General features: G+C 42.2%; 1 protein-coding gene across 1 annotated transcript; it reads left to right on the plus strand.

Annotated features, from left to right (window-relative positions):
• The first annotated feature begins 16,865 nt into the window (after positions 1–16,865).
• LOC120029452 (histone acetyltransferase KAT6B-like) lies at positions 16,866–100,810 on the plus strand. Its single transcript, XM_038974659.1, has 18 exons — positions 16,866–16,976; positions 18,305–19,213; positions 33,104–33,212; positions 45,945–46,060; positions 46,537–46,618; positions 58,137–58,266; positions 58,532–59,637; positions 67,915–68,030; positions 69,342–69,454; positions 69,650–69,791; positions 70,906–71,067; positions 71,613–71,706; positions 83,538–83,769; positions 88,798–88,957; positions 90,522–90,773; positions 95,352–95,619; positions 95,754–98,285; positions 98,586–100,810. Exons 2-18 carry the CDS (start codon positions 18,512–18,514, stop codon positions 99,380–99,382), a joined length of 7,113 nt encoding a protein of 2,370 aa, XP_038830587.1. The 5' UTR covers positions 16,866–16,976; positions 18,305–18,511; the 3' UTR covers positions 99,383–100,810.
• The last annotated feature ends 43,369 nt before the right edge of the window (positions 100,811–144,179 follow it).

The following is a 144,179-nucleotide window of genomic DNA, read 5'->3' on the forward strand; positions in this document are numbered from 1 at the left end:
CCTTAGTCCTCATGGCTTGGTTTTTGCTCTGACATGCACTGTCAACTGTGGGACCGTTATATAGACAGGTGTTTGCCTTTCCAAATCATGTCCAATCAATTGAATTTACCACAAGTGGACTCCAATCAAGTTGTAGAAACATCTCAAGGATGATCAATGGAAACAGGATGCACCTGAGCTCAATTTCGAATCTCATAGCAAAGGGTTTGAATACTTATGTAAATGAGGTATTTCTGTTTTAAATGTTTAATACATTTGCAAACATTTCTAAAACCTGTTTTGATGAGGAAATATCTTTATTTCATCCATTTTAGAATAAAATGTCGTAAAGGATCAGCTCAAAGGTGAAAAAGCATGTCAATATCTTTATCCGGTCAAGCAGTAGAGATGCTATTAGTCAAGGAACATTATTTTTCAGTAGCCTACAGTTCTTCTCTGTATCTAGTTTAAATATAGGTTATGTCATGACCATGGATAGTTTTGTAGGTTATGTGTAGTTTTGTAGTCTTCTAACAGGATGGTGTGAGTTAGTAGGTTAGAGTAAGATATGTGATTGCCATTACAAAGTTCATGTTTATAACCCATTAGCCTCTTCTGTTTCCAGCTGCTTACATCTCAGATGTGTGGTTTCTCTTCTTCCTCCTCAATTCCTCCTCCTCACCTTCCTCCTCCTCCTCCCCTTCCTCCTCCACCTCCTCCTCATTCCCTTCCTCTTCCTCATCTTCCTCATCTTCCTCCTCCTCCTATTCATTATCCTCCTCCTCTGCTGCCCACTCTGGAAACCTTAATGAGGAAATAACCTTTTGTTTGAAACTGTGTAAACATATTTAACTTCACCATTTTGTTTGATATTCTCGGGGCTATTGAACAGAACGTCTGCGGTAATAATACGTGTTTGGAATCCATGCTCAATAATTATACTGGATTCTATTATTCTATTAAAAAGAGAGGGTTTAATTAACAACACCAGTATGAGCTCATGTCTACGTCCCAATTTGGCACTCTGTTCCCTATATAGTACACTTCTTTTTGACCAGGGCCCTATGGGTAGTGCACTACAGAGAGAATAAGGTGCCATTTGGGACGTAGACATGAGCTCGTATTGGTGTTGTTAATTAAACCCTCTCTTTAAATAAACACACGTCTAGCAATGGATCATTATAATCTGTTAACTGTAGAATAATTAACAATCTATGATTTATTATAAGCACAATTTACATGTTAAGATGTCAAGTGGTTAATAATTTTCAAGAGGGAGGAGGAGGGAGGGTCCACATGCTTCATTTGCAACATTAATTAAGCAAAGTCATTATGGAGCTAATTAGCTGATCTTAAAAGGATCTTGGTTTTATTGTAATTTATTATCAAAGTGACAATCAGCTGCTTTCTTGAAAAGGGGGGGAATGTTCTTTTAGGGAAGCCACATGAGTGATTATTGATGTTATCTAGTCAAGTTAGGCTACATCTATCAAAGACCTTTAGTATCTGTCACCTTGTCAGTTCATTTATTTGATGTGCTTCTTCTCACGTGGTGGCTTGATTTGTTTTAAATGGTATCCAATTATCTACAGTATAATACACTGTAGATACCAAAACATTCAAAGGCCATTTTCTCAAAAGTGAGGTTACAAGTTTATCAACTTTCAAAGCAGAAATACTTTCCTATTATTCCTCAAATGCAGTGTATGATATACCATTTTGTAGCTATGCGTCTCTGCTTTTATCCAATGTAAAAAAATAAATAAATAAAAAAAAAAAATTGCTGCATAAGACTGAACAAGGCGGCCAGTCACATAATGCCTCTGTATGCAGTGTAATTCACGAGAACTAGGCCTTGTGTACCTTATTCATGAGTGACACAGTGGACTCTGAGAACGTCCTGGAAGCTTGTTGAAGTTCATGAATCAGGTTTGAATCAGGGTTGAATCAGGATGGATTCAAGGTTGAATCAGAGTTGAATCAGGGTTGAATCAGAGTTGAATCAGAGTTGAATTAGGCTTGAATCAGTGTTGAATCGGAGTTGAATCAGGGTTGAATCAGAGTTGAATCAGGCTTGAATCAGGCTTGAATCAGGCTTGAATCAGAGTTGAATCAGGGTTGAATCAGGGTTAAATCAGAGTTGAATCAGAGTTGAATCAGTGAACTGTTGTTCCATTAGCAGGGGGTCTCGTCATTTTACATTCTGTTTGTCGTCGTTAGCTTTTTCTTTCTCTTTAAAGGTGCAATCAGCAATATTACCTCTATATATGGTCGTTCGAGTTAAAAAAATTATTACAGATTGTGGCTTTAAATCCTAAACTCGAAGGTCTTTCGAAACTCTGTCAGCCTCCTCGTGTTCCTTTCATCCAAACGTCAGCCTTTAGTGCACTACTTTTGATAGGCCTCTGGTCAATAGTACTGCACTAAATAGGGAATAGGGATCCAGTGTGTGGTGCAGATTGTACTGACAGAAGTTGTTGATTTAATGTCATTCTACACCACAAGACTTTGTCATCTGGTACATTTTCTCTTGCTTTTCTTTTGTTCGCTCTGCCAATTTCCCTTCTTTTTACTCATGCTGCTGATAATTGAAGCAATACATCCCGCTGAAGATCATATACAGCACTCATTTAAATCATTTAGTAAATTGAAACCAAGTAACTGTTTTTTCATTTCCTAGAACCCTTATCCACCTTGATATGATACTGATCTATCGTGATATGATACTGATCCACATTGATATGATACTGATCTATCGTGATATGATACTGATCCACCTTGATATGATACTGATCTATCTTGATATGATACTATCGTGATATGATACTGATCCATCTTGATATGATACCGATCCATCTTGATATGATACCGATCCATCTTGATATGATACTGATCCATTGTGATATGATACTGATCCATCTTGATATGATACTGATCTATCGTGATATGATACTGATCTATCGTGATATGATACTGATCCACCTTGATATGATACTGATCTATCGTGATATGATACTGATCCATCTTGATATGATACTGATCCATCTTGATATGATACTGATCCATCTTGATATGATACCGATCTATCGTGATATGATACCGATCCATCTTGATATGATACTGATCCATCTTGATATGATACTGATCCACCTTGATATGATACTGATCCACCTTGATATGCTACTGATCCATCTTGATATGATACTGATCCATCTTGATATGATACTGATCCATCTTGATATGATACTGATCCACCTTGATATGATACTGATCCATCTTGATATGATACTGATCCACCTTGATATGATACTGATCCATTGTGATATGATACTGATCCATCTTGATATGATACTGATCCATTGTGATATGATACTGATCCACCTTGATATGATACTGATCCATCTTGATATGATACTGATCCATTGTGATATGATACTGATCCACCTTGATATGCTACTGATCCATCTTGATATGATACTGATCCACCTTGATATGATACTGATCCATCTTGATATGATACTGATCCATCTTGATATGATACTGATCCACCTTGATATGATACTGATCCACCTTGATATGCTACTGATCCATCTTGATATGATACTGATCCATCTTGATATGATACTGATCCATCTTGATATGATACCGATCTATCGTGATATGATACCGATCCATCTTGATATGCTACTGATCCATCTTGATATGATACTGATCCATCTTGATATGATACTGATCCATCTTGATATGATACTGATCCACCTTGATATGATACTGATCCATCTTGATATGATACTGATCCACCTTGATATGATACTGATCCATTGTGATATGATACTGATCCATCTTGATATGATACTGATCCATTGTGATATGATACTGATCTATCGTGATATGATACTGATCCACCTTGATATGCTACTGATCCATCTTGATATGATACTGATCCATCTTGATATGATACTGATCCACCTTGATATGATACTGATCCATCTTGATATGATACTGATCCATCTTGATATGATACTGATCCACCTTGATATGATACTGATCCACCTTGATATGCTACTGATCCATCTTGATATGATACTGATCCATCTTGATATGATACTGATCCATCTTGATATGATACCGATCTATCGTGATATGATACCGATCCATCTTGATATGCTACTGATCCATCTTGATATGATACTGATCCATCTTGATATGATACTGATCCATCTTGATATGATACTGATCCACCTTGATATGATACTGATCCATCTTGATATGATACTGATCCACCTTGATATGATACTGATCCATTGTGATATGATACTGATCCATCTTGATATGATACTGATCCATTGTGATATGATACTGATCTATCGTGATATGATACTGATCCATCTTGATATGATACTGATCCACCTTGATATGATACTGATCCATTGTGATATGATACTGATCCATCTTGATATGATACTGATCCATCTTGATATGATACTGATCCATCTTGATATGATACTGATCCACCTTGATATGATACTGATCCACCTTGATATGCTACTGATCCATCTTGATATGATACTGATCCATCTTGATATGATACTGATCCATCTTGATATGATACTGATCTATCGTGATATGATACTGATCCATCTTGATATGATACTGATCCATCTTGATATGATACTGATCCATCTTGATATGATACTGATCCATTGTGATATGATACTGATCCATCTTGATATGATACTGATCCATCTTGATATGATACTGATCCATCTTGATATGATACTGATCCATCTTGATATGCTACTGATCCATTGTGATATGATACTGATCCATTGTGATATGATACTGATCCATCTTGATATGATACTGAGTTGAAAGTGTAAAAACGTATCACCACTATGCATTTTTACTGTATTGTGAAGTCAGACAAAAATAACCTTGTGGCATTACACCTAAAGATACAATCTCTTGTGAAATTACACTCAACTGACTGATCACAGTGTGTATGACATTTGGAAGCATGGTATTCTTTGTTCCTTGACCCAGGTAACAATAATTAACTAAAGAATGACTTATCCTCAATTTCTCCCTTCGCTCTCTGTCGTTGTCCCCCAGGTGAGAAGGTGACCGTTCCCTGTCCTGGACATTGACCAGAGCGACATCGTGGACACTAGCGGAGAAGGAGATGCCTTTGTGTGAGGTACAGTACACTAGTCTGTCTCCTCCCTGGTTTCTCCCTGGTTTCTCTCTGATTTCTCCCTGGTTTCTGCCAATCATCCTCACCACGTACATAGATGCCAACTTAACCAATTTGGCCCATTTAACCAATTATGTCCATGTTCCATTTCTACATTTTTCACCAGCCCTCCCTAGCCCCGTCATTCAAACTGTGCTCTGTCAAATTATATATGAAGGAGTGACACTTTAATGATATTTTCTTCTCTGCTCTGCTCTATTCTTTTTTCTTTGACCCCTGACACTTGCCTCTCTCTCCTCCCAGGCTTCCTGTCTGGAGCTGGTCCTCCAGGAGAGGCCGATGGAGGAGTGTGTCCATGGGGGCCACTACGCAGCCAACGATATCGTCAGACGGGCAGGATTTACCTTCCCTGAGACTTCCATTGATGCATCCGACCATTATTCCCCAAGCACTGTGCTTTGATTTCCATGTATTTTCCTTAAAAACACCTGCTGCATTAAGCTGTGTGTATGTGCCTCAAAGTTGTGTAAAGTTTGTGTAACGCTTAGCCTACAATTTCCACGCCGGGAGTCTAATTAACATCATAAAAAAATAAGGAAATCCCGATTATAATCCATCTGTTCAAGCTATATATATATATATAGTATATATACAGTATATATCTAAATATATATATATATATATATATATATATATATATATATATATATATATATAGTATATATACAGTATATATCTAAAGATATATATATATATATACACTACTGTGTAAAGGTTTTAGGCAGATGTGAAAAAATGGTGTAAAGTAAGAATGCTTTCAAAAATAGACACGTTCATAGATTATATTTATCAATTAATTAAATGCAAAGTGAGTGAACAGAAGACAAATCTACATCAAATCACTATATGGTGTGACCACCCTTTGCTTTCAAAACAGCATCAATTCTTCTAGGTACGTTTGAACACAGTTTTTGAAGGATCTCTGCAGGTAGGTTGGCCCAAACATCTTGGAGAACTAACCACAGTTCTTCTGTGGATTTAGGCAGCCTCAGGTGCTTCTTTCTCTTCGTGTAATCCCAGACAGACTCGATGATGTTGAGATCAGGGCTCTGTGGGGGCCGTACCATCACTTCCAGGACTCCTTGTTCTTCTTCACGCTGAAGATAGTTCTAAATAACTTTCGCTGTATGTTTGTGGTCGTTGTCATGCTGCAGAATACATTTTGGGCCAGTCAGATGCCTCCCTGATGGTATTGCATGATGGATAAGTATCTGCCTGTACTTGTCAGCATTGAGGAGGCCATTAATTCTGACCAAATTCCCAAATTCATTTGCAGAAATGCAGCCCCAAACTTGCAAGGAACCTCCACCATGCTTCACTGTTGCCTGCAAACACTCATTCGTGTACTGCTCTCCAGCTCTTCGGCGAAAAAACTGCCTTCTGCTACAGCCAAATATTTCAAATTGTGACTCATCAGTCCAGAGCACTTGCTGCCATTTTTCTGCACCCCAGTTCCTGTGTTTTTGTACATAGTTGAGTCGCTTGGCCTTGTTTCCTGGTCGGAGGTATGGCTTTTTGGCCGCAAGTCTTGAAGGCCACTTCTGACCAGACTTCTTGATGGGTGTACCAGGGACCCATAGTTTTCTGCCAATTTTGAGCTGATGGCACTGCTGGACATCTTCCGATTGCGATGGGAAGTAAGCATGATGTGTCTTTCATCTGCTGCAGTAAGTTTCCTTGGCCGAACACTGCGTCTATGGTCCTCAACGTTGCCGTTTCTTTGTGCTTCTTCAAAAGAGCTTGGACAGCACATCTGGAAACTCCTGTCTGCCTTTAAATGTCTGCCTGGGAGAGACCTTGCTGATGCAGTAGAACTACCTTGTGTCTTGTTGCTGTGCTCAGTCTTGCCATGGTGTATGACTTTTGACAGTAAACTGTCTTCAGCAACCTCAACTTGTTAGCAGAGTTTGGCTGTTCCTCACCCAGTTGTATTCCTCCTACACAGCTGTTTCTGTTTCAGTTATTGATTGGGTTTCAACCTACATGGAAACAGGAGACAAGGGGCAGTAAGACATGGTTTTAACTCTAGACACAGGACAGGTAGGAAAAATAAGGAGTGTACGGGGCAACAGAGGAGGAACAGCAGAGGGGCTAATGATCTTGGAGCAGGGGGAACGGTCTAGGCTTCCGGGGGTGTATCCGCGGCACTGTAGTGGCGTGCCAGCGCCTCAGGCTTGACCTTCTTGGATACCGGTCGGTGCTGCAGAAGCAAAGTGACCTGGGCCTTACTGAACCCCTCCCGCAGGTCCTGGTACTCTGCGGGGCCGGCGGAGAGGTTCGGGGCAATTTCCAAGCCCCCAGAAAAACGTCCTGGGGAAGGCAGAACTGACTTCCGGCAATGAGTGTGGCGGGACGGGCTCCAGTCCACGATGGCTCCATAAACCCAGTCAATGGAGGGATTGTGTCGCTGGAGCCAAGAGAATCCCAATGCCACGGGAACCTGCGGAGACTCAACTAGCAGGAATTGTATCATCTCGCTGTGGTTCCCTGACACTCGTAGCTTGATGGGGGTGGTATGGTGGGTGACCCTGCCTAGAGAGCGCCCGTCCAGCACTCTAACATCCATGGGAATGGAGAGGGGTTGAGTGGAGATGCCCAGCTCGGACGCCAGGGTAATGTCTATAAGACTCACATCGGCCTCCGAGTTGATGAGTAGCTCGAGAGACTTGGACTGGTTGCCCCACAGCAGGGTGGCATGGAGAGGGGGGCGAGTAAGGGGAGAAGAACAATTATCTTTAAGACCCACCAGTGTACTCACTCCTACCAATGAGCTAGGTCCCTTGAAGGGACAGGTAGACACAAAAGGTAGACACAAAGTGAGTCGAGATCCGGCTGTAGCTCCTGGGCTGCAAGCTCATCCTTTACTTCCTCCGATAATCAGTGCAGGAACGGGTCAAACAGCGCTTCCGGGTTCCAGGAACCCTCCGCTGCCAGCGTACGGAAATCCACTGCATAGTCTGCTACACTGAGGGACTCCTGTCGAAGCTGGAGTAACTTCCGGGCAGCCTCTCTCCCGAACACCGGAACCTCAAACTTTTTTCACCTCAGCCACGAATTCCCCCAGACTAAAGCAAACGGCCGACTGTTATTCCCAAACGGCCGTAGCCCAGGCGAGGGCCCTCCCGGACATCAGTGTGATGAGGTACGCTATCTTAGAGCGGTCCGAAGGGAAGGTGGAAGGCTGCAGCTCCATGACAAGGGAACACTGAGCGAGAAATTGCCCGCCAGATCCCCGATTCTCCATTGAAGTGCTCCGGGGGAGGTAAGCGGGGTTCCCGGGAAACCGGGGGGATGGTGCTGCTACCAGCCGGGTTACTGAGGGGCTGAGAGGTTACCGTCGTGGTAGGCTGCCTAGTAGGCAACCCACAGACTTGCTCCCGCAAAATGTCCAATGCTTGGTTGTGATGTTTATTACAGCAATAGGGGCAGGCAAACTACAGGTCAAGACAGGCATGGGTCGATAATCCAGAGTAGTGGGGACATGGTACAGGACGTTAGGCAGGCTCAGGGTCAGGGCGGGCAGAAAAAGTCAAAACCTGGAAAAAACAGGAACAAGCAATAGACAGGAACAGAGGGGAAAACGCTGGTAGGCTTGATGATACAAAACGAACTGGCAACAGACAAACAGAGAACACAGGTATAAGTACCCAGGGGATAATGGGGAAAATGGGCAACACCTGGAGGGGGGTGGAGACAAGCACAAGGACAGGTGAAACAGATCAGGGCGTGATAATCGTTGGTATGACCATATGAAAACAATTCCGTATGTTAGCTTAGAACCCCCCCTTCCTGGCTTAGACTCTATAGGGTTAAAGTTTACAGTAATTCCATGGATATGACAGTTCATCAACATTGTCGCTAAGTGTTGTAGCTTAACTTACAATACATTATGGTCTCCCTATGGGTGCTGGTCAAAAGTTGTGCACTATATAGGGAATAGGGTGCTATTGGGAAGGATAGATCCAAGGCTGATGGAGGTTGTTTCTCTCAGTTATGGGATTAGTGGTGCCTCTTCATAGTGGTCATTAGATAGCCCTGGAAACTAGGCTTATCCCCCCCGCACCCAGCTGTGCTGTCGCCAGGTGTTGGAGAGGGGAGACAAGGATCACGGAGAGGCCCCAGTCTGTCCCTCCCTCCAGGCATGGAGAGAACAAATGTAGGATTAGTGCCAAATGGTACCATATTCCCTATTAGTTGACTACTTTTGACCAGTACCACTGGTCAAAAGTCTTGCACTGCAGTATGTAGGGAATAGGGTGTAGTGCTCTGGTCTACTATAGTTATACACTATAATAGGGAATAGGGTGTAGTGCTCTGGTCTACTATAGTTATACACTATAATAGGGAATAGGGTGTCATCTAGGGTGCACCCTAAGTGTTCAGCTCATACCATACTGCACCTATACCAGTAGTAGATACAAACTGAAGCCTATACTACCTATACCATTATCATAGGCTGCAGTCCAACAAAAAAAAGTCTGCAACAACAAAAACTCATTACGCAATATACCATTTATTATCATATTGTGTCTAAATAATACAGCACAGCCAACCTGCTAGCATATCATCTTTTTCCTTTCATTTCTGGGCTCATTGAATGTTAAGAGAGATCCCATTCAAACACCTCTTATTCAAAGGGCTGTAGATTAATTTAAAGAGGCTGAGTTTATGCGCTTATGCTAATTGGGGGGCATCTAGGTGAACACCAAAAATGTTATTACCAACTTTGAGAGACTTCTTTTTTTTTTTTCCATCAGCATTTTTTAAGGTTTCACACAGATGCGCTTTGAAAAAAAGCACCACGTTTCTGATTGGCTGAGATCACACTCCGTAGCAGCTGGTTCATTTGCTTCTCAACATGACAGATGGCAAAACACAAACACAAAGTATGCGTGACCATTGGCACCCTATCCCCTATTTAGTGCACTACTATTACCCATAGGGCCTTTGTCAAAAGTAGTGCACTACTGTATATAGGGAATATAGGTACCGTTTGGAGCACAAACACAGAAAGACGGAGCCAGTAATGAGAATGAAGAATCCTTAGCTACCAAGACAACTATTTAGCAGTTTTCTACCTTCGGTTTACTTTCTTTCTTATTTTTATTTTTAATTTTTATAGAAATTAAATACATCAGCTATCTAGTCTAGTAGTAATGTGTCTCTGCTTCAATAACTAACTGGCTAACTAGTCTGGTAGCATTGTCTCTCTCTCAACAACTAACTGGCTAACTAGTCTAGTAGTATTGTCTCTGTCTCAACAACTAACTGGCAATCTAGTCTAGTATTATTGTCTATGTCTCAATAACTAAATGGCTAACTAGTCTAGTAGTATTGTCTCTGTCTCAACAACTAACTGGTTATCTAGTCTAGTAGTATTGTCTCTTTCTCAAACAACTAACTGGTTATCTAGTCTAGTAGTATTGTCTCTGTCTCAACAACTAACGTCCCTATTTTCTCCCTTGGGCTGTGCAATACCCAAGTCCTAATTCTGCTAACTTCTAATAACTTTGATTATACATGCAAGGCTCAATTAGAAGGGACTGGTGGAAGAACATATGTCATCTTGGGGCAGATCATAGCTGTGGTGTGGTATAGACGTGGTATGTACCGTCACGTGGTTTCATTCATAACCACCCTTCATCCCTTCTTTGAAAAGCAAATGTGTTTCTGCATCTCAAATGCCACCCTATTCCCTATACAGTGCACTACTCTTGACCAGAGCCCCTGGTGCACTACATAGGAAATAGGGTGCCATTTGGGATGCACAATGACTGACTGGGTACATTGCCAGAGCAAACCAGACCAGAGTTTTGCACCGCAGATGGGCAGCAGTGTTCCTGAACAGCACTGGTTGGCAGTTGAGAGAGAGAGAGAGAGAGAGAGAGAGAGAGAGAGAGAGAGAGAGAGAGAGAGAGAGAGAGAGAGAGAGAGAGAGAGAGAGAGAGACAGAGAGAGAGACAGAGAGAGAGACAGAGAGAGAGAGAGAGAGAGAGAGAGAGAGAGAGAGAGAGAGAGAGAGAGAGAGAGAGAGAGAGAGAGAGAGAGAGAGAGAGAGAGAGAGACAGAGAGAGAGACAGAGAGAGAAACAGAGAGAGAGAGAGAAAGAGAGAGAGAGAGACAGAGAGAGAGAGAGAGAGAGAGAGAGAGAGAGAGAGAGAGAGAGAGAGAGAGAGAGAGACATGCTCCCGTCTCTGTCCCAAATGGCTCCATATATAGTGCACTACCCTGTTCAAGAGTAGTGCACTATATAGGGAATTGGGTACCATTTGAGACACAAGCGCCAATTCATGGGATGCAGCAGTGTGGGGCTCTGGGAGTCAGGGGTACCTGCTGCCTGGCCTGCTGCGGCCCAGGGTGACATTCATTATACACACACGGAAAGAGAGACTCTCTCTCACACACATGTGCTTGGTACTCTTCCTTTCTCTTGATACCATGGACAATCCGATCATAACAACACTTGTTTCACGTCCTCATGTCAATCATACTGTGATTTAAATGTCCCGTCAAATAACTGTTGTTTATATCAGATATAGCTAATAATAATATTTAACAAGTATTGACATGGTAAACATGTTGTTGTTTTTTTATATATGTTTTATAAAAAAAATTGGTATATTGTCACTCAAATTGAATACAACAATTATGTGTTATTATTATGTAACTACCTCATTATTAGGTTACCATCGTCAACAAAGATTACCTGCAAACATCCAAACCTTTACGTAATAGTTTAGAATAGGCCTATCCAAACTTTTTACATACCAGTTCAATATTTACTTATTATGTTTAACAAGATTATCTTGTTGAAGCAAAAAGACTATCCAAACTGAATAGCCTATCCAAACTGATTAGACTATCCAAACATTACGTAATAGTTTTTCATACCAGTTCAATATCTCCCTCCCTCCCTCCCTCCCTCCCTCCCTCCCTCCCTCCCTCCCTCCCTCCCTCCCTCCCTCCCTCCCTCCCTCCCTCCCTCCCTCCACAGTGAATCTACATCCAAAATGGCACTCGATTTGGCACACTATTCCCTACAGGGTTAGGCTAAATGCGGAAGACACATTTTTTAATTTTTTAATTTAACATTTATTCAACTAGGCAAGTCAGTTAAGAAAAATGTGGCCCTACCACGGCCAAACCGGACAATGCTGAGCCAATTATGCGACGCCCTATGGGACTGACAATCACGGCCGGATGTGAAACAGCCTGGATTTGAACCAGGGACTGTAGTGACGCCTCTTGCACTGAGATGCAGTGCCTTAGACCACTGTGTCACTCGTGAGCCCATTTCGGTTGAATGCATTCAGTTGTGCCACTGACTAGGTATCCCCCTTTCCTTTGTATGACATACTACTCTTCACCAGAGCCCTATGGGCCTTGGTCAACAGTAGTGCACTTTAAAGGGATTAGGGAGCCATTTGAGGAATGGTAATGGGTCATGTTGTTCCTGTCTGTATGCCTGTGACGATGACAATGGGATGTCACCACGTGTACGGGTCAGATTACACATGTTGTGTTACTGCTGTTGTAAAATGAGACTGCTGTTACATACATGTTGTAATGCCAGATATGCCGTAATGCAGGACAATATACTGTAGGTAGGAAGCAGCTGTAACATCTTGAGCTGGTTGATGGATCATTTCCATCATTTGAATGAATCATACGGTCGATTTGACTTGGTGTTTGTCCATTTGATAGACTATACCTGAGTGATTCTGAAGGGGTTGTCTTCTTGTCTGTCTTCCATTAAAAACGATATAGGTTGGTATCCTGTTGTGACGGAATGAAATACTAAATCAATATTGTGTCTAAAGACAGACTTGTTATATGGTGACATTATTCATAATGTAACGATTTTGTGTCATGACCAAGGACGTGTGATGTGTTCATTATTAGGATTGAGTCAATCTCTGTGTAAAAAATAAACACAAGAATATGGTATGATCCCAAGATGCTTGAGTTGTGTTAGAAAGTGGATTTGAAATTGATTTAATTGTTATGTTTTGGTCAACGATCTACACAAAATACTCTGTAATGTAAAAGTGGAAGAAAAATTCTAACATTTGTAAAAACATTTATATATATTTCTTTATTTAATTGAATTAGGCAAATCAGTTAAGAACACATTGTTATTTACACATTATTTATTTCACCTTTTCTTAACCAGGTAGGCCAGTTGAGAACAAATTCTCATTTACAACTGCGACCTGGCCAAGATAAAGCAAAGCAGTTCCACAAAAACAACAACACAGAGTTACACATAAACAAATGTAAAGTCAATAACACAATAGACAAATCTATGTACAGTGTGTGCAATTGGGGCCCCCTTAGATAGCATATGAACACATCATAAGCTATGGGAAAATGTGTAGAATTGCAGGGAATTAGCTTAGCTAGCCAGTAACTCCTCCAGTATGTGTTGAAGTAATTTCACAGGATTTGTTTTAGGTCAGAAACTGCAGAGATCTGCCAGAAATGGCACTTCGGTAAATATCTTATTCATACATTAAAAAAAATATATATATATCAGCATTAAATTACCTGGTATGATGATGCATTCATCAGTTCTACAGTTTAAAGACGTTGTTTTTGCAATCAGCCTTTGCAGTCGACCTTTAAAGTAACTGCCCAGTGTTTCCAGATTTCTATGAAATAGACAGTATATTCCTAAAGTATGTGGACACCCATTCAAATTAGTGGATTTGGCTATTTCAGCCAAACCCGTTGCTGACAGGTGTATAAAATCGAGCACACCGCCATGCAATCTCAATAGACCAACATTGGCAGTAGAATGGCCTTACCGAAGAGCTCAGTGACTTTTAACGTGGCACCTTCATAGGACGCCACCTTTCCAACAAGTCAGTTGGTTAGATTTCTGCCTTGCTAGAGCTGCCCCGTTCAATTGTAACTGATGTTATTGCGAAGTGGAAAGGTCTAGGAGCAACAACAGCTCATCCGCAAAGTGGTAGGCCACACAAGCTCCCAGAACGGGACCACCGAGTGCTGAAGCGCGTAGCGCGTAAAAACTTCAGTTGCGACACTCACTACCAAGTTTCAAACTGCCTCTGGAAGCAACGTCAGCACAATAACTGTTCGTCGGGACCTTCAATAAATGGGTTTCCATAGCCGAGCAGCCGCACAAAAGCCTAAGATCACCATGGGCAATGCCAAGCATCGACTGGAGGGGTGTAAAGCTCGCCGTTGTTGGACTATGGAGCAGTGGAAACGTGTTCTCTGGAATTATGAATCAAGCTTCACCATCTGGCAATCAGATGTGCGAATCTGGGTTTGGCGGATGCCAGGAGAACTCTACCTGCCCAAATGCATAGTGCCAACTGTAAAGTTTGGTGGATGAGGTATAATGGTGTGGGGCTGTTTTTTCATGGTTCGGGCAGGTAGAGAATGGTATGGGCATATACTGGTCATTAAAAATATTAATGCAAGTAGACTGCTGATTGGCCAGCTCATCCTCCTCAGGAGGATGACATCATCCTCTTTGTGGATATAGCAAGTGTTTGTTAAATGGTCTGTTTGAGGTGGGGTTTTTATAATTTTTTCTTCCAATGTATGCTTTGGCCACAAATAAGAGTATAGGATTAGTCAACAACATTATTTGGGTATGAGTTAACAGAATAGGAACTTCTAAAAGTGAGATTTTCACTAGACAGTTACTTTAAAACTGCAACATTTTCTTTCAGCCTCATGGTAAAATGTGTAGAACAGCATTATAAAACTGCACAAAATGTGCTTAAAAACTGCAATATTTTGTCTCATCCCCATGGCAAAATGTGAAGAATAGCATGAAATTAACTATAAAACAGCACAATTTTCTCTCTACCTCATGGCACAATGAGTAGAATTGTGGGGAATTAGCTTTAAAAATACAGCATTTTCTCTCAGACTCATGACAAAATGTGTAGAATAGCATTATAAAACTGCAAAAAAAATTCTCAGCACCATGGCATCTCATTCCTGCACATTTTAATGTGTTAAAGTTAAAGTGACATTACATTTGCCTATGATCATTGTTGAAGCGCTTACTGGTACACAGGGGCGCCGGTCCGCTCGGTTTACACTGACTGAAGTGGGGATGTCTACAGTGAAGAAGAAGACGAAGAAGCAGAAGAAGAAGCAGAAGGGGGAGAGAGGTACCACTTTGTCACAGGCTGCTATGTAGATTAACCTTTCAATTAGTTGTTATCCGGTCCTCTCTGTCTCAACGCGAGCCTTTAGTGTATCCTTTTAGAGATAAAACATACAAGGAAAACCCCCTATGGATGTGCCACTGTGAGTGTTTCTATCCGATCGTCGTTTCCGTCATCCTGATAATGAAGAGGACTGTATCTGAGAAAAAACTTGAGGTAACTACCAGCAAATATTTACGGTAGCTAGCCGATGCTTTTTCCCTCACTGGTTACATGTTCATCCTTGCATGAAACTTGAGTAATTTGTTTTGCCTCCTCGCCCAGCGGCGGTACATTGTGTAAACGATTTATATGTCAAGGAGGCTGTATATCACCGAATAATAATGTGTAAACGAGAAAGGACCCGCGAATCGAGTGAGAAATGGATGGATCGCGAAACTGTAGCGATAGGTTACATTTATTCTTGAGGATCAGTGAAGACGGTGTTACTCTTACCAGGGTCAACTTCTTAGTTTGTATGTGGAATTTCCCCCATGTGCTCATTTGTTTTCTAGTTGGAAATGCAGGGGCAAAATAATCCCCATAAGAAGTGTTGTCATGATTTACGTAGAATGTTAATAATCGCTATAACGTTAGCCTAATGTAGGCAGGCGCTCCTGCTATGTGGAGAAATTCTACCGCTTGATGGATATGAAATCCTGAATGATTATTTATAGGTTGCCCTACTTATTCTTTAGCCCACGTTTGGTACATGAGTTTAGGTTAGTGAAAACAGTTATTTATCGGTGTTTGTGTGAATTATTTCTTTAGTGGGTTTACACAAGAGTGGAAAATAAAAAGAAGTACAGGTTCTAATGGTGGGAAAATAAGTGTCGGATAGCATACACAACACTAGCACAATACTAGCCTATCACCTTCAAACATTTTAAAAACTTGCTGCTTTAAATCAGCAGTCAAGTCTTCACCATGTTTGCAAATAAATGATGGATATAACAAGCAACCAATTAAAGTCTAAAATGATCCAAATCATTTTCAAGTGTAACCAATTGTTTCAAGGAGTCGTAGTAAAGGTGGGCTGGTGTTTGACACTGGATATAGCCTAAATCCTTAATTTAGCCAACAATCTGTGATAACTATTATGTTAATGACTGATCATATAAATTATATATATATATGCCTTTTAAATTGTCCTTATAGTGCACTCATTTATTCAAACGATAAGTGTTCTGGGTAAATAAAACATCAATCCATGATAGGAGAAGACACCTTAAAAGGCGGGTCAAGTAAGTTTAGTGACAGATCAAGCAGCAAACGCAGTCCCTTCTAAACTGAGCTCATACATTATATTATAATGATTGACATGTACTTTATCAAACCAGAAATCGGATCTTGTCTTTACAGCCAATATTGAAGTTGCTAGGGAGGGTACATTAGTGTAGGTAAGGTTTAATGAGACTCCATTGGATTGTAATCATCGTCATGTCGGATTTATGTAAACTACAACATTGTAACAAAATGGCGACTGTTTAGGTCACGTCAGTAATGCAGGGGCAGCACTGTAATTTCTTACAAATCAACTGATACAAGTCAAGGTTTGTTACATATTATCTTCTCGCTCGTTCGCGTTTCATGTTAATTTCAACATAAAATTGTCATCATAAATTTCCGGTAACCATCCCTCGGCAGCTGTCAAAAAGCTCAACAATATGAATTGACGGTGTGCGGTTGACATTCAAGCTCTCGCCGACTGCTAAAATGAACAAATCCTTGTTTGTCGCTCGTTACGTATCCAAGCTGTCAAACACCCGTGCAAAAAGTCAAACTCCATTGCCCTTCTTGCGCTACTTGGTACTAATATGACAATAATATGATTGATGAAAACACTAACTTCGCCACAGAGTAGCCTAACGTTACCCCAGTCAGCTGGCGATGTTGTAATGAAACATTCCTCTAACAGATAAAGGTATCACGAACAATTGTAACATCTATTTAACTGGTTACATTTCGTCTCCCTTGTCGTGATGGTTATAGTCAGTGTGTCATGACTAATAAATCTTAACCTGATGTAGTACTTGTGGTAAAATAAAGATTATGTCAATCAATGGATTATGTTATCAGACTCAGACTACGGATTAAGGGCAATTCCATGGCAACAAGTGAAACTGAGACTGAGACTGATTTTTCACTTTAAACTGTATGTCAAACGAAAACCAATGATTGCAAAGTTAAACAAACCATACAACTGCACAATGACTACTTTGAACAAGTTTCACTCAAGAACAGTGCAGATGTAAAATTTGATACCAGAATGACTTTGTGCTGTTCATTAAGTAAATGGTTTTTATTTAATTTTCTGTGTGAAATTGATAAAAGTAGACATTTTGCATAGTCCGTTTTTTGCGATATATTTTTTTGTTACATTTTAAAGTGAAAAATTTGAGTCGCTGTGGAATTGCCCTTACATAACATCAGCCTCTCCCTAACCTCCCTAAAATGTCTTAATCTTCAATCTGTCTGAACTGCTTTTATAACCCATCTGTTTGTCTAGAATGTTTTTGACCTTCATTTTATGTTTTGTAAATGCTTCTCAGTATTAAACTAATGTTATGGTGACGTCTCAGAATGTAAGATACTACTAATCCAATGTGTCAAGTGTAGACTAGGGCGTATCCCTCACAAATTGCTACCAGTAATCAAAGCAATCTGGTCTTTGACTAATGTGACTGTTGACAAAATGTGTGTTAGGCTTGCCCTAGTACATTGATACTCTACAGTAAAGGTGCTGGGTAAAAATGATGGTTATGTTATTGATTTTTTTTTAGATTACAGTATTACTTATTCTTGACTTGTGATCTTGTTTATGATTGTGTATTTTCTTTTAAGGAATTGTGTGACCTCATTTTAAGGAATTGTGTTCTAGGTCGTTTGGTAACTGTCCCAACCTTCAAGGAATTTACGTTCTGGCTACTTTCGTCGTCTTTTGTGAGGTGACGTGAGTTACTACCTTGGATGAGGATTTACAGCAGGATTGTATGTATTGATGCTGAGGTGGAACCGTACCTTTTTTTTTTGACCTTTTCAAGATGTGTTGGATGTACCAAACGTTTCACAACAAGGGGGAATCTCTATGGGTCATTTTTTCCTGAATCTCATCGATTTAACCATGGTGAAACTTCCCAATCCTCTGTATACAGAGTGGATTCTAGAAGCAATACAGAAGATCAAAAGGCAAAAACAGAGGCCTTCCGACGAGCGGATTTGTCATGCAGTGGCTACTTTACACAGATTGGACAAGCGGACCGTTTTGGAACAGTTGGATTTAAGTGTTCATGATGGTTCCATTCTCAAAGTCACCAATAAGGGGAACGTGTCGTACAAAGACCCCAATCACCCTGGGAGAGGATTATTATTATCATCATCATCATCATCATCATCATCATCGCTCAAACCTGTAAGTGCAAACCTCTCTATTCCATCGTCTAAAGGATCTATATGGAAGCCGAGTGACCTACGCCACGTTGATTGGAATAAAGTCCTGAGGAGAGCCATCGAGGGTCTGAATGATAGCCGTGGTTCCTCTCTGAAGAACATCCAGAGGTACCTAAGGAACCAGGATGATCCATCACACGTCCAGGACAACCCAGGGTTCCAGCAGAGGTTACGGCTGGCCGCTAAATGGGCGGTCAAAAACGGCCGGCTGGCAAAGGATGGTCCGCGCTACAGGTTGAACCAGGGGGTTAATGGAGCTGAGGGTAGGAGCCAGAGGTGTCCAGGTGCTTCCCCATTGGCTCTTCTGTGTGTCACTCTTCTTCCACATGAGAGAGACCAGGTACAGTATACTGATACTTGCCTCCTGTCTTCCTCTGTTTTTAGTGGTCTATGCTGATAATACTCTATCCCCTTCTTTCACTGTAGATACACTATGCTAGTCCATAGCCTCTGAATCCTTTTCAGGCTATCGCGTATGTTAATGTTCTATCTCCTTCTTTCACTACAGTTTATTTTTTATATTATAAAGGCCGTGTTTATTTTAGTCATGGATCAATCGGCACACCCGCTGGCAAAATAATAGTTTCTGTCCTTTCCCTCTGTAGCTCAGTTGGTTGAGCATTGTGCTTGCAATTCTAGGATAGTGGGTTCAATTCCTGGGACCTTCCATATGTAAAAAAATAAATAAATGTAAGCATGACTAAGTCATGTGAGGTCATGTGAGGCTCTCACTAATAGTCTTCAAGTACTGGGTGATGAAGCTGCTCTTGAGGAATGCAATTGGATGATAGCTGACTGTTGTGATGAATAGGGGAGCTCTCTGTGGGCTTGAATCAAGCTGTTGTGATATAATAATGCTGCTTGGAAACACAGCAGTAGATCTCGCTGCTAGTTTAGTGTGTACTTGAGAACTAAGCATTGTTGACATTTTCTCTGCTCAGGAAAATGCTTTGTAACTAACTGGCCATGCTTGTATTTGACAGAATAGATGGACTATGTTATTATAGACGGAGAGTAAATAACGGACAGTAGCTTTGAAGTTCTTTGAGATAACACAGGAGGAGGGGGGGGGGGGTTGCCTTGGGGATATACAGTATAGCCTATGATATAGGGCCATAAAGACTTCCTCTTAGCCTTCATTGTTTTTTCTTGACTATGACACAAGACGTATGCTTTTCACTCTGCAGAGATTGTGGCTCCATCGCTGACACTCAGCAGTAACTCATGCTGCAGGTGAACAATACTGTATTGACAATAGTTTTGTACTTAGCCCTGTTCCGGTCGAATTGGACCGGAAGTTTTCTCTCTGAGAAATGCAGTTCATTTAATGTGATTGTCATAAGGTTCCATGACTTTGTCCACACAGGGCATCTGAACACACACAATACATTTAATGTGATTGTCATAAGGTTCCATGACTTTGTCCACACAGGGCATCTGAACACACACAATACATTTGGATGATTTTCATTACATTTTGTGTGTTTTTATTTACCTTTTGTACACCTGTGGTGTTCCTGGTCAAAAATGACCGGTCATTAGAAATGAATGGGTGAGACTACAATTAGTGTATAAAATTGAGTTCAGGCACATGCCCATTTATCAGAAGGACACAATTCCTCTCCCAGACCCCCACATGCATGTGTGTTTGAACACACACACACCTCACTCCCCTTCTTGGCATCCATGGCAACCCCTACGGGAACCTTTCCCCAATAGAATCTTTCCCCCACGGGAACTACACCTGTTGGCATTCTCACAAACAATTGCAACATTGTTTCAATAATAAACTCAGCAAAAAAAGAAACATCCCTTTTTCAGGACCCTGTCTTTCAAAGATAATTCGTAAAAAATCCAAATAACTTCACAGATCTTCATTGTAAAGGATTTAAACACTCTTTCCCATGCTTGTTCAATGAACCATAAACAATGAATGAACATATACCTGTGGAACGGTCGTTAAGACACTAACAGCTTACAGACGGTAGGCAATTAAGGTCACAGTTATGAAAACTTAGGACACTAAAGAGGCCTTTCTACTGACTCTGGAAAACACCAAAAGAAAGATGCCCAGGGTCCCTGCTCATTTGCGTGAACGTGCCTTAGGCGTGCTGCAAGGAGGCATGAGGATTGCAGATGTGGCCAGGGCAATAAATTGAATAAATGTCTGTACTGTGAGGCGCCTAAGACAGCGCTACAGGGAGACAGGACGGACTGCTGATCATCCTTGCAGTGGCAGACCAGGTGTAACAACACCTGCACAGGATCGGTACTTCCGAACATCACACCTGCGGGACAGGTACAGGATGGCAACAACAACTGCCCGAGTTACACCAGGAACGCACAATCCCTTCATCAGTGCTCAGACTGTCCTCAATAGGCTGAGAGAGGCTGGACTGAGGGTTTGTAGGCCTGTTGTAAGGCAGATCCTCACCGGACATCACTGGCAACACCGTCGTCTATGGGCACAAACCCACCGTGCTGACCCAGACAGAACTGGCAAAAAGTGCTCTTCACTAACGAGTCAAGGTTTTGTCTCACCAAGGGTGATGGTCTGATTCGCGTTTATTGTCGAAGGAATGAGCGTTACACCGAGGCCTGTACTCTGGAGCGGGATCGATTTGGAGGTGGAGGGTCCGTCGTGGTCTGGGGCGGTGTGACACAACATCATCGGACTGAGCTTGTTGTCATTGCAAGCAATCTCAACGCTGTGCGTTACAGGGAAGACATCCTCCTGCCTCATGTGGTACCCTTCCTGCAGGCTCATCCTGACATGACCCTCCAGCATGACAATGCCACCAGCCATACTGCTCGTTCTGTGCATGATTTCCTGCAAGACAGGAATGTCAGTGTTCTGCCATGGCCAGCAAAGACCCCGGATCCCAATCCCATTGAGCACGTCTGGGCCCTGTTGGATCAAAGGGTGAGGGCTAGGGCCAATCCCACCAGAAATGTTCGGGAACTTGCAGGTGCCTTGGTGGAAGAGTGGGGTAACATCTCACAGCAAGAACTTTTAAATCTGGTGCAGTCCATGAGGAGGAGATGCACTGCAGTACTTAATGCAGCTGATGGCCATACCAGATACTGACTGTTACTTTTGATTTTGACCCCCCCCCCCCCCCCCCCCCATTTGTTCAGGGACACATTATTCCATTTCTGTTAGTCACATGTCTGTGGAACTAGTTCAGTTCATGTATTTTGTTGAATCTTGTTAAGTTTGCTGAAAATAAACGCAGTTGACCGTGAGAGGACGTTTCTTTTTATGTTGAACTTTTCTCGCAGCTCTGGTATATAATCCTTTTTTTGAGGCCTTTCTCACAATTCATTCTGTGGCAGCACAAACAATATACTGTACGTGAGGCTCTTGATCATATCTTTGATCATGACACTGGTGAGGAGGAGAGAGAGTCCTTGTTAAACTTTGACACAACGTAGTCTGTGATAAATAGCAAAATATGTTTCATATGAGTATTTGTTATAGTCAAAATAATCCATACATACGCTTTTGTTTTACTCCAAAACGAGTTGTGTGAGCTCAGGTCAATGAGGCCTACAAGCCATGAATAGCAAGTAGAAGTTCAAAATGTGTAATGTTCACAAGAACTTAAGTTGATTAAAAGATCTAACACAACATTAGGTGACAATATGTATTATTATGGATTTATAATCAGCTATAATGGGGTGGACATTTTAGGACCACAGAATGAATTAACATGAAACAAACACAACAGGAGGGGTAAGAATGGAAGAGAACTTCACAGTGAAGGCCAAAGCATTGGAAGAGAACTTCACAGTGAAGGCCAAAGCATTGGAAGAGAACTTCACAGTGAAGGCCAAAGCATTGGAAGAGAACTTCACAGTGAAGGCCAAAGCATTGGAAGTGTACAATTTTCTGTTGCTTTAAACAACTGACTAGGTGTTGCTAAGTAGGGTCTTAACACACACTCATCATGGAAACCCACTCGATTTCCTGATTTGAGACAAGCTGAAGGAAAGGGAACCCCTACCAACTTAGGTTAGGGAGTAACAACAAACCAAACGGGAGACACAGGATAATACTTCGTTTAACAACTTAGAGGAAGAACTACACAGCTGTGTATCTTTTCCAACATCTCTTATGCCATCTCAAGCACTGGCCCAGCAGCCGTAGCCCTTCACACTCGTACCCGTATAAGTGTTTGAAAATGGCAGATTTGGACATTGACAAGCGCCTAAATATAAACGCAGTGGCTGTACAGTAACATGCTATACATGACGTCAGAGCTCAGTGGCTGTACAGTAACATGCTATACATGACGTCAGAGCTCAGTGGCTGTACAGTAACATGCTATACATGACGTCAGAGCTCAGTGGCTGTACAGTAACATGCCATACATGACGTCAGAGCTCATTGGCTGTACAGTAACATGCTATACATGACGTCAGAGCTCAGGGTCTCCGCTTCACAGCTCTGTATGGGTTTTGACTGACAGACGTTCTGAACTGGAGCACCTCGGGTGACAAGTTGACCCATCCCTCCCTCTAATTGGACAACTCTTGCACCTTTTTGGTTGTCTGAGTGAGGGAAATACTGTAAATTAAGAGGATTTGATTAGATCTTCTAAATGTATTTTGAAAGATGAGACGTTGAAGATTCTAAGAAATATCTCTTTGATGTCATACAAGTAAGCAAAAACACCTGTGAGTCCAAACGTGCACTTCACATTTCCTTATCATAAAACTCATGTAATGTACAGAGTCAACGTTTATGATCTCTGTGTTTTGATGTACAGTTACATGATGACATGGCGTTATACCCTGGGTTGTCCTGAACATAATGAGCCTATGTTTGTCCTATTGTGAAGAACATTTGCCACGGGCCATGCATCTGAATGCACAAATGACTCCATTCTATGTGGACCAAAAGTACGATCTGCTTCTCTGAATCCTCTACTGAAAGCCTAACACTGTAAGATCGTATTTTTATCATTTAGCAAGTCATGTTGTAATAGAACAAGCTTTCAAATGATGCCCACCTGACCCACATTTAGGTTTATAATGGACCGTTTTTGGGTTGCGTAAACAACAGCGGGCGTGCAGGGTTGTGTTCCAAACCTAACAGCTACAAGTGTCCTCGCTCTAGTTCCTCAACAGCACAGCTAGGAGAGCTCAACAAACAACCTTATAGTTGAAGACTCTTTTATGAGTCATAAGTGCATTGAAATTACTGAGGAACTGTGGACACTTTGGAGAGGTGTGTGTGTGTGTGTTGGGCCACTTGGAAACACCAGTTAGTCCTCTACTCAAACCCTCATCATTATATTTTAGTCATTTAGCAGACACTATTTTCCAGAGTGACTTACACTTAGTGCATTCATCTTAACTAGGTTGGACAACCACATCACAGGCATAGTAAGTACATTTTTCCTCTTTTTAGTAGCGATCACCAAAGTCAGGGAGCGTTGGGGGGCAATTCCCACGAGTGTACGGGGTTAAATGTAACCTGTGGCAGGAGCAACACAGACTGACGATCCAATCAGCACCCCATGCTAATGAGAGAACTCTAACACCTCCCCCATTTTTTCAGACAATAAATATAGACGCATCTATTTGTTGGACCAGTTTGCTCACGACCAAAATAAAAAATTAAAAAAACACTCCCTATAACATGGGTAACCGGGATCCCGGGACTGTCCCGGGAACACTTCACATTTCCCGAAAATATAAAATAAAAACCTGGGGAAATTACATTTTCCCCCTATGTCTAATGCAATTCCACAAAATACACAACATGCGCAGCAGCAGATATAAAAAAATTAAAATAAATAAACGGTCTGTCTTTTCGGAGGGGGTTGAGTTAAAAATGGAAGTCAGATTTTGTTTAGACCTTGTGTGCGATTTCCCAATAAAGTAATCTTATCCTAATTTTTCTGTTTCAATTCAGGACACTGAGAGACTGTCCTTTCTCTCATGGCGGTAATGACAAACTGCTGGATACGAAGAACCAGGTTTCTGCCGATGTCTTGTCTTTGGGCACTGTAGAAAAAGTTTGAATCCTTGCAGTAGGGGGTGACTTCTGGATTGCTTTTTGCATAGGGATAACAAAACATATCTGCAAGGACTTAAGCTTTCTCAAGAGTGAGTAAATGTAGGTAGCAACTCTTTCATGAAGGCAATTCTTGAAACTGCTCGAGTAGTATGAGCTTCTTTTCAATCCTCGAGGGCCTTGACCTCGAACCACGCCACCGATCAAAAAAGACATGCTTGTTCTCTTGCAAATTCAACAGGACTTCGCGACTCTGTTTTTCGTTATTTACGGAACTGTTGTATGTATGCCTCTGGGACCAACTCTCTTAAGCCCGAAGGATAGCAGCTTTAATCAGTGTCATGAGCTGAAGTGACGTACACTTTCTGAGCTTTTACCACAAGGAGCAGTCACCAGATATCTCACGGACATTTTAGAGATGTGGCAATCCGCTCAAACAGAGTAAAATATACGTCCACCTTCTTTTTCGTTGAAAGGCGGTACAAGCCAGCTGTTCCGACCAAGATCTAACTCTTTTGACGGTGCAGGATGACTTGACTTCAATCAAAATGCTTCCATCTCTTATTTCTTTTAATGGAATGGAATACTAACGTTCTCTGGCTGCGCGTTCCTCTTGTTCTAGTGTTGCTGTGGTGGCCTCCCAGTTCTATCTGGTTTTTAAACAAATGACACCTGCTCCAACTCCATTCTCCGTTGCGCCCATTTAGCCATTTAGTTCCATCTCAGATGCACGTCTACAGGTTGTACTCTACTACCCGTAGGACCCTTTTCATAATGCTTTGCAAGGATGAGCTGTTACTTCCTTTCTGTACATTTTATCCAGTTTTTCCCAGGTATGGTTCCCCACAAATGCTCGCATATCTGTGTGTGTTTTTTAATGCAAGTTTCCACAGATTTTTTTCACCAATCTTAGAATGCTTCTGAGTGGCTGTTAGTGACAAACTCCACCACAAAAGTGCCTTTTGAACACTCATATGGGCACAGTAGAGCTTCAGAGTAGGTGATTTAGAGTGACTACCGTACTCCTGGGAAACAAGATCCCGGATGAGACCCCGTTTTGTTACGTTCCCCAAACAAGAACTCAAAACAAAATCGTCACTCAGAACTTTATAAATGAACCGCTGACAACCAAAATGAAACGGGTGGGGTTTTAAAATTGGTTTTGGAAGGCAGGGTCTTAACAAACACCCACCATGGACACCGACTAGATTTGCTTGATATCAGACAAGCTAAAGGAAAAGAAAACCCTCACCAACTTATGTTAGAGAGTAAAAATAAACGTGTAGCAAACCCAACAGGGGAGAGACAAGATAAAAGGCTTTAACAACTTAGAGGGAGAGCTGAACAGCCGTATAGCTCTTCCAACATCTCTCATGCCATCTCGAGCACTGGCCCAGCAGCCCTTAAATATCATCTGCTTTCAGCACAATGTGCACCCCATTACCAACATGCCTACAGCAAACCATTCTAGATGGCAATTTCCACTATTGGAGACATTATCTACCCTTCAGTTTCATTATGAATATCAGGAAGTAACACCCTCGACTGTGCAGTGACAGGTTTCGGTGTCTGGTCAGACCCAAGTGAAACTCAAATGTTAAGACACTGTCGTCCTGTAATAAAAAGCATATTGATAAAAAAATAAAATAGGATCTCCTAATTTGAAATGTCTAGGCCCGTCTCCTTTTGTACACTTACAATAACACTGCTCTCGTGCTATTTTGGTGGTGACATCACTAAGCTCTTCTAGTTCACTGTGTATTTCAAAAGGATGTCCTAGTCCTTGCAACTCATAACTAGTGGGTATAGGAAATGAGAAAGTCTTAGAAAAGAGCATTTCTTGGGTGAAAGTTTATTAGATTCTAAAGTGTTTGGCAGGAACAAAGGCAAGGAATGAGATGGTTTTTTTTCTCCACTCCCCTCACTGTTATGTAACCTGTTCTTCAGTGCAGCTCTGCCTGGCTTCTAGAACAGCAGCAGTGTTCTAATAGAACCCCCCCCCCCCCCCCCCCCCTTTGCGGAACACAACTGTGTCTCTTTCAAGCACTCTAATTTCCTGTAATGTACTTCATTTGGAATCCCCTAGTCAATCAGCGGAATCTTCTTCAGCTGTCTAATTTTTTATTTTTTTCTGTTCTTTTTCAGATGAGCTCCACTGAGTTTTTTTTATTTATTTCTCTTGGTTTAATCACCAGTCACAAGCTTTTCCCTGCTGTAAAACATCTCCAATGACAAGCCCAGTCTGGACCAGGCTAGACTTTTTATTTGTTAGCCATATTCACTTTTATTCATTTTTTGAAGTGCCATGTAACTTGTGAGATTTGACTATATCAACTACAGATGCACTGCACTTGTTATATCATCTTAGGCTCATATGCTCAGGTTAGCTGTGATGTAATGCCTCTAAAAAGGCTCATATGCTCAGGTTAGCTGTGATGTAATGCCTCTAAAAAGGCTCATATGCTCAGGTTAGCTGTGATGTAACACTCTAAAAAGGCTCATATGCTCAGGTTAGCTGTGATGTAACGCCTCTAAAAAGGCTCATATGCTCAGGTTACCTAAAACGTGAGTCCTATCTCTAGCTAGTCCCTGAGACAGGTCAACTAAGGTCTATCCTTATCGTAACAATGCCTTTGTTTTTCATGTGGTCCCACTGGCCAATTTGTTTAGTTATCACAATGAAAAGCTGGGCCCTTGTAGCTATTTCACTATAACATCCCTGCAGATTACTATTTGTTCCTAACACCTAGGCCTTTCACATCTAGTTAAATCTTTAATTTGCAGCTTTGGGGGATACAGGGGATGTAAAGTAGCCTATGCTTGTGAATGATTTATTGTGATCAAGTGCAGAAGAAGCAGCCTATTTAGATACTTACTAGAGTTTGAACAGTTCTGGTGATTTTGGAAGAGGTTTGAACAGTTCTGGTGATTTTGGAAGAGGTTTGAACAGTTCTGCTGATTTGGAAGAGGTTTGAATAGTTCTGCTGATTTGGAAGAGGTTTGAACAGCTCTGGTGATTTTGGAAGAGGTTTGAACAGCTCTGGTGATTTTGGAAGAGGTTTGAACAGCTCTGGTGATTTTGGAAGAGGTTTGAACAGCTCTGGTGATTTTGGAAGAGGTTTGAACAGCTCTGGTGATTTTGGAAGAGGTTTGAACAGCTCTGGTGATTTTGGAAGAGGTTTGAACAGCTCTGGTGATTTTGGAAGAGGTTTGAACAGCTCTGGTGATTTTGGAAGAGGTTTGAACAGCTCTGGTGATTTTGGAAGAGGTTTGAACAGCTCTGGTGATTTTGGAAGAGGTTTGAACAGCTCTGGTGATTTTGGAAGAGGTTTGAACAGCTCTGGTGATTTTGGAAGAGGTTTGAACAGCTCTGGTGATTTTGGAAGAGGTTTGAACAGCTCTGGTGATTTTGGAAGAGGTTTGAACAGCTCTGGTGATTTTGGAAGAGGTTTGAACAGCTCTGGTGATTTTGGAAGAGGTTTGAACAGCTCTGGTGATTTTGGAAGAGGTTTGAACAGCTCTGGTGATTTTGGAAGAGGTTTGAACAGCTCTGGTGATTTTGGAAGAGGTTTGAACAGCTCTGGTGATTTTGGAAGAGGTTTGAACAGCTCTGGTGATTTTGGAAGAGGTTTGAACAGCTCTGGTGATTTTGGAAGAGGTTTGAACAGCTCTGGTGATTTTGGAAGAGGTTTGAACAGCTCTGGTGATTTTGGAAGAGGTTTGAACAGCTCTGGTGATTTTGGAAGAGGTTTGAACAGCTCTGGTGATTTTGGAAGAGGTTTGAACAGCTCTGGTGATTTTGGAAGAGGTTTGAACAGCTCTGGTGATTTTGGAAGAGGTTTGAACAGCTCTGGTGATTTTGGAAGAGGTTTGAACAGCTCTGGTGATTTTGGAAGAGGTTTGAACAGCTCTGGTGATTTTGGAAGAGGTTTGAACAGCTCTGGTGATTTTGGAAGAGGTTTGAACAGCTCCGGTGATTTTGGAAGAGGTTTGAACAGCTCCGGTGATTTTGGAAGAGGTTTGAACAGCTCCGGTGATTTTGGAAGAGGTTTGAACAGCTCTGGTGATTTTGGAAGAGGTTTGAACAGTTCTGGTGGTTTGAATAGAAATGCTCCAAACACCTATGGCCTTTAACATGAAGTTGAATCTTAATTTGCATCTTTGGTGGAAACAGTAGTTTTGTGATGGGATATACAGTTGGAAGTCGGAAGTTTACGTATACCTTAGCCAAATGCATTTAAACTCAGTTTTTCACAATTCCTGACATTTAATCCAAGTAAAAATTCCCTGTCTTAGGTCAGTTAGGATCACCACTTTATTGTAAGAATGTGAAATGTCAGAATAATAGTAGAGAGAATTATTTATTTCAGCTTTTATTTCTTTCATCACATTCCCAGTGGGTCAGAAGTTTGCATACAGTCAATTAGTATTTGGTAGCATTGCCTTTAAATTGTTTAACTTGGGTCAAACGTTTCGGGTAGCCTTCCACAAGCTTCCCACAATAAATTGGGTGAATTTAGGCCCATTTCTCCTGACAGAGCTGGTGTAACTGAGTCAGGTTTGTTGGCCTCCTTGCTCGCACACGCTTTTTCAGTCCTGCCCACAACTTTTCTGTAGGATTGAGGTCAGGGCTTTGTGATGGCCACTCCAATACCTTGACTTTGTTGTCCTTAAGCCATTTTGCCACAACTTTGGAAGTATGCTTGGGGTCGTTGTCCATTTGGAAGACCCACAGCCCAGTGGCTTCTTCCTTGCTGAGCGGCCTTTCAGGTTATGTCGATATAGGACTCGTTTTACTGTGGATATAGATACTTTTGTACCTGTTTCCTCCAGCATCTTCACAAGGTCCTTTGCTGTTCTGGGATTGATTTGCACTTTTCGCACCAAAGTACGTTCATCTCTAGGAGACAGAGCGCGTCTCCTTCCTTAGCGGTATGACGGCTGCGTGGTCCCATGGTGTTTATACTTGCGTACTATTGTTTGTACAGATGAACGTGGTACCTTCAGGCGTTTGGAAATTGCTCCCAAGGATGAACCAGACTTGTGGAGGTCTACAAATTTTTTTCTGATGTCTTGGCTGATTTCTTTTGATTTTCCCATGATGTCAAGCAAAGAGGCACTGAGTTTGAAGGTAGGCCTTGAAATACATCCACAGGTACATCTCCAATTGACTCAAATGATGTCAATAAGCCTATCAGAGGCTTCTAAAGCCATTAAATCATTTTCTGGAATTTTCCACGCTGTTTAAAGGCACAGTCAACTTAGTGTATGCAAACTTCTGACCCACTGGAATTGTGATACAGTGAAATAATCTGTCTGTAAACAATTGTTGGAAAAACTACTTGTGTTATGCACAAATTTTATGTCCTAACCGACTTGCCAAAACTATACTTTGTTAACAAGAAATGTGTGGAGTGGTTGTAAAACGAGTTTTAATGACTCCAACCTAAGTGTATGTGAACTTCTGACATCAACTCTATTGTGATCAAATGCAAATGTCCATCCTATTTAGGCTAGATAGGCCTACGTACTAGAGACCGACAGCCCTCCTGATTTGAAGTACTTTAAAGGACAGAGCTTGAAAAACCAACTGTTTGATTGAGCAACTTCCTGTTTCTACTTTCTGTGACCCATTGTTCACAATGACATGATGCCCGTCTAGCCAAGGTCGTGAGTTCAGTTCCCGTGGTGATCGATACTCATACTAAATATGCACTCCCTGTACCATACTGTAAGTCACTTTGGATGAGTGGCATATCCGCCAAGTGGCAAATTTAAGCAATAAGGCCTGAGGAGATGCGGTATATGGCTAATATTCCACCACTAATGGCTGTTCTTAAGCACGCCGCGTTGCGTCACGCCTGGATACAGCCCTTAGCCGTGGTATATTGGCCATATATTACAAACCCCCGAGGTGACTTAATGCTATAATAAACTGTTTACCAACGTAATTAAAGCAGTAAATAAAAAATAAAAATAGTCATACACGTGGTATACCGTCTGATATTCCTCAGCTGTTAGACAATCGGGGTTCAGGGCTCGAACCACTCAGTTTATAATATCCTATATTCTGTTCAACTTTAATAGTTTGTTGAAGAGCTGATGAAAGTGTGGTGTATCCTATCCTACAAGAATGAAGCACCTGGTTAAATAAAGGTGAAATATATATATATAAAAAAAAATATATAAAAAATCAGCACTATAGCATTCATTCAAGAGTTATTGTCTTAACGTAGACTGAGGCAAGCTGATATTTAGGGTTGGGCAGTATGCAGATGTTCATACCGTTTCAGTAGCATACCGGTATACGGTATTACCGGAAGGGACGCACAAAACAATTCCGGCAACAGGGATCTTGATCCAGGAGGTGCCATTTGGCAAACTGCAAGCGGGCTGTCATGTGCCTTTTACAGAGGAGTGGCTTCCGTCTGGCCACTCTACCATAAAGGCCTGATTGGTGGAGGGCTGCAGGGATGGTTGTCCTTCTGGAAGGTTCATCCCATCTCCATAGAGGAACTCTAGAGCTCTGTCAGAGTGACCATCAGGTTCTTGGTCACCTCCCTGACCAAGTTCCTTCTCCCCTGATTGCTCTAGGAAGAGTCTTGGTGGTTCCAAACTTCTTCCATTTAAGAATGATGGAGGCCACTGTGATCTTGGGGAGCTTCAATGCTGCAGAAATGTTTTGGTACCCTTCCCCAGATCTGTGCCTCAGCACAATTCTGTCTCTGAGCTCTATGGACAATTCCTTTGACCTCATGGCTTGGTTTTTGCTCTGACATGCACTGTCAACTGTGGGACCTTTTTATATAGACGTGTGTGCCTTTCAAATCATGTCCAATCAATTGAATTTACCACAGGTGGACTCCAATCAAGTTGTAGAAACATCTCAAGGATGATCAATGGAAACAGGATGCACCTGAGCTCAATTTAAAGTCAAATACTTTTTTGTCATTTTTTTTTTTTTTTTAATAAATTTGCAAACATTTCTAAAACTGTTTTCGCTTTGTCATTATGGGGTATTATGTGTAGATTGAGATGGTATTTAATATATTTTAGAATAAGGCTGTAATGTAACAAAAATGTAAAAAGTCAATGTGTCTGAATACTTTCTGAATGCACTGTATTGAGGGATAGAGTGACTAGGCAACAGGATAGATGATAAACAGTAGCAGCAGTGTATGTGATCAGTCAAAAGGCTCAATGCATATAGTCCGGGTAGCTATTGGTTAACTATTTAACTAACTATTTAGCAGTCTTATGGCTTCGGGGTAGAAACTGTTCCATGTCTTGTTGGTTCCAGACTGCTTGCTGTGCGGAGAGAGTCTATGACTTGGGTGGCTGGAGTCTTTGACCATTTTTAGGGCCTTCCCCTGACACCCCCCTGTTATAGAGGTCCTAGACTCTTTGCAGTGAGAGAGAGATACAAAGCCATAATATAACATGTCTCTTTGGGAAACTTTTGTGTGTTTTCACTGTTTTTCACTTTTGTTTATCTATTTGTAAACATGTTTCCCATGCCAATAAAGCCCATTGATTTGAGATCCTGTCTAACTGTAGTGTAAAGCTTTCTTAATTGGATTAAGCCCCTTTTTTAAAAACTCACTTTTTCAGATGATCACATCCCCCTTTCAGATGATTGAATGGATGAAGGCCAGTCTTTTACATATATTACGGTAGAGTACCTCTGTACAAAGAGTACACGGAAAAGATGGGTTTTAGTCACATCCGCAGCACCTTACAGTACTGAGGGCTTAGGATGACTTGGCATCCATTATAACATCGTTTGTCTTTCATACAGCATGCCAAAGAATACAGATATTATTTACCGCATATCATGCTTCTCCTCGTCCATTCTGACACTTTCTACTGACCCCATCCCAAAATGCAGTTTGTGTTTCTCTTTCCAGCTATGCTTTGACCCCATCCCAATATGCAGTTCGTGTTTCTCTCCCCAGCTATGCTTTGACTCCATCCCAATATGCATTACATTTTATATTTTAGTAATTTAGCAGACGCTCTTATCCAGAGAGACTTACAGTAGTGAGTTCAACTTTTTTTTTTGTACTGGTCCCACGTAGGAGTTGAACCCACAACCCTGGCATTTCAAGCGCCGTGCTCTACCACATTGGACCACACAGTTTCTGTTTCTCTCCCCAGCTACGCGCTGATCCCATCCCAATATGCAGTTTCTGTTTCTCTCCCCAGCTACGCGCTGACCCCATCCCAATATGCAGTTTCTGTTTGGGAACGAAAGAGTCCAATCGGGACAAGAGGTCAGAGGAGCTTCTGTCCTGTGCAGACTGTGGAAGCAGCGGTAAGTTCATACCCTTTTTACACTACTGAGCTGAAGTGGACCGAGCTGTACTGGGCTCGCCTAGTTAAGGATCCACCATATCTCAGTTACCTAGAGAGCATCGGTCCACTTTACAAGATGTACGTGTTTTGAGATCTCACTACCTGGCAGTCAGACTACACAGAATAACTGATGTAAATCCCCTTGCATCCCACATAACTATGCTACTCGTAATCAAGCTTAGTGATTATTCTGCGCCTTACCGTACTCAAATTGATTTCCTCCAACAAACTGGCCATATCCTAGTCGGTCTGTGTACTAATAGTACTACATACTATTTATAATTTACTATTTAGTAAAAATTTAACTAAATCAACACAACATCACTGAGCTTATCTCTCATCTTTTTTTAACCTGTTTCTCCTCTCTGAGGAAGTTTCCAGTGCTTGGAAGGCAGCCACGGTGCGTCCTTTATTTAAAGGCTGTATCACAACCGGCCGTGATTGGGGAGTCCCATGGCCCAGCGTCGTCCGGGTTTAGCCGGTGTAGGCTGTCATTGTAAATCAGAATTTGTTCTTAACTGACTTGCCTAGTTAAATAAATAAAAATAAGGGGAGATCAAGCTGATCCTAACTGTTATAGGCCAATTTCTATCTTGCCCTGTTTATCAAAACTTGTGAATAATCAACTGACTGGTTTTCTTGATGTCTATAGTATTCTCTCTGGTATGCAATCTGGGTTCTGCTCAGGTTAATGATGTCACTGCAACCTTAAAGGTCCTAAATCATGTCATCATTGCCCTTGATTCTAAGCAGTGTATTTTTATTGACTTGGCCAAAGCTTTTGATATGGTAGACCATTCCATTCTTGTGGGTCAGCTAAGGAGTATTGCTGTCTCTGAGGGGTCACTGGCCTGGTTTGCTAACTACCGCTCTCAAGAGTGCAGTGTATTAAGTCAGAACATCTGCTGTCTTAGCCACTGCTGTCACCAAGGGTGTACCCCAAGGCTCGATCCTAGGCCCCATGCTCTTCTCAACATAGCTCAGGCAGTAGGAAGCTCTCTCATCCATTTATGTGCACATAATAGTCTTATACTGAGTTTGTCCCTCCCTGTATTTTGTGTTAAACGCTCTACAACAAAGCATTCTTAGTGTCCAACAAGCTTGCTCTGCCCTTAACCTTGTTCTGAACACCTCCAAAACAAAGGTCATGTGGTTTGGTAAGAAGAATGTCCCTCTCCCCACAGGTGTGATTACTACCTCTGAGGGTTTAGAGCTTGAGGTAGTCAACTCATACAAGTAATTGGGAGTATGGCTAGACGGTACACATATCCAAGCTATAGCCTAAGGTTAAATCTAGACTTGGTTTCCTCTATCGTAATCGTTCCTCTCACCCCAGCTGCCAAACGAACCATGATTCAGATTACCATCCTACCCATGCTAGATTAATAGATTGGCAGGCAAGGGTGCTCTCGAGCGAATAGATGTTCTTTACCTTTCGGCCATCAGATTTGCCACCAATGCTCCATATAGGACACATCACTGCACTCTATACTCCTCTGTAAACTGGCCATCTCGGTATACCTGATGCAAGATACACTTGTTGATGCTTATTTATAAAACCTTCTTTGGCCTCACTCCCCCCTATCTGAGATATCTACTGCAGCCCTCATCCTCCACATACAACACCCGTTCTGCCAGTCACATTCTGTTAAAGGTCCCCAAAGCGCACACATCCCTGGGTCGCTCCTCTTTTCAGTTCGCTGCAGCTAGCGACTGGAACGAGCTGCAAAAAACACTCAAACTGGACAGTTTTATCTCCATCTCTTCATTCAAAGACTCAATCATGGACACTCTTACTGACAGTTGTGGCTGCTTGGTGTGATGTATTGTTTCCTCTACCTTATTGCCCTTTGTGCTGTTGACTGTGCCTAACAATGTTTGTACCATGTTGTGCTGTGCTGCTGCCGTGCTGTGCTTTGCTGCTGCCGTGCTGTGCTGCTGCCATGCTGCTGCCATGTTGTCATGTGCTGCTGCCATGTTGTCATGTGCTGCTGCCATGTTGTCATGTGCTGCTGCCATGTTGTCATGTGCTGCTGCGCTGTGCTGTGCTGCCATGCTGTGTTGTCTTAGGTCTCTCTTTATGTAGTGTTCCGGTGTCTCTCTTATCGTGATGTGTGTTTTGTCCTCTTTTTATTTTGTATTTTTAATCCCAGGCCCCCGCAGGAGGCCTTTTGCCTTCTGGTAGGCCGTCATTGTAAATAAGAATTTGTTCTTAACTGACTTGCCTAGTTAAATAAATAAACATACTAGGCTCACCCATACTGAGAATAGATCATCTAATGAGCAGTTGTGTTGTTTCCTGTCATTCATTACACCTTATCACATTACCCCTTCTCATTATCAGCTGTTGTCAAGAACACGTGGGTCTAAAAATATGATTCTCTTCTGCAGGGAATTCTACTAGATGAAAGGTTAAAATGAGCATGACATCCTGGCATTTTTCACATACTATAAAACCTATTTGGGCATACCCAGTCAGCCTATTACTTAGAACGCAAGTACCCACGAACCGTACTCAGTCACTGTCTGAATCCCAAACTGCACCCTATTCCCTACATAGTGTCCTATGGGTCCTGGTCAAAAGTAGTGCACTATATAGGGAATAGGGTGCCTCATTAGGGATGAAGCCACAGAATGACAGGGGGAATCCCTCTCGAGATCCAAACCTCCACAAAACAACGTAGCCTGACTGAGCCAGGTTGTATGTAGCTCGTGGTAGCAGAGATGGTTTCAAGGTCAATCTGCAATTTGTGAGTCTGTGGTTTAAACAGTGAGAGGGGGGGGGGGGTATACCCTGAGATGGTAGCAACTCTAGTGCTGTTGGGACTGATGCCATATTCCACCTGCAGCATGATGTTATCCTGCTTTAGGCTAAACACTTCTTCTTTAAGAACTTATTAGAGGAACATTGTTAAAATTGGATAGTTGAGGGATCAAAATCGCTACCGACCCATGATGGACTGAGGAAGGCAGATTCTGTTCAAGTGCCCTTTTTCAATTTTTTTTTAAATCACTCAAGTCGTTGAGTGAATGGAGCTCGTAGCTCTCTGAATCGGAATGCACCAGCACTCTGAGAACACGCCAGGCAGCGATGAGAGCGAGCAAGGGGATCAAAGGTCATCCATTTACCACAGCTGTAGATTAGTGGCATTTTCATTTACTGTTCTTTTGTTCCAAACAAAATTTGCTGCTGCTAGCCCTACATAAAATGCAATCTGCTAAGGAGTGGATTGTTTAAGGAACTGTTCTCCCAGTGACATTTTATATAGCTCAAATTTGACTAAGTAACGTTGAAGTGGTTTTTCATTAACCGCTTTGTAGTGTACACAGATTGTGTTCTGGGTGTAAAACAGCTGTTTTACAGCCATGAGAGGGAGACGGGTGAGAGAGGAGTCACGCTTTTTAAATGACTTTCATGGATGGGCCCCCATTAGAATGAGTGCTGCTACTGTTTCTGCCTCATTAAGATCAAATTATCTTTAATTAACTGCTCAGATGTTTGATCATACTGTTTTTTTTTTTAGACGCAGCTTGTGGGAAAAAAAGAGGTCTGCGGACCCATACACACCCAAGTACCCACTGCGCAACATCGCTGATGATGCAAAATGTTAATATTTAAAGTGGAATTGACAGTGTTTTAGCAACATGAAATCTTATTATAATCGGATTCATTTACACCCTCAGGAAGAATGGTGCCTTTTCTTTCACATTTTCTGACAGGTGAGTACATATGGTCATTTGAAAGTTTTTATACTTTCATAGAGTGGGAAAGCGGCTGTGCGTTTGGACAATTTAATAGACATTGCCGTAAACAAATACACATTGCCGTAAATAAAACCTAGTAAAGACATGTCAGTCTTGTCCTGACCCAGACTACACAGACCGGTGCGCCATAGCCAATCAGAGCTACACTAGGCCTATATGCAAATAAGACATTTGCCATACGGGCATTCCATCATTAACTTTGATCTGGACTGTGTATTTACAGGCAGTAGCAACAGTGCTACGTTAGATCATTAGAAAGGATTCTCCAAAAGCCACAAAATACACCTGAATGGATTTCTGCAAATATGTAAGTGTAACCGATGTGAAATGGCTAGCTAGTTAGCGGGGTGCGCGCTAATAGCGTTTCAATCGGTGACGTCACTCGCTCTGAGACCTTGAAGTAGTTGTTCCCCTTGCTCAGCAAGGGTTTTTGTGGAGAGATGGGTAACAATGCTTTGAGGGTGGCTGTTGTCAATGTGGGCAGAGGGTCCCTGGTTCGAGCCCAGGTAGAGGGACGGAAGCTATACTGTTACATAAGTATTACAGAAGTCCTTGTACATTTGGGAACTTTACAGTCCTATTTATCTAACAACTGTGAACAGGTAGGCTACCTCTTTCTCAGTTGCCTATAAGATCAACAACCAAATGTACAATGTCAAAATTGCACTGATAAACAATGGAATACTAGCCCACGTTTTGACAACTGAATGGGAACTTGCCTGCTTGCCCGCCCATTCGATCGATGACAAATACATTTTTATTGAAAACTAAGAGCTATGCTAACTGTTGGTAAGAGTTATTCAAGTTCAGCATAGCTAGCTATCAAAGTGACTCACATTTCTTTCTTGCTAACCAAATGACACTTGCATCTCTAGCTGTAGCCAAAGTGAAAATATATGGGGGGGGGGGGGGGGGGTTGTCCACTCACCCATTCTTCCAGCAGCTAGTTAGCTAGGCTCCGGGCTTTGTTTCCTAAATAAATAGTTACATGAATAGATAAACGAGCCTATTAGCCACGGTATGACTGACTTATGATTAGGGATGCACGATATATCGGTGAACATATCGGCATCGGACGATATTGGCAAAAAAATGTCAACATCGGTATCGGCCCGATATTTAATGCCGATTGTGAAAAACCGATGTCAAAGCTGACGTGCATACCCATAAAACGTAGGTACAGGACGTAATGATACCCTGATGAAGACAGCTTGTCTGTTAAAAGCATTGGTTATTCAATTATTCAAAGAGTAAGAAACATTTCAGCAAGACAACTCAAAGGTGAAATCCATTATGGAATTCATTGCCCTTGACAATCAACCGTTCTGTCGTGGGTGATGTTGACTTTCGCCGACTCGTCGAGCACCGGTACACATTACCAAGTGCACTATTTTTCAGATGTTGCCCTACCGGACACAGTAATAACGTCACTGCTATTACCTTCACGACACCAATACTATGGAATGCCGTTTGGGTCTTTTGCGTGTCAAAAAAGATACAGTAGCACTGTCAAAGCAGAACAAAAAAGTCTGCAAAAAATTTGCTAGATTGCCACTTGTTGTTCGCCTATTGAAATTGAACTTCAGTTCATTAAAATAAATAGCTAGCCAGCTACTTAGCTTTGGGCAACAGGGTTAATGTTATAAGCAGCAAGCTAGCTTCATCTGGCTAGTGAGGCTCAACCAGACAGGGTGATGTGTTGTGAAGCTAGCCACAATAATGATTAGGCACAATAGTGGAATTTGCGGTTTGCCTTCAAAATAAAAGTGTCATTGACAGTGACGCAAATGAATACATAGTATAATTATGCCATACTTTTATTTTGAAGGCTAACCGGAAGGTCCACTTGTGGCTAATCCTTATTGTGGCTAGCTTCATATAGATGGATCCGACCACCATTTTAGATTTTTTAGATGATTTTAGATGATGACAGCTAGCTATATAGTTAGCTAGCGATCTATAGCTACTGAAACAGATGATGTCGTTTTGCTATGTTTTTAGGGAAGAACTGCACTGTTTGCATCAGCTAGCTAGCTTTTTTTTATGACCCGCACTGTAGGTGCGCGAGACAACTTTACCAGCATCATAGCGTACGTATCGATCAATCGCTGGGACATATGAAATACAAGTGATCATTTTTTAAAGTAGTTATTACACTAATGAACGTGTTTAAATAATTATTTGACATGCAGTCATATTCAGGGTCCTGATTGGTCAACAAGCTTATTTGACACGTCAAATAGTGTTATTTGACGTGAATCTTTTTTGACATGCAAAGACCCAAAACGGCGTTCCATAGAAATCCTGGTTGAGAATGAAACAAATGAACAACGAAACAGCACAGCAAGTAAGTGAAAGAAATAGGTTTTGATTATGTTTTACTGGTAATGGGGACATACGTAAATGCCAACAAAATAACTTTCTGTGTCTGTGTGAACTTTATTTAACTAGGCAAGTCAGTTAAGAACAAATTCTTATTTACAATGACGGCCCGGACGAAGCTGGGCCAATTGTGCGCCGCCCTATGGGACTCCCGATCACGTCCGTATGTGATACAGTGATACATGTAGCCACGTGCGCATTGAACGGTTTAGCAGACTTTTAGCCCTCCATAACTGGCTACGTGACTATTGCAGCTCCATGGGTGTAACATTTATTGACAATCTTTAAGCCTTATGGAAACAAAGCTGGTTTTATAAGGGAGATTGGATCCACCCAAAATCATTTGGGTTCCTGGATCCTTTCACAGCATTATAAGGCTGCATTGAGACAATGACTTATCAATGACCCAGGTCCAGCTCAGTTAATCCCTACCATTGTGTCACTGAGTTGTCATAATGCTTCAGCAAATGTACACTATCTCAGGGGTGATGGAAGATACAACGTATGTAACCTAATTTATGTCCCTCTAACTGCCCTGTATGCTTCTGCTGAGCCTACAGCTATTGTATGCCGAAATCATGTGCCTACGAACCAGTTATACTGTTAGCACTGAGGCAGTGTGCTCGCCCTGCACTAATTTAAATAACATGAGCATATCTAATATATATATATATATATGTAATTAAGGTAATATTTTTTTTTTATATATATACTTCTAAGCTTCCCGGCAATGAAAACAAGTGCTAAAAATAGCCTGTGTTAACATGCTTAGCTTAAGGAACAAGGTTCATGGAATCAATAATTTGCTAATAACAGATGACATTCTTATTCTTAGGTATATCTGAAACTCACGTAGATAATAGCTTTGATACAGTGATAGAAATACATAGTTATAACATGTACAGAAAATACAGAAATGCCAATGGTGGTGATGCTGTTTATATTCAGAACCACATTCCTGTAAAGATTAGAGACGATCTCATGTTAAATACTGTTGAACTAATATGGCTACAGGTTCATCTGCCTCACCTGAAGCCCATTCTTGTGGGAAGCTGTCATAGACCACCAAGTGCTAACAGTCAGTATCTGGATAACGTGTGAAATGCTTGATAATGTGTGTGATATCAACAGAGAGGTATATTTTCTGTGTGATTTAAAAATATATATTGACTGGCTTTCATCAAGCTGCCAACTCAAGAAAAAGGTTAAAGCTGTAACCAGTGCCTGCAACCTGGTTCAGGTTATCAATCAACCTACCAGAGTAGTTAAAAATAGCACAGGAATTATTTTTTATTTAACTAGGCAAGTCAGTTAAGAACAAATTCTTATTTACAATGACGTCCTATCCCGGCCAAACCCTAATCCGGACGACGCTGGGCCAATTGTGCGCCGCCATATGGGACTCCCAATCACGTCCGGTTGTGATACAGCCTGGAATCGAACCAGGGTCTGTAGTGACGCCTCTAGCACTGATGTATTGATCCACATGTATTGATCACGTCTTTACTAATGCTGCAGAAATTTGCCTTAACCTTATCCAAATCCATCGGCTGTAGTGATCACAATATAGTAGCCATATCTAGGAAAACCAAAGTTCCAAAGGCTGGGCATAGAAGCTGGCTTGGGGGTAGAAGCTGTTAAGGAGCCTTTTGGTCCTAGACTTGGCGCTCCGGTACCGCTTTCCGTGCGGTAGCAGAGAGAACAGTCTATGACTTGGGTGAATTTTTTGGGCCTTCCTCTGACACCGCCTGGTATATAGGTCCTGGATGACAGGAAGCTTGGCCTCAGTGAGCATACTAAGCCGTACGCACTACCCTCTGTAGCGCCTTGCAGTCAAATGCCGTATATAGTGTATAAGATGTCATACAATAAGTTTTGTAGGGATTCATATGTTGACGTAAAGAATATTTGTTGGTCTGTGGTGTGTAATGAGGAGCAACCAGACGCTGCCCTTGACACATTTATGAAATTGCTTATTCCATTTACTAATAAGCATGCACCCATTAAGAAAATGTCTGTTAAATCCCTGTGAATTGATGAGATTAAAAAAAAAAAAAAAAATGTATGGTTGAGAGGGATGAAGCAAAAGGAATGGCAAATAAGTCTGGCTGGACAACCGATTGGCAAACGTACTGCAAATTGAGAAATCAGGTGACTAAACTGATTTAAAAAGAAGAAACTACACTACGAAACAAAAATAAATGTTGTAAAGAATGATAGTAAAAAGCTTTGGAGCACCTTAAATTAAATTCTGGGCAAAAAGGCAAACTCAGCTCCATCATTCATTGAATCAGATGGCTCATTCATCACAAAACCCACTGATGTTGCCAATTACTTTAATCATTTTTTCATTTTCAAGATTAGCAAATTCAGAGTTTGTTGCTGGCATGTCATGCCTGACAATACACATCCAAGTATAACTGATCAAATTAGCGTTGTAATTTTTGAATTCTGTAAAGTGAGTGTGGAAGAGGTGAAAAGAATTGTCAATCAACTTTGACAAGCCACCGGAGTCTGACAACTTTGATGGAAAATTACTGAGGTTAATAGTGGGCAATATTGACGCTCTTATTTGCTAATTTAAGCCTACTAGAAAGTGTGTGCCCTCAGGCCTGGAGAGAAGCAAAAATGATTCCCCTACCTAAGGATAGTAAAGCCCCCTTTACTGGCTCAAACAGCCAACCAATCAGCCTGTTACCAACCCTTAGTAATATTTTGGAAGAAATTGTGTTTGACCAGATCCAATGCTATTTTACTGTAAACAAATTGACAACAGACTTTCAGCACACTTATAGGGAAGGACTGATTGGCTAAGTGAAATTGATGATTCAAAAGTTTGGGAGCTGTTTTGTTAGACTTTTGACATTATCAATCATAGTCTGCTGATGGGAAAAACTTGTGTTATGGCTTTAGACTCCCTGCGATATTGTGGATAAAGAGTTACCTGTCTAACAGAACACAGAGGGTGTTCTTTAATGGAAGCCTCCAACATAATCCAGGTAGAATCAGGAATTCCCCATGGCAGCTGTTTAGGCCTGTTACTTTTTTCAATCTTGACTAATGCCATGCCACTGGCTTTGAGTAAAACCAGTGTGTCTATGTATGCGGATGATTCATCACTAGACACGTTGGCTACTACAGTGACTGAAATCACTGCAACACTTAACAAAGAGCTGCAGTTAGTTTCAGAATGGGTGGCAAGGAATAGGTTAGTCCTAAATATTTCAAATCATTCACTAAACTCTAAACCTTGTAATAAACAATGTGGAAATTGAGCAAATTGAGGTGACTAAACTGCTTGGAGTAACCCTGGATTGTAAACTGTCATGGTCAGAACATGTTGATACAACAGCAGCTAAGATATGGAGAAGTCTGTCCGTAATAAAGCACTGCTCTGCCTTCTTAACAACACTATCAACAAGGCAGGTCCTACAGGCTATAGTTTTGTCACACCTGGACTACTGTTCAGTCATGTGGTCAAGTGCCACGAAGAGGGACCTTGGAAAATTCCAATTGGATCAGAACAGGGCAGCACTGCTGGCCCTTAAATGTACACAGAGAGCTAACATTAATCTCTCAAAGTGGAGGAGAGTGACTTCATCACTTGTTTTTGTAAGAAGTGTTGACATGGTGAATGCACCATGCTGTCTGTTTAAACTACTAGCACACAGCTTGGACACCCATGCATACCCCACAAGACATGCCACCAAAGGTCTCTTCATAATCTCCATGTCAAGAACAGACTATGGGAGGCGCACAGTACTACATAGAGCCATAACTACATGACTGTGAAGAGACACATACGTACGCACAGACACATACACATGAGTCGGGCTGCAGAGTGAAGGAAAAGCAGCCAACAAGTGCTCAGCATATTTGGGAACTCATTCAAGACTGTTGAATGAGCATTCCAGGTGAAGCTGGTTGAGAGAATGCCAAGAGTGTGCAAAGCTGTCATCAAGGCAAAGGGTGGCGACTTTGAAGATTCTCAAATATAAAATATATTTTGATTTGTTTAACACTTTTTTTTGGTTACTACTTGATTCTATCTGTGTAATTTCATAGTTTTGATGTCTTCACTATTATTCTACAATGTAGAAAATAGTAAAAATAAAAACACTTCAATGAGTAGATGGTGTGAAAGTCGAGTTGTGGCCTGAGGGAACACACTTAATGTGTTATGAAATGTAATATTAAAAATTGTGTATATAACTGCCATAATGTTGCTTCCCCAGGAAGAGTAGCTGCTGGGATCCATAATAAATACAAATACATATTTGAAAAGCGAGTAGGGTAAATAGATTTTTTTGTTGTCTTAGTGTTGTATATTGAAACAGGCTTGAATAAGCTGAGTAGCCAATAGGCAGAGGGTAGCATAACTTGTCTGATTCTCTGTAATAGTGGTATGGGAATAATAATGCTTTTTATTTTGTAAAGTGGTTTCTTTCATCAAACACATTTTCAGTCACTTCCTTGTCTGAAGGATAAACAGGTTAATGTTAGGACCTACATGTTTTTTTGTAGCGTCTCATGGAATGTAGACCTACATTGAACACCACACATTGGCTGCAACTGTAGGCTGAATGATAGAACAGCTATTTCTCCATTATTTTTGATGGTAGGCCTAAATTATGATCAAATAGCCACAGTAGCCAACTTGATCCCTGTCTAAAACTGTGACTTAAAGTGGGTTCAGCCTCAGTGTTCACAGTAAACGCCCGCTGGAAGTTGCACAGAATTTTCACTGTTTTCAAGTTTGTGCTCAGCAGACCTAAAATGACATGGCTTCTGATGCCCTCGCTAGTTTGATTTTGTATTTCACATTCCCAGCCTTACTTTCTTCTGTTTTTGTCCACAATATTGAGTCGTTGAAACTGAAACAGTGCATCTCGAATGGAGGCAGCAAACAATATACCGGCTGTGATTTACAACCTGATAGCAATATCTTTTGGACTACCAAGGACTGTATTGGTGAATTATATTAATCATGCATTGATGAACTGCTTCCATCTATTCTGACAACAAATCAAATCAAATGTTATTTGTCACATACACATGGTTAGCAGATGTTAATGCGAGTGTAGCGAAATGCTTGTGCTTCTAGTTCCGACCATTTCAGTAATATCTAACAAGTAATCTAACCTAACAATTCCACAGCAACTACCTTACTCTACGTATTGTTATTTCTTTGTCAGATAGAACCTATTTTTAAAACTATATATAAAGTTGGTTTTGTAGCATAAACTGAATTTGATATTTTTTACTGATATTATGAGCGTCTGTTTTTCATATCTGCGAAGTAGTTTAAAACACTGTCAGTTTCACTTTTAACCTCCTTGTGTGAACATGATGGGAAGGTCGAGTCTACTGCTCTGTGAAACTGATGCTAAACAATATGTGTCAAGTAGCACCCTCTTCCCCATTCAGGCTTCAGCATTCACAGCTCTTTACTTTTTCCACATTTTTTTTTGTTACAGACTGAATTTAAAATGGATAAAATGTAAGATTTTGTGTCACTGATCTACTCACAATACCCCGTAATGTCAAAATGGAATTATGTTTTCAGAACATTTTACAAATTAATAAAAAAATGAAAAGCTGAAATATCATGAGTCAATAAGTACGGCAAGCCTAAATACATTGTGTAAAAATGTGCTTAACAAGTTGGATAATAAGTTGCATGGACTAACTCTTTGTAGAATAAGGGTGTTTAACATGATTTGTTTAATGACTACCCTACCTCTGTACCCCACTCGTACAATTATCTGTAAGGTTAAGAGCAGTTGATGTCTAACAGATTCAACCACAAAGACCAGGGAGGTTTTCCAATATCTCGCAAAGAAGGGCACCTATTTGTAGATTGGTATAAAAAAAAGCAGATATTAAATATCCCTTTGAGCAAGGTGAAGTTATTAATTACACTGTGGATGGTGTATCAATACACCCAGTCACTACAAAGATACAGGCATCCTTTCCAACTCACTCCTGAGTGGCCTAGTAACAGTTTTGACTTAAATTGGCTTGAAAATCTATGGCAAGACTTGAAAATGTCTGTCTAGCAATGATCAACAACCAACTTGACAGAGCTTGAAGAATAAAAAAATATATAATGGGCAAAAATTGTACTTTCAAGGTTTGCAAAGCGCTTACCCCAAAAGACTCTCAGCTGTAATTGCTGCCAAAGGTGATTCCAACATGTATTGACTCAGGAGGTTGAATACGTATGTAATTAAAATATATTGGTGTTTTATTTTTATTTATATATATTAAAAAGTATATATATATTTCAGTTTGACATTACAGAATATTTTGTGTAGATGGTTGACAAAAATTACAATTAAATCCATTTGAATCCCACTTTAACACAACAACATGGGGGGGGGTCCAGGGGTGTGTATGCTCTCTGAAGGCAGTGTAGGTCTCTCTCGGCCCTGGTCAAAAGTAGTGCATTACATAGGGAATATGGTGCTGTTTTGGACGTGAACAAAAATCTGGTTGAAATGTACAAGAACACTAACATGCTCCTCTTTAATTACCTCTACAGGGCACCCGTCTTGTCTGAAGTTTTCCCCAGAGCTGACCACTAACGTCAAGAGATTGCGATGGCAATGTATAGAATGTAAAACATGTAGCTCCTGTCAAATACAGGGCAAAAACGCTGTAAGTATTATAACGATGTGATGTTGTTCTAATTGCTGTTTACAAACCATTTTAATCCGTGATATAGATTGATACTACCTTCATAGAGACATAGTGAGTCTAACGTCTCAAGGCATTATGGGTAGTACATGTCCTCTTAATGATATTGGCTGGTCCCAAATAGCACCCTAGTCACTATATAATGTACCACGAAGGTCAAAGGTAGTGCACTATATGGGTAATAGTGTGGTGTTTGGGACACAAACAATATCATTACAGATGTTTTCAAAAACATAGATCAGCCTTTTCCCGGGCAACATGTTGTACATTGAAGACGCACCACCCTTTCTTCATTCAAAACATAAATCACCTTCTCATCCATATTAATCTAAACGGACGTGTACCTCCTTTAGAGTGAAATGACAGAAGGTGTAACATCTATGCAACTACAGGGAAGCCACCATACAGCCCCACACATGCCTCCTGTCTCATTGCAGGACGAGATGCTGTTCTGTGACTCCTGTGATCGGGGGTTTCACATGGAGTGCTGCGACCCGCCTCTCTTAAGGATGCCAACAGGTAACGGTGTTTTATACACAGTGTGTCATGTTTGGCTCCTTAGTTTTGTCTGAGGTTGTCTCTCTCTCTCTCTCCTTCTGTCTGTCTTTTTCTCAGTCTCTATCTCTCTTTCTGTCTCTCTCAATTAAATTCAAGGGGCTTTATTGGTATGGGAAACATATGTTAACATTGCCAAAGCAAGTGAAATAGATAATATACAAAAGTGAAATAAACAATAAAAATAAACCGTAAACATTACACTCACAGAAGTTCCAAAAGAATAAAGACATTACAAATGTCATATTATGTATATATACAGTGTTGTAACAATGTACAAATGGTTAAAGTACAAAAGGGAAAATAAATAAGCATAAATATGGGTTGTATTTACAATGGTGTTTGTTCTTCACTGGTTCACAAATCTTACTGCTGTGATGGCACACTGTGGTATTTCACCCAGTAGATATGGGAGTTTATCAAAATCTGGTTTGTTTTCGAATTCTTTGGATATGTGTAATCTGAGAGAAATATGTTTTTATTTTTATTTATTTTTTATTTCACCTTTATTTAACCAGGTAGGCCAGTTGAGAACAAGTTCTCATTTACAACTGCGACCGCAGACGACACCATTCTGTATACTTCTGGCCCTTCCTTGGACACTGTGCTATCTAACCTCCAAACAAGCTTCAATGCCATACAACGCTCCTTCCGTGGCCTCCAACTGCTCTTAAACGCTAGTAAAACCAAATGCATGCTTTTCAACCATTCGCTGCCTGCACCCGCCCGCCCGACTAGCATCACCACCCTGGACGGTTCCGACCTAGAATATGTGGACATCTATAAATACCTAGGTGTCTGGCTAGACTGTAAACTCTCCTTCCAGACTCATATTAAACATCTCCAATCCAAAATCAAATCAAGAATCGGCTTTCTATTTCGCAACAAAGCCTCCTTCACTCACGCCGCCAAACTCACCCTAGTAAAACTGACTATCTTACCGATCCTCGACTTCGGCGATGTCATCTACAAAATAGCTTCCAATACTCTACTCAGCAAACTAGATGCAGTTTATCATAGTGCCATCCGTTTTGTTACTAAAACACCTTATACCACCCACCACTGCGACCTGTATGCTCTAGTCGGCTGGCCCTCGCTACATATTCGTCGCCAGACCCACTGGCTCCAGGTCATCTATAAGTCCATGTTAGGTAAAGCCCCGCCTTATCTCAGCTCACTTGTCACCATAGCAACACCCACCCATAACACTCGCTCCAGCAGGTATATTGCACTGGTCAACCCCAAAGCCAACACCTCTTTTGGCCGCCTTTCCTTCCAGGTCTCTGCAGACAATGACTGGAACAAATTGCAAAAATCTCTGACGCTTGAGTCTTATATCTCCCTCTCTAACTTTAAGCATCAGCTGTCAGAGCAGCTAACCCGTACATAGCCAATCTGTAAATAGCACACACATCCCCATATTATTACTTACCCTCTTGCTCTTTTGCACCCCAGTATCTCTACTTGCACATCATCATCTGCACATCTATCACTCCAGTGTTAATGCTAAATTGTTAATAATATTATTCGCGTCTAGGGCCTATTTATTGCTTACCTCCCCACTCTTCTACATTCGCACACACAATTTTCTATTCTTCTTTTCTTTTGTGTTATTGACTGTACGTTTGTTTAGGTGTAACTCTGTGTTGTCGTTTTTGTCGCACTGCTTTGCTTTATCTTGGCCAGGTCGCAGTTGTTTATTTATTTATTATAATTTTTTTTCACCTTTATTTAACCAGGTAGGCTAGTTGAGAACAAGTTCTCATTTACAACTGCGACCTGGCCAAGATAAAGCATAGCAGTGTGAACAGACAACAACACAGAGTTACAGATGGAGTAAACAATAAACAAGTCAATAACACAGTAGGAAACGTAAAAAAAATGCATATTGAAATTTTCGACTATCGTAGATTTATCAGTGGTGACGGTGTTTCCTAGCCTCAGTGCAGTGGGCACCTGGGAGGAGATGCTCTTATTCTCCATGGACTGTTTCTGTTTGAAAAAGCTAGCCTTAGCTTTCCTAACTGGCTGAGTATATTGGTTCCTGACTTCCCTGAAAAGTTGCATATCGCGGGGGCTATTCGATGCTAAAGCAAAATGCCACAGGATGTTTTTGTGCTGGTCGAGTGCAGTCAAGTCTGGGGTGAAGCAAGGGCTATATCTGTTCTAAGTTCTACATTTTTTGAATGGGGCATGCTTATTTAAAATGGAGAGGAAAGCACTTTTGAAGAGCAGCCAGGCATCCTCTACTGATGGGATGAGGTCAATATCCTTCCAGGATACCCGGGCCAGGTCGATTAGAAGGGCCTGCTCGCTGAAGTGTTTTAGGGAGTGTTTGACAGTGATGAGGCGTGGTCGTTTGACCGCGAACCTATTACGCATGCAGGCAATGAGGCTGTGATCGCTGAGATCCTGGTTGAAGACAGCAGAGGTGTATTTAGAGGGCAGGTTGGTCAGGATGATATCTAAGAGGGTGCCCATGGTTACGGATTTAGGTTTGTACCTGGTAGGCTCTTTTCTGGATTTTGATAATTAGCGGGTATTGGCCTAATTCTGCTCTGCATGCATTATTTAGTGTTCTACATTGTACACGGAGGATATTTTTGCAGAATTCTGCATGCAGAGTCTCAATTTGGTGTTTGTCCCATTTTGTGAATTCTTGGTTGGTGAGCGGACCCCAGATCTCACAACCGTAAAGGGCAATGGGTTCTATAACTAATTCAAGTATTTTTAGCCAGATCCTAATTGGTATATCGAATTTTATGTTCCTTTTGAGGCCCTTCTTTCCTTGTCTCTCAGATCATTCACAGCTTTGTGGAAGTTACCTGTGGCGCTGATGTTTAGGCCAAGGTATGTACAGTTTTTTGTGTGCTCTAGGGCAAAGGTGTCTAGATGGAATTTGTATTTGTGGTCCTGGCGACTGGACATTTTTTGGAACACCATTATTTTGGTCTTACTGAGATTTACTGTCAGGGCCCAGGTCTGGCAGAATCTGTGCAGAAGATCTAGGTGCTGCTGTAGGCCCTCCTTGGTTGGTGACAGAAGCACCAAATCATCAGCAAATAGTAGACATTTGACTTCAGATTCTAGTAGGGTGAGGCCGGGTGCTGCAGACTTTTCTAGTGCCCTCGCCAATTCGTTGATATTTATGTTGAAGGGGGTGGGCTTAAGCTGCATCCCTGTCTCACCCCACGGCCCTGTGGGTAGAAATGTGTGTGTTTTTTGCCTATTTTAGCTGTACACTTGTTGTTGTACAACATTTTAAAATGTTGTATGTTTTTCCCCCAACACCACTTTCCATCAATTTGTATAGCAGACCTTCATGCCAAATTGAGTCAAAGGCTTTTTTGAAATCAACAAAGCATGAGAAGACTTTGCCTTTGTTTTGTTTTGTTTGTTTGTCAATTAGCGTGTGCAGGGTGAAAACGTGGTCTGTCATACAATAATTTGGTAAAAAGCCAATTTGACATTTGCTCAGTACATTGTTTTCACTGAGGAAATGTACGAGTCTGCTGTTAATGATAATGCAGAGGATTTTCCCAAGGTTGTTGTTGACGCATATCCCACGGTAGTTATTGGGGTTAAATTTGTCTCCACTTTTGTGGATTGGGGTGATCAGTACTTGGTTCCAAATATTGGGGAAGATGCCAGAGCTAAGGATGATGTTAAAGAGTTTTAGTATAGCCAATTGGAATTTGTTGTCTGTACATTTGATCATTTCATTGAGGAAACCATCAACACCACAGGCCTTTTTGAGTTTGAGGGTTTTTATTTTGTCCTGTAGTTCACTCAAGGTAATTGGAGAATCCAGTGGGTTCTGGTAGACTTTAATAGTTGATTCTAATATTTGTATTTGATCATGTAAACTCAGCAAAAAAAGAAACATCCCTTTTTCAGGACCCTGTCTTTCAAAGATAATTTGTAAAAATCCAAATAACTTCACAGATCTTCATTGTAAAGGGTTTAAACACTCTTTCCCATGCTTGTTCAATGAACCATAAACAATTAATGAACATGCACCTGTGCAACGGTCGTTAAGACACTAACAGCTTACAGACGGTAGGCAATTAAGGTCACAGTTATGAAAACTTAGGACACTAAAGAGGCCTTTCTACTTACTCTAGAAAACACCAAAAGAAAGATGCCCAGGGTCCCTGCTCATCTGCGTGAACATGCCTTAGGCATGCTGCAAGGAGGCATGAGGATTGCAGATGTGGCCAGGGAAAGAAATTGCATAAATGTCCGTACTGAGAGACGCCTAAGACAGCACTACAGGGAGACAGGACGAACAGCTGATCGTCCTCGCAGTGGCAGACCAGGTGTAACAACACCTGCACAGGATTGGTATATCCGAACATCACATCTGCGGGACAGGTACAGGATGGCAACATCAACTGCCCGAGTTACACCAGGAACGCACAATTCCTCCATCAGTGCTCAGACTGTCCGCAATAGGCTGAGAAAGGCTGGACTGAGGGCTTGTAGGCCTGTTGTAAGGCAGGTCCTCACCAGACATCACCGGCAACAACGTTGCCTATGGGCACAAACCCACCGTTGCTGGACCAGACAGGACTGGCAAAAAGTGCTCTTCACTGACGAGTCATGGTTTTGTCTTACCAGGGGTGATGGTCTGATTCGCGTTTATCGTCGAAGGAATGAGCGTTACGCCGAGGTCTGTACTCTGGAGCGGGATCGATTTGGAGGTGGAGGGTCCGTCATGGTCTGGGGCTGTGTGTCACAACATCATCGGACTGAGCTTGTTGTCATTGCAAGCAATCTCAACGCTGTGCGTTACAGGGAAGACATCCTCCTCCCTCATGTGGTACCCTTCCTGCAGGCTCATCCTGACATGACCCTCCAGCATGACAATGCCACCAGCCATACTGCTCGTTCTGTGCGTGATTTCCTGCAAGACAGGAATGTCAGTGTTCTGCCAAGGCCAGCGAAGAGCCCGCATTTCAATCCCATTGAGCACGTCTGGGACCTGATTGATCGGAGGGTGAGGGCTAGGGTCAATCCCATCAGAAATGTCTGGGAACTTGCAGGTGCCTTGGTGGAAGAGTGGGGTAACATCTCACAGCAAGAACTGGCAAATCTGGTACAGTCCATGAGGAGGAGATGCACTGCAGTACTTAATGCAGCTGGTGGCCACACCAGATACTGACTGTTACTTTTGATTTTTACCCTCCCTTTGTTCAGGGACACATTCCATTTCTGTTAGTCACATGCCTGTGGAACTTGTTCAGTTCATTTCTCAGTTGTTGAATCTTATGTTCATATAAATATTTACACATGTTAAGTTTGCTGAGGGCGTTTCTTTTTCTGCTGACTTTATATGTTTTTGCTGTTTGTTTTTTGTTATAGAGACAAAAAGATTGGAGAAGTGGTTTACCCATACATCTCCATTTTGGATAGATAATTCTTGTTGTTGTTTGTTTAGTGTTTTCCAATTTTTCCAGAAGTGGTCAGAGTCTATGGATTCTTCAATTACATTGAGCTGATTTCTGACGTGCTGTTCCTTCTTTTTCTGTAGTGTATTTCTGTATTGTTTTAGTGATTCACCATAGTGAAGGTTTAGGCTCAGCTTTTCTGGGTCTTTGTTTTTGGTTGGACAGGTTTCTCAATTTCTTTATTAGATTTTTGCATTCTTCATTAAACCATTTTGTCATTGTTGTTAATTTTCTTCGTTTTTTTATTTGAGATTTTTAGATTTGATAGGGATGCTGAGGTCAAATATACTGTTAAGATTTTCTACTGCCAAGTTTACACCTTCACTATTACAGTGGAACGTTTTGTCCAGGAAGTTGTCTAAAAGGGATTGAATTTGTTGTTGCCTAATTGTTTTTTGGTAGGTTTCCAAACTACTTCCCTTCCATCTATAGCATTTCTTAATATTACTCAGTTCCTTTGGCTTTGATGCCTCATGATTGAGTATTGCTCTGTTCAAGTAGAGTGTGATTTTGCTGTGATCTGATAGGGGTGTCAGTGGGCTTACTGTGAACACTCTAAGAGGCTCTGGGTTGAGGTCAGTGATAAAGTAGTCTACAGTACTACTGCCAAGAGATGAGCTATAGGTGTACCTACCATAGGAGTCCCCTCGAAGCCTACCATTGACTATGTACATACCCAGCGTGCGACAGAGCTGCAGGAGTTGTGACCCGTTTTTGTTGGTAATGTTTTCATAGTTGAATACTATGTTTTCATAGTTGTGCCTAGGGGGGCATATGGGGGAGGGAATGCTGTCATCTCCAGGCAGGTGTTTGTCCCCCTGTGTGCTGAGGGTGTCAGGTTCTTGTCCGGTTCTGGCATTTAGGTCACCACAGACTAGTACATGTCCCTGGGCCTGGAAATGATTGATTTCCCCCTACAGGATGGAGAAGCTTTCTTCATTAAAGTATGGGGATTCTAGTGGGGGGATATAGGTAGCACACAGGAGGACATTTTTTCTCTGTTAAGATCATTTCCTTTTGCATTTCTAGCCAAATGTAAAATGTTCCTGTTTTGATTAATTTAATGGAGAGAGTTAGGTCAGCTCTATACCAAATTAGCATACCCCCTGAGTCCCTTCCCTGTTTCACACCTGGTAGCTTGGTGGATGGGACTCCCAGCTCTCTGTAACCTAGAGGGCAACCAGTGGGTCCGTCTCCTCTATATCATGTTCCTTTGATGCAGTCCAGGTTCCTGCTCTTCAGGCCAAAGGCAGATTACCTCAGGTCTTGGATATTCGAGATGAGATGGTGAAGGCTTTGTGTTCCATAAAGTGTCCAATGTTGTTGGCCTTGTGGTTTGGCCTCAGGCCAGTAAGTGTGAGCAGAGCCTGCTGAGCATCTGGTGCATTCCATTGGCTTGGGCTAGTGTAAGAGTGGGGGTTGGGCCTGTTTGCCTGCTCACAGCCTGGGTGTTTGTGTGACTTCCATGTTGAGGCCCTCTTTGCGGGGGTGGGGTGCATGGGGTGGGCAGGAGGAGCATACGTCAGATCTGAGGGGGCCTAAATGGGGTGTGGGGATGGTTGACTTGGGGGGGTGTTGATTGGTGGTGTGGATATGGCTGGTGGTGTTGTGGTCTGGATGTAGGGGGGGGGGGGTCCCGCAGGTCTTGGAGAGTATCTCACTGGTCTGTGCCTATTGAACTGTTGCTGCTGTGTGAAGTGTTGGGGCTGCGTTTGAGAGCGATGTCCTTTAGAGTCCGGGTGAAGGTGGGCACTTCTGCCTTTTATAGGTGGACCTGGTCATAAAGGCTGTTCAAATCCACGGTGGAGTGGTGGGCCAGGAAAACATTTAGTTTTGAGGCACAGTCACAGGAAATACTTGCGTTTACCTGCTGTATGGTAGCAGGGTGGAAATCTTTTTTGTGGTAGCAGGGTGGAGATAACCACTTGTGCGTTGGGGAAAGTAGAAGAAGCTTTTTCAATCACTCCCTTCAGTGCTGTGGCCACCCTTTCCTGCTGTGCTCTCAGGTCGTTTGTGCCTGTGTGTATTATTATGTGGCTGGGTGAACCTAGTTGGTCCTCAGACAGAAGGTCTAGGGCGCTGGGTGTATTATTATGTGGCTGGGTGACCCTAGTTGGTCCTCAGACAGAAGGTCTAGGGCGCTGGGTGTATTATTATGTGGCTGGGTGAACCTAGTTGGTCCTCAGACAGAAGGTCTAGGGGGCGCTGGGTGTATTATTATGTGGCTGGGTGAACCTAGTTGGTCCTCAGACAGAAGGTCTAGGGGGCGCTGGGTGTATTATTATGTGGCTGGGTGAACCTAGTTTGTCCTCAGACAGAAGGTCTAGGGGGCGCTGGGTGTATTATTATGTGGCTGGGTGAACCTAGTTGGTCCTCAGACAGAAGGTCTAGGGCGCTGGGTGTATTATTATGTGGCTGGGTGAACCTAGTTGGTCCTCAGACAGAAGGTCTAGGGGGCGCTGGGTGTATTATTATGTGGCTGGGTGAACCTAGTTTGTCCTCAGACAGAAGGTCTAGGGCGAGCTGTGTGTTTGGACACCAGAGTTTAGACACACTGTGTTTGGGAAAAAGTTTTTTTTCTTCTATATATTTCCCATTTGAGCTGGCTTCTCTGCGGGGGTGGCCACCTCTATAGTGGGTTGTTCTCTGTCACACGCCATCCCCCTCGCCCTCTCCTCCAGCAGTCTGACTCTCTCCTCTAGTGCTCTGTTCTTCTCCTGCTCTTTAATTTTTATATTGTTGAAGTTGTGTCACCACAGTCCAGAGTGCAGATATGTCTCTCTCCACCTCCAACTCTCTGGGTCTGGTTAAGGGGGTGTTGTTGTGCTGGACTGTTGTCTGGGTCTGTGCTGACTGGAGTGTAATCACCTGCTGTTCCAGCTCCACCTGTCTTACCTCCAGCTGGGTAAATGTATCCTTCATTTCAATGAGGGAGTAGTACTCTGTGCTGGGAGGTTGGCTTTCCGCTTGGGGTTGCTCGTCTGTGGGGTTATGTAATGAAGAGGTCTGGTCTGACCCGCTCGGGGTGGGGGTATCTTTCTCAAGGGAGAGCTTCTCCTGCTGGACTATAATTCTTTGATTAGGTGAAAGTCCATTTGAAACGGTGTGGGGTTTCCCTGTACCATTACTGTTCCAGACTTATAGAGATTTATATTAGCTGACTCAGAGTCCTCGTTGTCTAGTATCCTGAGTTTCCACCCCTCGTTAACACCCCCTCTCTTAACAGAGGGGCAGTGTGCTAATATAGCACTGTGCCATGCCAGGGGATGGTCTGTGTGGAAGATGAGGTTGCTGATGCTCCCATTTTTATAATAGTCAGCAAAAAGTGTCTCTTGATTTTCCATAAGGAGCTTCATTTTGTGATCTTTTCTTGCCTTATCATTCTTTACATACACAGGGTACTGTATTTTAATTACCTCTGAACAGCGGGAGGCAGCTTCTAAGGCCTCTCCATTTGGTTGGAGTAGACTGTTCGACTCTCCTGACGTTGTTGGGCTAACGGGCTTTGACAGCTCTCACTTGACACGTCAGAGCTAATTGAAGTTGTATCAAGTTTGGAAGCCTTAATTTAGCATTCAGTCATTATCAAGTAATGTAATTTATTTTTCTTCTTGGCTTGTGGAAATAAAATATAGCTTCAGACTAGAGGTCGACCGATTATGGTTTTTCAACGCCGATACCAATACCGATTATTGGAGGACCCAAAAATCCGATGCCGATTAATCGGCCAATTTTTTTTCTTTCTTTTTATTTGTAATAATGACAATTACAACAATACTGAATGAACACTTATTTTAACTTAATATACTACATCAATAAAATCAATTTAGCCTTAAATAAATAATGAAACATGTTCAATTTGGTTTAAATAATGCAAACCAAAGTGTTGGAGAAGAAAGTAAAAGTGCAATATGTGCCATGTAAAAAAGCTAACGTTTAAGTTCCTTGCTCAGAACATGACAACATATATAAGCTGGTGGTTCCTTTTAACATGAGTCTTCAATATTCCCAGGTAAGAAGTTTTAGGTTGTAGTTATTATAGGAATTATAGGACTATTTCTCTCTATACGATTTGTATTTCATATACCTTTGACTATTGGATGTTCTTATAGGCACTTTAGTATTGCCAGTGTAACAGTATAGCTTCCGACCCTCTCCTCGCCCCTACCTGGGCTCGAACCAGGAACACATCGACAACAGCCACCCTCGAAGCCGCCCCATATCATCAACCATGTGTAGTTAACTAGTGATTATGTTAAGATTGATTGTTTTTTATAACGTAAGTTTACTGCTAGCTAGCAACTTACCTTGGCTTCTTGCTGCCCTCGCGTAACAGGTAGTCAGCCTGCCACGCAGGCTACTCGTGGAGTGCAATGTAAGGCAGGTGGTTAGAGCGTTGGACTAGTAACCGGAAGATTGCAAAAACGAATCCCCGAGCTGACAAGGTAAAAATCTGTCGTTCTGCCCCTGAACAAGGCAGTTAACCCACCGTTCCTAGGCCGTCATTGAAAATAAGAATGTGTTCTTAACTGACTTGCCTGGTTATATAAAGGTGTAAAAAAACTAAACTAAAAAAACGGCAAATCGGTGTCCAAAAACACCGATTACCGATTATTATGAAAACTTGAAATCGGCCCTAATTAATCTGCCATTCCGATTTAATCGGTCGACCTCTACTTCAGACTAAACATTACTCACTCAGTTCCAGGTTGGATGGTGTTTTCAGGTTTCTGTTGTTTTCCAGAGCGTTTGCTGTATAGCGTTGGAATAATAATCATTTGTAGTTGTAAGCATTTCAGGTAATTCCGTAATTCCGTCCAAAATCAGGTTGTAGGTTTTGAGTTTTGATTTGGAGTGAAGGTTATGTTGTGGAGGGTAGTATCCCGTATATGTTCCTGACAAAAAATGCAAGTTTATTTAACTATAAATCTATATATTTTTTAAGAACATGCTGAAAAATGCAGGAACTCATCTGATCATGACCTCGCTCTCTCTCTCTCTATCTTTGTCTCTTTCTTTGTCTCATTGTAGTGAAGCAGACATGGCTTATTAGGAGTTAGCATACATATCAAATGATTCCCCAGTCCCAGCGGTGATGTATTATCTGTAGATTACAGTACAGGGCCTACAGCTATGCTTGTAATGATTGAACATGTACTGAAGTGTAGGACGCTTGGCAGACAGACTAATATTCACACAGTCGAATCGCTTTGCTCAAAAACATGCTGACATGGGCAGTGTCCCAAATGCTAGCCTATTCTCTCCACCGGTCAAAGTGTTGCACTATAGAGGGAGTTGCCAGTTGGGACGCAGTCTGTTTGGGTGGAGGTTTCTTCCTTATGGATTTCCCTGCCTTGTGTTGATTTAATTGATTGTAGTTCGTTGTGAGGAGTGTTTCTCTCTCCCTCTCTTACTCCGTTCGTTGTAAGAAGTGAGTAGGAGTGTTTCTCTCTCCCTCTCTCTTTCTCCGTTCGTTGTAAGAAGTGAGTAGGAGTGTTTCTCTCTCCCCCTCTTTCTCCGTTCATTGTAAGAAGTGAGTAGGAGTGTTTCTCTCCCCCTCTTTCTCCGTTCGTTGTAAGAAGTGAGTAGCAGTGTTTCTCTCTCCCTCTCTCTTTCTCCGTTCGTTGTAAGAAGTGAGTAGGAGTGTTTCTCTCTCCCCCTCTTTCTCCGTTCATTGTAAGAAGTGAGTAGGAGTGTTTCTCTCACTCTGTTCGTTGTAAGAAGTGGGTAGGAGTTTCTCTTCCTCTCTCTCTCTCCATTCGTTGTAAGAAGTGAGTAGGAGTGTTCCTCTCTCTCTCCCCCTCTGTCTGCATTAAAAGGAAATGTTTCAAATGAATGTGTCCTGTGAATTGATGAAGCCTCATAACGGATTTTGTCTCTGGCTCTGTCTCTCCCTGTGTGTGTGTGTGTGTGTGTGTGTGTGTGTGTGTGTGTGTGTGTGTGTGTGTGTGTGTGTGTGTGTGTGTGTGTGTGTGTGTGTGTGTGTGTGTGTGTCTGTGTCTGTGTGTCTGTGTGTCTGTGTGTGTGTCCAGGTACCTGGGTTTGTCAGGTCTGCAGGCCCAAGGAAAATGGAAAGACATTTCTGCATATGAAAGCCGATCAGATCAAACGTCGATATGCAAAGCCAATCGGGAGGCCCAGAAATAAGCTCAAACAAAGAATGTAAGTTTATCACTATGGTATGTTAGAGGAGATATTGTTCTTACTTTGTTGTACCAATAAATGATTGCTCAGAGTGTCTGTAAACCACCTTATTGGCTCAAGGAAATCAACCAGCTTTTTATCGTAATATTTTGTTATTGAGTTATGACTAAGTTGTTAGTACTTACATTCTCATAAAGTTTAGCTTTGTTTCACCGTATAGCTTTTATTTATGACTCTTAAAAAATAATTTAGTATCCTAACTCTATGTTGTTTTGTTGTCTAGGTCTGTAAGCAGTGGTGATGGCTCCATGCTAGCCCGGGGAGGAAGGGGGTCACCTGGTAGGGGTCAAAAGCTTACCGTCTGTTCCACACCTTCATCTGGTCATGCAGCATCTGTGAAGAACGCCACAGACAGATTGGCTGTTGCTACAGCTGACCCCTGTTGGGCAGGTGACGCTGTCACTCCCCCTCCCCAATTCACCACCTCCTCCTCCACCCTCTCCACCACTCCCCCCCTCACGCCCACCTCGTCCTCCTCCTCCACCCCAGCAGCTATACTCACCGTTAACAAGAAAACCAAAGGGCTTATCGATGGGCTTTCCAAATTCTTTACACCCTCACCTGTCGGTCGTAGGTCGTCGCGAGCCGGCGAGATCTTAGACCCCTCAGCCTCGAAAGGATCACAGTCTTGTTGTCCTGCTAGGAAAAAGCCTGTCCCTCCGCCAGAACTATGGAAACTAAGTCAATCTCCGTCAGTTGTTGTTGGCATGGCTGCAAAGCTAACCACCACCACCCTATCTCCCTGTACACTCCCCCTCTCTCCCCCACCCACGTTGGCTGGACAGGGCTCCACCACCTCCCAGGTATTCTCCACCTCTGCTAACTCCCCCCCGAGTTCTTCCAGCCAGTCTAGCGTCCCCTCCCTTACTATTTTGTCTGATCACAACCAGCTCAAGGGACTCTTTGACGGACTCTCCCATATCTATGCCACTCAGGGACAGTCTCGGAAAAAGGGACTGCCTTGCTACGCACCAGCTAAGCGCAGGCACCATAAGGCATCCAAAACGTGTCCTCTCATTCCCCATCCTTCCCAGCAGCACCTTGGAAGGAAAGAGAGAATAAAGAATCGGTTGCTGTTGTTGTCCCATTCATCTCCTAACGCCTCTTCCCATCCTGGGCACGGCCGGCCAAGGGGGCGCCCCTTTAAGTTGGTCAGTCATTTCAGACGTAACCCCTTTTTTAGAAAGCACAGAATGCTAGGCAGGCTAAGATGTAGAATGACCCCTCAGAAGGGAATCCAGGAAATGACCCCTCAGAAGGGAACCCAGGAAACACCAGGAAAGGGAGACATGACAGACGAAGGAAGAATTAAGACAGAGCACCACCATGGTAAGAAAAGGCTTGAACGCTCCGACCGAAACTACCTACTGCTATCTCTTCTTTTTTTTAACCCCCCAAGGCTTGTCACTAATTGCCTGGCTATTTATACAAATGTATACTATTGTATGAGCTAGCTAATGTTTTCTTTTAAAGAGTGAACAAGCACATTGTGGCTTTACCTCACTTTTATTAAATAACATTTTAACAAGTTTCTACTACTAATCTTTTCTTTTTACCACCTACTTTTAATTCATTAATTTCAATTTGTTTACCCTGTTTAATTGCGTTTTTTTTAACTTTAATGGCTGAATTATAGTCTAGCAACGCGGCTTCAGTCCCATCTCTCTGTCGCCGGCGTCTTTGTTATAGTAGTGCATCATATTAGTGCATGACCTAAACACAAAACCCTCATACGGCTTCCTCTGTCCTCCTGTCCTTGACCTAAACCCTCATACTGCTTCCTCTGTCCTCCTGTCCTTGACCTAAACCCTCATACTGCTTCCTCTGTCCTCCTGTCCTTGACCTAAACCCTCATACTGCTTCCTCTGTCCTCCTGTCCTTGACCTAAACCCTCATACTGCTTCCTCTGTCCTCCTGTCCTGGACATAAACCCTAAACCCTCATACTGCTTCCTCTGTCCTCCTGTCCTTGACCTAAACCCTCATACTGCTTCCTCTGTCCTCCTGTCCTTGACCTAAACCCTCATACTGCTTCCTCTGTCCTCCTGTCCTGGACATAAACCCTAAACCCTCATACTGCTTCCTCTGTCCTCCTGTCCTGGACATAAACCCTCATACTGCTTCCTCTGTCCTCCTGTCCTTGACCCTCTGCCGTGCACTGCCTTCGCCCACGGTGATCGGCACCTAGTAGTAACTGTAGTGTAGTGTGGTTTCATTATTAGCACCCCCCCCCCCCCAGTTCCACACACCACTACCACCAGTGGCACTGTCACCATTCACCCTACACCTCCAACAGTTGTTAGACTGACACATACACCCTAGTGATTGACATTCACCTACCATTGATGATTCACACTTGACATGATAATTACGACTATTGATCTACTATTGATCTACTATTTATCAACTATTGATCTATCTTTCCATCATTTGGTGTCATAGGTCCGGTTTCCCGGACACAGATTTAGCTTAGTCCTAGACTAAGAAGCACGTCCAATTTTAGATTCTCAATTTAGCTTTTTAGTCCAGGGCTTAATCTGTGTCTGGGAAACCGGACCTAAAGGGCTAAGATCCTGTTTTGTTTTTTTAAAGGATATGGATTGGATTTGAAGGGGTTGTTAACAGATGTGGGACCAAGTCACTGTTATTCAAGTCACAAGGTCTGAGTCTCAAGTCAGGTCCAAAGTAGAACGGATCGAGTCTGGAGTCAAGTCTCTAAGAGCGAGTCGCGTCTCAAGTTTTTTTCCCAAGTTGAGTCTCAAGTAAAGTAAAAAAAAAAAAAAAAAAAAAATCTATACATGCAATGACTGGTTCAACTACAAATCTTTGTCTATGTATTGAGGCTACCAGACGGCCCTTTTCATTATTTTGTCTACAACACATTTTGATGATGTGTTTTTTTAAATAGGGACCTTGTAACAGTCTTTTTATCTCATTTCTTGGGGTATTTTACTTCCTTTTTCTCCCTCATTTTGATCTTGTCTCCTCGCTGTAACACCCCAACGGCTCTGGAGGCGAAGGTTGAGTCTTGGGTCCTCCGAAACACGACACACCAAACCGCGCTTCTTAACACGCACCCGCTTAACCCGGAAGCCAGCCGCACCAATGTGTCAGAGCAAAGCATCATTCAACTGACGACCGGGGGTCAGCCTGCAGGCGCCCGGCCCGCCACAAGGAGACGCTAGAACGCGATGAGCCAAGTAAAGCCCCCTTGGCCAATCCCTCCCCTTACCCGGATGACGCTGGGCCAATTGTGTGCCGCCCTATGGGACTCCCGATCACGGCCAGTTGTGACACAGCCTGGGAACGAACCTGGGTCTGTAGTGACACCTTAAACCGCTGCGCCACTCAGGAGGCCCAACTTGTAACAGTCTTAAAGGCATGCTTCTGAATTTTGGCAATGAGGCCCTTTATCTACTTTCCCAGAGTCAGATGAAGTAAGGGAATACTATATTTTTGTCTCTGTCCTGTATGAAGGAAGTTAGTGGTAGTTTTGCGAGCCAATGCTAATTAGTGTTAGCACAATGACTGGAAGTCTATGGGTAGCTACTAGCATGCTCATTGCGAAAATCCCATAGTATCCCTTTAAGGGCCTGAAAACAGCAGAAGGCAAGGCAGGTTGATGTGCTCAATGTAGATTTAGTTACAGGTCTTGTTGATACAATGATGAAAGTGCAATATCATCAACATATGCAAAAGAACATATGCATCAGCAAAAATCACTGAAGCTGGACACTCATATCTCCCTCACTAACTTTAAGCACCAGCTGTCAGAGCAGCTCACAGATCACTGCACCTGTACATAGCCCATCTGTAAATAGCCCATCCAACTACCTCATCCCCATACTGTTATTTATTTTGCTCCTTTGCTCCCCAGTATCTCTACTTGCACATTCATCTTCTGCACATCTATCACTCCAGTGTTTAATTGCTGTATTGTAATTATTTCGCCACTATGGCCTATTTATTGCCTTACCTCCCTTATCCTACCTCATTTGCACACACTGTATATAGACTTTTTCTATAGTATTATTGACTGTGTTTGTTCATTCCATGTGTAACTCTGTTGTTGTTTGTGACGCACTGCTTTGCTTTATCTTGTCCAGGTCGCAGTTGTAAATTATAACTTGTTCTCCACTAGCCTACCTGGTTAAATAAAGGTGAAATAAATCAAATCAAATATAAATATACTAGTAGATTGACCAAATATACATGGGCATTAGCCCTAAAGAAATAGCCTCTGTATCAGGTTTAACCTGTCATAACTGAACGGACACAGGTGGAGGGCCAAACTGTACTGCCTAGTTCCCCTTGAGGAACCAAAAGGAATCCGTCTGACAGGAGCTCAACAGGTACATGTAAGCACTTGGCCCTTCCCAGGACAATACAATTACCCAATTGGCAATTACACAACCAATAAACTGGTTCTACAATGTAAAAGGCAATTTCCACATCCATTGTTACATTCTTCTTAATCAGACTTAATGATTATTAATGATATTTCATCACCATTCATACATGGAATAAACATTTTATCTTATTCAACATTCTGACTCCAAAGCGTGGCGCGCAGGACACTTACACGGAACCCAAACCTGGCTGCGCGCGTGCGCCATCGTGCATAAATTAATTTTGTCCCCCCACACCAAGCACAATCACGACACGCAGGTTAAAATATCAAAACAAACTCTGAACCAATTATATTAATTTGGGGACAGGTCGAAAAGCATTAAACATTTATGGCAATTTAGCTTGTTAGCTTGCACTTGCTAGCTAGTTTGTCCTGGGATATAAACATTGAGTTGTTATTTTACCTGAAATGCACAAGGTCCTCTACTCCGACAATTAATCCACACATAAAATGGTCAACCGAATCGTTTCTAATCATCTCTCCTCCTTCCAGGCTTTTTCTTCTCTTGACTTTATATTGCGATTGGCAACTTTCATAAATTAGGTGCATTACCACCACTGACCTAGTTAGTCTTTCAGTCACCCACGTAGGTATAAACAATGAGGAGATGGCACGTGGTACCTGCTTCTATATACCAATGAGATGATGGGAGAGGCAGGACTTCTGCGTCAGAAATAGAACTGATTCTATTTTAGCCCTTGGCAACGCAGACGCTCGTTGGCACCCACGAGCAGTTCGGGTGCAATAATTGAATAACATAGATTTCTAAATGTATTTTGCGTGCGGGAGCGGTGTAGTCAGCCTGTTAGCGTAGTCCTGTGCCCACTGAGGCGTTGCCGCTTCTAATACACAGGACCAGAATGACCGACAAATAGGACACAAAACACACGGAGCTCCGACATAACCTGGGAAATATGAACAAGAGAAAACCATTCGTTGAATTAAATGAACAGAACTTCTACCTCAATAAACAATGAACATCGCGCCCACCCAGAGCGTAAGAAATGTTCAATGAAAATGTATGGTATTAAACGTGAAACAATAAAATGTACGGTGATGGAATGATGAAACACTAGCAATTATTATAGTATTAGATAAACTATAGATTTCCCACACATGGCCTTTAAACGTGCAAAAGCACCAGCAAACGTTTCAACCAAAGAACAACGCGCACGCTCCGCTGGCGGGAGTTTGGAGTGCGCAGGTGGAGAAACGCGCCTATGATGCCTCCTCACCACAAAAAAAAAAGAAATTAAAAATACAAACTTCATAAATAAATTATACATTTCAAGGATTTTTTTACATGCCAAAAGACCAGTAGGCATATATTAGTAATTGTTGTTTGATGCCCCATTGCTAGTGAGCATGCAAAGTAAAAGTTAATATTCTTGATCACCAATTTTTTGGGGAGCTGCATATTTATTTATTATGTCAATCCTCTCTCCCTAAAATGTGATGTTTGCGCTGCACCCGATCCTATAGCTGGACAGCAAATCAGCAATCATGCTCATCCGACCTGTGTTGAGTGACAGTTTGCTGGTCCAATCAGAGGGCAGACTGTGCGTTTTCAAAAGCCAATCTGTTTCGTTTTTTTTGTTGCAAGGGTGACGCTGCCGCTACTGTCTCTGGCTGCGTGGAGCGTAATCCACAAAATAAGTAAAATAACGTTACAAAACCTGGCCGAAGTTGAGTGCCCGAGTCTTGAGGCTCCAAGTCTCAAGTTATTTTATTTTCCGTCGAATCTCAAGTCATAAAATGTGTGACTCGAGAGTCAGACTCGAGTCCAAGTCATGTGGCTGGAGTCCACAACTCTGGAAAAGAAGCAATAGTGGTTACATTTGAAAGCCATCTACATAATTTAAAACTCATACTTAAGTCTCAAACTAATCTCTGTAATTATTGATTTGTTCATGTATAATTTCCACTTATTGTAACACATTCTGTTTTGTTGGTGTATAATACATAATTTCAAGTGTTTTTTTTAAATTTATGCTAAAGCTGCTTGCTTAGGTTTTCAACAAAATTGCTGTTTCATTGTATTCTCCACAGTCTGCTGCTGTCACCGCATTGGCTTTTTAATTCATGGTCATTTGTCCTAATTAACACTCAAATATTCCCTATATAGTGCACTACTTTAGATCAGAGCCTAATGGGTCGTATGGGCCGTAGTCTAAAGTAGTGCACTGTATAGGGAATAGAGGGCCATTTGGGACGCAGTCTTGGTGGGATAACTAAGCACATGAAAGCGGTTACGTAATTAGTGATTTAGTTTCGCATCATTACATTAGGGATTTTCATACGCACATCCAGAGATGAGATATACATTATGATACATACATTATAATATATACATACATGATACATACATTATGATATATACATACATGATACATACATGATACATACATTATAATATATACATACATGATACATACATCATAATACATACATTATGATATATACATTATGACATATACATACATGATATATACATACATCATAATACATACATTATGATATATACATTATGACATATACATACATGATACATACATGATACATACATTATAATATATACATACATGATACATACATTATGATATATACATTATGAAGTATACATACATGATACATACATCATAATACATACATTATGATATATACATTATGACATATACATACATGATACATACATTATGATATATACATTATGATACATACATTATGATATATACAGTTGAAGTTTACATACACTTAGATTGGAGTCATTAAAACTCGTTTTTCAACCACTCCACAAATTTCTTGTTAACAAACTATAGTTTTGGCAAGTCGCTTAGGACATCTACTTTGTGCATGACACAAGTAATTTTTCCAACAAATTGTTTACAGACAGATTATTTCACTTATAATTCACTGTATCACAATTCCAGTGGGTCAGAAGTTTACATACACTAAGTTGACTGTGCCTTTAAACAGCTTGGAAAATTCCAGAAAATGATGTCATGGCTTTAGAAGCTTCTGATAGGCTAATCATTTGAGTAAATTGGAGGTGTACCTGTGGATGTATTTCAAGGCCTACCTTCAAACTCAGTGCCTCTTTGCTTGACATCATGGGAAAATCAAAAGAAATCAGCCAAGACCTCAGAAAAAAAATTGTAGACCTCCACAAGTCTGGTTCATCCTTGAGAGCAATTTCCAAAAGCCTGTAGGTACCACGTTCATCTGTACAAACAATAGTATGCAAGTATAAACACCATGGGACCATGCAGCCATCATACCGCTCAGGAAGGAGACGCGTTCTGTCTCCTACAGATGCACGTACTTTGGTGCAGAAATTGCAAATCAATCCCAGAGCAACAGCAAAGGACCTTGTGACGATACTGGAGGAAACAGGTACAAAAGTATCTATATCCACAGTAAAACATGTCTTATATCAACATAACCTGCAAGAAAGAAGCCACTGCTCCAAAACTGCCATAAAAAGCCTACGGTTTGCAACTGCACATGGGGACATAGATCGTACTTTTTTGAGAAATGTCCTCTGCTCTGATGAAACAAAAACTTTAATTATTTGGCCATAATGACCATCATTATGTTTGGAGGAAAAGGGGGGAGGCTTGCAAGCCGAAGAACACCATCCCAACCGTGAAGTGCGGGGGTGGCAGCATCATGTTGTGGGGGTGCTTTGCTGCAGGAGGGACTGGGCCACTTCACAAAATAGATGGCATCATGAGGCAGGAAAATTATGTGGATATATTGAAGCAACATCTCAAGATAGTCAGGAAGTTAAAGCTTTGTCGCAAAAGGGTCTTCCAAATGGACAATGACCCCAAGCATACTTCCAAAGTTGTGGCAAAATGGCTTAAGGACAACAAAGTCAAGGTATTGGAGTGGCCATCACAAAGCCCTGACCTCAATCCTGTAGAAAATTTGTGGGCAGAACTGAAAAAGCGTGTGCGAGCAAGGAGGCCTACAAACCTTACTCAGTTACACCAGCTCTGTCAGGTGGAATGGACCAAAATTCACCCAACTTATTGTAGGAAGCTTGTGGAAGGCTACCCAAAACGTTTGACCCAAGTTAAACAATTTAAAGGCAATGCTACCAAATACTAATTGAGTGTATGTAAACTTCTGACCCACTGGGAATGTGATGAAAGAAATAAAAGCTGAAATAAATCATTCTCTACTATTATTCTGACATTTCACATTCTTAAAATAAAGTGGTAATCCTAACTGACCTAAGACGGGGAGTTTTTACTAGGATTAAATGTCAGGAATTGTGAAAAACTGAGTTGAAATGTATTTGGCTAAGGTGTATGTAAACTTCCGACTTCAACTGTACATGATGATACATACATTATGATACATACATTATGATACATACATTATGACATATACATTATGATATATACATTATGATATATACATTATGATACATACATTATGATACATACATTATGATACATACATTATGATACATACATTATGACATATACATTATGACATATGCATTATGATATATACATTATGACACATACATTATGATATATAAATTATGACATATACATTATGATATATGCATTATGATATATACATTATGATACATACATTATGATACATACATTATGACATATACATTATGATATATGCATTACAAGCACATTAAAACCAAATGCATTTACTAGCGAATTGACACGCGCTACAGAACACCGCTCCCCATCGGCTGTATAAAGAACTGATTATCCACCATGTTTGATTGTACACCGCTGATGTGAATGTAACATGCTGTTTGGTTACTGTGACTGTGACAGGCTCTTTGGTTACTGTGACTGTAACAGGCTGTAACATGCTGTTTGGTTACTGTGACTGTAACAGGCTCTTTGGTTACTGTGACTGTAACAGCCTCTTTGGTTACTGTGACTGTAACAGGCTGTTTGGTTACTGTGACTGTAACAGGCTGTTTGGTTACTGTGACTGTAACAGGCTCTTTGGTTACTGTGACTGTAACAGGCTGTTTGGTTACTGTGACTGTAACAGGCTGTTTGGTTACTGTGACTGTAACAGGCTCTTTGGTTACTGTGACTGTAACAGGCTGTTTGGTTACTGTGACTGTAACAGGCTGTTTGGTTACTGTGACTTTAACATGGTGGTTGGTTACTGTGACTAACGGATTGTAATGTTTGGTTGCTGTAACAGGCAGTGAAGTGGGGCTGAGGGTGAAGCAGGAACCTGGATTCGTAGCGGTCTCCGGGGAACACGTCACAGAGGAAGACGTGGAGATATTCACACAGGTCCAAGAGATCTCGTCGCAGGTGAGGAAACTGTTCAAATAAACTCTCAATCATACTTCTCACACCTATCACCTCGATCAATACAAGTTAGATCTAGCCTGTAGTTTAACATGACAAATTCTAAATTAAAGTTTGTCCCAATTTTTTTTCAGACCTGAAAAGTAGTTTAGTGTCAAGAAGGGTCCACATCCCATTGTTGAAGTTGCTGTTTAACCTCTCTTGGGTACGTGAGACGTTAGCGTCCCACCTCTTCAACAGCCAGTGAAACTGCTGGGCGCCAAATTCAAATACAGAAATACTCAATATAAAAATTCAGAAAACAAAACATATTTTACATAGGTTTAAAGATTAACTTCTTGTGAATCCAACCACGGTGTCAGATTTAAAAAATGCTTTACAGCGAAAGCATACCTTACGATTATTTGAGAACATAGCCCACTAGACAAATCATTACAAACAGTAACCAGCCAAGTAGAACAGTTACACAAGTCAGAAAAAGAGATAAAATGAATCCCTTACCTTTGATGATCTTCATATGGTTGCACTCAGCAGACGTTCATTTACTCAATAAATGTTCCTTTTGTTCGATAAAGTCTCTTTATATCCAAAAACCTCCGTTTTGTTCGCGCGTTTTCTTCAGTAATCCACAGGCTCAAACGCAGTCAAAACAGGAAGACAAAAAATTCCTAATTGTATCCGTAAAGTTCATAGAAACATGTCAAACGATATTTATATTCAATCCTCAGGTTGTTTTTAGCCTAAATAATCGATAATATTTCAACCGGACAATAACGTCGTCAATTTAAAAGGTAAACAAGAAACGCACTCTCTCGGTCTCACGCATGAAAAAGCTCTGTGACACTTTACGGTCCACTCATTCAGACTGCTCTTACTTCTTCATTTTTCAGAATACAAGCCTGAAACGATTTCTAAAGACTGTTGACATCTAGTGGAAGACATAGGAACTGCAATCTGAGTCCTAAGTCAATGGATACTGTAATGGCATTGAAGAGAAAACTACAACAAAAAAACTTCCTGAATGGATTTTTCTCAGGTTTTCGCCTGCCAAATCAGTTATGTTATACTCACAGGCACTATTTTAACAGTTTTGGAAACTTTTAGAGTGTTTTCTATCCAAATCTACCAGTTATATGCATATCATATCTTCTGAGCCCGAGAAGCAGGCAGTTTAATTTGGGCATGCATTTCATCCAAAATTCCGAATGCTGCCCACTACCCTAGAGAAGTTAAAGATACTGCCTGTGTCAGGCAGTGTCAGACTGTTTGAATGCTTGTGGTACGACATTTTTGTTTTTGTTTTGTCATGTTTAGAGAAATGGAACCATGACCATCACTGACTCTGGACGATTCCCTGCCTTCATAGAGTTTGGGAAGTATTGTATCCAAACCTGGTACTCTTCGCCTTACCCACCTGAATACTCAAGGTAAGCTTCATTTTTTTACTCAGCCAAATTAGGACCAATCAATGTTATTAGACCTAGTTTTGAAAACATTGTCCTTGTCCTATAGAAATACTGTATTTTGAGAGCATTATACCAGTGTTCGGATTTACTTTGTTTTCTAGGCTTTTAATTTGCAAGCTGAAATACAAATGGTCTTGTTATGTCTGTCGTTGGCAGATTGCATACGCTTCACCTGTGTGAGTTCTGTCTGAAGTACATGAGAAGCAAGAACATCCTACAGCAACACACCAAGAAGTGTGGCTGCTTTCACCCTCCGGCCAATGAGATTTACAGGAAGGACGACCTTTCAGTGTTCGAGGTCAGAGGTCACTCTTCACAGTAGTAAAGCAATGGTTGTGTCCCAAATGGCAGTATATTCCCTATATATAGTGCAATACTTTTGACCAAATATATATATATATATGTTTCTGGCCATTTTGAGCCTGTAATCAAACCCACAAATGCTGATGCTCCAGATACTCAATTAGTCTAAAGTCTTTAATCAGGACAACAGTTTTCAGCTGTGCTAACATAATTGCAAAAGGGTTTTCTAATGATCAATTAGCCTTTTAAAATGATACACTTGGATTAGCTAACACAACGTGCCATTGAAACACAAGAGTGATGGTTGCTGATAATGGGCCTCTGTACACCTATGTAGATATTCCATAAACAATCTGCCGTTTCTAGCTGCAATAGTCATTTACAACATTAACAATGTCTACACTGTATTGCTGATCAATTTGATGTTATTTTAATGCACAGAAAATGTGCTTTTCTTTCAAGAACAAGGACATTTCTAAGTGACCCCAAACTTTTGAACAGTTGTGTGTGTGTGTGTGTGTGTGTGTGTGTGTGTGTGTGTGTGTGTGTGTGTGTGTGTGTGTGTGTGTGTGTGTGTGTGTGTGTGTGTGTGTGTGTGTGTGTATAAAGACAATTAGATCCATTTGAATCGCAGCTTGTAACACAACAAAATGTGGAAAAAGTCAAGGGGTGTAAATACTTTGAGGGCACTGAATTATAGTGCACTACTTTGAAGCAGATCCTTTATTAGTGCACTACTTTGAAGCAGATCCTTTATTGGCCTGGTCAAATTGTAGTGCACTACTTTGAAGCAGATCCTTTATTGGCCTGGTCAAATTGTAGTGCACTACTTTGAAGCAGATCCTTTATTTGTCAAATTGTAGTGCACTACTTTGAAGCAGATCCTTTATTTGTCAAATTGTAGTGCACTACTTTGAAGCAGATCCTTTATTGGTCAAATTGTAGTGCACTTAAAAGGGAATTGAGTTCCATTTGAGATACTGCCCCGTGATCATGGTGCTGCATCTGTGTGAAATGTGACTGAATGGTTTTGAGGAACAGGAGGAAAGAATCAACTGGTTGGTTTGAATTTGAACAATGTTCTTATGCTGGTCTTGTTCTGTGTTTAGGTTGATGGAAATGTCAGCAAGCTCTTCTGCCAAAACCTCTGCCTGTTAGCCATGCTGTTCCTCGATCACAAGACCCTATATTACGACGTGGAGCCTTTTCTTTTTTACATACTAACAAAGAACGACGACAAAGGCTGTCACCTTGTGGGTTATTTCTCCAAGGTGAGGATATTCAATAGCATGAAAAATGTTTGATTAATGCAGTGACACTGTCTTTACTATATTAGTCATGATTGAATTAGTGACACTGTCTTTACTATATTAGTCATGATTAATGCAGTGACACTGTCTTTACTATATTAGTCATGATTAATCTAGTGACACTGTCTTTACTATCTTAGTCATGATTAATGCAGTGACACTGTCTTTACTATATTAGTCATGATTAATGCAGTGACACTGTCTTTACTATATTAGTCATGATTATTGCAGTGACACTGTCTTTACTATCTTAGTCATGATTAATGCAGTGACACTGTCTTTACTATATTAGTCATGATTAATGCAGTGACACTGTCTTTACTATATTAGTCATGATTAATGCAGTGACACTTCACAAGGGATTGTGCGCGTTCATGTACATGTGTGTGTTCACATTTGTGTGTGTGTGTGTGCGCGTGTGCTTTAGACAAGGACAGCGACAGGTGCAGTAAATAGCCAGCTTCAGCAGAGCTCTGACATACGTGATTTGTTTCCCCTTCCCTCAGGAAAAGCTTTGCCAGCAGAGGTACAACGTCTCCTGTATAATGATCATGCCTCAGTACCAAAGACAAGGCTTTGGAAGGTTCCTCATTGATTTCAGTAAGTCCCTTAATGCGTTCTAAGAACATAAAACTCAATGCCAGCTTGATTCTAGAATGCTTGCCTGATTTTTAAAATGTTTCCTCAGGCATAGATTTGTGTCAGTCAAGTGCTTGTGAATTCATTGAAATGTGTAAATCAAAGGCAATTTATACTGATCAAAAAATATAAACGCAACATGTAACAATTTCAAAGATTTTACTGAATTACAGTTCATATAAGGAAATCAATCAATTGAAATAAATTCATTAGGCCCTAATCTATGGATTTCACATGACTGGGAATACAGATACCTTAAACTAAATGGGCCTCAGGATCTCAACATGGTATTTCTGTGCATTAAAATTGCCATTGATAAAATGCAATTGTGTTAGTTGTCTGTAGCTTATGCCTGCCCTTACCATAACCCTAACGCCACCATGGGGCACTCTGTTCACAATATTGACATCAGCAAACTGCTCGCCCACATGACCCCATACATGTGGTCTTCGGTTGTGAGGCCAGTTAGACAAACTGCCAAATTCCCTAAAATGAAGTTGGAGGTGGCTTATGGTAGAGAAATTAACATTCAATTATCTGGCAACAGCTCTGGTGGATATTCCTGAAGTCAGCATGACAATTGCACACTCCCTCAAAACTTGAGACATCTGTGACATTGTGCTGTGTGACAAAACTACACGTTTTAGAGTGGTCTTTTATTGTTCCCAGCACAAGGTGCACCTGTGTAATGATCATGCTGTTTAATCAACTTCTTGATATGCCACACCTGTCAGGTGGATGGATTATCTTGGCAAAAGAGAAACAAATGCTCACTAACAGGAATGTAAACAAATGTATGCACAAAATTTGAGAGAAATAAGCTTTTTGTGCGTATGTAAAATTTCTGGGATCTTTTATTTCAACTCATGAAACATGGGACCATGTTGCGTTTATATTTTTGTTCAATGTACTTGCATAAGAGTATGTTTTCAATAATATAATCAGGATGTTCTGGTGTACTTCTGAAAGCAACTGCTGCCTAGAGACGGCATCGTGTTTAGGTGCCAGATTTGGACAGTTTGTCATAGCTATTTTATTAGTACACTCTTTTTCTCTTTGGAGGAGTGGTGCGTGTGTGCGTGCGTGTGTGTGTGCGTGTGTGTGTGTGTGTGTGTGTGTGTGTGCGCGCGAGCGTGTATGTGTGTGCGCGCGAGCGTGCGTTTGTACGTGGAAGAGATGTAATGGGGCGTTTGATTTCTTGCCCATTTTGTTCACTATTGAGACACATTAAGAGATGCAGCGAGAGAGAGAGCGAGAGAGAGAGGGGCTGGATGTGTGATATTGACAGTGTGTTGATAACAGGGAGAGAGGGATTAAGAAGAGATTGAACACAGCTGAGTTCTGAGCTCAAAGAGGGCTTTATTGGAAAATGAGGTGTGTCCTAAATGTCACCCTATATAGTGCGCTACTTTTGACCAGGGTCCTACAGGACTGTAGTGCACTAACTAGGGAAAAGGGTGCCATTTGGACTGTACACTGTGGCTTTGGAAGTTGTTCAGATTAAGAAATGTTCTGCTTTTATTGTATTGTATTAGAGAAACACTGTCTCAGGTCGCTTCGCTGCGAGAGGGAAAGCATTAGCTTCGTTTGCCAGCGTGAATAATGCATTTTTTCCCCCCTTCTCTCTAATCATTACCCCCAGTGGATTCTGAATAGGCTCTTTTTTGTTTAGATTTACAGATGGTAAATCACATCAAATACATTTAGTAAAACACACAGAATAAAATATGACTTATTCGTGTTACGATATTATTTTCTGTGATTTACTGTGATTTCTGTTCTAGCAGCATATTTATTTATTTGGGTAAATTATTGACTATTCTCTCCTTTCTCCTGAGCTTCGGGTAATGAATATTGTCATAATGACTGGAATATTATGTATTCAGTGTTTGGTAATTAGATGTGCTTGTTTGTTTCCTGGTAGTGGGTGCACACATTAAAAGACATTCATTAATTTCAAGCTGCTTATAATGGATGACCCTTGACAGGACAGCTCTAAAACAAATTACATACAGACACCGCTACCTTTTTACGTTTCGGTTTTTCTCTCTCTCTCTTCATGTCTAATAAGTGCCGCCTTTTGTGAGAAATGACATCCAGCTGCTGCGCCTCCATTTGTTCTGTGGCTTTGTTTCCTCTTCCCCCCCCCCCCCCCCTCTTCTCCTCTCTCCCTTCCTCTCCATCTCCTTTTGTTGCCCTTGGCAGCATGTATCATAGCTGACAGAGGTTGAAGGAGAGGGAAACTGATTGCCTCCCTTTCTGCTGTTTGAAGGTGAAAATGGATCTGCTCCTCAACACAGGATGTCACGTCATATTATGAATGTCATTTTTGACAGGACGGAGATTGAAATGAAATCTTAAGACATGCAGCTGTCTCTGGCTAGCATGTGTTTTTGTCTTTTTAGGTTACATACTAGCCTACTTTCTCACAATGGTATTGTTTGAATGTGGTCGTGTCCCCAAAATCTGGCTTGTCTACTACTTATTTAAACTGCACACTGTGTACTAATGGTACAACATACTATTTAGAACATAGTGTTTAGTTAAAACGAATGCAGTAAGCATCAAATAACGGCACACTAGGCTCCTCCTACTGAGAATGCATCATCTAATGTACAGTGGTGTTGATTTTCGCCATTCGTTCATTTTGGTTCAACCTGTCCCCTCAGCTGATTATCAGCTGTTGTCAGACCACATGGGTCTCCGAATAGGATTCTCTTCGCCAATAGAGTGAATTCTACTAGAAGAAAGGTTAAAATGAGTTTGACATCCTGGCATCTAAAGCATACAACATTATCTGAATTAGGGTTGTCTATGTAAACGCAGTATTGTTTTATTTGAATGTCTTGTTAGTCTCCAACAGTAGGTAACCTATCTGACTTGAGCTCATTTTTATTTACATAAATCAGCCCATTTATGTATGGGATAATCATCGAGGGGCTATGCGTTCCATAGAAGGTGTGTTCCACGACGCCCTAACTGAGTGGAACTCACCTTCCACAGAGTGGAAATAGTTTCCACAGAACACATAGAGCCCCAAGTTCCTTTTATACCATGGCTATAATTTAGTACTTTTACTACTAGACAGTAGTTGCCTTGGTAACCAAACAGACTTGCTAGTTTAGCTAACCAAACCATCAGTCCTAGCTTGCTATTATGTTAGGGCTGCCCCCAATTAGTTGACTGGTCAATTGTTTGGTCGTTAGGCTGTTGGTCGACAGAGATTGTTTTTAGTCGAGCTGTAACAAATACAGTACCAGTCAAAACTTTGAACACACCTTCTCATTCAAGGGTTTTCCTTAATTTTTACTATTTTCTACATTGTAGAATAGTAGTGAAGACATCAAAACTATGAAATAACACATAGTAGTAACCAAAAAAGTGTAAAACAAATCAAAATATATTTTATATTCTTAGCCACCCTTTGCCTTGATGACAGCTTTGCAGACTCTTGGCATTCTCTCTACCAGCTTCATGAGGTAGTCACCTGGAATGCATTTCAATTAACAAGTGTGCCTTGTTAAAAGTTAATTTGTGGAATTTCTTTCCTTAATGCGTTTGAGCCAATCAGTTGTGTTGTGACAAGGTAGGGGTGGTATACAGAAGATAGCCCTATTTGGTAAAAGACCAAGTCCATATTATGGCAAGAACAGCTCAAATAAGCAAAGAGAAATGACAGTCCAGCATTACTTTAAGACATCAAGATCAGTCAATGCGGAAAATTTCTAGAACTTTGAAAGTTTCTTCAAGTGTAGTCGCAAAAACCATTAAGCATTGGGCCAGTAACAGAAAGGTTGTTAGATCGAATCCCCGAGCTGACAAGGTAAAAATCTGTCATTCTGCCCCTGAACAAGGCAGTTTAACCCACTGTTCCTAGGCTGTCATTATAAATACGAATTTGTTCTTAACTGACTTGCCTAGTTAAATAAAGGTTAAATAAAAAAATATATATATAATAATTCAAAAGCGCTATGATGAAACTGGCTCTCATGAGGACCACCACAGGAAAGGAAGACCCAGAGTTACCTGTGCTGCAGAGGATAAGTTAATTAGTTAGCAGCCTCAGAAATTGCAGCCCTCTGCTTTGCAGAGTTCAAGTAACAGACACATTTCAACATCAACTGTTCAGAGGAGACTGCGTGAATCAGGCCTTCACCACTACTAAAGGACACTAATAGTAAGAAGAGACTTGCTTGGACGAAGAAACACGAGCAATGGACATTAGACCAGTGGAAATCTGTCCTTTGGTTTGATGAGTCCAAATTTGAGATTTTTGTGATTTTTGATCTCTACCACAGTATTCTGCAGCGATACGCCATCCCATCTGGTTTGCGCTTAGTTGGACTATCATTTGTTTTTCAACAGGACAATGACCCAAAACACACCTCCAGGCTGTGTAAGGGCTATTTGACCAAGGAGAGTGATCGAGTGCTGCATCAGATGACCTGGCCTCCACAATCACCCGACTTCAACCCAATTGAGATGGTTTGGGATGAGTTGGACCGCAGAGTGAAGGAAAAGCAGCCAACAAGTGCTCAGCATATGTGGAAACTCCTTCAAGACTGTTGGAAAAACATTACAGGTGAAGCTGGTTGAGAGAATGCCAAGTGTGTGCAAAGCTGTCATCAAGGCAAAGGATGGCTACTTTGAAGAATATAAAATATATTTTGTTTGTTTAAAGCTTTTTTGCTTACTACGTGATTCCATATGTGTTATTTCATCGTCTTGATGTCTTCACTACTATTCTACAATGTAGAAAATAGTCAAAATAAAGAAAAACCCTTGAATGAGTAGGCGTGTCCAAACTTTTGACTGGTTCTGTAGCTCCGTACCACATCGCCTTGCTCCTCCCAGACGTCGGATTGTCCATGCACCCAATGTCTCTTTCCAGAATGTGCTCTCTCCCGACAATTAGTACACATTCATTGTTTTATATGAAGTGTTTGAATATGATTGTTAGTGTATATCAATTCCCCATTGCCTATATCACCAGTAGTACATTTACCGTTAATTCCTATAATTTAGAATCTACAATATTTGTTACTTTGGTTACGGTAATTTATTTTAATGCATTCAATATTATTATTCCAGTCTTCCTGTTCTCACACTTGTGAGAAACAAGTTTTGGTTTATTTCCTTCCAGTTACGAGTTTTGTCAATTTAGTCATTGTCTTTTGTTTGAAGCGCTCCTGTCAATGTTGAGTGAGGACGCGCAGGCATAGAAGAAGGCCTATAGACTACCTAGCCTGCACGCCAGTGTAGGCTTATAAATGTGCTAATTTGGGGATTTGATAGTATTCCTGATTGGCCCTGATTGGCAGCACCGCTAATGACTTGTGGAGCTTCTCAAAGTAATGTTTTCTTCACCTCAAACAGCAAGCAAACAAAGTCTGTTTTTTCCATCCATTGAGAATTAAACTAGTTCCGCAACTCATTTGAAAAATCTTTTGCGCCCGCTCTCCCTTTCGATAACCACACGGCGTGAAAGGGAGAGATGTCATGCTCTGATCTAGTGGAAATGTCATGAAATAGGCCAGTCCTATTTCAGTGCTTGACTTGGACTGAAATGGGTTCCGGTGTTGTGCAGAATCCCCCCCTGACAGAATCCCCCCCCCCGACAGAATCCCCCCCCTTCACGTGAACGTGCACACACTCGATTCTTCATTGCTGCGACTTGCTTGCTAGTTGAGATTTCTGATCACTTTAGGCTGCGTTTCATTTAAAAAACATTTGTTTTATGACGGTTTGATCGCAGGGAGGCACTAGTAATGTCTGCAGTTTTCGGTTTGGCTATTTGTTTCAAGTGTTTTATCCTATTAATTATTCATTTCGGTTGCCTATCCTGATGTGCAGTTTGTTCTATAGAGAGGATTTGACTCTAGCCACAAAATTAAGGAAATTAGAAGGGGGGGGCAAGGCTATTTTCTTGCCTGCCGAAATTCTCCTCCCACCTTCTATTTTGGGACTGCAAGGCCTGGCACACTTCATAATAGTTTTGGGAGCTCATGTTAACCAGTAGTGTGTGCCACAGAAAGCAAAATTAGAGTATAAAGAAACATAAACATGTATTTTAGAAACCTTTTCAAATGTTTAAGAAAATAAAGATAATACACAAATATTGTCACACAATAACATAAAAACATCACAGAAAGGTAAGTTTGTTAACAAACATTAAATAGGAAATACAAATGTATATATTTGCATAATAAGATATAAAATGACAATAAATCAAAAATAAAAGACAATAAATAACATAAATAAAAAAAACAGCTCGACTGAACATTTAGTCCACTTTTTATGGAAAGTTTTCCAGGTGATACGCCTGGAACTCAAGCCTAACCTAGTCCTGACAGGCAGCGCAGACATAATCCTCCAATGATGGGATGGTTTTCATACAGGACTGGTGGAACCATCGTCTGCAGCGGTCACAACCAATCTGAAATGTATGATGATTTTTTAAATATATATTTAAAACATTAAATACATTTTCTTGCTTTACAGACAAAGTGGATAATACTACCTCTAGAAATATTACTGCTTATACAAATTTGTACTCGTAGAAATGTGCCTTTTAGAATTGAACAAGCAATTACCCAGGTAGTGTCTTCCTCATTATTGTCCACCTCCCCACAGAAGTGGCACAGTTTGCTCAGGTCATCTAGCAAAACATAATGTCAAGTAGTCTATACATCTTTACATGTCTTTTTCTGTGCAAACAGGGAACAAGGGAATAGTATTGGTTTCTTGTAACAAAATGATTTAAATACATGTGTTTTAGTGGCTATCTAGTCAGAAGTTGGATAAAAGATAACCTTAAAAGATCCATATAAATGGTTTTTGAAAATACCAATGTTTTGGAGGAGAGTGACTGCTATTTCTTTTCTCGTGATGTTAACGTCTTTGTCCGTATTTGAAAAGACAATCGACTCCTCCTTCAGAAAACATTCAACAAACTGGGGGGGGGGGAAATGTGATGGTCATTTGAGTTTTCCCCAACAAAATTATGTTACACTTAAGATTATAATTTGCAAGTATTCAACGACATTTTACACACGTGTATGTGTTCACATGTATGTTCTGTAATATGTATGTATTTCTTAGTACTGCCTTAGCGGCTCTTACCATCACAGTCCAGCGGTTGTGTTCATTGATGATGCCAATAGTGTACTTGTACATCATTGGATCAATTTTAAATTTAAAAGAGCAAGGATACAGTTGCTTGAGTTCAAAATCTGTCAAATTTAGCATTATGATATTATGAGAATAATCCAACCGACCTTTTGATTTCTTGCTCCCCCAAGTGCCAGTCATTTTAAAGGTGTCAATGTAGAAAGCTTGCTCGGGTTGACTGCCTGTTCAAATTCTGCACCAGATGGAACATGTAGGCATTGATGGTCTGACAGAAGGAAAAAAAAGAAAGACAGTGAAGGTAAATCTGTTACATGGAAAAACAACAATTTAGGTTTTCTTCAAATACACAGATGAATCACACACATACAGTGTTTACATGTAAGACTGTGTTGCACATACAGTACCTCGCTTTCCAGCTCCATATTTGGACCAGTCCTGTGGAGATCCTGATAAAAGATTTGATATGGGCTGATTCTAGACCACAGCACATATACATCTTTCCCTCCCCAAGCCTCTGCAACACCTGGAAAATGTACCTGTAAGTGTACTGAGATATATACATGGATCAACCTGACAGGATTACATACATACATTTGTTTATATCAGTAGCTGCTGCTGCTGGTGTGGTGGCTGAGGAGGTGGAGGACACTGGTGTGGTGGTGGAGGTGGAGGATGCTGGTGTGGTGGCTGAGGAGGTGGAGGACACTGGTGTGGTGGTGGAGGTGGAGGATGCTGGTGTGGTGGCTGAGGAGGTGGAGGATGTTGGTGTGGTGGCTGAGGAGGTGGAGGATGCTGGTGTGGTGGCTGTGGAGGTGGAGGATGCTGGTGTGGTGGCTGAGGAGGTGGAGGATGCTGGTGTGGAGGTGGAGGATGCTGGTGTGGTGGCTGAGGAGGTGGAGGATGCTGGTGTGGTGGCTGAGGAGGTGGAGGATGCTGGTGTGGTGGCTGAGGAGGTGGAGGATGCTGGCGTGGTGGCTGAGGAGGTGGAGGCCTGCTGTGGTGGCTGAGGAGGTGGAGGACACTGGTGTGGTGGCTGAGGAGGTGGGGGCCTGCTGTGGTGGCTGGTGTGGTGGCTGCACCTGCTGGTGTGGAGGACGTTGGTGTGGTGGCTGAGGAGGTGGAGGATGCTGGTGTGGTGGCTGTGGAGGTGGAGGATGTTGGTGTGGTGGCTGAGGAGGTGGAGGCCTGCTGTGGTGGCTGAGGAGGTGGAGGATGCTGATGTAGTGGCTGAGGAGGTGGAGGATGCTGGTGTGGAGGACGCTGGTGTGGTGGCTGTGGAGGTGGAGGATGCTGGTGTGGTGGCTGAGGAGGTGGAGGATGCTGGTGTGGTGGCTATGGAGGTGGAGGATGCTGGTGTGGTGGCTGAGGAGGTGGAGGATGCTGGTGTGGTGGCTGAGGAGGTGGAGGATGCTGGTGTGGTGGCTGAGGAGGCTGCTGATTTTATTTTATGAGGGATCCGAGGAGTCTCCTCTATTTGAGGCCTCAGGTGATCCACACTTATTTTAGGGAAGATAACCCCCTTGTCATCTTCCAAGTCCGCGATTTTCCCTTCGAGACCTAGAATCGTATGTGGCCGGAATAGTTGTGATCTAGTTTGCCCCCTTTCCTCTACATTCATGTTGACTTATATATTTGAACTTTATTTTTCACCCAGAGTACAAAGTTTTATTTATTATTGTTATTATTATTTTATTATTACTACTGTACCTACATTCTTAAAACAAAACAGAAAAAGTTCAAAAACAATGTAGGAAAATTCGTAAGAGGGAAAACCATGATGGAATAGGGGATTGAGGGATGGGTAGAGAGAACAGTAGAGGGCTCTGAAAATGATTATTGCTGAAATAACCACTACCTTTTGTGACTAGAGTCAAATACTTTCTGTGGCACACACTACTGGTCAACATGAGCTACCAAATTCAAGAAAAATGTAAGATCCAGGCAGCCTCTCGTTTTAACAATAAATTGTCGAGGTCACCCCCTTTCCTAGGGAGGGTGACATGTTCGATGCCGATATAACAAAGGGACGAAATAGTGGTTCACTTCCAAAAAGTGGGCCGCAACTGGTCGTGTTTTTGCACCTAATTGTGCTACGATGCTCCAAGATTCGTACTTTTAGTTTGCGCTTCATTTTACCCACATTTTGTTTTACCACAAGGACAAGTTATAAGATAAATAACTGCCTTAGTAAAGCACGTGATAACACCTTTGATTGGGATTTGTTTCCTTGTTTGACGGTGTTTAAAGGATCCACATTTGTAAGTGCCATTACATTAAGCACAGCCATTACACTTGTAGTGTAATGGTTTTCTTCCTGGGATGAAGGAGAGGACCAAAACGCAGCGCGGCTAGTGTTCAACATGTTTAATAAAGAATAATAACGTGAACACTACAAGCTACAAAACAATACATGTGAAAACCGAAAACAGTCCTATCTGGTGCAGAACACAAAGACAGAAAACAATCACCCACAAACCAACAGTGCAAACAGGCTACCTTAATATGGTTCCCAATCAAAGACAACGTAAAACACCTGCCTCTGATTGAGAACCATATCAGGCCAATTAGAAAAAACCTAAACAACGAAACACATAACATAGACTACACCCACCCAGCTCACGCCCTGACCAACTAAACAAAGACTAAACAAAGGAAATAAGGTCAGGAACGTGACATGTAGTTTCCATTACGGTAGAGGCGCAAATAGACGTTGTGCGGGTGTATTGTGGGGTGGTAAATCAGAGTTTAATCTCTGAGATTTCTGCCCTGCGAGAATACGACCAAGGGACGGCCTGAAAACACATTACCGATACTGTCATTAGATTTTAGAATGTGCCATTGTTTGAACGAGTCCCTTAGTTTGTTCAGAGCTCTTTGCTCTTTGCGAGACTGTCATTCAAAAAAGATCATGTCTCGATTTGTTTGGGATTTTCTCAATGGCAGTATCAATATGACCGTTTTTGTACCCCCTCTCTTTGAATTTTCTTTGCATCTCAGTTGGCTGTAGGGTAAACAGTTTTTCAAGAGAAGCGTGTGACAACTATCAGCCCTCAACAAACTGTTAGGATCAGTAGGTTTCCTGTAAAGATCAGTGTATAGAACGTTATCCTCACACAAAATCAAAAGATCAAGGAAATTGATTTAACGTGCGTCAGACTGCATAGTAAATCTCAGGTGCTCAGAACAAGAGTTAATAAAAGCATGGAAACGCCTGGAGCTGTTTTGCATCACCCCTCCATAGAACAACAATATCATTAATGTATCGTTTCCAAAATAATAATGTTAGGTCATTATTTTTTATTATTGTATCTATGATGCTTTTTATATGTTCTGTTTGTATCTGTAAATCAACCAATGACATCAAGCCACACCCATGATTACAGACACCTGTGTGTACTTCCAAACTATATAAATGAGTGACCCGTGGTGTTTCTCATTATACATCGGAGCTCTCTTATTGGTTAGCTAAACTAGCAAGTCTGTGTATTTGGTTACCACGGCAACTACTGGAGCTATCTAGTAAAACTTGCTAGCTGGCTACTTCAGGGGATGTTGAACACATTTCTACCAGCAAATGTGTTAAATTATAGCCGTGGTATCGTAATGAAACCGGCAGGGAGCAGGTCTCGAACCCTCAACCTTCTATCCCGAAGTTCCAGCGCGCTATCGACTGTGCCGCAAAAGCATGCTCGAGCGGCAGAGTCGATATCCACGCTTATAAACCCAGGGTCGTTACACTATGGAAGGGATTATCAACTCGGGGCTCTATGTGTTCTCTGGAAAATAATGCAACTCTGTGGAAGGTCCACGTAGTTCATTATGTTCCATAGAACGCATAGCTCCTCGTTGTTTATCCCTTACATAATCAGCATATTAGTAGGAATAACTTGTTGTTGGTTAGGATGATGGAGCGTATGTGTATTATTGCAGTGACAAGGGGAATTACAGAAAGTGTCCGTCTGTCCACTGTCATTATTATATTTCTAAGGAAGTAGGTAAAGAGCAACAGTCGAGTCTCAGTTCCTGATCAGTTAGGCTAGTCACTGTAGAACTAGGGCAAGGAGAGATGGGGAGCTCGATATCGAGGTAAGGACAACAGTCGAGTCTCAGCTCCTGATCAGTTAGGCTAGTCACTGTAGAACTAGGGCAAGGAGAGATGGGGAGCTCGATATCGAGGTAAAGAGCAACAGTCGAGTCTCAGTTCCTGATCAGTTAGGCTAGTCACTGTAGAACTAGGGCAAGGAGAGATGAGGAGCTCGACATCGAGGTAAGGACAACAGTCGAGTCTCAGTTCCTGATCAGTTAGGCTAGTCACTGTAGAACTAGGGCAAGGAGAGATGGGGAGCTCGATATCGAGGTAAGGACAACAGTCGAGTCTCAGCTCCTGATCAGTTTGGCTAGTCACTGTAGAACTAGGGCAAGGAGAGATGGGGAGCTCGACATCGAGGTAAGGACAACAGTTGAAGAGAGAAGAAACCTTTGGGAGTGGGGGCCAGAGGGGCCCACACATCATTTGAATGTGTCTTTTTAGGTTACCTACCTTCTCACAAAATTGTTGTTTTGTTATAATAGTTCATTTTAGGTAAGCTTACTGTGTCTTTTCCATGTTATGTCTTCATCCTCTCACACCATTTTGTTTTGTTTGAATGTGTCTGTTTCAGGTTACCTTCTCTCGAGGCAGGAAGGACAAGCTGGCTCCCCAGAGAAACCTCTGTCAGATCTGGGTCGCTTATCCTACCTGGCATATTGGAAAAGTGTCATGGTGGAGTACCTCTATAAGCAGCCAGATAAACACATCAGCGTTAAAGGAATAAGCAAGGCCACCGGGATGTGTCCACATGACATTACTTCTACTCTCCACAACCTCCGCATGATTGACAGACAGGACGGCAGGTCAGTCTTAACTCACACATTTGGTCTGTGTCTGTCTGTGTCGACCAAACCGTTCGGACACTATAGACGATTTTGTGAGAAGACCAATTTTTCGGGTTGTCTCGTGGTCTGACAAACACCGCTCTAACTTTGTCACCTTTCAAAAGTGCGACATATGTGGATGTGGTGGATTGAGATGCATCCAAGGCTAAAAAACAGATATACCTTCAACTTAAACTGACTGATTTGGATACAGATGTTTATATTATGCCAATTCGATTTCCGCAGTGGCGCGGACATCGACCTTAGTGGGTTCATGGGAATTCCGAAGCCAAAAATAGTGAATATTCAATTGCCAAAACATAGAAAATATTCCATTGTCTGTCAGGTCCAATATAAGCCCATAGAAACGCATTGGTCTTATTTTTGACAGATTTTGACGAGAGTGAAACCTCGCTTTTTCTCTCTGACCCGTCTCTGTTCCGAGCCGGAAAAAACTGGCCCAATGGATTATGGTCATTGTAGTTAATTACCACGTTTCTGCGCTGACATAGGATCAAATAAAATAAAATGTTATTGGTCGCGTACACATATTTAACAGATGTTATTGCAGGTGTAGTGAAATGCTTGTGTTCCAACAGTACACTAATATCTAACGATATACAACAATACACGCAAAATTAAAAATAAATATAGAAAGGAATATAGAAATATTAGAACGTGCAATGTCAGAGTCCAGGATATAAATATATGTATATGATAGTGTGTGTATAGACATTATGGGCAGTGCAGTGAGCTCCAAAAGTATTGGGACAGTAACCATTTTTTTGTTTGTTTGTGCTCTGTACACCAGCACTTTGGATTTGAAATGATACAGTGATGATGAGGTTAAAGTGCAAACTCTCAGCTTTAATTTGAGGCTATTTCTGAGGGTACATAGTCATCCCCCATTTTAAGGGACCAAAAGTATTGTGACAAATTCACTTAGTGCCTTCAGAAAGTGTTCGTACCCCTTTACATGTAACACATTATGTTGTTACAGCCTGCATTTCAAATGGATTCAATTGAGATTTTTTTTGTCACACACAATGACCCAAAGTGGAATTTTTGTCACACACAATGACCCAAAGTGGAATTTTTGTCACACACAATGACCCAAAGTGGAATTATTGTCACACACAATGACCCAAAGTGGAATTTTTGTCACACACAATGACCCAAAGTGGAATTATTGTCACACACAATGACCCAAAGTGGAATTATTGTCACACACAATGACCCAAAGTGGAATTTTTGTCACACACAATGACCCAAAGTGGAATTATGTTTTTTGAAAATGTTTCAGTAAGTATTCAACCCCCTTTTTTTTTATGGCAAGACCAAATTACGTTCAGGAGTAAAAATTGGGCTTAACAAGTCACATAAGTTTCATGGACTCACTCTGTGTGCAATAATAGTGTTTAACATGATTTTATGAATGACTACCTCGTCTCTGAACCCCACACATACAACTATCTGTAAGGTCCCTTAGTCGAGCAGTGGATTTCAAACACAGATTCAACCACAAAGACCAGGGAAGTATTCCAGTACCTCACAAAGAAGGGCAGCTGTTGGTAGATGGGTATATATATAAAAAAATCAGACATTGAACATCCCTTTGAGCATGGTGAAGTTATTAATTACCGTACAAAGATGCTTCCTAACTCAGTTAGGAAATCACTCAGGGATTTCACAATGAGGCCAAAGGTGACTTTAAAACAGTTGCAGAATTTAATGGCAGTGATAGGAGAAACTGAGGATGGATCAACAACATTTTAGTTACTCCACAATACTAACCTAATTGGCAGAGTGAAAAGAAGGAAGCCTGTACAGAATAAATATATTCCAAAACATGCATCCTGTTGGCCACAAGGCAATAAAGTAATACTGCAACAAATGTGACAAAGCAATTAACTTTTTGTCCTGAATACAAAGTGTTATGTTTGGGGCAAATCCAATACAACACATTACTGAGTACCACTCTCCATATTTTCAAGCATGGTGGTGGCATGTTATGGGTATGCTTGTAATTGTTAAGGACTGGGAAGTTTTTCAGGATAAAAAAATAAATGAATGGAACTAAGCACAGGCAAAATCCTAGAGGGAAACTTGGTTGTCTGCTTTCCACCAGACACTGGTAGATGAATCCACCTTTCAGCAGGACAATAACCTAAAACACACGGCCAAATCCGCACTAGAGTTGCTTACTAAGAAGACCGTGAATGTTCCTGAGTGGCCGAGTTACAGTTTTGAATTTAAATCTGAATGAAAATCTATGGAAAGACCTGTAAATGGTTGTCTACCAATGATTAACAATCAATTTGACAGAACTTTAAGAATTTTAAAAAGTACAATGGGTGAATATTGCACAATCCAGGTGTGTAAATTTCTTAGAGATTTACCCAGAAGGACTCACAGCTTTAATCGCTGCCAAAGGTGAATCTGACATGTATTGATTCAGGCAGTTGAATACTTATCGAATCAAGATACTGTATATGTAGTGTAGTGAATCTGTGATCCATGTAGACCAGGGCTGTCCACCCTCTTCCTGGAGATCTACTGTCCTGTAAGTTTTCAGTCCAACCCTCTTCCTGGAGATCTACCATCCTGTAGGTTATCAGCCCAACCCTCTTCCTGGAGATCTACTGTCCTGTAGGTTTTCAGTCCAACCCTCTTCCTGGAGATCTACTGTCCTGTAGGTTTTCACTCCAACCCTCTTCCTGGAGATCTACTGTCCTGTGGGTTTTCAGTCCAACCCTCTTCCTGGAGATCTACCGTCCTGTAGGTTTTCAGTCCAACCCTCTTCCTGGAGAGCTACGGTCCTGTGGGTTTTCAGTCCAACCCCCTTCCTGGAGATCTACTGTAGGTTCGGTCCAACCCGAATTTAGCCGTTCTGATTCAGTTAGTTAACCTGTCTGGCACCGGGGTTCCGCTAGCGGAACTCCTCCCACATTCCACTGAAAAGGCAGAGCGCGAAATTCAAAAAATATTTTTGAGAAATATTTAACTTTCACACATTAACAAGTCCAATACAGCAAATGAAAGATACACATGTTGTGAATCCAGTCAACATGTCCGATTTTTAAAATGTTTTACAGCGAAAACACCACATATATTTATGTTAGCTCACCACCAAATACAAAAAAGGACAGACATTTTTCACAGCACAGGTAGCATGCACAAAGCCAACCTAACTAACCAAGAACCAACCAAACTAACCAAGAAACAACTTCATCAGATGACAGTCTTATAACATGTTATACAATAAATCTATGTTTTGTTCGAAAAATGTGCATATTTGAGGTATAAATCAGTTTTACATTGCAGCTACCATCACAGCTACCGTCAGAAATAGCACCGAAGCAGCCAGAGTAATTACAAACACCAACGTCAAATACCTAAATACTCATCATAAAACATTTCTGAAAAATCGATGGTGTACAGCAAATTAAAGACAAACATCTTGTGAATCCAGCCAATATTTCCGATTTTTTTAAGTGTTTTACAGCGAAAACACAATATAGCATTATATTAGCTTACTACAATAGCCTACCACACTACCGCATTCATTCATCAAGGCACGTTAGCGATAGCAATAGGCACGTTAGCGATAGCGAATAAACCTTCATCAGATGACAGTCCTATAACATCAGGTTATACATACACTTATGTTTTGTTCGAAAATGTGCATATTTAGAGCTGAAATCAGTGGTTATACATTGTGCTAACGTAGCATCTTTTTCCCAGAATGTGCGGATATTTTTATGACACTCAACTATTCTGACCAAATAACTATTCATAAACGTTACTAAAAAATACATGTTGTATAGGAAATTATAGATACACTAGTTCTTAATGCAATCGCCGTGTTAGAATTTTAAAAATAACTTCATTACGACATCCAGCTTAGTTATAGGGAGAGAGTGCCCAAAATCTGGGCGCAAACTACTATTTCACATGTTCGACAAATATATGAAATAGCATCATAAAATGGGTCCTACTTTTGATGATCTTCCATCAGAATGTTGTAAGAGGGGTCCTTTGTCCAGAACAATCGTTGTTTGGTTTTAGAATGTCCTCTTCTCCAGTCAATTAGCACGGAAAGCTAGCAAAGTAGCGCGAAGCTCTCCTTCCTGAACAAAGGCACACAACGCAACACGCCTAACGTCCCGAATAAATTTCAATAATCTAATAAAACTATATTGAAAAAACATACTTTACGATGATATTGTCACATTTATCAAATAAAATCAAAGCCGGAGATATTAGTCGTCTATAACGACAGCTTTTCAGAAGGCAATACCAGGTCCCTTCTCGCACGCTCCAGAAAAGAGGAAACTGGTGACACGTCATGCCAAGAGCTTTTATTCGACCCCAGATCAAGTTATACACTCCATTTCTTCTCTCACTGCCTGTCGACATCTAGTGGAAGACGTATGAAGTGCATGTATACTAATAAATATCAAGGACATTTATAGGCAGGCCCTAGAACAGAGCATCGATTTCAGATTTTCCACTTTCTGTCAGGAAGTTTGCTGCAAAATGAGTTCTGTTTTACTCACAGATATAATTCAAACGGTTTTAGAAACTAGAGAGTGTTTTCTATCCAATAGTAATAATAATATGCATATTGTACGAGCAAGAATTGAGTACGAGGCCGTTTAAATTGGGCACGATTTTCCCCCAAAGTGAAAACAGCGCCCTCTGTCCTCAACAGGTTAAGGTCTTGTTGAGCAGCTAATTAGAAGAATCAGGTGTGTTAAATTAGGGTTGGACTGAAAACCCACAGGACCATAGCTCTCCAGGAAGAGGGTTGGACTGAAAACCCACAGGACCGTAGCTCTCCAGAAAGAGGGATGGACTGAAAACCCACAGGACCGTAGCTCTCCAGAAAGAGGGTTGGACTGAAAACCCACAGGACGGTAGATCTCCAGGAAGAGGGTTGGACATCCCTGATGTAGTGAATCAGTATCGATTGATTGATTTGATCTTGTTGATTTATTACTCTAGGTTTGTGGTGATCCGAAGAGAGCGATTGATCCAGAGACACATGGAGAAGCTGCGAGCCAGCCCCAGGCTGAACCAGGTCGACCCTGACGCCCTGCACTGGACCCCCGCTGTGGCCCTCAACTCTGTCCTGTCTGAGGAGGAGAGAGAGGCTGAGATGGATGTAAGTCTCGTAAAGACACACACCACATATACACAGTGTTATTCCACTTTCCTCCTCAAGAGTTAATGGGTATGCAGTGTTTTTGTTGTTTCAGCTCATCACTAAAACCCGAGTCAAATAATAAACAAATCATGGTCTTCAGTCTGGTCTAGTCTAGATCATGATTAGGTAAATCAGGTGTGTTTGTGCTGGGCTGGTACAAAACCCTGCACACCCAGTACCTCTGCTCTAGTTCTATAGGCTTAGTCAGTGTCTTCAGCTGAGGCTGTGTGATCATTCTACACCCCCCCACCCTCTTACAGTCTGTTAAATGTATTGTTTGGTTAGCTTTCAGAGTTCAAACCAAGGACATTAATGGGCAAAGCCTGTTCACTGTCACTAGAAATTTAATGTGGTGCACAATTGCCCCAAATCAGTTCACTACATAATTAATAGTACTAAATATTCCATGAAATGCAATCTCTCCATGGTTGCTTAACAGCAATTTCTTCCTCTGCTTTGACACACGCGCACGCACGCACGCACACATCCAATCAACAAGAAGAGGCAGTCTAGTCTCGTTATCATCATGGTGATTGAAATGTCATGATGTTAATTCAGATTGTGTTTGTTTGCCACACGTACCAGTATAGTGAAATGCTTAACGTGCAAAAGCCCTGCCCAACAGTGCAGCGTTCAATATCAAATTATACCTAATAATACAATTCAAATTAAAAAATATCAGAAATTAGAGGGGAAGCTAAACACTGAGTGTACAAAACATTCGCAAACACCTTCCTAATATTGAGTTGCAACCCCTTTTGTCCTCAGAACAGCCTCAATTTGTCAGGGCATGGACTACAAACTGTCGAAAGCGTTCCACAGGGATGCTGGCCCATTTTACTCCAATGCTTCCCACAGTTGTGTCAAGTTGGTTGAATGTCCTTTGGGTGGTGGACCATTCTTGATACACATGGGAAACTGTTGAGCATCAAAAACCCAGCAGCGTTGCAGTTCCTGACACACTCAAACAGGTGCATCTGGCACCTACTACCGTACCCCGATCAAAGGCACTTAAATCACCCTCTGAATGGCACACATACACAATCCATGTTTCAATTATCTCAAGGTTTAAATATCCTTCTTTAACCTGTCTCCACCCCTTTATCTACACTGATTGAAGTGGATTTAACAAGTGACATCAATAAGCGATCATATCTTTAACCTGGATTCACCTGGTCAGTCTGTCATAGAAAGGACACGTATAGGCAGAGATAAGGTGAAAGTAACTGGTAGTAGTGTGTGTGTGTGTGTGTGTGTGTGTGTGTGTGTGTGTGTGTGTGTGTGTGTGTGTGTGTGTGTGTGTGTGTGTGTGTGTGTGTGTGCTGTGGAGACTGTTGTGCAACAGTCAGGCGGACAGACTGAACCTTGTTCTATTGTCAGTGGTCAAGTCTAAGGCGGACAGACTTAGGTACGCGTGTCTGTTTATTTCCCCATTAGCCTACGGATGAGGATGTTGAGTCTGCCTGCCAGTGTGTTTCTCCGACATGGTCATAATGTCTGTTGATCTGGGTGTTAATTTCAGGCTGAGCGACTTAAGGAGCAGGCTAGTTGTTGGGAGAAGGAGGAGAGAGAGGTGGTCCACCTGATGACTCACCCTCGTCCTCCCACTAAGGTCTACAGTAAGAAGCCCTGCAGAACCTACCAGCGTCGCCCCACCGCCGGAGAACAAGGCTTGCACGTCTCTGACGAGTGCAGTGAGGACGATGAGGATGGTTTTGATTGGTCGCTACCCATCCTAGCGAAGGCCCACGCCGTACTTGGAGACAAGAGAAAGGTGACCACTAGAAATGTGTTATTTGTTTGCAGGGTCAGGTGACTGCTGTTGTCCCGTGGGATTGGCTGATTGTAGTCTTTACATAGGGATGGGAAAACAAAGGAATAAATAGAATGTTATGCAATAGTTTCATAAATTAGATTTGTTTTTCAATCATTATATATTGTGACTTAGTTTGTAGACAACACATCTTAACATACTAAGAGAGAGGGATGTGGTGAATCCTCTTGACTGCAGTGTGATGTTGAGCCTCTTTTTGGGCCTGACAGTACAGCAGATAAACAGGTGATAACCAGATTTCTCTGGTGCTGTGGAGACTGTTGTCTAGCATTCATACAGACTGAACCTTGTTCTATTGTCAGTGATGGAAAAAGTACCCAATTGTAATACTTGAGTAAAAGTAAAGATACCTAAATAGAAAATGACTCAAGTAAAAGTGAAAGTCACCCAGTAAAATACTACTTGAGAAAGTCTATATGTATTTGGTTTTAAATATACTTAAGTATCAAAAGTAAAAGTATAAATCATGTCAAATTCCTTATATTAAGCAAACCAGACGGCACAATTTTCTTGTTTTTTAAATGTACTGATAGCCAGGGGTACACTCCAACACTCAGACATCATTTACAAACAAATCATTTGTGTCTGCCAGATCAGATGCAGTAGGGATGACCAGGGATTTTCTCTTTAAGTGCCTGATTTTTTTTTTTTTAAATCTGTCCTGCTAAGCATTTCACATTTATGGGTGTCAGGGAAAACTTAGAGTAAAAAGTACATTATTTTATTTATAAATACTACTTAAGTAAAAATACTTTAAAGTACTACTTAAGTACTTTACACCACTGTTCTATTGTCAGTGGTCAAGTCTAAGGCAGACAGACTGAATCTTGTTCTACTGTCAGTGGTCATGGCTAATTTAAACCCCTCCAATGTTGTTTTAACATCTGTGTTGTCTATAGGCAACTGCCCCCTTGTGGTGAAGATAATATTACACCAGATTGTGTTTCCCAACTCTGGTCCTCCAGTACCCCTCAACAGCCCAACCCTGCTTGAGGACCTGGGTTGGTCTAGCGGGGGGTAATGGAGGACCATGGTTGGGTTGTTGAGAGGTACTGGAGGACCAGGGTTGGTCTGTCGAGGGGTTCTTGAGGACCAGGGTTGGGCTGTTGAGGGGTACTGGAGGACCAGGGTTGGGCTGTCGAGGGGTACTTGAGGACCAGGGTTGGGCTGTCGAGGGGTACTTGAGGACCAGGGTTGGTTTGTTGAGAGGTACTGGAGGACCAGGGTTGGGCTGCTGGGAAGTACTGGAGGACCAGGGTTGGTCTGTTGAGGCGTACTGGAGGCCCAGGGTTGGTCTGTCGGGGGGTACTTGAGGACCAGGATTGGGCTGTTGAAGGGTACTGGAGGACCAGGGTTGGTCTGTCGAGGGATACTTGAGGACCAGGATTGGGCTGTTGAGGGGTACTGGAGGACCAGGGTTGGGATGTCGGGGGGGTACTGGAGGACCAGGGTTGGTCTGTCGAGGGGTACTTGAGGATCAGGGTTGGGCTGTTGAGGGGTACTGGAGGACCAGGGTTGGTCTGTCGGGGGCTACTGGAGGAACAGGGTTGGTCTGTTGAGGGGTACTTGAGGACCAGGGTTGGGCTGTGGAGAGGTACTGGAGGACCAGGGTTGGTCTGTCAGGGGGGTACTTGAGGACCAGGGTTGGCTGTTGAGAGGTACTGGAGGACTAGGGTTGGTCTGTCAGGGGGGTACTGGAGGACCAGGGTTGGGCTGCTGGGAGGTACTGGAGGACCAGGGTTGGAGGTTTGAGGGGTACTGAAGGACCAAGGTTGGAGGTTTGAGGGGTACTGGAGGACCAGGGTTGGTCTGTTGAGCGGTACTGGAGGACCAGGGTTGTGCTGCTGGGAGGTACTGGAGGACCAGGGTTGGGTTGTTGAGGGGTCCTGGAGGACCAGGGTTGGCTGTTGAGGGGTACTGGAGGACCAGGGTTGGTCTGTTGAGGGGTACTGGAGGACCAGGGTTGGTCTGTCGGAGGGTCCTTGAGGATCAAAGTTGGGCTGTTGAGGGGTACTTGAGGATCAAGGTTGGGCTGTTGAGGGGTACTGGAGGACCAGGGTTGGGCTGTTTAGGGGTACTGGAGGACCAGGGTTGTGCTGCTGGGAGGTACTGGAGGACCAGGGTTGGGCTGTTGAGGGGTACTAGAGGACCAGGGTTGGGTTAGGTTGTTGAGGGGTACTTGAGGACCAGGATTGGGCTTTCGGGGGGTACTTGAGGACCAGTGTTGGTCTGTCGAGGGGGTACTGGAGGACCAGGGTTGGTCTGTTGAGGGGTATTTGAGGACCAGGGTTGGGCTGCTGGGAGCTACTGGAGGACCAGGGTTGGGCTTTTGAGGGGTACTGGAGGACCAGGGTTGGGATGCTGGGAGCTACTGGAGGACCAGGGTTGGGCTGCTGGGAGCTACTGGAGGACCAGTGTTGGGCTTTTCTGGGGGACCAGGGTTGGGCTGCTGGGAGCTACTGGAGGACCAGTGTTGGGCTTTTCTGGGGTACTGGAGGACCAGGGTTGGGCTGCTGGGAGCTACTGGAGGACCAGGGTTGGGCTTCTGAGCGGTACTGGAGGACCAGGGTTGGTCTGTCAAGGGGTACTTGAGGACCAGGGTTGGTCTGTTGAGGGGTACTGGAGGACCAGGGTTGTTCTGTTGGGGGGGGGGGGGGTACTGGAGGACCACGGTTAGGCTGTTAGGAGGTACTGGAGGACCAGGGTTGGGTTGTTGAGGGGTACTGGAGGACCAGGGTTGGGTTGTTGAGGGGTACTGGAGGACCAGGGTTGGGCTGTCGGGGGGGTACTGGAGGACCAGGGTTGGGCTGTCGGGGGGGTACTGGAGGACCAGGGTTGGTCTGTCGGGGGGGTACTGGAGGACCAGGGTTGGGCTGCTGGGAGGTACTGGAGGACCAGGGTTGGGCTGCTGGGAGGTACTGGAGGACCAGGGTTGGGCTGCTGGGAGGTACTGGAGGACCAGGGTTGGGCTGCTGGGAGGTACTGGAGGACCAGGGTTGGGCTGCTGGGAGGTACTGGAGGACCAGGGTTGGGCTGCTGGGAGGTACTGGAGGACCAGTGTTGGGCTGCTGGGAGGTACTGGAGGACTAGGGTTGGGCTGTTGAGTGGTACTGGAGGACCAGGGTTGGGCTGTTGAGTGGTACTGGAGGACCAGGGTTGGGCTGCTGGGAGGTACTGGAGGACCAGTGTTGGGCTGCTGGGAGGTACTGGAGGACCAGGGTTGGGCTGTTGAGTGGTACTGGAGGACCAGGGTTGGGCTGTTGAGTGGTACTGGAGGACCAGGGTTGGGCTGCTGGGAGGTACTGGAGGACCAGTGTTGGGCTGCTGGGAGGTACTGGAGGACCAGGGTTGGGCTGTTGAGTGGTACTGGAGGACCAGGGTTGGGCTGTTGAGTGGTACTGGAGGACCAGGGTTGGGCTGCTGGGAGGTACTGGAGGACCAGTGTTGGGCTGCTGGGAGGTACTGGAGGACCAGGGTTGGGCTGTTGAGTGGTACTGGAGGACCAGGGTTGGGCTGTTGAGTGGTACTGGAGGACCAGGGTTGGGCTGTTGAGTGGTACTGGAGGACCAGGGTTGGGCTGCTGGGAGGTACTGGAGGACCAGGGTTGGGCTGTTGAGTGGTACTGGAGGACCAGGGTTGGGCTGCTGGGAGGTACTGGAGGACCAGTGTTGGGCTGCTGGGAGGTACTGGAGGACCAGGGTTGGGCTGTTGAGTGGTACTGGAGGACCAGGGTTGGGCTGTTGAGTGGTACTGGAGGACCAGGGTTGGGCTGCTGGGAGGTACTGGAGGACCAGGGTTGGGCTGTTGAGTGGTACTGGAGGACCAGTGTTGGGCTGCTGGGAGGTACTGGAGGACCAGGGTTGGGCTGTTGAGTGGTACTGGAGGACCAGGGTTGGGCTGTTGAGTGGTACTGGAGGACCAGGGTTGGGCTGTTGAGTGGTACTGGAGGACCAGGGTTGGGAAACACTGATCTAGAAGTTAGGAAACATCTCTGTTTCACACAGCAGTAATATGGTCCTCCAGATAAGGCTGCCTGCTAATGATTGTTGCAGTTAACTCGTGAATTGGTTACAGGATTGGTTTCATACTCTTCCCTGGGTTTAATCACTACAACGGAAAAAACCCATGCCATGCTTGTGAAACTCAGTTATTGGAAAACGAGATGATATGTAGAATGAGGCCTGTGATCTGAGTTAACTCTGCCGGTCTCATATGTGGTTCTCTGAACCAGGCAGCCTTCATCTGTCATCAAGCGTTGAGGCTCACATTGTGTGGTTGGAGCATATTGCATTCAGAACAAGAGTTTAGGATGAGGTCCTCCCTTCAGACATTTAACCAGTCTTTAGTATCGCCCTCTCTGTAGCTAGTACATTCCAGAAAGAGTTATGTTGAACATTTTATCTGCTTCCCTGTCTTGGAGAGCAGTTGTGCTCAGAAAGTTATTTTTTTAGTCCGTTCCTAGGATTAATCTTTGTCCAGGAAAGGTTGTGTTTGACATTTGACATCTGTGTGTTCCAGAGAGATGAGAGAGCTCTGGTCCTCAAGAAGAGAGGTCAGGAGAGGAGAGGGATAAGTAGCAGTGTGACAACTGAGACCATCTCGGAGACGACGGAGGTTCTGAAGGAACCGTTTGACAACTCGTCGGACGAGAGGCCCATGCCCCTGTTGGAGAGGACCTGCAGGGTGGGAGAGACGGAGGAGGAGCTGCTTAGGAAACCAGTAAAGAGATGCAGAGGTCGTCCACGGCTAGAGAAAAACATGTACAGAGACAATCACTGGAACGAAGGTAACTACATCTTTCAGATGTTTTGAAAGCTTTATCACTATGTATACTGACCGTATACATTTTAAAATGTGAACATAATTCACAAAACACCAATTTTCTCATCACTAATGACGTTTTCTCTTTCTACATTCTAGGGGCCGGTGTGCTAGTGAAGAAACCGGGCAGACCTCGAGCAGTAAAGCGCAAGAAGGGCTGGCCCAAAGGAGTGAAACGGGGGCCTCCAAAATGGCGTCTGAAGAAGGAGAGAAAGATGGGATTCAAGCTGAACCTGTACACACCCCCGGAGACGCCGCTGGAGGCCGAGGAGCCCCACATCCAGGCTGAAGAGCCCAAGGAGGAGCTGGACCAGGCCTCTCCCATAATGGAGGCAGGGTCAGAGCCCCGCAGAGGCCTGGCCAGTCAGGAGATGGACAAGAAGATAGCCTTGGAGCCTTCAGAGCCCCAAAGTTCCATGGAGGAAGAGCGCTCCCCTGGGGTGTCTCCTGTGACTTCTCCCATGGCCTGCTCTCTGGTAGCCTCCCCTATAGCCTCTAGAGCTAGCTCCCCTGTCTGCTCCCCCGTCAGCTCCCCCAGTCGTGACAACAGTCAGGAGGTGTCAGAGCCACCAGAGGATGACCCACAGGACAAGGAGCACGGGGCCTCTCCATCCCCCTCTCTGTCTCCACCCAAAGAGCTGAAACACAGCACTGAACGATCAGCTGTAGAGGATGAGGCCACGCACCTGGATGCGGACGATGAAGACGAGAGTCACATTGAGTCGACAGCAGAGCCAGAGAAACACGGAGACGTGCAGCAGCTGGAGCCAGGGCCTTGTAAAGAGCCTCCTAAAGCCCAGTCCTACATCACACCGGCTTTTCTCCATCTGAACCGTGAGGATTCTGAACAATGTCAGGAGGAGGAGTCTGTAGTTGTGGCTTATAGGTGCGAGGAGGAGCAGCCTGCCAACACCGGAGAAGAGAGAAGCAAACATATCCAGGAACAGGCACCTACAACATCAGCAGTAGCAGCAGTAGACTCTGACCACCCCGTTGACTCAGAGAGCAGCAGTCAGGAGGCTCCTCACCAGCCACAGCAGACACCGAACGCTAGAGAGCTGAGTCCTGCTGTCGTACTAAGAGACAGAGAGGAGATGGATCCCCCGGTGTACCCTGAGCCTGACGTGGACCAGGAGACGGCCCAGGCCGTACAGAGCCTCACCCAGGAGACGGCCCAGGCCGTACAGAGCCTCACCCAGGAGACGGCCCAGGCCGTACAGAGCCTCACCCAGGAGACGGCCCAGGCCGTACAGAGCCTCACCCAGGAGACGGCCCAGGCCGTACAGAGCCTCACCCAGGAGACGGCCCAGGCCGTACAGAGCCTCACCCAGGAGACGGAGCGCGACCCAGAGACAGATAGCGTCAGCTCGGTGTTCCACCAGGACTGTGTGGAGAGAGAGACCCAGGAGGCGTGCCGGAGCCTGCAGACTTACACCCACCACGTGACGCCCCAGAGTCCCCCTCACACCCTAACTTCGCTGGACGAAGGCTGCCCCCAGTCTGACCACAGCAGCCCCCTGTCCTCGGCCCACACCCACCCCAGCCAGTCGGTGCGCTCCGTCAGCAGCCCGGCTGTGTCCATCCTGGAGAGTAGTGGAGGCAGCGGTCCGGCTGTGTCCATCCTGGAGAGTAGCGGAGGCAGCGGTCCAGCTGTGTCCATCCTGGAGAGTAGTGGAGGTTACACCCAGATCAGCCCAGACCACGCCTCCATCTCTGTCCCCTCCTCCCTCCACAACATGGCAACCAGCCCCATGATGGATGTGCCGTCAGTGTCAGACCACTCGTCCCAGCAGGTGGTGGACAGTGGCTTCAGTGACCTGGGCTCCATCGAGAGCACCACAGAGAACTACGAGAACCCCAGCTCCTATGACTCCACGCTGGGGGGCAGCATCTGCGGTGGGGCCGGGGGTCCCTCTCAGAACAGCTGCTCCTACGGCCCCCTCCCCCCTAGCGGCCTGGCGCAGAGTAGCTGTGCCGTTAGCCAGCAAATGGCGGGCGTCAACCCTGGCAGCTGTGGTATGATTCAGCAGAATAGCCTGAGCTCCCCGCAGCACTGCAACGTCAAGTCACCACAGGGCTGTGTGGGAGTGGTGGAGAGACCACCGAGTCACAGTCAACACAGTCACAGTCAACACAGTCACAGCCATACAATCCCACACAATCCCCATGGCCATACTAGGCACACAATCACTCCACACAGTCTGCCTCACGGTGCGCCACACAATCAACACAGCCAGCTAACGCAACACAACCCATACACACACCCGCACACACACCCTGCACACAGCCAGCTACATAGTGTACGACACAATCAGCTCAGCCAGCATGGTCAACACACCCTTCACACTCAACACGGCACCAGCCAGCACAGCCACTGTCAGCAGCAGACGATGGCACAGTGTGTCATTCCCACCAACTTCACAGTGCCCATGCAGCTAGCTGACAGCCCAGATTCAGGCAGCTCCAACCTGAGCAGCTTCTACGAGAGGATAAACCAGGAGGGCTATAGCAGCGGTCATTACTCCCAGCCCTCGGCCACCTTCAGCCTGGCCAAACTACAACAGTTGACCAACACCCTGATCGACCACCCTCATTCTCTGCCTTTCAACCACCCCCACTCAACCTCCCACCCCCACTCAACCTCCCACCCCCACTCAACCTCCCACCCCCACTCAACCTCCCACCCCCACTCAACCTCCCACCCCCACTCAACCTCCCACCTCCACTCAACCTCCCACCCCCACTCAACCTCCCACCCCCACTCAACCCCCCATCTCCACTCAACCTCCCACCCCCACTCAACCTCCCACCCCCACTCAACCTCCCACCTCCACTCAACCTCCCACCTCCACTCAACCTCCCACCCCCACTCAACCTCCCACCCCCACTCAACCTCCCACCTCCACTCAACCTCTCACCCCCACCCCCACGCCATCACATCCTTTACAAACAGTGCCTCCCTGTCATCGCACTCTCAGCACTCTGGCCTGGTGTCTCTATCCCAGTCCCCACATCCCCATGGCCCCCACGGGGCCACTCCTCACCCTGGGGCCTCCCAGGTCCAAGTACAGGCCACCATGACCCCCCCTCCGCCCTCCTCCCACCCCCTTAGCTCCCCTCAGATGATGCTGCAACGCAACGCCATGGGTATCCCCAACATCACCCCCTCCCAGAGGACTCTACAGGCTCAGATGGCCTCCGGAGGACACAAGTGCCCCACACACATCTCCATGCGCTCCAAGTCAGCGGCCCCTGGTCACTCCGCCCACCAGCAGCAGCAGCACCAGCAGCAGATGTATAGCCATGCCCACGGGGCCCCCCAGACAGTCACCATGCAGGCCCCCTCGTCCCGGACACTTGCTGCCATGCCCAGGGGCATGAACTTGGGCACGGTCAACATCATGCCAGCCTCCTACAACCACGCTGTGAACATGCCCACTGCCGCCGCCATCAACCACGCCATGAATGGCTACCGCGTCAACGGTGGTTACCCCGGCAGCCAGATGTCGAGTCAACAGATGGCTGCGGCCTACATGAACCAGTCGCCCGGGTCCCAGTACGCCTCTATGCAGATGGGCATGATGGGAACGCAACCATACCCCCAACAGCCCATGCAGGCTCCGCCCCACGGCAACATGAGGTTCTCTTCAGCCGGTCACCATGGATACATGACCAACACCGGAACTATGTCCAAGCAGACACTCAAAGGGCCTTTCATCAGACGGTAACCCACGGTTACTAAACTAACAGTTAACTAACAGTTAACTAAACGGTAACTACCGACAGACTGAATCAATCTGACTGGATGTTTAAATCACACAAATGTGCATTATTAATTATTATTACTATTCGTCCCTGATGCACACATTTGGCCTTTTTGGTTGTTGATAATGTTTGTTTGTTGTAATTTTGTTAATAGTTACTTAAAAACCAGCACTTGGAAAGAATGCATCAAGTTTGATCAACAAGCAAACTTTCTACAAAAAGCTACTATCTATATATGTCAAAGTATTTTTGTTCCTAACAGATGGGAAGCCTTACGTCATAGAGATGAACATTTATTTAATTAGTATTAGTTTCCCTGATCAGTCCGTAGGGCAGGCAGGGTAGGGGGCCAGGGGGGAGACGGGCGAGAGATTTCATCACCGGGAGGGAGAGCGTGAGTGTAGTTATGTAGCAGCCTCAAAACGAAGCCATCTAATGTGCCTGCTACAAACAGATTTCAACTATTGGATATTCCTAGAACCTGTTCATTGTACCTGTCTAACAGTGCTGACAATTAGTTTGTACTATACTCATGCCTTTGTATATTTAAATTATTGTACTTATTTTGTAAAGTGACAATTAGCATGCATCGGTCTTCGGTCTTCATTAGTAACAGTGCATTGAGTAGTACTGTACAAGTGTTGTGCTTAATAGCAGACATTTTAAAGACATTTTAAAGACATTTTGGCCTTTTGTTAGATTCCCTCGCTTACAAAGCGGGGGAGAAAGATGAAACTATATTTTGTTAATTCTAATAATAATGTAAAAAAAAAATGGTCAACTTCTTTAATCCTGTTCTTCTGTACGGTCGAGAGGCTTTATTACCATGTATGTATAATTCTGAAGTCTTTTGTAACAGATATCTTTGAGGCAGCTTTCTGTTTTATAATGCAGAAGACTTCTGTCAAGATAAATAAGCATATTGCACCCCTCACTCTGATTTTGTTTTTACATTTCAGAGGTGTACCAATGTCGAAAAGTGTTGACATAAAAAATAATAATAAAGAAATATAAATTTAGTCCAAAGTTGATATTTTACAATTTCTTTAAAAAGTTACATTTTCATTCCATCTGTAGATTTGTTTTCTATCTTGATAAAATGTTGGATTTATATTTTACAAATTGTAGGAGAAGAGAGGATGTAAATAGACCAAACTAAGCTGACAGATTGCATGTAAAAAGCCACTTGTAGTTGTGTTTTTGTTCATATTGCTCTTTTGTAGCCTTTGTACCTGTACAGAATGGCTGGTAGGGACAGTCACAGGGGGAGACCTGGCTATGTGCACAAACAATTGGACAGAATGACAGTCTTGTATTTATGACTTTTCTCCTTTGGCAGTCACTTATAAATGCTGTACATTTTAGCATAAAATAAATGATGATTGACCATGCACACGATTCTGCTCCTTTGACTTCCAACTGACTGAACTTCAAATTAATTGGGAGTTTTGACGTTCAAAATGTACAAAGACAGAAGTGCAAGCTAAGGCAATATCCTCTTTATTCCCAATAAAACTTTAGCATTTAGTTTAAATCTTACATTTAGAGTACAATTGGAGTACTTGGTTCTACTACGGTACTCTACTCCAGTGGTTTCCAAACTGTGGGGGGTGCCCCAGGGGGGGGTGGGGGGTCATGAACAGTGCTTGTGCCCATAGAAATAGATGAGGCGTGTGCATGCGGGATGTTCCCCAATGCTGGAATGGTATGGAACCCCTGCTCTACTCTACAATAGTACTCTACTAAAAATATATATATAAGTACTCTACAACAGTACTCTACAATAGTACTCTACTAAAAAAATAAGTACTCTATAACGGTACTCTACTAAAAAATATATAAATACTCTACACCAGTACTCTACACCAGTACTCTACTCTACACCAGTACTCTACACCAGTACTCTACTCTACTCCAGTACTCTACTCTACTCCAGTACTCTACACCAGTACTCTACTCTACACCAGTACTCTACTCCAGTACTCTACTCTACACCAGTACTCTACTCTACACCAGTACTCTACTCCAGTACTCTACTCTACTCCAGTACTCTACACTAGTACTCTACTAAAAAAATAAGTACTCTATAACGGTACTCTACTAAAAAATATATAAATACTCCACAACAGTACTCTACAACAGTACTCTACTCTACTACAGTACTCTACTACAGTACTCTACTCTACTACAGTACTCTACAACAGTACTCTACTACTGTACTCTACAACAGTACTCTACTCTACTACAGTACTCTACTCTAGAACAGTACTCTACTACAGTACTCTACTACTGTACTCTACAACAGTACTCTACTCTACTACAGTACTCTACTCTAGAACAGTACTCTACTACAGTACTCTACTCTACAACAGTACTCTACTCTAGAACAGTACTCTACTACAGTACTCTACAACAGTACTCTACTACAGTACTCTACAACAGTACTCTACTCTAGAACAGTACTCTACTACAGTACTCTACTCTACAACAGTACTCTACTCTAGAACAGTACTCTACTACAGTACTCTACTACAGTACTCTACTACAGTACTCTACAACAGTACTCTACTACAGTACTCTACTACTGTACTCTACAACAGTACTCTACTCTACAACAGTACTCTACAACAGTACTCTACTACAGTACTCTACTCTACAACAGTACTCTACAACAGTACTCTACTACAGTACTCTACTCTACTACAGTACTCTACTCTACTACAGTACTCTACTACAGTACTCTACTCTACTACAGTACTCTACTCTACTACAGTACTCTACTACAGTACTCTACTACAGTACTCTACTCTACAACAGTACTCTACTACTGTACTCTACAACAGTACTCTACTCTACAACAGTACTCTACAACAGTACTCTACTACAGTACTCTACTCTACAACAGTACTCTACAACAGTACTCTACTACAGTACTCTACTCTACTACAGTACTCTACTACAGTACTCTACTACAGTACTCTACTCTACTACAGTACTCTACTCTACTACAGTACTCTACTACAGTACTCTACTACAGTACTCTACTCTACTACAGTACTCTACAACAGTACTCTACTACTGTACTCTACAACAGTACTCTACTCTACTACAGTACTCTACTACAGTACTCTACTCTACTCTACAACAGTACTCTACTACAGTACTCTACTACAGTACTCTACAACAGTACTCTACTACTGTACTCTACTACTCTACTCTACTACTGTACTCTACTACTCTACTCTACTACTGTACTCTACTACTGTACTCTACTACTGTACTCTACTACTGTACTCTACTCTATAACAGTACTCTACTACAGTACTCTACTACTCTACTCTACTACAGTACTCTACAACAGTACTCTACTACAGTACTCTACTACTGTACTCTACAACAGTACTCTACTCTACTACAGTACTCTACTACAGTACTCTACTACAGTACTCTACTCTACTGCAGTACTCTACTACTGTACTCTACTACAGTACTCTACTACAGTACTCTACTCTACTGCAGTACTCTACTACAGTACTCTACTACTGTACTCTACTACAGTACTCTACTACTGTACTCTACTACAGTACTCTACTACAGTACTCTACTCTAGAACAGTACTCTACTACAGTACTCTACTCTACTACAGTACTCTACTACAGTACTCTACTACAGTACTCTACTACAGTACTCTACTACAGTACTCTACTACAGTACTCTACTCTAGAACAGTACTCTACTACAGTACTCTACTACAGTACTCTACTACAGTACTCTACTACAGTACTCTACTCTACAACAGTACTCTACTACAGTACTCTACTACAGTACTCTACTACAGTACTCTACTCTACAACAGTACTCTACTACAGTACTCTACTCTACTACAGTACTCTACTACAGTACTCTACTACTGTACTCTACTACTCTACTCTACTCTACTACAGTACTCTACTACTCTACTCTACTGCAGTACTCTACTACTGTACTCTACTACAGTACTCTACTCTACTGCAGTACTCTACTACTGTACTCTACTGCAGTACTCTACTACAGTACTCTACTACAGTACTCTACTCTACTGCAGTACTCTACTACTGTACTCTACTACTGTACTCTACTACAGTACTCTACTACTGTACTCTACTACTGTACTCTACTGCAGTACTCTACTACTGTACTCTACTACTGTACTCTACTACAGTACTCTACTACTGTACTCTACTACTGTACTCTACTGCAGTACTCTACTGCAGTACTCTACTACAGTACTCTACTCTACTGCAGTACTCTACTACTGTACTCTACTACAGTACTCTACTACTGTACTCTACTACAGTACTCTACTCTACTGCAGTACTCTACTACAGTACTCTACTACTGTACTCTACTACAGTACTCTACTACTGTACTCTACTACTGTACTCTACTGCAGTACTCTACTACAGTACTCTACTCTACTGCAGTACTCTACTACTGTACTCTACTACAGTATTCTACTCTACTGCAGTACTCTACTACAGTACTCTACTACTGTACTCTACTACAGTACTCTACTCTACTGCAGTACTCTACTACAGTACTCTACTACTGTACTCTACTACAGTACTCTACAACAGTACTCTACTACAGTACTCTACTCTACAACAGTACTCTACTACAGTACTCTACTCTAGAACAGTACTCTACTACAGTACTCTACAACAGTACTCTACAACAGTACTCTACAACAGTACTCTACTACAGTACTCTACTCTAGAACAGTACTCTACTCAACAACAGTACTCTACTCTAGAACAGTACTCTACTACAGTACTCTACTACAGTACTCTACTACAGTACTCTACTACAGTACTCTACTCTACAACAGTACTCTACTCTAGAACAGTACTCTACTACAGTACTCTACTACAGTACTCTACTACAGTACTCTACTCTACAACAGTACTCTACTCTAGAACAGTACTCTACTACAGTACTCTACTCTACTACAGTACTCTACTCTACTACAGTACTCTACTACAGTACTCTACTACAGTACTCTACTCTACAACAGTACTCTACTACAGTACTCTACTCTAGAACAGTACTCTACTCTACAACAGTACTCTACTCTAGAACAGTACTCTACTACAGTACTCTACTACAGTACTCTACTACAGTACTCTACTCTACAACAGTACTCTACTCTAGAACAGTACTCTACTACAGTACTCTACTACAGTACTCTACTACAGTACTCTACTCTAGAACAGTACTCTACAACAGTACTCTACAACAGTACTCTACTACAGTACTCTACAACAGTACTCTACTCTACAACAGTACTCTACTCTAGAACAGTACTCTACTACAGTACTCTACTACAGTACTCTACTCTACTACAGTACTCTACTACAGTACTCTACTACAGTACTCTACTCTAGAACAGTACTCTACAACAGTACTCTACAACAGTACTCTACTACAGTACTCTACAACAGTACTCTACTCTACAACAGTACTCTACTCTAGAACAGTACTCTACTACAGTACTCTACTCTACTACAGTACTCTACTCTACTACAGTACTCTACTACAGTACTCTACTCTACTACAGTACTCTACTCTACTACAGTACTCTACTACAGTACTCTACTCTACTACAGTACTCTACTCTACTACAGTACTCTACTATACTACAGTACTCTACTACAGTACTCTACTACAGTACTCTACTCTACTACAGTACTCTACTCTACTACAGTACTCTACTCTACTACAGTACTCTACTACAGTACTCTACTCTACTACAGTACTCTACTACAGTACTCTACTACAGTACTCTACTCTACTACAGTACTCTACTCTACTACAGTACTCTACTCTACTACAGTACTCTACTCTACTACAGTACTCTACTCTACTACAGTACTCTACTACAGTACTCTACTACAGTACTCTACTCTACTACAGTACTCTACTACAGTACTCTACTCTACTACAGTACTCTACTACAGTACTCTACTCTACTCCAGTACTCTACTCCAGTACTCTACTCTACACCAGTACTCTACACCAGTACTCTACTCTACTCCAGTACTCTACACCAGTACTCTACTCTACTCCAGTACTCTACTCCAGTACTCTACTCTACTCCAGTACTCTACTCCAGTACTCTACTCTACACCAGTACTCTACACCAGTACTCTACTACAGTACTCTACTCTAGAACAGTACTCTACTACAGTACTCTACTCTACTACAGTACTCTACTCTACTACTCTACTCTACTACAGTACTCTACTACAGTACTCTACTCTACTACAGTACTCTACTACAGTACTCTACTCTACAACAGTACTCTACTACAGTACTCTACAACAGTACTCTACAACAGTACTCTACTCTACAACAGTACTCTACTCTAGAACAGTACTCTACTACAGTACTCTACTCTAGAAGAGTACTCTACTACAGTACTCTACTACAGTACTCTACTACAGTACTCTACTCTACTACAGTACTCTACTCTACTACAGTACTCTACTCTACTGCAGTACTCTACTACTCTACTCTACTCTACTACAGTACTCTACTCTACTACAGTACTCTACTACAGTACTCTACTACAGTACTCTACTACAGTACTCTACTACAGTACTCTACTCTACTACAGTACTCTACTCTACAACAGTACTCTACTCTAGAACAGTACTCTACTACAGTACTCTACTCTACTACAGTACTCTACTCTACAACAGTACTCTACTCTAGAACAGTACTCTACTACAGTACTCTACTCTACTACAGTACTCTACTCTACAACAGTACTCTACTCTAGAACAGTACTCTACTACAGTACTCTACTACAGTACTCTACTCTACAACAGTACTCTACTCTAGAACAGTACTCTACTACAGTACTCTACTACAGTACTCTACTCTACTACTGTACTCTACTGCAGTACTCTACTACTCTACTCTACTCTACAACAGTACTCTACTCTACTACAGTACTCTACTACTCTACTCTACTCTACAACAGTACTCTACTACAGTACTCTACTCCAGTACTCTACTCCAGTACTCTACTCTACACCAGTACTCTACTCCAGTACTCTACTCTACTCCAGTACTCTACTCTACTCCAGTACTCTACTCTACACCAGTACTCTACTCTACTCCAGTACTCTACTCTACTCCAGTACTCTACACCAGTACTCTACTCCAGTACTCTACTCTACTACTCTACTCTACTCCAGTACTCTACACCAGTACTCTACTACAGTACTCTACAACAGTACTCTACTACAGTACTCTACTCTAGAACAGTACTCTACAACAGTACTCTACTACAGTACTCTACTCTACAACAGTACTCTACTACAGTACTCTACTCTACTGCAGTACTCTACTACAGTACTCTACTCTACAACAGTACTCTACTACAGTACTCTACTCTACTGCAGTACTCTACTACAGTACTCTACTCTACTCTACTACAGTACTCTACTGCAGTACTCTACTACAGTACTCTACTCTACAACAGTACTCTACTACAGTACTCTACTCTACTGCAGTACTCTACTACAGTACTCTACTCTACTACAGTACTCTACTACAGTACTCTACTACAGTACTCTACTCTACTCTACTACAGTACTCTACTACAGTACTCTACTACAGTACTCTACTCTACTACAGTACTCTACTACAGTACTCTACTCTACTCTACTACAGTACTCTACTACAGTACTCTACTCTACTCTACTACAGTACTCTACTACAGTACTCTACTACAGTACTCTACTCTACTCTACTACAGTACTCTACTACAGTACTCTACTCTACTCTACTCTACTACAGTACTCTACTACAGTACTCTACTACAGTACTCTACTCTACTCTACTACAGTACTCTACTACAGTACTCTACTACAGTACTCTACTCTACTCTACTACAGTACTCTACTACAGTACTCTACTACAGTACTCTACTCTACTCTACTACTCTACTCTACTCTACTACAATACTCTACTACAGTACTCTACTACAGTACTCTACTCTACTACAGTACTCTACTACAGTACTCTACTCTACTACAGTACTCTACTACAGTACTCTACTACAGTACTCTACTACAGTACTCTACTCTACTACAGTACTCTACTCTACTGCAGTACTCTACTACTCTACTCTACTACAGTACTCTACTCTAGAACAGTACTCTACTACAGTACTCTACTCTACTACAGTACTCTACTCTACTACAGTACTCTACTACAGTACTCTACTCTACTACAGTACTCTACTCTAGAACAGTACTCTACTACAGTACTCTACTCTACTACAGTACTCTACTCTAGAACAGTACTCTACTACTCTACTCTACTCTACTACAGTACTCTACTCTACTACAGTACTCTACTACAGTACTCTACTACAGTACTCTACTACAGTACTCTACAACAGTACTCTACTCTAGAACAGTACTCTACTACAGTACTCTACTACAGTACTCTACTACAGTACTCTACTACAGTACTCTACTACAGTACTCTACAACAGTACTCTACTCTAGAACAGTACTCTACTACAGTACTCTACAACAGTACTCTACTCTAGAACAGTACTCTACTACAGTACTCTACTACAGTACTCTACAACAGTACTCTACTCTAGAACAGTACTCTACTACTCTACTCTACTCTACAACAGTACTCTACTCTACTACAGTACTCTACAACAGTACTCTACTCTACTACAGTACTCTACTACAGTACTCTACTCTACAACAGTACTCTACTCTACTACAGTACTCTACAACAGTACTCTACTCTACTACAGTACTCTACTACAGTACTCTACTACAGTACTCTACTCTAGAACAGTACTCTACTACTCTACTCTACTCTACAACAGTACTCTACTCTACTACAGTACTCTACAACAGTACTCTACTCTAGAACAGTACTCTACTACAGTACTCTACTACTCTACTCTACTCTACTACAGTACTCTACTCTACTACTCTACTCTACTACAGTACTCTACTACAGTACTCTACTACAGTACTCTACTACAGTACTCTACTACAGTACTCTACTCTAGAACAGTACTCTACTCTACTACAGTACTCTACTACAGTACTCTACTCTACTGCTGTACTCTACAACAGTACTCTACTCTACTACAGTACTCTACTACAGTACTCTACTACAGTACTCTACTACAGTACTCTACTACAGTACTCTACTACAGTACTCTACTCTACTACAGTACTCTACTACAGTACTCTACTACAGTACTCTACTACAGTACTCTACTACAGTACTCTACTCTACTACAGTACTCTACTACAGTACTCTACTACAGTACTCTACTACTGTACTCTACTACTGTACTCTACTACAGTACTCTACTGCAGTACTCTACTACTGTACTCTACAACAGTACTCTACTCTACTAAAGTACTCTACTGTCTGGAAGTAGTTTTGAAGTACTAGGAAACCTACTTGTAAGACTTTTTATATTTTAATTTCTTGTGGAACTAAATGATCCAAATTAAATGTGTTTCCTTTTCTCAGGATGCATCGATCACATTTATCATTATTTTCAACCTCCTATTTCTCCTAGTCTTTTCTTCTTTCTCCTTTTCTCTGTTCCTCTGTTCTAATGAGGGAGGTGTCCAGCTGTCTAAGCTGTTTCGGGAAGCCCCAGTCGAGGATGCTGTGTTGCATCCCGTGGTCCATGGCATCCACCACCATCATTTTCTTAGAGATCATCAGGTAGGCCAGGAACAGGGTGGCTGACCTGCTTCTCCCCATCACACAGTGGACTTGGAGCTTATCTGGAGATACAGAATAATAGGGATACTCTTCTAATACACGGAGAAGAAAAACAAGACATGAAGGTGTTTGTTATTAGGAGACATGGTAAGCTACCACTGTATAATCACTTCAATGAATAAGCAGTCATAACCTAAAAGTATTCATCAATTCTTCAAGAGGGCCACCATTGTTCCTGTTCCCAAGAAAGCTAAGGTAACTGAGCTAAACGACTACCGCCCCGTGGCACTCACTTCCGTCATCATGAAGTGCTTTGAGAGACTAGTCAAGGACCATATCACCTCCACCCTACCTGACACCCTAGACCCGCTCCAATTTGCTTACCGCCCCAATAGGTCCACAGACGACGCAATCGCAACCACACTGCACACTGCCCTAACCCATCTGGACAAGAGGAATACCTATGTGAGAATGCTGTTCATCGACTACAGCTCAGCATTTAACACCATAGTACCCTCCAAACTCGTCATCAAGCTCGAGACCCTGGGTCTCGACCCCGCCCTGTGCAACTGGGTACTGAACTTCCTGAGGGGCCGCCCCCAGGTGGTCAGGGTAGGTAACAACATCACCCCGCTGATCCTCAACACTGGGGCCCCACAAGGGTGCGTTCTGAGTCTTCTCCTGTACTCCCTGTTCACCCACGACTGCGTGGCCATGCACGCCTCCAACTCAATCAAGTTTGCGGACGACACTACTGTGGTAGGCTTGATTACCAACAACGACGAGACGGCCTACAGGGAGGAGGTGAGGGCCCTCGGAGTGTGGTGTCAGGAAAATAACCTCACACTCAACGTCAACAAAACAAAGGAGATGATTGTGGACTTCAGGAAACAGCAGAGGGAGCACCCCCCTATCCACATCGACGGGACAGTAGTGGAGAGGGTAGTAAGTTTAAAGTTCCTCGGTGTACACATCACGGACAAACTGAATTGGTCCACCCACACAGACAGCGTTGTGAAGAAGGCGCAACAGCGCAACAGCGCCTCTTCAACCTCAGGAGGCTGAAGAAATTTGGCTTGTCACCAAAAGCACTCACAAACTTCTACAGATGCACAGTCGAGAGCATCCTGTCGGGTTGTATCACCGCCTGGTACGGAAACTGCTCCGCCCACAACCGTAAGGCTCTCCAGAGGGTAGTGAGGTCTGCACACCGCATCACTGGGGGCAAACTACCTGCCCTCCAGGACACCTACACCACCCGATGTCACAGGAAGGCCATAAAGATCATCAAGGACAACAACCACCCGAGCCACTGCCTGTTCACCCCACTATCATCCAGAAGGCGAGGTCAGTACAGGTGCATCAAAGCAGGAACCGAGAGACTGAAAAACAGCTTCTATCTCAAGGCCATCAGACTGTTAAAGAGCCACCACTAACATCGAGGAACTTAAAACTCTCTGCCTTCTCCACTACTGTCCCGTCGATTTGGATAGGGGGGTGCTCCCTCTGCTGTTTCCTGAAGTCCACGATCATCTTTGTTTTGTTGACGTTGAGTTAGAGGTTATTTTCCTGACACCACACTCCGAGGGCCCTCACCTCCTCCCTGTAGGCTGTCTCGTCGTTGTTGGTAATCAAACCTACCACTGTAGTGTCGTCTGCAAACTTGATGATTGAGTTGGAGACGTGCATGGCCACGCAGTCATGGGTGAACAGGGAGTACAGGAGAGGGCTGAGAATGCACCCTTGTGGGGCCCCAGTGTTGAGGATCAGCGGGGTGGAGATGTTGTTTTCTGCCTTCACCACCTGGGGGAGGCCCGTCAGAAAGTCCAGGACCCAGTTGCACAGGGCGGGGTCGAGACCCAGGGTCTCAAGCTTAATGATGAGTATGGAAGGTACTGGGGTGTTGAATGCTGAGCTGTAGTCAATGAACAGCATTCTTACATAGGTATTCTTTTTGTCCAGATGGGATTGTGCAGTGTGATGGTGATTGCATCGTCTGTGGACCTATTGGATCGGTACGCAAATTGGAGTGGGTCTATGGTATCAGGTACTGTAGAGGTGATATGATCCTTGACTAGTCTCTCAAAGCACTTCATGATGACGGAAGTGAGTGCTACGGGGCGGTAGTCATTTAGTTCAGTTACCTTGGCTTTCTTGGGAACAGAAACAATGGTGGCCATCTTCAAGCATGTGGGGACAGCAGACTGGGATAGGGATTGATTGAATATGTCCGTAAACATACCATCCAGCTGGTCTGCGCATGCTCTGAGGATGCGGCTAGGGATGCCGTCTGGGCCAGCAGCCTTGCGAGGGTTAACACATTTAAATGTTTTACTCACGTTGGCCATGGAGAAGGAGAGCCCACAGTTTTTGGTAGCAGCCTGCGTTGGTGGCACTGTATTGTCCTCAAAGCGCGCAAAGAAGTTGTTTAATTTGTCTGGGAGCAAGACGTCGATGTCCGCGACGGGGCTGGTTTTCTTTTTGTAATCTGTGATTGTACCCTGCGACATTCGTCTTGTGTTTGAACCATTGAATTGCGACTCTACTTTGTCTCTATACTGACGCTTAGCTTGTTTGATTGCCTTGCGGAGGAAATAGCTACACTGTTTGTATTCGGTCATGTTTCTGGTCACCTTGCCCTGATTAAAAGCAGTGGTTCATGCTTTCAGTTTTGCGGGAATGCTGCCATCAAGCCACGGTTTCTGGTTAGGAAAGGTTTTAATAGTCAGTGAGTACAACATCTCCAATGCACTTCCTAATAAACTCACTCACCGAGTCAGCGTGAGTAACCCACTGTTATTGTCTGAGGCTTCCCGGAACATATCCCAGGCTAAAGATGTACAGTGATATGTACTTCAGGTAGGAGACTAACACATCCGACAGTGGGTAACTGTTATGTATTACAGTAATACCCAGATATAATACTGTACACATGTTTACCAGGAACAGAATAAACTGGGTACCAGTCTGTCCTCTCTTGCCAACTCCTTACGGAATTGCCAAGCCAAAACATTTGGCATTACAATGAGTGACAAGGAGTTGGCATGACAACACAGACTGGCACTCAAGCTAGGTAAATAATGCGACTTTATAAATGAATCCTACAGACGATGAACCATATAATAATAATTTTGGGGGGTGGAATTAATAAATCAAAGTATGGAAAAGAAGACTGAAATCAAAAAGGAACATAATTAAAATAGAGGAGTGTAATGACATATTTCCATAATGACGTCCTTGATGTGGTAGACACATTCCAAAACACAAATATTTGACAATACAGAATTTTCTAAACATATGCGATTCTTCGTTGCAAGGGTTCAAAATGTTGAATTTGATCTGTTACAGAACACGTACTTGTCTCGGTTAAAGAGTAACTCCACCCAAAAATTATCTTTTGGTACTGGTTTCATTAGTCCATGGTTGACATATAAAATGCATCATACGGGATGATTTTTGTATTTAGAAAGTTACTTATCTTGACAACTTGATTTCTGACAAGCAAAACATTTTGTGACTATGTCAACAATGGACTTTTTTTTTATTTCACCTTTGGGACTTGTCACGATCGTCGTAATGTGGAAGAGAGGAGGACCAAGGCGCAGCGTGATATAAATACATTCTTCTTATTTATTTACCGAAAACGAAGAACACTAAACACACTATCAAAATAACAAACGAACGTAACGCTATAATATCAATAAGTGCAGACACAGGCAACTTAAACATAGACAATAACCCACAACCCACAATACAAAACAGGCTACCTAAATATGGTTCCCAATCAGAGACAACGCAAAACACCGGTCTCTGATTGAGAACCATATCAGGCCAAACACATAGAAATAGACAAACCAGACATACAACATAGAATTCCCACTCAGATCACACCCTGACCAAACAAAACATAAAACATACAAAGCAAACTATGGTCAGGGCGTGACAAGACTAATGAAACCAATACCAAAAGATAGTTTTGATGTGGAGTTTATCTTTAAGGCTTTTCTCCAGCTCATAGCCTCCAGATGTGACATATTCCACCACAGGTTCAGGTGGCTTTGTCTTATGAACAAACTACTTCTTCTCAGTTTACACACCTCTTGGAGCTGTGAGACGCCATGTTTCTCACCATAGCTTCCTGCTTTCACACAGGATCCATTCCCCTGAGGGAGGGGGGGAAACGTTTGGGATCTGAAGCTATTTCCTTCCAACCTGCCGAACAGGCAATGTAGTAAGTATGGTAACTAAAGCACATTTTTTGTTAATGTGCATTTTAGGCGTTACTTAAATCTCTAACATGATTTGGCAAATGTTAGAATTAGAATTCTGGTCAAATATTCTTTTTTTTACATTTATTTAATTTATTTAACGAGGCAAGTCAGTTAAGAACAAATTCTTATTTACAATGAAGGCCTACCAAAAGGCAAAGGGCCTCCTGCGGGGACGGGGGCTAGGATTAAAAAAAAAATGTAATTAATATACAAGAGATTCAACTGAAGTGTACTGCTGTATCACCGCCTTTGGAAAGTATTCAGACCCCTTGACTTTTTCCACATTTTGTTAAGTTACATCCTAAAATGTATTCAATTTTTTTAATCCTCAGCAATCTACACACAATACCCCATAATGACAAAGCAAAAACTGGTTCAGACAGTTTTTGCAAATGTATTAAAAATAAAAAACAGAGGTACCTGCATCCTGTTTCCAATTGATCATCTTTGAGATGTTTCTACAACTTGATTGGAGTCCACCTGTGGTAAATTCCATTGATTGAACATGATTTGGAAAGGCACACACCTGTCTATATAAGGTCTTACAGTTGACAGTGCATGTTAGAGCAAAAACCAAGCCATGAGGTCAAAGGAATTGTCCGTAGAGCTCCAAGACAGGATTGTGTCGAGGCAGAGATCTGGGAAAGGGTACCAAAACACTTCTGCAGCATTGAAGGTCCCCAAGAACACAGTGGCCTCCATCATTCTTAAATGGAAGAAGTTTGTAACCACCAAGACTCTTCCTAGAGCTGGCCGCGCAGCCAAACTGAGCAAGGGGGACAGGGCCTTGGTCAGAGAGGTGACCAAGAACCCCATGGTCACTCTGACAGAGCTCTATTAAAGGAGATGAGATCTAGGGTCTCCCTCTACAAATTCAAAAATGACAGTTTCCCACCGAAACTCTTAACACGTTCCAAAGCAAATACTGGAACAATATTTCTAACATACATTTACATTTAAGTCATTTAGCAGACGCTCTTATCCAGAGCGACTTACAAATTGGTGCATTCACCTTAGGGAATGGTCAGATACGATCTAAAGAATAATAATGTCATATGGGTTGTTATTTTGTGATGCCATTAAAAGTGTTATAAAGGAAGTACTGTAACTTAAAGTATATACACCACATGCACGAAGTCTCCATCCTTAACGTTGTATATGAAATATGATATTTTTTTTAAAGATCGGAATGTGATTTTAGGAGTCATAAGAGATAATTTGTCTCCTATAACCTTTGCACAGTAAGTAACCACGCCCCGAGTGAGGTCAGAGAGTGTGTCAGCTTGACGGAACCGCCCCTTTTGACCAGAGTGCATAAAGGATTGGTAAAGAAATTAACATTCAGACCAAAGAGGCGTGAAGATGCAGCTCACGTCCAAAGTGGTTCGGACTCGGAAATCTCAACACGAGGTAGAGACGATAGTCACCTCCTGGACAATCACTGGTACGGCTGATTAGCTGTCCTAAGTAAAGTATATAGAAAAGCGAATTTAAGTGGGACCACTCTACTACTCTTCTCAAATCACCTTAGTACTCTACTCTCATCACCCAATGGGAACCATCGACACTGTTGGCTAGCCTATCTTCAAATGAGCATCTTCCAGAGTGAACAACAGTAGACGAGACGGATCCGGACCCATCGCGCTGTAAGGCCCAACACCCTTCCTAAGAAGGCCCAACACCCTTCCTAAGAAGGCCTGGTTCCGACAGTTACACGGCCTACGAAGACATTCACACGTAATTACATTCAGGATTTCTTACTCCAAACGGGTGGCGGTTCGTGTGCAAAGTATATGATTACTGTGAGAGTGGTTTCTAAAATTTATCAACGATAAGTGTCTCACTTTTTCTCTCTGTCTCTCCATCTCCTTTGTAACAAGCCGCCATATGTTGTCAGTCTGCTAGGGACCTTTTTCCTAATGTATTAAGTGTGTATGTTTATCCTGTGCTATCATTTAGTTAGTTAGTAAATAAATAATTAAGCCAATTTGTGTAGTACTGAATCATAAGTAAGGCTGTTTTTTTTTTTTACAGATGCAGGAGGATACGACTGTTCAGAATGATGATATGATAAGAGGTTTTGATTAATACGTTGACTGTTTTATGGGTGTGATAGGTAAAGACATTTAGCGTTTAATTCCGGAGATGGTAACTCTTTAAACAACCGATCTCATGGTGCCCCAAATCCTAATGAGTTAATTGTTACATGATTAATTAAACGGGTAACATTTAAACATACTTAGTCGATTAGATAATTAACAGTCATCAGATTAATGAAAGTAAAGTCACGACACGACAACGCAGGAGTAGTTTCGGGACAAGTTTTGGAATGTCTTTCAGTGGCCCAGCCAGAGCCTGGACTTGAACCTGATCTAACAGCTCTGGAGAGACCTAAAAATAGCTGTGCAGCAACGCTCCCCATCCAACCTGACAGAGCTTGAGAGGATATGCAGAGAACAATGGGAGAAACTCCCCAAATACATGTGTGCCAAGCTTGTAGCGCCATACCCAAGAAGCTGTAATCTCTGCAAAGGTGCTTCAACAAAGCACTGAGTAAAAGGTCTGAATACTTAAATACTGATATTTCAGTTTCTATTTGTAATAAATTAGCAAAAAATTCTAAACTGTTTCTGCTTTGTCATTGAGGTATTGTGTGTAGGTTGATGAGGGGGAAAAACTATTTGATACATTTTAGAATAAAGCTGTAACGTAACAAAATGTGGAAAAAGTCAAGGGGTCTGAATACTTTCCGAAGGCACAGTATAATAGCACAGTGTAGCTCATCGTGTGTGTCCTGTTAACATGTTGTCAAACAGTTCTAGAAAACAAATAGTAAAGTAAAGTAAAATGTGCTTTTCATTCTGGGAGCCTGACTGGAGTGGAGTCGGTCAGGGGGGGGGGGGGGGCACAGATTGTATAACTGGCCAGTGACAGGACAGGCATCAAATGGAAGGGGTATATTTAGGACTAGTATGTGGTAGGCAGAGAAGCCCCCTGAACTTAGTGGCTGTAGTGGAAAAACCTCCTCAGTAATAGTGTTTGTCCCAAATGACACCCTATTCCTGGTCTAAAACTAATGCACTATATGGGGACGATGCCATCCTGGACTCTTAGGCACTGCATCTCAGTGCTAGAGGCGTCACTACAGACCCTGGTTCGATTCCAGGCTGTATCACAACCGGCCGTGATTGGGAGTCCCATAGGGCAGCGCACAATTGGCCCAGCGTCGTCCGGGTTAGGATTTTGCCGAGGTAGGCCGTCATTGTAAGTAAGAATTTGTTCTTAACTGACTTGCCAAGTTAAATAAAGGTTACATAAAGTCCTGAACAGAGCTGGTAACTTTACTATCTGCAGCTGTGCTGTGCTTAGCCACGCCAAAAGACATATCGCACTCCAGTGAACAGGGTATGCCAAGCGTCTGTTGGAAATCTGTCAGTTTACATATCACAGTCTTAAAGCAAGGGCCGTGGGACTCTGTGTGTCATTCTTTAAGAAGCAGCATATCTCACAGGTTATATAGTCAAATAAATATGTAACTTTGATGTGTGTTTCTAGGATTGAAAGATCATTGAAATGTGTTCAGATAGGGAAAGGATGATGTTCTGTATAAAATGGTACAGGGCTTGAGTTCTCACTGATCATCTAAAGGCTCCACAATGCTAGCCAAAGAACAGATTAAGGATAGTGATTGCGGTGTGGAAAGGAGTTGAATGAAGCATTGTAAACATGTCAGATTTTCTGTTTTTACACCAATTCCCTCTTCTGTCTTCAGCTCTTCATGCTCTGACATCGTTCATTCTGACAGTGAAATCATCTCACCTGTGATATATAATTATTTTTTATCATGACAACGAGCGTTTCTCTCTCTACAGTACTGGTGCTCCGGAGAGCAAGCATCTCGTAAGATGGCTCCATCTCTTTTCACAGTTTGACCTGGATCATCTGTATACATGCTTTGAACCACAGTTGAACCATATTTCTGTCATAGTATATCATCCCTCTTACTGTGAGACGTTACAGTTAACAGCTTCCGTGTAGATTTCAACAGGTTTTTTTTTTAGACACATTATTCTGAGCGATTAAGTGACTGAATAAGTGTGATGCTATTTCTGGATAAAGGTATGCATTGCAGACACATCGATGTAATCGACATGTTGTTCTCGATTGTTCTCCATCTGTCTGTATAGATATATTTCTATCAAAGCAAAGATAGAATCCGAATAATATATGTTAGGGCTCTTGTATTAGAGAGCGATAACATACAGCAATAGTCTTTCACATTTACACCATGAGTCATTATTCATTTCCCCCATCCTTTCCAGAGATAAGGATGTGTTCAGATGGTACAGTCGGGCGGACTGGCCATCTGGCATTTCGGGCAAATGCCAGATAGGCTGGTCCATTTTTAGCCTGGTGGCCCTGTTTAACTTGGGTTGTTTGCGCAAAATGATAATTATTTGGCTAATAACGGGAGCCTCAATGTGTCGTGGCCTCAAGGGGGAAAAAAGGGGTCCGTGTGTTAGAAGTGCCAGGGCCGATTTCTGATCCCAGTCTGCCCCTGGGTACAGTTGGTGTAGACATCCAGTGTTGGGGAGAAGCTGAGAATCCCTTGGCCCATGCAGGGTGGGTGGTTCTGGGCTGTGTTTCTCTCTGATGGCAGAACAGTGTTGGAGGCCAGGGACCTGCTGTTGTAACACATTAACAGCAGGTGGTAGAGAGACCAGAACAACACCAATGTGCCCCTCCAGATGTGATTCTGCTAATTGAAGCTAATTAGAGGACCTGTTTTTCAGAATGTCGTCATTAGCGTTTGGTGCTCTTCACAATCTGTCATTTGTAATGTTGGTTGTTGTAGAAAGAAGGGCGTTGGTGGTAATTAACGAGTGTTAAGTACTTATGTTTCCTTTGTTTTGTGCATTGTGTCTGTATGCGGACATGTTTCTTCTCATTGTGAAACAACGGTTATCTCACAAGTCTTTGAATGATAAAAGCTGAATGTGTTAATTTATTTCTGACAAATGACTTTACACTGAAGAATAAAACAGCTCAACCATCTACAGTATGAGTATTACCATTTGTCTCCTACTAGAATATCAGTTGTCTCCTACTAGAATATCAGTTGTCTCCTACTAGACTACTAGTCTACAGTATGAGTATACAGTACAGTTGTCCCCTACTAGACTACCAGTTGTCTCCTACTAGAATATCAGTTGTCTCCTACTAGACTACTAGTCTACAGTATGAGTATACAGTACAGTTGTCTCCAGCTAGACTACCAGTTGTCTCCTACTAGACTACCAGTTGTCTCCTGCTAGACTACCAGTTGTCTCCTGCTAGACTACCAGTTGTCTCCTGCTAGACTACCAGTTGTCTCCTGCTAGACTACCAGTTGTCTCCTGCTAGACTACCAGTTGTCTCCTACTAGACTACCAGTTGTCTCCTACTAGACTACCAGTTGTCTCCTACTAGACTACCAGTTGTCTCCTACTAGACTACCAGTTGTCTCCTACTAGACTACCAGTTGTCTCCTACTAGATTACCATTTGTCTCCTACTAGACTACCAGTTGTCTCCTACTAGATTACCAGTTGTCCCCTACTAGACTACCAGTTGTCTCCTACTAGACTACCAGTTGTCTCCTACTAGACTACCAGTTGTCTCCTACTAGACTACCAGACTACAGTATGAGTATACAGTTGTCCCCTACTAGACTACCAGACTATAGTATGTCCAAAAGTCTCTCACCAAAAGTGCCTATAGGTGTCCTCATTGTCATCTGTCCTGGTAGTGGAGGTGGCTGTCCAGGTCTCGGCACTGCTCCAGGAATCCAGCATTGGAACAGATGTTTCTGTTTGCAGCCTTGATGCCATCCACCAGAGGTCATTTCCTCATCGATCATCAGGAAGGCAGGACCAGACTGGAGGGGCGACTCAGACCCAGCGCACAGTGGACCAACACCTTACCTGCCAGGCCTGGAGGGGCGACTCAGACCCAGCGCACAGTGGACCAACACCTTACCTGCCAGGCCTGGAGGGGCGACTCAGACCCAGCGCACAGTGGACCAACACCTTACCTGCCAGGCCTGGGGGAGGGACTCAGACCCAGCGCACAGTGGACCAACACCTTACCTGCCAGGCCTGGAGGGGCGACTCAGACCCAGCGCACAGTGGACCAACACCTTACCTGCCAGGCCTGGAGGGGCGACTCAGACCCAGCGCACAGTGGACCAACACCTTACCTGCCAGGCCTGGGGGAGCGACTCAGACCCAGCGCACAGTGGACCAACACCTTACCTGCCAGGCCTGGGGGAGGGACTCAGACCCAGCGCACAGTGGACCAACACCTTACCTGCCAGGCCTGGAGGGGCGACTCAGACCCAGCGCACAGTGGACCAACACCTTACCTGCCAGGCCTGGGGGAGGGACTCAGACCCAGCGCACAGTGGACCAACACCTTACCTGCCAGGCCTGGGGGAGCGACTCAGACCCAGCGCACAGTGGACCAACACCTTACCTGCCAGGCCTGGGGGAGCGACGAAAGGTAGGCACACTTAGTCAGCTCTCATTTAGCTATATTTAGAAGAAGAAGACGACACAGGTACAAAGGTAATTCCATTACATGTGTAATACTTAAATACAAAGGTAATAAAATTACATTGTTACTTAAAAAAACAATGTATTTTTCTTAACTGTATTGTTGGTTAAGGGCTTGTAAGTAAGAATGTCACTGTAAGGTCTGTTGTTTTCAGTGCATGTGACAAATAGCATTTGATTTGATTTTTTTTAAAATATATAAATGTAACGTAATTTCATTCACTACCTAAGTGATGTCTCAACTCACCCAAATCCCTGGCAACATTTAAAGTATCCCATTTACTTAGTAGAAGAACATGGCATGGGTTACTTGTTCATTTCATATTGTGTCAAACTCTGAATTACAGACCTGTAGGCTTAATATCAAAATGGAGTACTTTTTAAATTGCTTTCCTCCCAAAAGTTTTCTTTCAACAATGTTGCAACAAATGTTTCTACACGGTAATCCGTGGTTTCTCTTATCCTACTTTGGGGCTTAGGGCCCATAGGAGCGGGTAATTGAACTGTCTTCCAGCCTGTGTTTCTGCTAGGGATTACTGTAGGCCCCGATACACACTGAAGCACTAGTCAGATCAGCCAGCATGTGAAGGAGGGGAGGGGAGGCATCATATGCGCCCCAAATATAAACCTATTCCCTACATAGCACACTACTATTTACTAGGGTTCCATGGGGAATGGGAATAGGCAACAGGGTGCCATTTGGGACGCAGCCATCATCTAATTACTGCCATGTCAGATATTGGATCACTCTGCATAACAGGGACAGGAAGTAGCAACTCTGTTACAGCACAAGGCCACAAACATAATTGTGTAATTTCCATGTCCAATGAAAGTGTTGCTTACAAATTACCAGGGCAATCCATTTAAAACCAATTTTCTTGTCCAAGGTCCCTGGCTTATGAGTTCACTGTGGGGTACGATATTAGCTTGATATTGCCCTGTCCAAGGTCCCTGGCTTATGAGGTTACTGTGGGGTACGATATTAGCTTAATGTTCAGTTTTAGCAGCTTTGTGATTTGCATTTTAACTGCTAACGGAATGGAAGGGAGGATTGCTGCATGTTGTTGGAACTGACAGACGAATGATGTTTGAATATACAATTCATTCACAAACAATGTCATTTTAATGGTACATTTAGAGGTAATTATACAGAGTGTATAGACTAAAAGAGAAAGCCTTCTGCATGGTAAAACGGAAAGCCATCTGCATGGTAAAACAGAAAGCCATCTGCATGGTAAAACAGAACTCCATCTGCATGGTAAAACAGAAAGCCATCTGCATGGTAAACATAAAGCCATCTACATGATAAAACAGAAAGCCTTCTGCATGGTAAAACGGAAAGCCATCTGCATGGTAAAACAGAACGCCATCTGCATGGTAAAACAGAAAGCCATCTGCATGGTAAACATAAAGCCATCTGCATGATAAAACAGAAAGCCATCTGCATGGTAAAACAGAAAGCCATCTGTTTTAAAACATAAAGCCATCTGTTTTAAAACATAAAGCCATCTGCATGGTAAAACAGAAAGCCATCTGCATGGTAAAACATAAAGCCATCTGCATGGTAAAACAGAAAGCCTTCTGCATGGTAAAACAGAAATCCATCTGCATGATAAAACAGAAAGCCATCTGCATGGTAAAACAGAAAGCCATCTGTTTTAAAACAGAAAGCCTTCTCCATGGTAAAACAGAAAGCCATCTGCATGGTAAAACAGAAAGCCATCTGTTTTAAAACATAAAGCCATCTGCATGGTAAAACATAAAGCCATCTGCATGGTAAAACATAAAGCCATCTGCATGGTAAAACAGAACTCCATCTGCATGGTAAAACAGAAAGCCATCTGCATGGTAAACATAAAGCCATCTGCATGATAAAACAGAAAGCCTTCTGCATGGTAAAACGGAAAGCCATCTGCATGGTAAAACAGAACGCCATCTGCATGATAAAACAGAAAGCCATCTGCATGATAAAACAGAAAGCCATCTGCATGGTAAAACAGAAAGCCATCTGCATGATAAAACAGAAAGCCATCTGCATGATAAAACAGAAAGCCATCTGCATGGTAAAACAGAAAGCCATCTGCATGATAAAACAGAAAGCCATCTGCATGGTAAAACAGAAAGCCATCTGCATGGTAAAACAGAAAGCCATCTGCATGGTAAAACAGAAAGCCATCTGCATGGTAAAACAGAAAGCCATCTGTTTTAAAACAGAAAGCCATCTGCATGGTAAAACAGAAAGCCATCTGCATGATAAAACAGAAAGCCATCTGCATGATAAAACAGAAAGCCATCTGCATGATAAAACAGAAAGCCATCTGCATGATAAAACAGAAAGCCATCTGCATGATAAAACAGAAAGCCATCTGCATGGTAAAACAGAAAGCCATCTGCATGGTAAAACAGAAAGCCATCTGTTTTAAAACAGAAAGCCATCTGCATGATAAAACAGAAAGCCATCTGCATGGTAAAACAGAAAGCCATCTGTTTTAAAACAGAAAGCCATCTGCAATGTAAAACAGAAAGCCATCTGCAATGTAAAACAGAAAGCCATCTGCAATGTAAAACAGAAAGCCATCTGCATGGTAAACATAAAGCCATCTGCATGGTAAAACAGAAAGCCTTCTGCATGGTAAAACAGAAAGCCTTCTGCATAGTAAAAGAGAAAACATTTTGCATGGTAAAAAGCTTCTGTAAAACACTTTGCGACAACCGATGATGTAAAAAAGGCCTCATAAAATACCTTTGATTGATTGCCTACCGTTGGGCGAGCTCAGGGCGGTCTTGGCGAATTTGGCTGCAGAGCAGAAGAAGGAGCAGAGGTCAAAGGAGGCGATGTGGAATGGCTCCAGTCCATGGGGATTGTAGTGTCCCTGTAGTAGCCCGTGTTCGCGTTAAACTTCCCATCCGATGTGTTCAGGACGTGGGTTATGTGATGAGCCTGGAGTGTCCTCTTGTCTTTGGCTGCCGCTGCATACCTAACAACACACAAAATCGCAAGAGGTCAGGGTTAATTTCAATTCAAGTTTAGTCAATTCAGGTCAGGAAGTAAAGGAAAAGCATCGACGAACATTGGAATTTCAGTTTGCTTCCTGAATTGAATTGGATTTTCAGTTTGCTTCCTGAATTGAATTGGAATTTCAGTATACTTCCTGAATTGAATGAATTGAAATGTAATTGGAATTTCAGTATACTTCCTGAATTGACTGAATTGAAATGTAATTGGAATTTCAGTATACTTCCTGAATTGACTGAATTGAAATGTAATTGGAATTTCAGTATACTTCCTGAATTGACTGAATTGAAATGTAATTGGAATTTCAGTATACTTCCTGAATTGACTGAATTGAAATGTAATTGGAATTTCAGTATACTTCCTGAATTGACTGAATTGAAATGTAATTGGAATTTCAGTATACTTCCTGAATTGACTGAATTGAAATGTAATTGGAATTTCAGTATACTTCCTGAATTGACTGAATTGAAATGTAATTGGAATTTCAGTTTACTTCCTGAATTGACTGAATTGAAATGTAATTGGAATTTCAGTATACTTCCTGAATTGAAATGTAATTGGAATTTCAGTTTACTTCCTGAATTGACTGAATTGAAATGTAATTGGAATTTCAGTATACTTCCTGAATTGAAATGTAATTGGAATTTCAGTTTACTTCCTGAATTGACTGAATTGAAATGTAATTGGGATTTCAGTACTTCCTGAATTGACTGAATTGAAATGTAATTGGAATTTCAGTATACTTCCTGAATTGAAATGTAATTGGAATTTCAGTTTACTTCCTGAATTGAAATGTAATTGGAATTGACCCCAACCCTGTAAAAGAGGTATTTTCTTCTCTGGTTCAAACCATCAACTCATGCCCCCTCGACTCACATCACTCCTTACACAGCAAATGTATCTAGTGTTGAATTTTCAGTGTAACATTTCTAGGTTAAGTGTTAAATTAACATTCATTGGTGTAAAAGAACCCCAGTGTTGTTGTTAATAACCAGTGTTAAAGTAAAACCACGCCCATCATTGTCATATTTCCCAGGATGCTCTATTGCAGGTTGATTTTTAGAATTGGTTGTTTCAATATGTATGTTTTTTCATGTACATTGATTTATTCATTCATCTTGTCACATTTTGTTGTGTTACAGCCTGACTTTAAAATGGATAAAATATTTTTTTAAATTCTTACCCATCTAATTTAAATACAGCAAATATCTAATTTATATAAGTATTCTCACCTTTGAGTCAAAACTTTGTAGAACACCTTTGACAGCAATTACTGCTGTGAGTTTTTCCGGGTAAGTCTCTAAACACTTTCCACACCTGGACTGAGCAGTATTTGCACATTATTCTTTTTGTATTTCTTAAAGCTCTGTCGAATTGATTGTTGATCATTGCTAGACAACCATTTTCAGGTCTTGCCATAGATTTTCAAGTAGATTTCAATTTAAACTTTAACTCGGCCACTCAGGAACATTCACTGTTTTCTTGGTAAGCAACTCCAGTGTAGATTTGGCCTTGTGTTTTAAGGCATTTATCCTGCTGAAAGGTGAATTCATCTCACAGTGTTTGGTGGAAAGCAGATTGAACCAGGTTGTCCTTTTGGATTTTGCCTGTGCTGAGCTCCATTCCATTTATTATTTTTTATCCTGAAAAACTCCCCAGTCCTTAACGATTACAAGCACAACCATAACATGATGCAGCCACCACTATGCTTGAAAATTAGTCGAGTGCTACTCAGTAATGTTGGAAAACCTCCCTGGTGTTCTTTTTACGTGTCTTTGTTCAAAGGATAAAGCTAAGAACATTAATAATTTCATAGTTTGCCTATAAATTGATCCACATGGAAAACTAATGGTATAGAAACCGTAAATTACCTGGTAAAACATTTATTTCTATGACAGCTTTAAAAAGCTATTTTGGATTGACCAATGTAGATATTTTTAAAATACATGCAACTTAAAAGTTTTATATCACAAAATTTCGACTTGAAATCTTTTGGACATCAACACAATCTTATTTGAGTTAGAAAATGATGTTCATATGATAGGGAAGATATACAAAACCCTGCAGAGAGCCTTACAATCTCTTAGGAAAAAAATATTAACTATTTGAACCAAGACTTAAAAAATAATTAATATTGGCACAAGATGGAGTGAAAGTTTAAACATAACTAACGATTTTACAGTTAATGAAAATGTACGTTTAATCCAGTATAAATGAATGTATAGAATTGATTATACAAGAGACAACATTCACAAGTTCTACAACACAACGTGTCTGAAGTGTAAAACTAATAATGACTCAATAATTCATGCTTTCTGGGAATGTTATAATGTCCAAAAGTTATGGGCGCAGTTAGAAAGTTGGGCGTCAGAAGTACAGTTATACAATGTAAATTTACTTTTCATCCGTTTGTCTGCATATTTCAAGACATGGCATATGAGGGTGCAGTGAGATACCTGATGGGTTGGACTATACATTTCTCGTCAATCATCTTTAAAAAAAAAAAAAATTATACTTAAACTGGAAATCAACCAATCCTCCATCGTTAACACAATGGAAAGGTCAAAAGCTTTATTGAGTAAATGTTGAAAGTGCGTGGGCTACGGAGAGAAACAAAACGTTGCAGTTTGAGGCCATGTGGCGGAGAGTGATATGGGCACCTGAGATGAGGGTGTGAGCAGGGGGGGGGAAGGTGGTCTGGGCAGTGGTGATGTTGTGGATGTTTGTATGATGCTGTCGTTTGTATGTGTACATTTTGTATTGTTTATAAAAGATACAAAATTAAATCGTAGGAAAAAAAAGTCCTTTGTCTTTGTGGTTAAATATCTGTTTGAAATGCACTGCTTGGGGAACCTTACAGATAATTAATTGTTTGTGTGGGTTACGGAGATGAGGTAGTCATTCATGTTAAACACTATTATTGCAAACAGAGTGAGTCCATGCAACTTATGTGACTTGTTAAGCAAATTTTTACTCCTGAACGTATTTAGGTTTGCCATAACAAAGGAGTTGAATACTTACTGAGCTTTTCATTTTTAATTAATTAGTTTAAAAAAAATCTAAAAACATAATTCCACTTTGACATTATGGGGTATTGTATGTGTCTCCATTTTAACCCATTCTACATTCAGGCTGGAACACAACAACATGTGTATGTGTCTCCATTTTAACCCATTCTACATTCAGGCTATAACACAACAACATGTGTATGTGTCTCCATTTTAACCCATTCTACGTTCAGGCTGGAACACAACAACATGTGTATGTGTCTCCATTTTAACCCATTCTACATTCAGGCTGGAACACAACAACATGTGTATGTGTCTCCATTTTAACCCATTCTACGTTCAGGCTGGAACACAACAACATGTGTATGTGTCTCCATTTTAACCCATTCTACGTTCAGGCTGGAACACAACAACATGTGTATGTGTCTCCATTTTAACCCATTCTACGTTCAGGCTGGAACACAACAACATGTGTATGTGTCTCCATTTTAACCCATTCTACGTTCAGGCTGGAACACAACAACATGTGTATGTGTCTCCATTTTAACCCATTCTACATTCAGGCTGGAACACAACAACATGTGTCTCCATTTTAACCCATTCTACATTCAGGCTGGAACACAACAACATGTGTATGTGTCTCCATTTTAACCCATTCTACATTCAGGCTGGAACACAACAACATGTGTATGTGTCTCCATTTTAACCCATTCTACGTTCAGGCTGGAACACAACAACGTGTGTATGTGTCTCCATTTTAACCCATTCTACGTTCAGGCTGGAACACAACAACATGTGTATGTGTCTCCATTTTAACCCATTCTACATTCAGGCTGGAACACAACAACATGTGTATGTGTCTCCATTTTAACCCATTCTACGTTCAGGCTGGAACACAACAACATGTGTATGTGTCTCCATTTTAACCCATTCTACATTCAGGCTGGAACACAACAACATGTGTATGTGTCTCCATTTTAACCCATTCTACGTTCAGGCTATAACACAACAACATGTGTATGTGTCTCCATTTTAACCCATTCTACATTCAGGCTATAACACAACAACATGTGTATGTGTCTCCATTTTAACCCATTCTACATTCAGGCTATAACACAACAACATGTGTATGTGTCTCCATTTTAACCCATTCTACGTTCAGGCTATAACACAACAACATGTGTATGTGTCTCCATTTTAACCCATTCTACGTTCAGGCTATAACACAACAACATGTGTAATAAGTCAAGGGGTGTGACTACTTTCTGAAGGTGCTGTAAATAACATAAATTTGTCTAAACTAATCCAATTTGTTACTTGGATTTATTTTTATGGCACCCGTTACTGAAATGGTTGTTCAAGTTTAGATGGTTTATGTTGTCTCATATATCTTTGTCTTCCCAATCCTGCAGTCATTCTGAATACAGGTTCCGGGTGAATCGAAATATAAAATGTTGGACATCCCCACTCTGACTTGATTCCAATAGGAATTACACATCACTTTGCAAGCCGTCATAATGTGACTTGCCAACCCTTGAGTTTCAGGCCACTAAATTAAGGTAAAACTATGCCCTCAGAATAATGCCTAATTAATTAGTTGGATTTAATGTAATTTTAATGTTAGTATTTTTTTTTATTTTTTTTTGAAAAATAATTTTTATTTTCATTTCACATTCAAATACAATTACAAAATCAGTGCATTACGTTGAACATAACATGTATTCATAAAAACAGTATCAAAAAGTAGTGTAACAATATAACAATAGCAAAACTCAATTTTAATGTTAGTATATTCTACTTAGGATCTTACTTGCTGGGGGCTTACTTGCTGGGGGCCACAGGACACGCAGAAAGAGACCGCTACAGCCAAGTCTCTGTCACTAACAAATACAGTCATGGGTGGTAACTCTACAATTCACCAGAAATGAAAGGCACTCTGGGAAATATGCAACTAAGGATTTACACTAAGCAGTGTGTGTATTTAACACTGAAAAGTGTGGACCTGTATAGACACTGGGCCAGAGTTCAATTTAACACTCTTGTGTTGATTTCAACAATGGATAATTTGCTGTGCAGACATTTTAATACTGTGACTTACAGTATAGTGAGTGCATAAAGCACATTTTAGTATTTGCATGTGATCCCTGCGGGACTTGATCCCACATTCTTGTGACAGTAGATGTCACTAGTGGGCTTGTCAGAACTTCATACATTGAACTCAATAATGGGTGAGCCTCAGTCAACGTGATGAAGAGGGTGGTCCTCCTGGGTTATGCCAAGGTCATCGGTTCAAAGGATCACACATACAGCACATACCAACACATACCAACACATACAGCACATACCAACACATACCAACACATACAGCACATACCAACACATACAGCACATATCAACACATACCAACACATACCAACACATACAGCACATATCAACACATACCAACACATACCAACACATACAGCACATACAGCACATATCAACACATACCAACACATACAGCACATACAGCACATACCAACACATACCAACACATACAGCACATACCAGCACATACAGCACATACAGCACATACCAACACATACAGCACATACAGCACATACCAACACATACAGCACATACCAACACATACAGCACATACCAACACATACAGCACATACAGCACATACAGCACATACCAACACATACAGCACATACCAACACATACCAACACATACCAACACATACCAACACATACCAACACATACAGCACATACCAGCACATACCAACACATATCAACACATACAGCACATACCAACACATACAGCACATATCAACACATACAGCACATATCAACACATACAGCACATATCAACACATACAGCACATACAGCACATATCAACACATACAGCATATACCGATTGGGATGAGGGGGTGCCCTTTGTCCTATTTGCTATAAGGGAAACCATACAAGAGTCCTTAGGGTTCAGCCCTGCTGACCTTGTGTTTGGACACACCCCACGGGGTCCGCTGAAAGTTTTGAAGGAGCATATCTTATCTCCTACACCCAGCAGCGCCCCTAAAAATGTTTTGGATTATGTCAGTAAGATGCGGGAGAGACTGCACGCCGCATGTGCGTTAGCCCAAAAGTCTCTTTCCTCTTCGCAAAAACGCATGAAGGTGCATTATGACAAGAAGGCTGTTGGCTGTTCTTTTGCACCAGGGGATCAAGTTTTAGTTTTGTTGCCAATTCCTGGCTCATCTCTGTCAGCACGTTTTTCTGGACCATATCTGGTGGAAAAGAAACTCAGTGACACCAATTACGTGATAAAGACTCCAGATCGAAGGCGTTCTTCCCGTGTGTGTCATGTTAACATGCTAAAAGCATATTATGTACGTGACACTCCAGACAGCTCCTCAAGTAAGCCGGTCCAGCCCGCCGTCTCCAGTGTGGCTGCGGTAGTGCTGAAGCCTGGCTGGGACCTAGAGGATGATGAGGAGGATGGGTTGGAGTTACGCCATACGTTACAGCAGTGTGAACGCCTATGTAATTCAGAGATGCTGAAGAAGTTACCCTCTCAAATGGAACATTTGGATAATGATCAAACTAAGGACCTTATCCTATTGATAAACAGTTTTCTCAGTGTGTTTCAGGACGTTCCAAGTCGCACGTCCATCTTGGAACATGACGTGGATGTAGGGAACGCTGTTCCTATACGTCAGCATCCGTACCGGGTTAATGCAAAGAAAAGGGAGGTAATGAAAAGTGAGGTAGCTTATTTATTACAGAATGACATGGCAAAACCCAGTAACAGCTCCTGGAGTTCCCCATGTATTCTTGTTCCTAAGCCTGACGGTACGTCCCGCTTATGCACGGACTATCGTCGAGTAAATGCAGTTACAAAGTCTGATTCTTTTCCTCTACCTCGATTAGATGACTGCATTGATAGAATTGTCTCTGCTGCTTACGTTAGTAAGTTAGATTTGTTAAAAGGTTATTGGCAGGTGCCTCTGACCTCTAGAGCTTCTGACATATCGGCTTTTGTTACACCTGATAACTTTGTACAATACACTGTGATGCCCTTTGGCATGTGTAATGCACCTGCTACTTTTCAGCGGCTAGTTAACATTGTGTTTGCAGATGTGCCAAATTGTACTGCATACCTTGATGATGTGGTGATACATTCGTCTACTTGGTCTGATCATCTCTCCACTTTGAAAAGTGTGTTTCAGCGGTTGGAGAATGCTTCTTTAACCCTCAATTTGGCCAAGTGTGAGTTTGGGAAGGCTACGGTGACTTACTTAGGGAAACAAGTGGGACAAGGTCAAGTGCGCCCAGTATCTGGCAAGGTGGAGGCAATTGTTGCTTTTCCTGCTCCCACGACTCGACGCCAGTTGCGCAGATTCCTAGGGATGGTAGGGTACTATCGTACATTCTGTAAGAATTTCTCGACGGTAGTAGCTCCCCTTTCATCTCTGCTTAGTCCCAAGGTACCATTTAGGTGGTCCAAGGATTGTAACCATGCTTTTGAGTCCGCTAAAGCGCTACTTTGTAGTGCCCCAGTGCTTGCCGCCCCCAACTTTGACAAACCTTTTAAGTTGGAGGTTGACGCTAGTATAGTGGGGGTGGGTGCGGTTCTCTTACAGGAAGATGAAGACGGAGTGGATCGGCCCGTCAGTTTCTTCTCCCGTAAGTTCAACTCGTGTCAGTCAAGGTACTCCACAATTGAACAAGAGACGCTAGCTTTATTGCTAGCCTTACAGTTCTTTGAAGTATATGTGGGATCCAGTGCCTTGCCTGTAATGGTCTTCACGGACCATAATCCATTAGTGTTCTTAAAGCAAATGTACAATCAGAACCGTCGCCTTATGCGGTGGGCTCTGATTGTACAAGGATACAATGTACAGATAGCCTATGTGAAGGGCTCGGCGAATGTGGTTGCTGACGCTCTATCACGGGTTTACTAACTGGGGAAGCGTTGGGTTTTGTTATTACAAACTGTATGTTTGCAATTTTTGTGGTGGGCGTGTTACGTTTCTGTGTTTTAGTTTGTATTTGAGTGTGTGTTTCAGGAGATGGCTTCCTGAAGTACTCCCCAACCAGATGATTGGTCGACCCCAGGCTAATTGATGATTGGAGCTGACCCCGCCCCCTCGTCAAGAAGCAGCTGACTCTAATCACCATTGCCACCTGAAGATAAAAGCCAGTGTTCTGCTCAGGAAGAAGAGGGTAGAGATTTGGAGATCAGAGATAGAATTGAATATTTTGGAGAAAGATTAGAGGGAGATTGAATGTTTTGGAGAGATCATTAGAGAGAGAAGGAGAAGAGATCAGAGATAGAATTTAATATTTTGTATAGTGTTGGTTGTGTATCAGAAAGTGTTGGTATGTACTATATTAGTTGTTGTTGGTAGCAGCTTTGCTATGTCCTGTGTTTGTGAGTGTTTGTGAAATTGTTAATAATTATTCTGTTTCATTTGTTCCCAGGGGGGAAGGGGAAGGCACTTTGGGAGTGCTTAGGCAAGAGGCCCGCGGGCATACATATACCCGTAGTATATTTACTGTCTAGGCACACTAGGTAAGACCTGGGCGGACCACCCCCTGTATTTTGGTTAGGGCACCAGGTGGTGCTAAGTTAGGTAAGTTAAGTGGGTAGGCAGGTTAGATAGGAGAGGGGGAACTTTGATATTTACTTTCTTTGCTTTGGTTCCGTCCAGCCCCTTTTCCCCATATTACCGTGTAAGAAAATAAATCCTAGTAAACGGTAAATTCTGCCTTTGTTGTCCTTTCTCGCACCTGCAGTCCATACCTCTTGCACTTCACAGAGAGTTGAGTTGTAGCAGGGTGTTGCGTTCCCTCTTCTCAGAGGCGTGCGTAACAAGCACATATCAACACATACAGCACATATCAACACATACAGCACATATCAACACATACAGCACATATCAACACATATCAACACATACAGCACATATCAACACATACAGCACATATCAACACATACAGCACATACAGCACATACAGCACATACAGCACATACAGCACATACCAGCACATACCAACACATACAGCACATACAGCACATATCAACACATACAGCACATACAGCACATACCAACACATACCAACACATACCAACACATACCAACACATACCAACACATACCAACACATATCAACACATACAGCACATATCAACACATACAGCACATATCAACACATACAGCACATATCAACACATACAGCACATATCAACACATACAGCACATATCAACACATACAGCACATACCAACACATACCAACACATACCAACACATACAGCACATACCAACACATACCAACACATACAGCACATACCAACACATACAGCACATATCAACACATACAGCACATATCAACACATACAGCACATATCAACACATACAGCACATACAGCACATACAACACATACAGCACATATCAACACATACAGCACATATCAACACATACCAACACATACAGCACATATCAACACATACCAACACATACAGCACATACCAACACATACAGCACATATCAACACATACAGCACATATCAACACATACAGCACATATCAACAGATACAGCACATATCAACACATACAGCACATATCAACACATACAGCACATATCAACACATACAGCACATACCAACACATACAGCACATACAGCACATATCAACACATACAGCACATTACAGCACATACAGCACATACCAACACATACAGCACATACCAACACATACAGCACATACCAACACATACAGCACATACCAACACATACAGCACATACCAACACATACAGCACATACCAACACATACAGCACATACCAACACATACCAACACATACAGCACATACCAACACATACAGCACATATCAACACATACAGCACATATCAACACATACAGCACATATCAACACATACAGCACATATCAACACATACAGCACATACCAACACATACCAACACATACCAACACATAACAGCACATACAGCACATATCAACACATACAGCACATATCAACACATACAGCACATATCAACACATACCAACACATACAACACATACAGAACATACCAACACATACCAACACATACAGCACATATCAACACATACAGCACATATCAACACATACAGCACATATCAACACATACAGCACATATCAACACATACAGCACATATCAACACATACCAACACATACAGCACATATCAACACATACCAACACATACAGCACATATCAACACATACAGCACATATCAACACATACAGCACATGTCAACACATACAGCACATACCAACACATATCAACACATACAGCACATACCAACACATACCAACACATACCAACACATACAGCACATACAGCACATACAGCACATATCAACACATACAGCACATACCAACACATACAGCACATATCAACACATACCAACACATACAGCACATGTCAACACATACAGCACATACCAACACATATCAACACATACAGCACATACCAACACATACCAACACATACAGCACATACAACACATACAGCACATACAGCACATATCAACACATACAGCACATACCAACACATACAGCACATACCAACACATACAGCACATACTAACACATACAGCATATACTAACACATACCAACACATACCAACACATACAGCACATACCAACACATACCAACACATATCAACACATACTAACACATACAGCATATACTAACACATACCAGCATATACTAACACATACAGCACATATCAACACATACTAACACATACCAACACATATCAACACATACAGCATATACTAACACATACCAACACATTCCAACACATACCAACACATACAGCATATACTAACACATGCCAACACATGCCAACACATGCCAACACATGCCAACACATGCCAACACATACCAACACATACCAACACATACCAACACATATCAACACATACTAACACATACAGCATATACTAACACATACCAACACATACAGCACATATCAACACATACTAACACATACCAACACATACAGCATATACTAACACATACCAACACATTCCAACACATACCAACACATACCAACACATATCAACACATACTAACACATACAGCATATACTAACACATACCAACACATACAGCACATACCAACACATATCAACACATACTAACACATACAGCATATACTAACACATACCAACACATACAGCACATATCAACACATACTAACACATACCAACACATATCAACACATACAGCACATATCAACACATACCAACACATACAGCACATACCAACACATACAGCACATACAGCACATACCAACACATTCCAACACATACCAACACATACAGCACATATCAACACATACCAACACATACAGCACATACCAACACATACAGCACATACAGCACATACCAACACATATCAACACATACCAACACATTCCAACACATTCCAACACATATCAACACATACAGCACATATCAACACATACAGCACATACCAACACATACAGCACATACAGCACATACCAACACATACCAACACATACCAACACATTCCAACACATATCAACACATACCAACACATACAGCACATACAGCACATACAGCACATACCAACACATACCAACACATACAGCACATACCAACACATACAGCACATTCCAACACATTCCAACACATTCCAACACATTCCAACACATTCCAACACATACCAACACATATCAACACATATCAACACATACCAACACATACAGCACATACAGCACATACAGCACATACAGCACATACCAACACATACCAACACATTCCAACACATTACAGCACATACAGCACATACAGCACATACCAACACATACCAACACATACAGCACATACCAACACATTCCAACACATACCAACACATACCAACACATACAGCACATACAGCACATACCAACACATACCAACACATACCAACACATATAGCACATACCAACACATACCAACACATTCCAACACATACAGCACATACCAACACATACAGCACATACAGCACATACCAACACATACCAACACATACCAACACATATAGCACATACCAACACATTCCAACACATACAGCACATACCAACACATACAGCACATACAGCACATACCAACACATATCAGCACATACCAACACATACCAACACATTCCAACACATATCAACACATACCAACACATACCAACACATACAGCACATATCAACACATACCAACACATACAGCACATATCAAGACATACAGCACATATCAACACATACCAACACATACAGCACATATCAACACATACAGCACATATCAACACATACCAGCACATACCAACACATACAGCACATATCAACACATACCAACACATACAGCACATACCAACACATACAGCACATACAGCACATACCAACACATATCAACACATACCAACACATTCCAACACATATCAACACATACAGCACATATCAACACATACAGCACATACCAGCACATACAGCACATACCAACACATACCAACACATTCCAACACATATCAACACATATCAACACATACCAACACATACCAACACATACAGCACATACAGCACATACAGCACATACCAACACATACCAACACATACCAACACATACAGCACATATCAACACATTCCAACACATTCCAACACATTCCAACACATTCCAACACATTCCAACACATACCAACACATACAGCACATACAGCACATACAGCACATACAGCACATACCAACACATTCCAACACATTACAGCACATACAGCACATACCAACACATACCAACACATACCAACACATACCAACACATTCCAACACATACCAACACATACCAACACATACCAACACATACAGCACATACAGCACATACCAACACATACCAACACATACCAACACATATAGCACATACCAACACATACCAACACATTCCAACACATACAGCACATACCAACACATACAGCACATACAGCACATACCAACACATACCAACACATACCAACACATATAGCACATACCAACACATTCCAACACATTCCAACACATACAGCACATACCAACACATACAGCACATACAGCACATACCAACACATATCAGCACATACCAACACATTCCAACACATATCAACACATACCAACACATACCAACACATACAGCACATATCAACACATACCAACACATACAGCACATATCAACACATACCAACACATACCAACACATACAGCACATATCAACACATACAGCACATATCAACACATACCAACACATACAGCACATACCAACACATACAGCACATATCAACACATACAGCACATACAGCACATACCAACACATATCAACACATACTAACACATACAGCATAAACTAACACATACCAACACATACAGCATATACTAACACATACCAACACATTCCAACACATACCAACACATACAGCATATACTAACACATACCTACACATTCCAACACATACCAACACATACAGCATATACTAACACATACCAACACATACAGCACATACCAACACATACCAACACATATCAACACATACTAACACATACAGCATATACTAACACATACCAACACATACAGCACATATCAACACATACTAACACATACCAACACATACCAACACATATCAACACATACCAACACATACAGCACATATCAACACATACAGCACATATCAACACATACCAACACATACCAACACATACCAACACATACAGCACATACCAACACATACCAACACATACCAACACATACAGCTCATATCAACACATACCAACACATACAGCACATACCAACACATACAGCACATACAGCACATACCAACACATATCAACACATACCAACACATTCCAACACATTCCAACACATACCAACACATACATCACATATCAACACATACAGCACATACCAACACATACAGCACATACAGCACATACCAACACATATCAACACATACCAACACATACCAACACATTCCAACACATTCCAACACATACAGCACATACAGCACATACCAACACATACCAACACATACCAACACATATAGCACATACCAACACATACCAACACATATCAACACATACCAACACATACCAACACATACAGCATATACTAACACATACAGCATATACTAACACGTACCAACACATACCAACACATATCAACACATACAGCACATATCAACACATACCAACACATATCAACACATATCAACACATACAGAACATATCAACACATATCAACACATACAGCACATATCAACACATACCAACACATATCAACACATATAGCACATACCAACACATATCAACACATACAGCACATATCAACACATACCAACACATACAGCACATATCAACACATACAGCACATATCAACACATACCAACACATACAGCACATACCAACACATACAGCACATACCAACACATACAGCACATATCAACACATACAGCACATACAGCACATATCAACACATACAGCACATACAGCACATATCAACACATACAGCACATACCAACACATACAGCATATACTAACACATACAGCATATACTAACACGTACCAACACATACAGCACATACTAACACATACCAACACATACAGCACATATCAACACATATCAACACATACCAACACATACAGCATATACTAACACATACAGCATATACTAACACATACAGCACATATCAACACATACCAACACATACAGCACATATCAACACATACCAACACATACAGCACACACCAACACATACCAACACATACCAACACATACAGCACATACCAACACATATCAACACATATCAACACATACCAACACATATCAACACATACCAGCACATATCAACACATACCAGCACATATCAACACATATCAACACATACAGCACATATCAACACATATCAACATATATCAACACATATCAACACATACAGCACATATCAACACATACCAACACATACCAACACATACAGCACATATCAACACATACCAACACATACAGCACATATCAACACATACCAACACATACAGCACATATCAACACATACAGCACATATCAACACATATCAACACATACAGCACATATCAACACATATCAACACATACAGCAAATACAGCACATACCAACACATACAGCATATACTAACATGTATGCACTTCATACGCCTTCCACTAGATGTCAACAGGCAGTAGAAGGTTGAATGGGGTGTCTAGCTTGATGTGAGGCCAATAAGAGCTTTTGGAGTGATAGGTCCGGTATTTTGTTTGTTTTGGACGGCGCGCGGGGGACCTCGACATTGTCTTTTGAAAAGCGTTCGGTATACACGGCGAATTGCTCCGGCTCTGATTTTATTTGATACATATGAGAAAAACATCATAAAGTAGGATTTTTCAACCGAGTTTGATCAGTTTATTCAACATTTATTGGGACTTTTGGAATATTTCGTTCCAAGCGCCAAGAGATGATGGGCATGTTCGCGCCACATGGCTAGCCAAAGTTGCTAATTCGACAGAAGAAATGGACATTCTAAAACCAAACAACGATTTATTCTGGAAATAGGACTCCTTGCACAACATTCTGATGGAAGCTCAGCAAAAAGTAAGACACAATTTATGATGTTATTTCATATTTCTGTGTAATATGTTGACTCCAACTCGGCGGAGAATAGGTGAGCGCTGTCTCACAATAATGCATTTTGTATGTTGTAGTAAAGTTATTTTTAAAAATCTAACACAGCGGTTGCATTAAGAACCAGTGTATCTTTCATTTGCTGTACAACTTGTATTTTTTAGTAAAGTTTATGATGAGTTCTTTGATTAGATTAGGTGACTGTCCAAAATATCTCCGGAGATTTTGGTGAATTGTTGCTACGTATTCACAATGTATAACCACGATTTGCAGCTCTAAATATGCACATTTTCGAACAAAACATAAATGTATTGTATAACATGATGTTATAAGACTGTCATCTGATGAAGTTGTTCAAGGTTAGTGATTAATTGTATCTCTATTTGTGGGTTTTGTGAAAGCTACCTATGCGGTGGAAACATGGTGAAAATATGCCGTTGTGTGTTTGGCTACTGTGGTTAGCTAATATAAATACATATTGTGTTTAAGCTGTAAAACATTTAAAAAATCGGAAATGATGGCTGGATTCACAAGATGTTTATCTTTCATTTGCTGTATTGGACTTGTGATTTCATGAAAATTATATTATATGATATCCCTGTCCCGTTAGGCTAGGCTATGCTAGTCAGCTTTTTTGATGAGGATGCTCCCGGATCCGGGATGGGTATCACTGAAAGGTTTTAAGCAATGGCTTTTTTTCTGGCCACTCTTCAGTAAAGCCCACCTCTGTGGAGTGTACAGCTTAAAGTGGTCCTATGGAAAGATAATCCGATCTCCGCTTTGCAGCTCCTTCAGGGTTATCTTTGGTCTCTTTGTTGCCTCTCTGATTAATGCCCTACTTGCCTGGTCTGTGAGTTTTGGTGGGCGGCCCTCTCTTGCCAGGTTTGTTGTGGTGCCATATTCTTTCCAATTTTTAATAATGGATTTAATGGTGCTCAGTGGGATGTTCAAAGTTTCGGATATTTTTTTGTAACCCAAACCTGATCTGTACTTCTCCACAACTTTGTCCCTGACCTGTTTGGAGAGCTCCTTGGTCTTCATAGTGCCGCTTGCTTGGTGGTGGGGCCTTTCAGAACTGGTGTATATATACTGAGATCATGTGACAGATCATGTGAGACTTAGATTGCACACAGGTGGACTTTATTTAACTAATGTGACTTCTAAAGGTAATTGGTTGCACCAGATCTTATTTAGGGTCTTCATAGCAAAGGGGGCGAATACATATGCACGCACCACTTTTACATTTAAAAATATATATATATTTAATGTTTGAAAACAAGTTTTTTATTTTTTTTCACTTCACCAATTTGGACTATTTTGTGGATGTCCATTAAATGAAATCCAAATAAAAATCCATTTAAATTACAGGTTATAATTAAACAAAATATAAAATACTCCAAGGAGGGTGAATACTTTTGCAAGGCACTGTAGATCCTTGGCTGGACATATACTAACACATGCAGTACATACTAACACATACAGTACCACCTTGTAAGAGGCGCAGGAGCAGAAGGCAGACGTTTTACGTACCCCCAACCGATTGTGTTTGTTTATCTGCGTTGTTTGTAACTTATTTTATTACTCTTTTTGTACATAATGTTGCCGCTACCGTCTCTTATGACCGAAAATAACTTCTAGACATCAGGACTGCGATTACTCACCACGGACTAGCAGAATCCTTTTTCTTCTTTCACGACTCTGACGAGCACGAGGCGAAGGATATATGGCTCCCTCGGGAAATGGCCCCGAGCCCCGTGATCTGCGTGAAGAGGAGGCGGAGAAAGAGAGGCCGGAGAGCGGGCTGCCTGCTGAGAAGTCGGAGGTGATCAAATAAACCCCCATTTCCCTCAATTCTGCTCGCAAACATGCAATCTTTGGACTATAAAATGGAAGCGTTATTGGGAAGATTAAACTACCAATGGGACATTAAAAACTGTAACATCGTATGCTTCACGGAGTCCTGGCTGAACGACTACGATATCAACATACAGCTGGCTGGTTATACGATGTACCGGCAGGATAGAACAGCAGCCTCTGGTAAGACAAGAGGCGGCGGTCTGTGTTTTTGTAAACAACGGCTGGTGCACGATATCTAAGGAAGTCTCGAGCTATTGCTCGCCTGAGGTAGAGTTTCTCATAATAAGCTGCAGACCACATTACCTACCGAGAGAGTTTTCATCTATATTCTTTGTAGCTGTTTACATACCACCACAGTCAGAGCCTGGCACCAAGATAGCATTGAATGAGCTGTATTCCACCATAAGCAAACAAGAAAACGCTCACCCAGAGGCGGTGCTCCTAATAGCCGGGGACTTTAATGCAGAGAAACTTAAATCAGTTTTACCTCATTTCTTTCAGCGTGTTAAATGTGCAACCAGAGGGAAAAGAACTCTGTAACACCTGTACTCCACACACAGAGATGCATACAAAGCTCTCCCTCGCCCTCCATTTTGGAAATGTGACCATAATTCCACCCTCCTGATTCCTGCTTACAAGCAAAAATTAAAGCAGGAAGCACCAGTGACTAGATCAATAAAAAGGTGGTCAGATGAAGCAGATGCTAAGCTACAGGACTGGAATATTTTCCGGGATTCCTCCAATGGTATTGAGGAGTACACCACATCTGTCATTGGCTTCATCAATAAGTGCAACGATGACGTCGTCCCTACAGTGACTGTACGAACATACCCGAACAGAAACCATGGATTACAGGCAGCATCCGCACTGAGCTAAAGGCTAGAGCTGCTGCTTTCAAGGAGCGGGATTCTAACCCGGAAGCTTATAAGCAATCCTGCTATGCCCTCCGACGAACCATCATACAGGCAAAGCGTCAATACAGGACTAAAATCGAGCCGTACTACACCGGCTATGACGCTAGTCGGATGCGGCAGGGCCTGCAAACCATTATAGACTACAAAGGGAAGCACAGCCGAGAGCTGCCCAGTGACACAAGCCTACCAGATGAGCTAAACTACTTCTATGCTGGCTTTGAGGCAAATAACACTGAAACATGAGAGCACCAGCTGTTCCGGAAGATTGTGTGATCACCCTCTCCGCCGCCGATGTGAGTAAGACCTTTAGACAGGTCAACATTCACAAGGCCGCAGGGCCAGACGGATTACCAGGACGTGTACTGCGAGCATGCGCTGACCAACTAGCAAGTGTTTTCACTGACATTTTCAACCTCTCCCTGTCCGAGTCTGTAATACCAACATGTTTTAAGCAGACCACTATAGTGCCTGTGTCCAAGAACACCAAGGTAACCTGCCTAAATGACTACTGACCTGTAGCACTCACATTGGTAGCCATGAAGTGCTTTGAAAGGCTGGTCATGGCTCACCTCAACACCATCATCCCAGAAACCCTAGACCCACTCCAATTTGGATAACACCCTAACAGATCCACAGATGATGCAGTCTCTATTGCACTCCACACAGCCCTTTCCCACCTGGACAAAAGGAACACTTGTGTGAGAATGCTATTCATTGACTACAGCTCAGCGTTAAACACCATAGTGCCCTCAAAGTTCCTCAATAAGTTAAGGACCCTGGGACTAAACACCTCCCTCTGCAACTGGATCCTGGACTTCCTGACGGGCCGCCCCCAGGTGGTAAGGGTAGTTAACAACACATCCGCCACGCTGATCCTCAACACAGGGGCCCCTCAGGGGTGCATGCTTAGCTCCCTCCTGTACTCCCTGTTCACTCATGACTGCACGGCCAGGCACGACTCCAACACCATCATTAAATGTGCCAATGACACAACAGTGGTAGGCCTGATCACCGACAACAACGAGACAGCCTATAGGGAGGAGGTCAGAAACCTGGCCGTGTGGTGCCAGGACAACAACCTCTCCCTCAACGTGATCAAGACAAAGGAGATGTGTTATGAATTTTATGAATAATGACTAAACGATGTATACATTTAACTATAACTAATTGAATTCTACCCTGTTTTTCTGTATTGATAAATAATGTTAGTTCATAAGAAAGAGGTTATGTAGCATGTACATGGGAAGAGAGGAAGGTATGTGTGTGCCTAAAGAAAAGTAAGTGAATCATTAACCTATGATTGAACCTACCCAGCTATAACTCTGTGGAGATAAAATAAGACAGGGAGAGCCCCTCCAGGTTTTCCGTATCTGGGGGGGACTGGAACTGTCAGCTGAGTGGTAATAAACTGTGGTGAGACTTCAGGAAATAATCCAAATATAGTGTGTAATGTATGTGCGTTAGTTTAAGAGAAGGGATAAAAATAACTGTTTTGTATATGCACGTGAGAGCTCTCTCGAGAATAAAGCTATTGATTAATTTGGAGACTGGTCTTTGTCTATTTTATGCAAATGAGGACCTTACGAATTCTTAGAAACGGACAGAGTGTTTGCTTTGTTATAATTGAATTGGTTAACGAACACATAGGAATCAAATTCCTCTAACAAGATGATTGTGGACTACAGGAAAAAGAGGACCGAGCACGCCCCCATTCTCATCGACGGGGCTGCAGTGGAGCAGGTTGAGAGCTTCAAGTTCCTTGGCGTCCACATCAACAACAAACTAACTTGGTCCAAGCACACCAAGACAGTTGTGAAGCAGCACGACAAAACCTCCTCTCCCTCAGGAGACTGAAAAGAGTTGGCATGGGTCCTCAGATCCTCAAAAGGTTCCACATCTGCACCATCGAGGGCATCCTGACTGATAGAATACGGCACAATACTATTCAATAAAACACAACTATATTTGTCCACCTGTTACATCCAAAATGCACCATTTGCTCTGCCCTCGACCCCATTCATAAACAACACAAAAACATATATTTTGAGATTAGCACTTCAATTCCTTTGGTCCGGGGTAGTATATGTATTCATTGTATGTATAACTAATCAGGTAGTCCAGATAAAAGTGCCATACAGTTTACAATAACTTGTCTTTAATACAGTAACTCTCAAATAAAACAAATTTCTTTCCTCAGAATCAGTATTCTATATATACAGTATTATACAGTATAACTAATACTGTATAATATATAAAATATATCCCTTTTTTCTTTCAAACGAGAGCAACATTTACACACTGGGAATGCGAAAAGCCTCATATATTATTCATACTGTATATATTTGCGTTCGTTTAGCTAGGACAGATTCTGCTCTAGGCATTGGCTAGAGATCATACTTATTTATCCTATTCATACTTATTTATCCTATTCATTGTCATTGTAAATAAACCATTAGCAACGCAGCTGCGGCTTATTCTTTTATTCCAGTTCCAGGGGTGTAGAGATTTAATGTGATGCTCAGTGGTGGGCTTTGGAGTATTATTGTCATGTCCGTGGGGACGAGTCATTGAGACCAAATCTGTTTCTGTGACCTTTCGTAAAAGCGGCCTGGTGTAGCATATGGAAGTACACTGCAACATTTTGATAGGTTTATCCA

Source organism: Salvelinus namaycush, chromosome 35 (assembly GCF_016432855.1).
Source record: "Salvelinus namaycush isolate Seneca chromosome 35, SaNama_1.0, whole genome shotgun sequence".
NCBI classification, from domain to species: domain Eukaryota; kingdom Metazoa; phylum Chordata; class Actinopteri; order Salmoniformes; family Salmonidae; genus Salvelinus; species Salvelinus namaycush.

Excerpts from the sequence above, each read along its gene's own strand:
- LOC120029452 (XM_038974659.1), top strand. The coding sequence starts at position 18,512 with ATGGGTCATTTTTTCCTGAATCTCATCGATTTAACCATGGTGAAACTT. Across the intron at positions 59,638-67,914 it reads TAAGACAGAGCACCACCATG|GCAGTGAAGTGGGGCTGAGG; the intron begins GTAAGAAAAGGC and ends TTGCTGTAACAG. Across the intron at positions 83,770-88,797 it reads ATTGACAGACAGGACGGCAG|GTTTGTGGTGATCCGAAGAG; the intron begins GTCAGTCTTAAC and ends TTATTACTCTAG.